We start from the raw sequence: 118,080 nt of genomic DNA, 5'->3' as shown, positions 1-118,080 counted from the left end.
AAATATGGAAAAAGATGTGCATAGATTTCGAAGGTAAATTAGTTATAAAATATGGAAAGGTTAGATTAGGGATTATGAAATAATATTTATTCTAGAGATTTGTGTTTTCTCTCTAGATGAGACCAAATGGACTAGATATCCATATATATTATTTTTTTGGTTTTAAAACCCTTTATAGGATTATATCTACTATTAGGACCCGTTTTTTGGACTATAAACCCAAAAATTCTAAAATATATACAAAAATTAAAATTGTGTGACTACTTCCTTAATTTTTTTCTTTAAATTTTAAATATAATTTTTCATTAAATGTCGAATTTCGATAAAACTTATATATTTAGAAACGAATTTTCACTTGTTTTCTAATTAGATCCATTTCCAATAAAAGGTTTTGCAAAACGTAGGCTTGCAAAATGTAAACTGCAAATTTGATTTGCAAGCTTTGCAGAATGTAATCTCGGGGTTGCAGATTTCGCAAACTCAATTTGTAAATCGAGAGAAAAAATATCGAATTTTCTTCTCCAAATCTGAAAATTTTCTTATTTATCATCATCGGATAAATTGTCCGATTTCAAACCGGATTGCACTTCATCTTCATTTCAAAATGCAATAGATTAGATTATAAAGCCATGCTACCATTTTCAAACACACTTTGTTATAGGTACATAATTTTATGTGGACGCTAGTATCCAACTAGGATGACCCATAGTTTATCTTTGGGTTAATTCTGTTTTGGCCCCCTAAGATGACCAACTCAACAAAATGGCCTCCTAAAGATGACCAACTTCCAATTTGACCCCTTTTTTTATTTCTCCGTCATTTTAAACGCCACAAGTTAGTGAGCTAGTCTTTTTGGCCGAAAATGCCCCTGCCCATATCTTCCCGCTCACCAACAAATATTTATGGTTCCTTTCCTCATCAAGTCACCCACCTTCTTCCCTATAACTTTCTCTCTCTCTCTAAACTATTTTATTTATTTATTTTCCTCTCTTTCTCTCTTTAGTTCTTTGAGTGTCTTACTTTCTCTTTAATCTACTCATATGTTTTTATCTGATTTGTTGATTGTATGATAGATTTGAACAATGGGTAGTAAGTGTTTATTAATGATATTGGTATCGATTACTTTAATTTCTATAAATGTTAAAGGAAAGAAGGTTTGTATAAGGATGGGGTATGTATAGAATCTATCTGCTGTTGTATTCAAACAATTTCAAATATATTCAAGTTTACTAGCTAGTTTGAGAATCTATTTGCTAAAAGGATTAGGTATGTAAAGAAATGACACCCTGCAGGGCCGGCCCTACCATCTAGGAGGCCCAAAGCAACTTATAAATGTGGGGGCCTTAATAACTCCCTACTAAGGCTTTACAAAAAAATTATAAACAAAAGTGCACATGAAAGGAGTCGAACCTTGGTCAATTGGGTTGCAAACAATACTTGGACCAATTTACTAATCCATCTTTTGCGTTAGTGTTGTAAAGAAGTAAAGAAGTAAGCCATAAAACTTAACTAGGAGGCCCTTTAAAATTGGAGGCCCAAAGCCACCGCTTTGGTGGCTTTGGGCTAGGGCCGGCCCTGACAAAAACCTTCACAACAAGAAACAAGCTGAAGCAAAATTCGAACAAATTTTCCAAGCTCGTGATGTAATTACTTACTGACTTCCCTATATCTTCTTCTTCCCCAAGTCTCATATCTGGTTGTCTCTCTCTCTCTCCCTCTCTCTCTCTCTCTCAATTTTAAGTGACTAAAAAAAGAGATGATTTACAATTAATATGGTCAAGAAGGTCTCAATGGTCAAGTCCGTTGTCTGGTTCTGGTTGTGGGTTTTACGGTGCATCTGATGCAGGTTTCAATGGTGGTTCATATGAGTTTTTTCGGTTCATCAGGTTTGCATTTGTTAGTTGATTCTTTTTGGAATTTTGCATTTTAATGTTAGCTTTAGTTCCTTAATTGTGCATCATTTAGCTCTCAACCATGCTGATTTAGTGCGGATATGGAAGTAAGGTTGAATATATTGTAATTGACCATTTTTTAACAGATCCTTCAGTACTTGCACTTCTTGTTTCAATTTTGGATGAGTATTGGTAATTCAATTTTGGAAGAAAGAGTTAAAGTGAAGGGGGGAAGATAAAGAGTTGATGTGAAGGGGGGAAGATAAAGAGTTGATGTGAAGGGAGAGATGAAAAATTGAATATTTTTTATTGATTTGACAATCTATAATGAGTGTCAGAACCCAAAATATTTGTTGTTGAGCTGGAAGATAAGGGCAGAGGTATTTTGGCGAAAAAGGACAGCTCACTAACTTTTGACGAAGAAACTGACGGAAATACAAAAAAAGAGGCCAAATTGGAAGCTGGACATTTTTAAGAGGCCATTTTGGTGAGTTGGTCATCTTTAGGGGCCAAATTGGCCAAATTGGAATGAACCCATCATCTTTTGGTCTTTCTTTGGAAAATGAAAGTGGGTTGCATGATAATTTGCCTATAGCCAATCTCACTATAAAATAAATAAATATACAACTTATACTCCAAATCTAGTAATCTACCATCTACTAATCTCTCTCTCTCTCTCTCTAAAATAATCATAAGTACATCTCTGCTCACCTCTGTTCTACAGAGAATTAACATGAAGATAACTACTACCAAGTCTACCAACACTATTACTTTTTCTCTCTACTTACTCCTCTCTTTCAATTTTCTCTCTCTCACAATTTCATCTTCTCAATCACAATCCCTACCACCATACAAAGATCCTAATGTTCCAATTGAAGATAGAGTCTCTGATCTTCTCTCTCGGATGACACTTCCTGAGAAAATCGGTCAAATGACTCAAATCGATCGACCCCTTGCTACTCCTCAAGTCATCAAAAAATTCTTCATTGGTAAGTTAGTAAATTAATTAGATCTTAATTAATTGGGATTAATTAATTAATTGAATCTGATGAATCAAATTAAGCAAGATTTGATTAATTGAATTTAACATGCAGGGAGTGTTTTAAATGGAGGAAGTAGTTCGCCGTCGCCGGATACAACGCCGGCAATGTGGGCGGATATGATAGATGGGTATCAGAAATCAGGGATGGAAACTAGGTTAAAGATACCAATTATATATGGAACGGATGGAGTTCATGGGCATAATAATGCCTTTGGTTCAACCGTTTTCCCTCATAATATAGGATTAGGGGCCGCCGGAGATGAAGATTTGATGATAAGAATTGGAAGCGCCACCGCTTTAGAAATTCAAGCCACCGGAATTCCTTATACTTTTGCTCCTTGTATTGCTGTAAGTTCTTTAATTAATCTCTGTTTGGTTATTTCTTCTTTTTGCTGGTCAAGGAAAATGTTACTTAGGGCTAAACTCTAGCCCGAACATGACCCGTTTTAAGACCGGTATGTCTGAAAGTAGAAAGAGCCGTGATGCTATGTCCGGAAAGTATCCGGGCATAATCCCGGCCGGGGTACTTGGACGGGCATGATCTAGTGAGAGACACCATATGCCGTTCCAGACGCGTCTGACCCTTGGGGGAAGCCCCCAGGCCCCAACTATTTCGGTCCAAGACCTCTCATTAGATCATGCCCGTCCAAGTACCCCGACCGGGATTCTGCCGGGATACTTGCCAGCCATAGCATCATTTTGGAAGTAGAAAATATACATGCCGCGTGATTAGTTCGCTCCACCCATGCTCGGGCTGGAGCCATAAATTCATCATTTTAATTAGTAGTAATTCGAAAGTTATCGTACTTATCACTTCGTAGTGATGTATCTAATGTAATGTCTTTGTAATGACCATCATAGTCAATATTAAAAAAAGAAATTCAAAAGGGTTAGTAGGCAAGAGTGTTGATGTCATGTCACAATTTGACCTTCTTTAAGTGGGTTCATTAATTTCTCACAATAGAATTTGATGTTGGCCCCCTGTATGTAACTAATTGGTTAGTTTAACCCCTAGATGTCCAAACTTGTCATTTTTGGTGGCTTTTTAACAATTATGTTAAGAGAAAGTTGAGCTTTAAAACAAAATTCTTCTTTCTTTAGGGTTTTCTCTTCTTTCTCTCTCGTTTTTAAGAAAGGCCAGCGCTTTGGGGAAAGCTAAATAGTTTCCGGAGTGTGAAGACTCGGTCAAAAATTGGTCAATTTTGTTTGACAATTTTATTTACGGGGAAAGCAAAATAGCTTCTCCACCTCAGCTCTCTCTCTCCACCTCATCTTCTCTCTCCCTACCATTCTCTTTCTCTCTTCTCCGATTAGGTCGCCGACCGGCGACCATGAAAAAAAATAACATTTCACCCTCTCTCTCTCTCTCTAGAAACTCCGGCGAAGGGACCCCTTCGCCGGAGTTTCTAGAGAGAGAGAGAGTGAATTTTTTTTTTCATGGTCGCCGCCCGGAAAATTTTTCGGTCGGCAACCTAATTGGAGAAGACAGAGAGGTGAGGTGGAGTGTTTTTATTTTTATTTTTTCCCATAAAATATATTTCCCCGGAAAATTTCTAAAATTCTACATATTCCCTTTAAAATTTCACACCCCGAAAACTATTTAGCTTTCCCCAAAGCGCTGGCCTTAAGAAAATATGACATCAGAATCATTTTTAAATAATCTAGAATAATACAAGAGACTAAACAGTTCAATCCTCAAGACCACTGAATTGCCCTCTTAGATTTTAGAGATGATGACAAATAAGTACTCCGTGATTACATATTCACGTAAATTTGAATTTTCACTATAAAAGTAAACCACATTTATTAAGTGACTTTGTTCAACAAAAAAAAAAAAAGTGACTAAATTTACTTTGGCTTTGTTTTGTTTTTGGACTAAAGAGAGGCGACATTTTTTTCATAACAATAAGATTGGAAAGGGGTTCCTTCCATTAAGAGAAACGCAACTTTAACCCACCCCAACTAAAACATCTTAATTACGAAGATATCCATACTTAATTGTAAGTATGAAATATGGTAATTAGGTATGTAGAGATCCAAGGTGGGGGAGGTGTTACGAAAGTTACAGCGAGGACACAGATATCGTAAGAAGAATGTCTAAGATCATTCTTGGGCTACAAGGTTTTCCTCCTCGCAATCACACTAGCGGATACCCTTTTGTGGCACATCGGTAAACATTTACTTTTCTTTCTTTTCTTATTAGGAAAATTAATCAGCAAAGATTTAGTAAAAAAAGTAAATGAAATAAAAGATATATTGGTGACATCTCTCGTATGAGAGCCGAGGCATGCTGGTTGGATCCTAAGCAACTGTGAGTCTACCATGACTAACCACATTTACTTCTCAAGTAAGAGGTTTGTATAAACTGTTCTTGCAAAAAAGAATTGCACGATATATAAACAAAGCAAAAGCTAAAAATATCTTTTTTACCCAAACTTTGTCCAGTATATCTTTGGACCTAATAGATGGCTGAGGTTAAAACACAAAATAATGTATTGAGATGGACATATCTTTATTTACATATGGGTTACAAGTGTATCGGAATGCGATGACAAGTGTTGAGAGATTTATCACTTGAGTTGAATTCTCTGTGGGATTTATTTGAAAAAGATTGTTATTCTTTGATTATGCCTAGTTTTATAAAAATTCATTCATTTGGTCATCTATGATGATTGTATTAAAGATAAATAATGTATTGTCAAATTAAATACAACATATCATTTAAAGCTAAACCTACAAAGGTATTGACATGACATCGAAACGAACCTAAAACTAATTAATCTCTTAAAATATGTTGTATGATTGTTCTATCAATAAAATTCATCTTTATAGCCATACAATGTGGAACCAAATCATGATTCTTATTTGATTTAGTGAAGGACCCACTAGGATGAGGAGTCGCCCCGAAACCCCTTGAATGACAGCTATGGTCATCATGACCCTTGCGGACAAGATCTTGAATATAATTTGATTTGATAAAAAACACTCGCTCATCATAAGTAAATAAACAAACAACATATCAATCCTGTCGGATTTAGTCCCTTAGACTATAGATGTCCCTTAGCGTTTTGGCCTTGGATAAATAAAACCCTTCTCGACTTTAGAGAAGAAATTTAAATTTTGTGCACTTACTAAAAAGTGAAAAAAAAAATGATTTCTTGTATTCTGCAACTTCTGTAGTTATGATATTATTATTTGACTTCTATATTACATTCATTGTTAAAGACTAACTGTTTGGTTAGGTATATAGAAGAATTCAAAATTATATATCTAAAATAATTTATCTTGTATTATGATATTAGTAGGCAAAATCGATTGTCTAACAGTGTTTTGCTTTTAAAATGTTCATGACTAGAAACATGAAAATAATGGATGATAGAGACAGGTTCTCATGATCATCTTAATTAGAGAAATTATTTGGAAAAGATGAATTTGTGACTTGTGAGGTCCAAAACATAGCATGTGAAAATGTTTATAATTATAATATTTCATATAATTATTTTTATTTTAAAAAACTTAAAATTACCCAATTTTAAGAGATAAATATGCCTTTAGTCCAATATTTTATCACTACAGGGGAAAATGCTGAATTGATATAAATAACGATGTGAATGTGTATTTATACAGGAAAGAGAAAAAAGTGGTGGGATGTGCAAAGCACTACGCAGGAGACGGAGGAACACAAGGAGGTATAAACGAGAACAACACTATAGCCTCCTACGAAGATCTATACAACATTCACATTAGACCTTATGTCGATGCTTTATCAATGGGTGTATCCACTGTCATGGCTTCTTACTCAAGTTGGAACGGAGTGAAAATGCATTCAAACCAGTTCCTACTTACCCGTCTCCTCAAACAACAACTCGGTTTTAAAGGATTCTTGATCACAGATTGGGAAGGTCTAGATAGAATGACTTCTCCTCCTGGATCACATTATAATAATAGTGTTTTGGCAGCTATTAATGCAGGAATCGATATGGTAATGGTTCCTTCTAGGTATGAAGAATTCATCAATGATTTAACTGACCATGTTGTGAGTGGTCGGATACCCATGTCACGAATCGATGATGCTGTGACAAGGATACTTAGAGTTAAGTTTATAGCTGGGTTATTTGAACAACCTTTTGCTGATCGAACACTCTTAGATATGGTCGGACATAAGGTTAGTTTATTAATAACATTCTTTCTTAATCTATGGTAATGAGGTGGTGTTTGTTATTTTCTCGTTGTCTGAATCGGACTTGTACGAGTCTGAGTCAAATGGGTCCAAAATCATTTCAAAACAGCAGCTATTCGGATAAGTCTAACATCACGAATACGAAAAAATAATCAAACAGTCTGAAATCTAACTCAAGTTAATTGAGGCCTTGAGTGAAATATCAAATCTGACTTAGAAATAAACAAACACTACCCGAGTTTTGTTTTTAATGAGAAATTATGATGTTTACCAAGTTGGTTTGAGTTCTTTGTTATTTGATAGAAACATAGAGAGTTAGCAAGAGAAGCAGTGAGGAAGAGTTTGGTATTGTTGAAGAATGGGAAGGGTGAGAAGGGAATGCTTCCTTTAAGTAAGAAGGCTGCTAAAATCTTAGTTGCTGGAACTCATGCTAATGATATTGGTAACCAATGTGGAGGTTGGACTATAACTTGGAAAGGAAGTGCAGGAAACACTACCTTAGGTAACTCTCTCTCTCTCCCTCTCTCTCTCTCTGAGCCCACTTTAGTTGTCCGCTTACAAGTACGTTTCTCCATCAGAGAGACCAGGATTCGAATCTTTCCTTATCCGTCGATCTTACTACGATTTACTTATTTATATGATTGTAGGAACAACAATACTACAAGGGATTGAAAACACCGTCAGCTCTGAAACAAAAGTGATATATGAGGAGAAACCAGATGAAAATTTCTTAAAGGACAACAATGACTTCTCGTATGCAATTGTGGTCGTAGGTGAGCCTCCATATGTTGAGAGCTCAGGAGATGACAATAAACTCATTTTACCTAGCGATGGCACAGACACGATAAAGAACGTATGCAACAAAATAAAATGTCTAGTGATATTAATATCGGGCAGGCCAGTAGTAATTGAGCCATATGTTGATATGATGGAGGCACTTGTGGCAGCTTGGCTGCCTGGAAGTGAAGCTGGGAGTGGAATTGCTGATGTTATTTTTGGAGATTTTGATTTCACTGGTAAGCTTTCAAGGACTTGGTTTCGTCGGGTCGATCAGTTACCCATGAATTATGGTGACCCGAATTATGATCCGCTATACCCTTTTGGATTTGGACTTGATATGGATTTAGCATCACGTAGAAAACGACATCATAAAACGTATCTTTCTTCATTTATTTGAATGATTAAATGTTGGATTGGGTATGGATTAGATTGTAGAAATTGTAAGGATGATTAGGTTTAAATCTTTAATTTCATATTTAATTAATTAGTTATTTGTGGATATGATTTAAGTACTTAACCTTTTTACTTTTTATGTTTAGGACACTGAGACATGTGATATGTCACCATACCTTGAGGTATCATGACACCACATAGAAATAAGCAAAGCCGGCTTATAGTGAAATATATACTGTATTAGTGTTTTAAGAAAGATTTGAATCATTTGGACTTCAACAGTATTTTTGTCTCTTAATCTTTGGTCATATAAGCTTCTCGCTTACTATCCGAACATTGACATTGAGCAGAGGAGCCTTCCTTCTCTCATATGCTATCTTAGCTCCCATGTGCCTAATCCAAGCACATTAAGGACTTGTCCTTTGAGTAGCTAAAACCACTCTATCGTAGAAGCTCTGGCATATTACGGGTCGGCTTAGATGCATGCACATCAGCACATGTAGCCTTTTCCCCAAAGGGAACTGCGGGAACTATCACCATGTATCATCCCAACCCATGTCCTATATATGGACAAATTAACCCATACAACATACCCGCTAGCATGTGCTAGGCCGACTCTGGGGTTGCGCTCCAGAGTATTGCTTACTAGATATGATGAATGAGTGCCCCGTCTACGAGGTCGTTGACATATGCTTAAGGTACATGTAGGTGAGGGAGATCACTCCCTCCAAATTATGTAAAATTCCAAACATATTTGTTTATATTAATGACACATGTGTCCCTGTGCCAAACTGAATACAACGACTGTTATCATCTCATCTGAGTTGCTGGTCCTCATGGCTCTTTGTTGATCCATCGGCCTGTATGCTGGTATGTGTCATCTTTTCACAGCTTTTACAAGTTAAGAGGTCATGCCACCATATTAGTATCACTGTATCATACTGTATGAAAGTTCATATAATTGACCCAAGCGTTTTAAGACTGGTCTAGTAAGACTAGTTAACTCTTTGGGGGATTGGGCTAACATCCCAAAATGGGCCATGAAATGACAGCCCAGTCCACGGATGCCAGAATATTAGCGGCATGTCCACGACGTCAGAGAGGGAGAGAAAATTTCGAAAACAACCTTCGGGATTTCAAAAATTACGATTCATGCCCACTGAAAAAGGTCCGGGAAATCTTGTACTTTCCACGAAATCACAGAATTGCCGTTACAAAATTTACCAATTTGCCATTTACAACATTCTCTCTCTACTCTTTCCAGATTTATTTTTTATTTTCTCCCATACATATTTCTCTCTCCCATCTGAACAGTTTTCTTTATCTTAAAATTACTTTTCTATTTTTTTCTCTCTCCAATTCCTATTTTCTCTCTAATTTTTAATTAATTTCGAATTTCTCTCCATATTTTTGTTTCTTTTTAAACATATTTTCTCTCTCTAATCTTAACTACTTTCCTCCTCTTAAACTTCCTATTCTTATATAATGGTAGTTCTTTTCCAAAGATCTTGTACTGTAAATATAATTGTGTCTTTCTCTCAAACATTCTCTCCTTATATGATGGACAATTATAAGACATTCCTTCCAAAACGTAGATTATTTTCAATGGAAATTTATAGGACACTTTTGCATGTACTGTACATTTTTTTATGTACTGGGCATTTTCTTATGTTCTGGACACTTTTTCAAAAGAAAGTATAGGAAATTTTATTTTGTACAGTATTTAATAAAATTTCCTATACATTTCTTTCAAAATGTAAACTATTTCACTGAAAATTCATACGACATTTTGTTATGTGCTGGACATTTTTTTATGTATCGGGCATTTTGTTATGTACTGGACAATTTTTGGATATAAAGTATAGGAAATTTTGTTATGTACAGTACATAATCCAATGTCCAGTATTGTGCATTATACTTCATGAAAAAATTCGTTCACAAATTTAGGAAAAGTAAATATGATACAACAAATTCAAAATATTTCATAAAACATAGTGAAATAGATCTGATTTCATTCACATCTTACCAACCTCTTAAAATAAACCGAAGTTTGATCACAAATAGTTGACCAAATCAACAAAGATATTCAATCTGGGTTAAAGATACCTGATTTGTTATTATTCGATTTAATTTTTAAAAACTCATAGATTTTGAATTTAAGATTTTAAGATCCATGTATCCATGAAAAATTAAAGATTTCATCTCTTAAAAAGAACCTAACCGTACGAAACCGATCATAAATCATCAATAATCCTTGATCTTCTGAACCATATGAAGTCGATCTTTTGATCTTCTTTTAGAGAGAGAAAAAAACCAAAAATATCGATTTTGAAAAAAAACATTAAAAGAAACCATTCACCTGGAAAAAGAAGAACATAAAAGTTTTAGATGTTTAAGACATTTGGATATCTAAATAAGAAGGAATTGAAACAAAATAATGAACGCCAAAATTTCAGAAAAAATGGCGTCACATATCAAAATTTGAGAGAGAAATAGATGAAGAAGATAAGATCTGAAAGTTTTAGAGAGAGAAAGAGAAGGAAAATATCCAAGATATAGTGAGAATTTTTTATTTTCAAAAAAGTTTACTTTCCCGCGTTAGTTTGTCAGAAAACGTCATAATGTCCCGTCTAAGGACAAGAGGGGAAGAAAAAAAAAACAAAAATCAGAACAAATTGTCTTTGCCCTGAGATTTGGACCTGCAACGATTTTTTTGGCAATATCTGATTGGGCTTTCATTTACCATCCATTATTTGGACCCCGGCTCATTTTTTTAATAGAATCTCTAGATCTTACAGCAAAAACAACAAATGTCATGTTTGCCTTGGACCTAGTCTACCTTCGAGTAAGAACCTTAAATTATCGATATTGTGGTCTTTTCATTCGATCAACAAGTCATATACAATTAATTAGGCTAATCTCAAGTTTATACTCCGCTTCTCTTTCTTCTCTAGATATAGTGGTTTGAGGATAACAACAATGATATTTTGTTCGACCGTTTGATCTAGCAAAATCCTTAACCAAATTAGTAGACGAACAATAATTAAAGAAAGAAATAGATCTCATTTTTTAAACTGTAATGTACATGAAAAATGCTATTTGCTCCATAACATGTGGGCCGAATGATCTGACATGGCCAATTTGCTGATGTCGCAATCCTATTATGCTGATATCGTATACAAATTTGGCCTTGTTAGCTTTCTTCTTGTCGATTCAATTGTGAGAGGTCTCAGTAATTCGGAGGCCTACAACATTTTGAAGGGGTGCTATTAATCCCTCCCAACCAGAATCGTTTGAAACGCGTGGCCGAGTAAAAAAAAAGGACACAAACAAGTCTAGCGTGTCCTCATCAAAAAAAAAAAAAAGTCTAGCGTGACGCGAGAGTGGGGCTATCCCTAAATCGCGTGACTTCGCGAGTAGAGAAACCCACTCTCTCTCTCTCTCGAGTGAAAAGACGCTCTCTTTCCAGTTTCCACCACAAAAAATGCGAGTGAGACTCATTTCCTCTCTTCTTTTCCATACCCGCGATTAGGGTTCGTTTTCTTCTTCTCGCCTTTCCAAACCAAAACCAACAGACACAAAATCATCCTGTCCTTCTAGTAGATAGAATCAATTCCAAGTAGCTAACCCCACCGATCCTCTCTTCCGGTGGCCGGAAAATAATGACTTCGTCTTACTCCGGCATCATTGTCTCATCAGCTGACGCCGATATCATTGATCTCAATATCTCCTCTCCATTTCACAGGTTTCACCTCCCTCTCTCTCTCTAGGTTTTGTAACTTGATCTAGGTTAAGTAATGTTTGTCACTTCATCAACTCTGAGATAAAACAGTTAAAGTGAGGAATTTTGTATTATTAGGTTTGTTGTGTTTTGTTATGAATTGGGGTTAATTTTTGTTTTTTCAGGTGTTTTGATAAGAGAAACTACTATTACTACTACTACTACTGATCTGTGTAAATTTTTTGAAAAGAATTTTGAATAATTTTATCCATGAATATAGATCTGGAACGTCATCCAGCTGAAAGTGATAGAGATGATCAAAGTCAAGAGAAAGAACTCGAAAAAACTGTAAGAAATTATCTTGAAATGAATGTTGTTGTACATACAGAAATAGGTGGAGATGAGGAGGTGAATCATAATGGGGATAAGTTAGATGTGAATGAAAATGCAGATTTGAACTATTGTGTGAATGATTCTGATAACAATGATGTTACTGAACGTAATCGAGATGTCAGTTTAGAACCTCGAGAAGGGATGGAGTTTGAATCTCACGAGGAAGCTTTTGAGTTCTATAAAGAATATGCTCGGCTTGAAGGGTTTGGTGTTTCAAAAAGAAACAGCCGTCGTTCTAGGATTTCGAAGAAATTTATTGATGCGAAATTTGCATGTTGTAGATATGGAACCAAACAAGCGAGCGATAGAGTTAGCAGACCGAGGACTACTGCCAAAATCGATTGTAAGGCAGCTATGCATGTTAAGAGAAAGGTAGATGGAACATGGTTTGTATATTCTTTTATAAAAGATCATAATCATGAACTTTCGCGAGACCATGCACATTTTTTTAGATGTCATCGAGATTCAAATCCAAACAAGGATAAGTTTCGTAATTCATCTATTGTTGGAGTTCAGGTTAGTGAAATTTGTCCTTTGTTGCCGTCAAGTTTTGGTGGATATCAAAATGGTGATTGTTTTGACGGAGGAAATGATCTTGGTAAAGGCCCACGTCTAGCAATAGATGTAGGAGATGCACAAGCTATGAACGAGTTCTTCGTGCATATGCAGGAAGAGAATCCCAACTTCTTTTATGCATTAGATTTAGATGGAAACCAACATTTAAGAAATGTATTCTGGGTCGATGCCAAGGGTAGGCATGATTATCTCGACTTTTCGGATGTTATTTCTTTTGATACTACATATGCCACAAATGGTTATAAGATGCCAATTGCTCTATTTGTTGGGGTGAATCACCATGGTCACTTTATCTTGCTTGGATGTGCTTTAATTGCAGATATGACGAAGTCAACATTTCTTTGGCTCTTTAGGACATGGCTTAGAGCAATGGGTGGTCAAGCTCCAAAAGTCATAATGACTGAACAAGACAAGGCCATAAAGCAAGTTGTTGAGGAAGTTTTTCCAAACTCTAGACATTGTTTTTGTTTTTGGCATATTTCAAAAAAAATCCCTGATATGATCGGTTATGTGACCAAGCAGCATGATAATTTTATGTCCAAATTCAATAAGTGTGTTTACAAGTCATGGGAAGAAGAGGACTTTGAAAGAAGATGGCGGAAACTGGTTGGTAGATTTGAACTAGGAGAGGACGAGGGGATTCTCTCATTGTATGAGGACCGTAAAAAGTGGGTGCCTTGTTATTTAAGAGATACTTTTTTGGCTGGGATGTCAATATCACAAAGAAGTGAAAGTATGAATTCTTCTTTTGATAGGTATGTGACTAAAAGTACCACATTGAAAGAGTTTGTAGAACAATATGAAGTTGCTCTTCATGACAGATGTGAAAAAGAAGCTCATGCTGATTTTGAATCGTGGCAGACAGTTCTTCCATTGAAGTCTCCATCACCTTATGAAAAGCAAATGTCTTCTGTTTATACAAGAGACTTGTTTAAGAAATTCCAAATTGAGGTTATGGGAGCACATGCTTGTCACCCTGTAAAGGAAAAAGAAGATGAAGCAACTGTTACATTTAGGGTGACAGACTTGGAGCAACAACAAGAATTTATTGTGACATGGAATGAGACAAACGCTATTGTTTCATGTTCGTGTCTTTCATTCGAATTCAGAGGCTTTCTTTGTAGGCACACATTGATTGTTCTTCAATTTTCAGGTGTCTTCAACATCCCGGTCCACTATATATTGAAGCGGTGGACAAAAGATGCAAAAAATAGACATACATTAAATCCGGTATCTAATCCTGTTGAATCGAGATGTCAACGCTACAATGACCTGTGTAAACGAGCTATGAAGTTAGCAGAGGAAGGATCGCTATCTCAAGAGAGCTATGATGCCGCATTATTTGTTCTAGAGGAAGGAATAAAGAAATGTGTGACTGAGAATGATTCTCTAGTTACTGCAGGAAAGTACAGAGCATTGACAACACATAATCATTGTAATATTGCGGATAAACATGGTGGTCTGGTAGCTATTCCTCAGGTCACAAAGAGAAAAGGGGCCTCTAAGAGAATACAATCTGGATCAGAGAAGTCAAACAAAAGAAAAGCAAATGGGATAACAAATGTCAGTTGAAATTTACTTGATAGATTTGTGGATTGTCTTGGTTATTACCTATTCTAACGGGATTCGTTCATGTTACAGACAGGGTCAGATCAAACGGGAAGAACTCCTGCGGTGCAAGAGACCTTACAAGTGATGGTATGTCATCAATTCTTGAATTTAAATATTGATTACTATGCATCATGTGTCCACATAGGTATATGGCATCTCGTAACATTCTTTTGCTGTCAAGTTTCTTGAATTTGAATATTGATAGACTTTAATTATCAAGTCTGGACTCTGGAGTTTGAACTTGATAAATAGCCATTAAGTATACAAAAGCAAGACTGCTAGGAAGATATTTCTTGTTCTATGTTTTCATGTACTGTGTGAAATAGCCATTGTTTCAGATTCTCATATTTTCTTTAAAAAGGTTTTGGTTGAAATCACTGTTCATGTCAAAATGAACAGTGATTTCCTCTTCAATAATCATTAAGAAGTTGGATGTTGAATTTCTTGACAGTGGCCATCGTAATCAAAATACTTCGGTCAGTTTGACCAAAATGTGTCGAAAACTAAACCAGATTGTAACCAATGTTCTCCTAAAGCGCATTTGATGATTCTTATAGGGACAACATGAATCAAGAGCACCAAATGCTGATAGTCATTTTGGCACTCAATGGAGTCTCCGCGGGATGGTATGGGATGACATACTACTAAATATGATTATCTTATTATGTTTTATTGTAATATATTTTATCTGAGGTGCACGTACGTGTATACTTATTGTAGGAGCAATTGGGTTCGCGAGCATCAATTGTTAATAACGGTTATCCAACTCAAGATAGTTATCAACGAATGGTATGACATACTGAAGTTAAAATCATGATTTATAGGTTAACACTTAAGATCTTTGAGGGTTTTGTGCATTTATTTATTTGAGAAAATAAAATAGTTTTTTTCTGCTCAACTTGGGAACAGTGGCAACCAAGACCACCATTTATCAGCGGATATTATGGTGTGCAGCAGAGCTTGCTGCCAATGGTGTGTATCATTAGGATTTCAATTGTCAATTGATTAGTTATTAATTGTGTAGAAAAAATGATTACTCATTGAACGCCAGTACATTGTGCTAAAAAATATTTCTTATCGTAGTTATGAATTATGAAATTTATGTACTAAATATTTGCTGACGTGATACTTCTGTATGTCTTTATATTTTTTTCATCGTGTTCTAAAATAGGGTTTCTTACCTATTTCAGGGAACTCAAGTACCAAAAGCACCAAATACTGATAGTTTCTGTGTCCCACAAGAGAACTTTAACGGATTGGTAAAGTATGCTATCCTCATTATATTGATCGGTTGTATTCTACTAATCGTAATAGAGAAGTCAGTTAAATATCAATGATTCTTGAATTTACAATTCACTTCCCTTTCAGGAAGAAATCCAAATTTGAGTAGTTACCCTTAATAGGATTCATGTTATACCGATGTATCATTGTACTTTATAGTACAAAATTCAAGAATTCTTGATAATCAAGAAGACTTGATAGAATTCAGAAAATCTCTAGTGGATAGGTTTCAGATAAAAGAGATTATGGTGGACAACCAGAATGTTATATCTATGAAATATTGATAAGTTTCCGGGACTGGTCAGTCATGATTACGAAAATAGAATTGTAACTAGAATTGGAATTATTCTTAAATAATATCTAAAACAATAAATGATGATTAGAAGCTTATTCAATCCTTTATCATATATTGGCCCATAGGGTAGTAATGTTTCTTTGCTATTCGCGTAGAACTATTTTATCTTAGAACTTTATGATAGCCAAAATTCTGTTTGATGCAAATCCAGTCAATTACAAATCGGCGGCAATTTGCAATAACTCAAATATAAGAAGGTAACAATAGTCTTTATAGTTGTTGTCCTATAACTATCAACTTAATAAACTGAAAAACAAATAAATGTAGACAGCCTACTTATTGGAAACAGCCTTCACTCCATTAGTTTGTAATGATAGTTAAATAAAAAACACGATTTAAGACTTCATGTTTTGCTAATCAAGATTGTCTGGAGTATTAAAAGTAAAAGCGTTGCAAATACTGAACCGCAGAGGAAACTGTGAAAGGGTGATGGTTGTGGAATAAGTAAAAAATGTTAGGTCTTCCTAATAAAAGAGCTTGCTGATGTGTTACGACACATGTGTTAATGACTGATCCATGATCTTATCATCAGACCCAGATATGTAGGCTAAAGCACATGATTTTCTTACGCCAGTTTAATCCACTTTCTGTTATTAGATTTACAATTTTGAGTACAGGAGATAACATGAAAGGGTTATCTTAGAAGCTTGCCAAAAGTTGCATAGTAGAAACTTTGTTGTTTTGGCAACTTCAGAATAGATGAATTGTAATTCACAAAACCAAAAAAGAAGAAAGATGAATAGAAAGAAAAGTAAAACAGTGAAAATAATAAACATGTTATGGAAAGAGTAGTAAGTTCAGTGTTGTTCTCAACGTGATCTCTTTTTTTTCCTGCTTTACAGAGGAACAGATGATTACAGCTGAGGGTCTAGAGATGATGAAGAAATGGGATATTTAAAATTGCAAACAGTATGACGTGGAGAACTTCCCACTAGAGGATATTCAACATTTTCATTATGCTTGCACGGCTCAGTCGAATATACTGAGCATTTTTGGGCAAATGTTTTGTGAAATTATGTATGATATTTGATCTGGTAGCCTGTTCCATTTTGTGTAAGTTGTATCGTTGGTGATGAAAAGTGTAAGGTTATCGAAGAAAAAGGAAAGCTGTAGTATGAATTTTAGGATACCCATTAGAAATATAACTTCAGTACAAGATCTGGAGCAGGAACCTTGTTGTTCGCTCAGACTTTATTTAGGAAGTTTCAGTTACTTATCATGATCATTAAACACTTTTGTTGGAGAAGACCTATCTGTAAATTTCATGGCAATCAAGTTTTTCCCTTTAATAGGGAAGAATATTTTGTTCCTCTTATGGATGTGTTCTGAAATGTTTTTGTACATATAAATATATTTTCTATGTACTATAACTGCATGTCCCATTCAGTTTCACTTGGTTTCCATCCAATATCGATACTCTGGTGAAGAAAAGTTTTTTCTCTTTCGTTATGATAAAAATATATCTGTATTCGTTATGTATTCTATTGTTATAACTGTTCATTTTATGTTGTCTGAATCCGTCTACGAAGCTCTGGTATGAGAATGTTATTCTTTTTCTTTCTTTCTTTTTGTTTATTCATCTTAATGTTTTTATGTTCTGATGAACTTTCACAAAAGGGCGTTTGCAGTTATCGTTAGAATTAGGACACAACCAAGTTTGTGGAGAAGAAAAGAGTTTGTAGGAGTTGGAGCATATTCTTCACGGAGCACCAAGGCAATGCCATCAACATTACCGCTCAGGTTAGAGTCTTGCTTTCCAGTTTCCCCTTTCAATTTATTATGGTTTCCCTATACAGATCTATTTCTTACACAATCTTTACTTACATGATTGTTCACTACTCTGTTGACCCGACATAGAGATGTTTCTGGTGTTGTATTCTTGTGATGATAGTCTTGTCATGGTGTAGATCATTATGTTTCTAAAAATGTCATAAAAAAATTTGTAAACTTAAAAGTGGAAATATAGTTCAAAAAGCTTAAAAGTTACTATCACTATCGATGGGTAATATTTGTTAAATAGAATCTCTAGTGGATGATAATGCTCTAACCAGTAAGTTTTGAAACTCATATATAATATATCAGTGGATATAGGATATGATATTATATTTAATACGATGATTAGTTATCAGAGATCTACTCGATAAGATTTAGAGGCTCGTACAGTGTAAATTACTCGAGTAGATAAAAGAAATCATCTTTAGCGACAAATCCTAAGTCCTTCCCTCTTTCTCTAACTTCTTGTTGCCTTGTTGGAGAGAGACCAGTTATCTCTTAATAAACATAAACCAAATCACTTGATGAGTTAAATTGCTAAGCAATGCTTACTCGGTATAAAATTGCAGTTGAATTGCATTCTGGAAAGTGACTAGGCAATCTGCAATTGGAGATCGGGTTGGTTCCACTAGGGCTACCCATGAGTGCGACTTGACTCACGAGTAACTCGTGAGTCGAGATCCCAACTATTTATGATCTGATCTTCTTTGAGCTGATCATCTTGCCAAAACTACTATTTCTAATCTCCACACAATGCTTAGAAAAGTGTTGTTCTCCCTCGATGTGGTTTTCATTGACAATGGGAGGTAATGCCTCGAGGCGGTAAAGAGGCATAGCGTCAATTTCTCATAATTTAATGTAGTAATAGTCTTTTATTTTGTTAACAGTATACTGAGTTTGTTTATAGTACTACAAAAATTAGTTTTTTGTTAGAAAAGTTAAAGGATATGAATACTTATGGTCACTTCTACCCTTTTGACCATCTTTACAAGGTAAAAAAAAAAGAGAGAAAGCACAACAAAATCATCATTTGTTGCGTAAAAGGACTATATGAGTTGTCACTTGACTGACTTGTCACTTAAAATAACGGTTGACTGTTGCCCCTCTACAGCGTAGCGAGGCGTAAGTTCTGATTCCGTACACCAATATTTTGACTCGAGGCGTGCACATTGATGCACATCTTATTTGCCTTTTTAAGTCTTGTTTCCCTTTAGGTTTCACACAACAGTGAGTGGTCATCCAAAAGAACAAATTTGAATTGAAAATTTAAATGGATGACTATTATATATAGAACTATTTACATGTACAAGGAGAATAACACAGATGGTAGATAATATGGAATGTAATGAAACAAGCTAAGTGGTTCAACCTCTTGTTCTGATAATAGTAACTGTTCCTCTCCCCTGAGTATGGATTTTAGTGAGGGCAACCACGGCTTTCCCTGTCGGGCTGAGCCCATCAGGAGATACACATGTTGAATTGTAACCCATGTCCCCAACCGGATGTCTAATGGGCCTCCGTGGTGGCATAAGTATCCTTTCGTTTATATCATGGAGGGTCAAGTCTCCTTCAATTCCTCCCGGCTTAACCATATCGAATGGATAAGCGATTTTCCTTTTCTCACAACTTTCTGTTAAACAAAAATTAGTTTATGAAGATTAACACAACAAAAACAAGATTACGAAAACTAGACAAGAATTGTCAAAAGTTTAATCAAGAAAGTATGTACTTGAATATGTGGGTGGTGAGTATCTTCCATCTACAGCTTTTGTCAGCGAGTTAATGTAAATGGGTGGAGAGACAGAAGAAATGTTTTCTTGTTGATCTTCAAGTTTTCTGCACTCCAGCTTCTTCTTCACCATTCTTGTAGGTATGTTGTTGTTAATGAACTCATTCTCCAATGAAGTCAAAGGATCTTTGTCGTCTGTGATAAAAATGCAAATTTTCAATAATCGTCACAATTAAACTTAGCTTATCACATATAATGAAGCCATGGTAATGACTTCAGGCTTAAAAACGACACTTTGAGCTAGTTTGCCATAGAGTTTGATGTCATAGTGGAATGATCTCGCATGAAGATCTACTGCTATTAGTTCGAACTTAAACATCACAGTTGAGCTAGAATGCTCATAAAACTGTTTTTATTTTAAATATTCTTTTTTCTATATCTTTATTCACATGTTGTAAGAGAAAGATTTCCAAAATACTTTGAACAAATATTTTCAAATTATTACCCTATCTACCTTTGACTCTCAAGTCAAAATCATTATTGTTATATGTAGTGTTAAAAGACAGAATATAATATTATATCATTTTAAAAGATTAAAGTAAGTTAGTAAACCATTATGAACCTCATATCCTTTTGCCCCTTTTCCTATTACTTACCTGGCTTGTAAAAAATCAAAAAAATAATAATAAACATCATTATCACTTTATTATAAAGTTTCACCATCTAGTTTTTCCTTATTTTCTCCTTTTTTTTCATATATTAATATTTCTGAAATTCAAATCAGAGTATAATTCTAAATTATTTTGTAGTAATGGATTCATTATTAGAGATTCAACAATTATTCACAGTTGTTCCACACTATGAAAATGTTCTTGCAGTCTTTACTCTAGAGGGAGAGAGAAAGAAGGAGATAAAGTAGTGAGGTTACCTTGAATTGACTTATGGTGTTCATCAGCATTCAAGTTATAGTTTGGTGGTGTGACTGGTGTCAGGTAACTAAATTTCTCAGAATCAAATTCATGATCTCCATGGTTCCAACAATTCTGTTAGCATTAAAAATGTACCCATCAGCATTCTCTCTCTATAAGTATATATCCTTTCTCTCTCTAAAATGTAAAGAACCCATGGTAGGAGACAAACCTTAGGAGAATTGTGAACAATTTGTAGATCATGATCATACTGAGGTGATGAGTAAGATAAGAATCTTCTTCTTTTGCAGAGATTGCTCCAATTCATAACTGCATCTTCAAGGTACCCAGTAGACAAAAAAGCAGTGGAAGAATCCTCCATTATCACTGCAACCACAACACAACAACATATGAGAAAACCCAGGTACCCATTAAAATTTATATATCTATAAGACTTTAACTAACAAACACAAGCAAAAAAACAGTGAATATTTAAATACTAAAAGAAGATTACTTACTGTCTTTGTTGAAAACTCCAAAGCTTTGAAGATCCCAATCCATAAAACTGTTGTTACTGCTAACATCACTATATGCCATATCTCTTAATGTTGATGAAGATGTGTTTCTCTCTCTCTCTCTCTCTCTCTCTCTCTCTCTCTCCTCTTTCACTCTTTTGTTGTCAATCCCAAATGGTCTTGGAGTTTGTTTCTATAAAAACATAGCTAGCTAGTTAGTAGCTACAATTTTCTACCTTCTCACTTTGTCATTTATTATTAGGAAAAGGACTACCGAAGTAAACTTTTATGACTTTCTCATGCATTAACATCACCCTGAGTTGATCTTACCCATTGAATTATCAAGATGCAGTATTTGAATTTTTGAATGGTGGTGATTAAACAATGAAAATTATACATGAAGAATGTCTGTGGTGGGGTCCATATTTAAGGACAACTAACTAAACGCACTTTTACTTTTGAAAAAAGAGGTGTATTGGAACAAGTGTTATTAAGAAAGAGGAGTCAGTCAAGAAGAAGAAACCAAAAAAAGTGTGTTTGGGCTAGAGAGAAAAAGAGTGCTCTTGGGATTTTGATTATTTTTCGTGCTTTGTGTATTGACTTTATACCTAATGGGTTGAAATATGACCCCCTGCCTGACACATCTCGGAGGAATTCGGCCGGAGTATGTGGACAGACAGATTATCACGTTTGTTACGTTGTAATGAATGTAGCTAAATACCTAGTTAACTCCTTGGTTTCGATCTTTTCTTCTGAAGGTTTAGTTACATATTTAGATATATATAACTGCATGAAATAATATGATCAGTTGGTGTTTTGAAATTACTTAAGGTATATCTTGAGACTATAATGTAGTATGTTTCTTATTTTTATTGGTCTCCTGATATCATCGTTAGCTTTCATGAAATTGATTTTTCATGATGATAGTATACCATAGTGAAGAAATTCAACTAGAAAAAGATGTACATAACTATACTTTGTTAGCTATTTCTATAGGTTTACTTTTCCTAATTATCCAGCTTTTGTGGGACGCAGAAATCTGCAGCTAAGAAGGGACTGGATAGATTTTTCACAAAACAGTGCCCTGAATCGGTCCGAGTTCAGCAAAGGAAAAGAAAACGAAGAATAGTTCAGAAAGGTAATGGGATCAGACAAGAAAACACTATCAAATTGCAATTTGATTTTGTGGGTCATCATTAGAAAGTGGTAAGAATAATTTGTTGAGATTTTGTTTCTTTTTCGTGCTTAGTGTTAACCTGCCATTTTCTTTTTATAAGTAACTAATGTGCTGTTGATTTGACTAATAGTTATAAACTTGGTGAAAAATAACTTGGTGGGGGATGGAGTGTAACTCCATTGAGTCAACTAGGTATTAGCTAAGAGACTTGAGTCATTTTTTATGAATATAGATTATGATGTGTTCTTTTATTTCAGTTCTCCTTATGACAGTCCCAGGGTTAGGGTTGAACATGAGCTCGGTAATCGCTCGGGAACTAGGGCAAAACAGGTCCGGTGCATTTGACGGTGAGTCTTGCCAGGCAAAGGAGGAAGCCTTTTGTTTTTGGTCCTTGAAGGTGATTCTCAAGGAGGTACGGAAGCGCTTCTAGGAGGAGATATCTACGAATAATATTCTATAATATACTGCGATAGTACTATTTTATCGCCCATCGAACTGTAATTACTGCAGCTGGAGATTTTCCTCCAGATTCTTAGACTGTTGAAAAACAATGAAATCAGATACCACTTGCATGATGATGCAATGAACAAAGATTCAAAATTTTCCACTAAAAGTTGTTTGTTTATTATAATTTAGAGTGGGGGTTGATAATGTAAAGTTGTGATTAGGGAAAAAGTTATGTCTTAATTTGATCTTAGCCATTAGATTAAGCAAGTCTTAATAAAAGAGTTGAACTTTTTTTTAATAGGAAGAGATGTGAATGACTTTATTTTAATAAGTTGTCTGGTATGAATTGTCTACTGAGCAGGTGAGTTTTTGTTCAGCTTTTCTTTCTGATTTTGATTTTTTATTTTCTCATTGAAGATTTCTTTTTCTTGTTTTGTGTTTTAATTTGAACTTTTATTTCATGTTCTTGAAGTGGGTGGGGAGGTAGGGTCATATTCCAAATCTGGCCTAGGGTTCGCGTGATGGTTGTTCTTGACCTACCACTGTTCCCCACAAATCTAACATTGCTTATGTGGCATTTTCATAAATGATTGAGTCTTAATTTTGACTTATTATATAATTCTGATGATTGAAAAGTTGGGAAATAGTTGTATAGACGACCATAATTATTGTAAGAGTTTTGATTTAAGTTATTTCTCGAATTACCCCAATTCTTTATAAGGTGTTTGGTGCTTGCCCTTTATCTTTTCCCAGATGTCAAGATAGTCCATTTTTTAAAGTTTTTAACACACCTTAGTTACTGAAAATCACGACTTTTCTATCGTTTTTATCTTTCTCTTGTCATCTACACTCTTTATCTCTCCATACTTGTATGAAGCTATCATCTCCAGTAGTATAGTGCTACTCGATCCACTGGTATCGTGTTACCAACTCTACTAGTATCACGGTACTGATGAGGGTTATTTCTACTAGACAAGTAAGTTATCGATGAGGGTTATTTCTACTAGACAAGTAAGTTATCGATGAGGGTTATTTCTACTAGATCCACTAATATTGTGTAACTTTATTTTTGTCTAGATCAGGTCCTGAGTTTCTCTCTCTAATCATCTTTATGTCTCACCTAACAACCTCTTTCTTCACCCTGTTTTTTAACCTTTCTCTCTCACCACAACTTTATGAACTTTTCCCCCCTTGACTCGATTAGATGCACCTCTGTTCATTTCTCTCTATAACTCGCCTTCCCCTCTCTCTCTTACTCCCCTGAATTATGATGAGCCAACGTGGGAAGCTCTTCCTTTTCAAGGAGACAAGGACTACTCATCCTATTGATGTGTGCCAATCATAAAATCCATTCTGCCCTTAGAACTCCCCTTTTAGATATTTATAGAGTTAAACATCATTTGTAATAGTGACATTAACTTTGGCAAACTTATTTACCTCCTAAGATCAGTTCAAAATCAATCCTCTTATTTCTATTTTTCGATATCAAAATTTGACAAAACTATCCCTGGTGGGCATAGATTACCCTTGTCTCATATGTTTGCACAAATCATTTAAAACTACCAAATAGAGACCTAATCCAAATAACCTTTTTTTCTATATTTATCTATCTAGTTTCTCTCTTTTGAGATTTGAATCATTCTGTCTCTACATTACCTCTAATTTCTTAATCCAACTATCGGAGTACTTCCCTTACAATTTCCCAAGAAATGCAAACGATATCTTGATCACTTTAACAAACAATAAGAAAACATTGACCAACTCTATCTTCTCTTCTTAACAAGTTTTCTCGCTTTCAAGAAGAAAAAAAAAAAAACAAGTTTTCTCTTGTCCACAAGCGTTTGGTACAGTGGTTGGACACTTGGACACTCCTCAAGAGCCCATGAGGTCATAAGATTGAGTATAAATAACTGGAAGCAGTTTGCTATCAAGATTTATCCTATGTAAATTAGACTATAAATAATGTAATAATTTGTCAAGCTTTAGGCTTATTTGTTGCTGGATTTTAAGTCTCTTTCATTTTTTTGATTAAATTAGACGGTTATCGTGCTCATCACATCTTCATGATGTATGAATGCCTTATAACAACTAACGCATATCGTAGTCGAATTCTAAAAAAAAAAAACAACAAGTTTTCTGTTTATCTCTTATACACCCACAATTATTTTTCAACAATGATAATATTTATTCAATTAACATAACCCTTTGGAAAAATTGGTGGTGTAACTACGGTGTAAGTTCAGATTACTTAATCTATCATTCGCTTTGAGCTAATTGACTATCTTCGATTGTATATACCTGTAAAGAAAATGGCTTTTCCTGTTTAAGCTTTGTAATACATTCCAACCTCCATTCTCTGCGCAAGAGGAATTCCAAGAGCAGGCAATGCAGGTCTGCAATTACTATGTAAAACTTCGTAAAATGCTAGAATAATCTTATCGAACCAGTTAACATTCTTTCCGATATGAAACCTTGTCTTCCCTCGAACATGAACAACCCCTACTAGCTTTGCACGCTCCAAATCCTGCAACTCTTCTTCGATAGCAGATTCAGATATTAAAGATCCTGAAAAGCTTCTTATATGAACCTGTAAACTTTCAATGACTTGATTGATAAGGTTATCTCCTTCGAGATTGAGTGAATCTGCATACCCATACTGTATTATACAACTATAAATTCCTTTCAAGCCTAGTTTCTTCACTATAATCCTTTCATTTTGAGGTACTTTGGCTACCAATCTATACCGCAGAGTCGTGAAAATGGTTACTTTATGTAAAGACTTCATGTTCTGTAAGTAATGGCCTAGAACTGGAGTCAGCCCATCTTGGATATTGCTGTAGAAGAAGCAAATTCCGGGAACCCTCTGAATTTCTGAATTTGATAAGAGAAGTCCGAGGTGATCTAATGTTATTTTGTAAGTCATTTCATACTCTAGCTTCTTTTGCCGTCCATAGAACCAGCCGAACATAATGAAAGCAAGAACTAGAGAAATCGCAAATGGGAGCCATCCGCCTACAAAAATTTTGGTAATGACGGCGCTTACATATACTCCTTCCATAACGAAAAATGTCACAAAGTAGAGTGCTACTAGAAAAATCGGAGTTCTCCATATCATGATCATGACCAATGTTAGTAGCAAAGTTGTGATGAGCATAACTAGACTAACCACGACACCTGCAAATGAAATATGAGAGGATAGTAGAAGTTAGTACGAAGATCCTATGATAAAACAAAAATACAAAAGTTGGAGTAATGCTTGAAAACATTGTCTATTAAAACCTATTGATGTAAAACCGTTCAGGAGTAATAAGAGAAGTGGAAAAATTACTTTCTGGTTTCAAATAACCAAAAACAATTGCTTGTCTTCTCCTTGTCCTGCTATAACATTTTGGTTCTAAAGATAACATAGTTTATGATCTTTAAGCGTTAGGCTTTTGTTTCCAACCATCACTCACAAAAAAGAGTCAGTTTTCGGATTGTTTTGAAGTGGGCCGGTGTAATCACGGGGTAGAACTTGTCTAAATGGATCTCTTGTCTAAATTAAAAAAAGAAAAAACAATTTCTTGTACTATGACTTACCAAAAGCATTTCCAATGTCTTTCCCATCTCCAAATAGTAGTACAACTGATACACAGAGAACCATAAGGATGTAGTTGATCTCTGGTGAGTAAACCTCGCCTTCATTGGAGGGAGAGGTATGAACCACCTTAACTCTTGGGAAATAATCCAGATTTACTGATTGTTTGATAATGGAGAATGTGGCTGAGATTAATGATTGGCTTGCGACAGTTGCTGCGGAAGTTGCTACTATAAACATTGGCCAGTAAACTTTAGAAGGGATAAATTTGTAAAATCCATCGCCATGATCGTTGGGGTGCTTGATAAGATACGCTGTTTGCCCCGCATATGTCAGAACTAATGAAGGATAGATAGTAAACAAGAAGGCTATCTGTTAAGAAGAAATATGTGTAAGTCCTCTTTTATAAGAAAAAGATTGATTGAGAGAGATAGAGGAATTTACTTGAATTGAACTCCGATCAAAATGACCAAGATCAGCAAAAAGCGCTTCGGAACCTGAATGTCACACAAATACATCAACGTTTATAAGCATATAATATGGTTGTCAATTAAAGGTCAACGTTTGAAGACACATGAAGATAATTTACAAAAGATTTTGTTTCGATAGATACCTGTGATGCAGAGAACGGTACCACCAAGCAACTGCCAGCCATCCTTTCCATTTCTATGGAAGAAACTGAAGATATAGTGTGGTGATATAGCCTTGAATATTGTAGGGTAATTATGTATGATGCTATATATGCCAACCATAGGAGTTGTTATTGTCCAGGCACCCATGATAGGAGAGAACAAGAAACTCACTTTTGAAGTACCAAAATGCTGCAGAAGGAACAAAACCACGAGTATAATTGCCGAGAGAGCTTCCACAAGTGCTGCAAAAATGCACAACGGTATGTGATTATAACACCAGAAAATAAAAAAGTACACAAAGAAAAATTCTCGACATCATCTACACACTGTTAATTTGCATAGAGGAAAAAAGGATTGAAGTACCACGTGTTTCTTCAATATATTATCTAGACATTGTCAGTTTTGGTGGTAACATGATATCCACAAAGCTACACAAATTTGCAATTGTATTTACAGTTCTTTTTCTCGAAACCAGAATGCTTACATTTAGTTACAGAAGGAAAAGGAGCTCTTAATCCATCCATGGCCGACAAAACTGAAATATAGATAGCAAAAATGATTAAATTTTGAATAATAGGGATAACAAATGCAACCTGATCAAATGAAGAACGCAATATCCATGGAAAGTAGCAAACCAGAAATTGCTGGAGTAAGTATCCCGTCGCCAATTAACATGCACATTCCAAGCATTGCAATGAAAAGAAGTAATCTTCTTGCAACCAAACTTCCTTCGAAGAAGTTTACTACTCTACTTTTCTTCCTAGTGCTTCCATATGAGCTAGAATGAGAAGCATCTGACATTGAATCACTTTTCGAAGAAAGAATGCTAATATTTGCATGCCTACAAAGTAATGAATACAAGGCAAAAGTGCCACCTGCAATTTATCATCCCAAACTATTTGTTAAAGTTCAAACACAAAAATACAACTAGAAACTCAACTGTCAACTCCAAGGTAGAAAGTAAGATTTATCCTTTCTAATGGTAACTGTTATTTCATGTTTGCAAATCTAACACGAGATGAAAAACCTTCATTTGCAATATGAATTCGACTACAAAAATGACCAGTCACATTAGTAAGGTTCAACTCTAACTCATTTCTTAGTGGTTCGTTAGTGGTGCAATTATCTAGTTACACAGAAGGGTGTCTAGAACCTAGGAGCGAGTCAAAACTCAAAATACACAAAGGTGAACAGATTAGAGAATCCAAATACACATAGCACAATTCTTGAACAGAATACAGACACAGAAACATGTAGAAGCCACTAAAGGAAATCCAGTTAGTTTGAGTGATTATAAACGTGAAGATCATGAGGTCTCTGACTACTCAATCCTTTCACCCCGTTCCGTAACCCGGGGAGCCCAAAGTGACTTAGATCCATTATCTTCTAATTAGAATAGGTTAGTTTGGGTTTTCCCCGTGACCAAGTGACCGACCACCAAGAAACAAGAGGATCACTTCGCCACAGGGTGAACAAAAGCACTGTCCCACATGAGGAGATCAGTGGTAGCCCCTAACAGGTCAATCCTTGAAAATCAGCCTATTAGAGTCAGCCAAAGATCAATCTGTGACAGCAAACTAAATCATAATGGTCTCACTTTTTTCCTCTATATGCCACTCATCCCATCTCACAATCACTTGCATCCTCGAACATGTGAAACTTCCCAATAATAGGCTTTTACTCTTTTATACAATCAAACTTACTTGTTATAGTGATACTCTTTTAATCCTTTTTTCTTACCACTCTTTTCTCTCCTCATACAATATCAATTTAGTTCAAAATCTCAAATACTCAGATTGGTGAAGTAACGGAAACAACTGCTTGCTCAGTTGGTTGTGCATCCACTTCCAGAGGTCACATGATCAAAACTCCGCGGAAGTGGAAAATCATCTTTTATTGATTTTGTGTTATTAGGATTAAAATAACACCCTTTAGGGTAGTTTCTATGGCCTTTAGGGTGTATGAGTGTCTTTACTACAGTCTGATAGTATTTACGAGCATATTCCATCCTTAGGTTATATCAAAGCCAATTTATGATGTATTACGCATGATTATCCATTGTACTCGTGTAATCTTGTTGTAAAGAATGACGAAGTAATACCTTCACCCTGGTCGTCGGCTTGAAGAGCAATACATGCATACTTGACAACACCAATCAGAGTGAGAGTCCAAAACATGATACTGTATATTCCCAAGTAGTCATCTTCAGTTGGAGATTTCAAGTTCATTGATGGGTAAACATATAGTGGAGAAGTAACAAGTCCTCCAAACACAACTCCTAATGTGTTATAAGCAAGAAACAGAGTCTTCCAAAAACTTGGTTCTTCCTGACAATTGAAACAACCAGACCAATATTAAAACTGAATATAGATTATGGGAAAAAGGAACATGCATAAACAAATAGCAATGATAACTCCTATAAAAACCCCAACTTTAATCCATTAGAAAAGGAAAATTAGATAAAACAAATGGAACACACAAATCAAATTCTAAATACCTATTTCAAAACCCTTGGAATACAACTAATCAAGATAACAAAAACAGAGCCTGAGAACCCTAAATTGACATAATGCTATGTTACAAAAACAACAGAATACAACAGAAGAAAGATTGGATGAATTAATGAAGTCTATCCAATGTCTTTGAAAAGAGAGTCCTTGTTACCTTGTTAAGATAGGTATCTGAAATGGGTTCTTGTTGAATGACTATTTCAGTGGGAGAATCAGATGTTTGGAGATCCATCATCATGGAAGTGGTGAAGAGTATGAAAACTCTTCTTTCTTGTTTTCTTCAGAAACTAACCTCATAAAACGAATGACCCAGAATGCCGGTTATATACTTAGGAATTTAGAGAGAGAGAGAGAAAGACTACTCAAGTCATTGTGTTTATCTCACTAGAGGCCGCCAAGTTGAAGAGTCCTCAACAAAAACAAATTAGGGAGACGTAAGTGAATCCACTTTTTTTTTGTTGGAATAGGTTTTGTGGATCTTAAGGATTTGAGTTGACAAGTGCACGAGTGAAGAAGTAGGATCATACCTTTTAGGGTAGTGGGGACTATATCTTTGTTGGGCATCGATTAAGCAATGATGTTACAACCACATAAAAAGATGTTATAAATTCGACCTAAAATCCAAGTAGCTGGTTGGATTTCATCTCGTTTATCAATAGAGAAAATTGGGGCGAAGTTCAACCATTTGATCTACCCCATCTTGTATGGTGGCTCGGATACCATTAATTACGTTGAGCGAGTCAAAAAGGTACATAGATAGATAATTCCATCAAACAAGTTACGTGATTGACCACGTTTCATATCGACTATGTTATGCAGTGTGAATATATTGTGTATGTGTATTTCTAACTGGGGTGATCAAACCTAATGCAATTAAAATGGTTGCTTGGGCCCCAACGTAATAAAAAAACGTCATGTTTTGAATTTTGTATGTTTCTTTCGAGATAATAACTATATTCGAAACAGGTTTGTAGCATGATTTATATTTGAACTTAGTAGTTAAGAGTGTATTTTTTTTTTTTTTTTTTGTTAAGATAGTAGTTAAGAGTGTAAATCATAAGAGACCTTAACGTAACAGTAGAACACCTCTGGTGGAGTATTTCCAACACTATCTATGTCTCATATTTTATTTCCATGAATATTAATTTTAATTTACACCTGCACAATCTAATATAGATATCATAGATATTTGTAGAACGAATGTGATGATCAATCCATAGGAGCCCCACTTTAATGTTTAATTTTGGAGCCGTAAATCAAGTTGGTTCTGCTCGAGACTTGCAACTTTTGTTTTTATATATAAATTTTTATTAGAATATTACCGATCCATCTTGAGATTCCACATTAAGGCAAAATCTCCATGTGCATTCCAAAAGATAAATGAATCAAATAAAAAGAGAGGCTATATATGTATATATTTTTCCATTACAAAAGTAATGGTGGTGATAAAGTTGTTCGTCTTAAGAGGAATGAGTTTGATGTCATTTTTGCAAGCAAAAGACTTCCAATACCAATATTTGTCTTGTGGCCTGTGCTGGACGATAGTCTTTCCTCTATTGCAAGTAAGTTTGTGGCCTTTCAAAAAAAAAATGTAAGTTCGTGGCAGGGGCCGGGGCGGCTCAAGTGATGAACTAACTAGATGTTCCAAGTATTTCCAAATAAGTATAAATTGGGTCAATTCCTTATATGACAATACCAGGTTTTCAGAAAAAATCTCCCTATTAAAACTTCTCTAGTCTAACCAACTATTAAGAATACTCATATGTGACAGTTCGACCCACTCGGCCAGTCCTCTACGAACCATTTAGATTACGACATGTTACGTGACCCAGCAGTTTCGACCCTCTCCTCTAACAACTATTAAGATTATGAAAATGCTAGGTTCACCCATCACTTTCGACCAACTTGGTAAATAAGTATAATTGAAGTTCATTGTCTCTCTTTCTCTCTAATTTCAACTCTCTCTTTTCCATCTTCCAAAAAAAACTCCCTCTTTTCTCCACTCTATCATCTCCATCGATGTCAACTTCATTGTAATCTCATTTCTTTTTATGACAACCATTTTTAATTTAATAAAAAAAAATTAATCTTGTAGGAGAAAAAGATGTGATGAAGATAAAGATGGAGAATTACATAGTATTTTTTTTGCATCTTTTTAATTTACATTGACGTGTGTGAAGATTCATTTTTCTCAATATCTTCTAACTTTTTACTTTCTTCATAAGAATAATTAGTGTTTTTTAATTTGTATTGCCCTATATTTATTTTTTTTCTATAGTTTTTTATTTTTATTTCATCTCTTCTTTTTACAATGTTTATTTCTTCCATCCAGGAGGAAAGAAAATAAGAAGAATATTTTAATTTACATGGCCATTGCGTTTAAATGTAAGGTATATATTTACATACAAATCTTGCTTAATGTTTTTTTTTTAATTGTTCAGCGTGCCTCGAACTTTTGACCTCTAAGGTGGAAGATTATACCTCTTACAAATCTTGTTTAATGTTTGTTGCAACTACTTTTAGTTTAGTACAAAAAAACTAATTTATCTTTACTTTTGTAGGAGAAAATATTATGATATAAATAAAAAATAGTAGTACTTTGTAATTCGTAAGAAATGAATAAGAAATTCAATTAGAGAGAGAATGAAAGAATACGACTGATTAGAAGAAATTGTAAGAAATGTAAGTTTAAGAGGGAGACATTTAATATTTTAGCCTTAATTGTAAGAAATATAAATAAAAAATAGTAGTACTGGTGAAAAACGGACCAGATCTGGTCTGTTCTTCAACAGACCAGAACTCCGGCGAAGGGAAACCCCTTCCCCGGAGTGGTTAGAGAGAGAGAGATGAGAGAAAAACAAAATTTGAAGGTCACCAACCAAAAATTTTTCCGACCGGCTACCTTCGTCGGAGAAGAGAGTTGAGTTGGAGAAGAGAGTGGTGAGTTGGCGAGAGAGAGAGAGAGAGAGAGGTGAGTTGGGGAGAGAGAGAAGTGAGTTGGATAGAGAGGTGACGTGGAGAGAGATAAGTGGTGGAGAGGAACGTGAGGTGGAATTTATTTTTTCTTTTTTATTTTATTTTGAAAAAATATTCATTGGAAGGGTAGTTAGGATATTTACATCAAAAAAGAAGGTCATATTTGAATTTACAGATAATAGGGGGCCATAAAAGAATTTGGTCACAAAGTAAGGGACAAATAGGAATTAACTCTTTTATTTTTATGTATTTTTAAATGTGATTTGTTAGTCTCTTTATTGTTTTAAATCCTTTTTTATTCTTTCTCCGATGTTATTTTTTTTGTTTATCTTTTTAAAATTCTCTCTTTTAAATGATGTCGTATTTAAATTTTATAGTTGGAACTAATAATTTGTAGTTAAAAATTGAAACTAAAATCTCACACGTGTATAAATTAGTTTTTTGAAGTCTCTGTCGGGAGTTCGACATTGAAAGAGTTAAAAGACTTCTAAAATTCAGGAACTTCCAAAACTGAGAGTCCAAACCCTTACATTGGAGTTGCACACATGAAGAAAAGAAAAACTAACAACGAAAAATTAATTAATTAACTTTAAGAGAACACTTGGAGCTGGTATTTTCTTTGCAACTATTCTTCTTATCTTTTTATATAATAGGATTCCATTTTGCCTCCCTAAAGATAACCAACTCGCCAAAATGACCCCCTAAAGATGACCGGTTTATAATTTGGCCTCTTTTTCATTTCTCCGTCCCTTAATCCGTTAGTGAGTTGGTATTTTATTACCAAACATACCCTGCTCGTATCTTCTTGGCATTTTAGAATCCCAAGACTCAATATAAATGTCAAATCAATTTACTCTTTTCAATTTCAAGAAACTTACTTTTTTCCTCTCTTTTCGATGAATAAGAAATTCAATTGGAGAGAAAGAAAGAAAGAATACGACTGATTAGAAGAAATTATAAGAAATTAAGTTTAAGAGGGGGACTTTTAATATTTCAGTCGTAATATATAATATATTGGTGACTGGAATTGCTGGAAAATTGAGAGACGTCATTGTTACTTGAGTTACAAAAGTTCTACTCAGCTTTATTTGAATTTAATTGTTTGCATGTGATTTTTCGTTGTTTTTTATACAAGATTTACAGAAAAGAAAAAGATAAAGATTCAATCCTTACTCAGTTTGAAGTATTACACAAAATTTTAAAAAAACCTCAAACTCTTTACACGAGTTTTCTGATTCCTTAAAGGTTATATTGTTTCTCGATTGTATTTTCTATAATTTTTCTAGGGACTTTGGGATGCATCAATTTAGTTTTAACTCATAGGCAAGTTTATAAATTTTATATTTCTCTCGAAATTACATTTTCATTTATCATCCTTCAAAGTGTCAACAAAAGATTTGATGCATGGCCACCCGGCGTGGAGGCTTTTTCCATGACCAAACCGGGCCATAGGCCATCCGGCCATGAAGAGTAGTTTTTAGGAAGTCCCAATTTTAGTATGATTATTAGAGAATTTAGGTTTAGGAATTTATGCTATTTTAGTATTTCCAATAATTGGAAAGGTCCAGATTTGAGTTTAGCTATTTAGGAAGTTGCAGTCTTTTAATTATTTAGGAAAGTCTAATTCAAGTCTATCTAGGAAAGTCCAAAATCCTATAAAAGGATATCTAGTCTGTCCATTATTCTCATGTTGAAGAGAAAATCCCCTTGAGTTTAATAAAGTTTATCAAGTTTTAGAGTTATTTTAATCTTTCTTTTAATTGTTCTTCGTTTATTTATTGTCTTCTTTATTTCCGCTGCGTTCTACATCAAGTGGTATTCAGAGCCATCAAAATTCTGGATTTTTTTTTTCTTTCGTGAAGGTTAGTTTTTGTATATCAATGGATTCTTCGTCTTATAGTGATGAAAGTTTTTTTGAAGAAAGATCGAATTGCGAGGAAGATGATTATATTTATTTCAATGATCGACAAGAAGATAACTTCTCCTACTATGAGGCAGAAAAATTCGATGAGTCGAATATGGATGATTTTGGATACGAATGGGACTATTCAAAACATAACTATGAAGACAAAATTCCAATTGAAGAAAATCATCATAACCAAAAGAAGCATTCGACATGTTCGTATGATTGGGAACCCGGAGACGAATGGGACTATTCAAAACATAACAATGAAGACAAAATTCAAGTTGAAGAAAATCATCAAAAGAAGAATTCGACATGTTCGTATGATTGGGAACCCGGCGACGAACCAAGTAAGTTATATTTTTTTCATTCCCCTCCATATTACTATCATTCTATAGACCAACCAAATCATAACCAGTCTTTTGGAAATCCCGTGCCGACCACACCATATTCACCACCACCACCACCGTATTCTCCTCCACCATATCCACCGCCACCATCGTATTCACCTCATTATGTGACACCAATTCATACCCTGAAACGTGAAGAAAACCCTAGCCCGCTATACCACCCATATGAAAACCCTAGCCATGTATTCAATACCACAAATTTTTTACGCACCCCGGGTTTACACATACCCAATATTGCTGTCCCAACTACAAGCACCACCCAAACTCCATCCCCACACATTCAACACATCTTACCCCAATTCCACCAACCGGTATATGTTAGTGAGTGGATGTATGTGAGTCAATCTAGGCAGATGTGTGGTCCGTATATTCAAGAACAACTATTTGAAGGTTTGTCTACTGGATTTTTGTCCGAAGAACTTCTTGTGTATCCTGTCATTAACGGAAGTCTAATCAACTCTGTGCCATTGAAGTATTTTACGCAGTATCCGGAGCATGTTGCCACGGGTTTTGCTTACTTGAATGCAAACTTTCCAATTACATTAGCATGTAAGCCAACTAGTGGAGTTACTACTTCCTTTGGACCAGCGACGTCTACGAAACCGCAATTGAATAATAGTAGTACTGGTATTGAACAAACTAGTTCGAAATATGATGCTGTCAATTGGACCTCATCTGACATGCCACTGTCATATGAAGAATCATGTTGGGTGCTCGATGATATTGAGGGAAGGAAACGCGGTCCACATTCTCTTGCAGAAATAATTTCGTGGCATCATTATGGATATCTCCCAGATACATTAATGATATACCACAAGGATTGCAGATTTCAACCCTTCCCCCTTTTATCACTTTTTAAGACATGGACAACATATAGATCAGATACAGCGAGATCTATTGAAAGTGTTGAACCAATACCAGAATTTACTTCCATGGAGAAGGATCATAGACATCTCGGTTATGAGGTCAGTGAACTGTCCAAAGTTCGTGTTGTAACAAATAGAATGATTGAGGTTGATGAGGAGAAAATGGATTTCGCTTCTAAAGATGTTTCTTCAATGGGCTCAGTTGCTTCTAGAGATGTCGCTTCTTCATCTGATACTAGAGTATACGGGTACCGACGATATTACCAGCAAATGCAGATTGTAGTTTCATCAATTGAACCAGCAGTTGGGCTTGATTCTGCAAAAACATACACAGATTTTATTCTTATGCTTGCTACACAAACACGTCTTACTAAGAGTCAGGTATCTAACTGGTTCATCAATGATCAAGTTCGGTTATGGAAGCCAATGATTGAAGATATGTACATGGAGGAAACTGAGGTTCAAGTACATAAAGAATTCGAAGACAGATTACGCAAGAACAAACTTAATGAAAAATCGGGTTCCAAGTCCACTGAGAATGATCCCAATATTCGAACCCAAACGTTAGGATTCTTCCTTGGTGGTACGCTTAATGTGGAAGAGATTCTTCAAGGAAGTGAAAAGAACCAACGAAACATCGAATTGCAGAATTATGGGAGAAGTGTACAAGCAATGGTTGCGAAAAACTTAGTTGAGTACTATACAACATTACAAGAGGATACTCAAAACAATACTCAGATTATTGCAATTTCTGAAAATTTACGTACTTTTATTTGGGAACCAGGTGATTCGTTTGTCTTTATTCATTCTCTACAGTTTCATTCTTCATATGACGATCAAAACCTCGCGAAAAGTATTCTAGTTATTATTAAGAGAAAAGAGGCAAGAAAGGTGATGGGTTGGAAGATGAATTTCAAAATCAATTTTTTCACAAAAATGAATATAGTCATTACAATCTTCTTCATCAAACTACAAGATGATGGCAGGTGTAGAAATTTATTGGACGTTTGTTCACTACAATCGATTTCGCGATATTCTTCACATTATGGGTTTCAGTTTATCGTTCGTAACTTGGTCCCTTACTCCATCCGTCGGGTTTCATGCACTTTTCGTACAAAGTGGGAATTAAGGATCGCCATGACGACATTCATCGTATGCGAGTGCATCCAATTATTTTCTTCATCGAAACTGTTCGGGACGAACCTCTTGAGGGAAGGGGATGCTGATGCAGGGGCACCCGGCGTGGAGGCTTTTTCCATGACCAAACCGGGCCATAGGCCATCCGGCCATGAAGAGTAGTTTTTAGGAAGTCCCAATTTTAGTATGATTATTAGAGAATTTAGGTTTAGGAATTTATGCTATTTTAGTATTTCCAATAATTGGAAAGGTCCAGATTTGAGTTTAGCTATTTAGGAAGTTGCAGTCTTTTAATTATTTAGGAAAGTCTAATTCAAGTCTATCTAGGAAAGTCCAAAATCCTATAAAAGGATATGTAGTCTGTCCATTATTCTCATGTTGAAGAGAAAATCCCCTTGAGTTTAATAAAGTTTATCAAGTTTTAGAGTTATTTTAATCTTTCTTTTAATTGTTCTTCGTTTTATTTATTGTCTTCTTTATTTCCGCTGCGTTCTACACAAGATTTATACTGTTTTCTAATGGATGTCAACTTTTTCCTCTACAGATTAGATTGTGTGTCATGGTCTTGGAATGATGGTCTGCTCACAACACAGACGTACATAATTTTGGTTTTGGAGTCTCTGTTGTGAGCTTGAAATTAAAATTGAAAAAGTAGAAGGACTTCCAAAATATAGGGACTTCTAAAAGGGAGAGTCCAAACTCATGCATTGGAGTTGCACTGAGGAAGAAAAGAAAAATTAACAGTGAAAGATTGATTAATTTTAGAGAACACTTGGAGTTGGTATTTACTTTGCAACTATTCATCTTTTTTTATATATAATTTAATACAATTGACAACCACAATAAGAAAATCCTACTAGGGTGAATTATAATGCATATTTACACAGTAGAGGCCAACATAAATAGGTACAGATTTCCATCCTGCAGATAATATGTCCCACCACTCTCTCAGCTGAATCCCGACAGAGTTACATCTTTCAGATTTGTGCGGTCACATAATGTGTTCGGGATTTAGCCCGAAGTGGCCGGGCAGAAGGTCATTTCTCTATATACTCATATAAACTTGTAAGGAAAGAGAGTGGCTTCCTTCAACCTCTAGTCTTAACAATGGTGATGGTTCCTCTCCCTTGAGTATGAATTCTGATGAAGGATATAACAGCCTTGCCTGAAAGACCAGTAGTTCCGTCCGGTGAAACACACGGCCGAGAAGCGAAATCTCCAACAGGATGCCTAACTGGCCTAGTAGGAGGCATGAGGATCCTCTCATTTATATCCTCAAGAGTAATATCTCCTTCTCCTATTCCTCCTGACTTAACTACTTCAAATGGATATACCACTCTAGTTGTTTTCTTCATTCTTCTAGGATGGGGACTCCACTCTAAAAAAAACACAAAGTATTTATAATTAGAAACAATTAAGTAGAATTATTACCCCGATTGGTTCCACTTAAAATAAGCTGAAAACAACTGAAAAATTACGTATTTCTCTAAAATCAGAAAGTACAATTTTGTGGATTTTTCGTATTGCTTTTCAATAAATTAGATTATATACAACAAACATCTATATAATTTGTCAGTTGTCACCATCACCGAACATTCATCACCACCAGTACCACAACAAAAACTCCACTCCACCTCGGATACAACTCCACCACCACCAAAACAAAAACTCCACCCCACCTCCGTTACAACTACACCACCACCACCAACACCTGTCCACGAGACCACCACCGCTCCACTACCACCTCCTCAATACCACCACAACAATTATTAAGAAATTAGGCTGATCATATTGAAAAAAATCAATAGGAAATAATTATGAATCAATTAGTATAATTAATTACCTGATGATGAAGACATAAAAGTGTTGCTAGTAATAGAATTCTTCAACAAATCCTTATAACAACCAGAAGATGAACTATTTTTCATTGTTTTAAATTTGGCAGCTGATATTCTTCCATCTTCTTCTTCTTCTTTGGGATGTGGTGGTGGTGGTGGCGGTGTTCTAATCATCTCCCCCAACGTAATCTCGCTGTCGCTTACACTACTGCTCACTGATGAATTCATCAATTGTTCATCTACAACCAGAACCAAATACAATTTAATAAGTTCATAATACTCAAGAATATATATATATATATATATATATATATATATATAAATGTATAACTTTCATATATATGTGTACCTGAATAGCCATTGACATTTGTGATTTGGTTGAAATAGTTAATATTCTGACATGGGTCACCACTACTCATGCAATTCCAGTTCAAGTTCCAGTAATTTTGCTGATCAAAGAGAAAATATATATTAATTAATTACAAGTTAATTTAATTATAATAACAAAATTAAAAAAAAAATATTGAATGGAAAATTAATTACCAAATTATCAACATCTCCTGATACGTATGTCCCATTGTCATTATCATCCAATAACAACCGTCTACGTTTGCTTTCACATCTCTTTTCCATCAATGCATCTTGTAAATATCCCGAAGACGGTGGGGGCGACAAAAACAACGTAGAATTTTCTTTCATCTCTAATCATACACACATATAAAATAAATAAATTTTGAATCACCTTTTAAAAAATAAACAATAATAATAGAAATAGATAATTAATTACCTATAGACATGTCTGTGTTAAATGGGAAATCCAAATCTAGGGATGAAGGGAAGGAGAAAGCCATTATTAGAGAATTAATAATCACCACCACCACCTTGAAGTTGAAGATATTCAAACCCTAAAGGCAAAGGGGAAGACAAGTATGGAAATAACTCTAGATTGGTAGTAGCTATATTTAAGAAGGAGAAGAATTTTGTTTCTTTTTCTTTTGAAAAGTGAGAAAGAAAAAAAAAGATAGAAGAGTGAAGCAGAAGGAGTCAGTCAAAATCAGTCAACGGGGGGATAAAGTGGGGTCATTGGGATTCGGGTTTGGGACATTTTTGATGGGTCTATGGGGGACTAAATAATTGTTAGGTTATGATGAATTAGATTTTATTGTTCAAACCAAGTTAGATAAAGGTAGTGTCAGTCTATGCTCCCACAAATTTCAAATCTTTCTTTAACCTTTTCTCTTTTCTAGCTTTTTCATTTTGTTCTATGGAAACGGGTCCGGGTATGGGTCATAGTACTAGTAGTGTACTACCAATCCACAATTTATGGTACTTTTTCTTGTCATTGTCACTATGAGTAGTGGGGAGTCCATAAGGGCCATAACCCATACCCATAAGGCCGTGACTTTAAATTTTGAATGTTAAAAATAGTTGGAAGAATTATTGTCATGGGTCCACAAAATAGCATGCTGGTTTCCCTTATGGTAAAGATGTTCAAATTGTTAATAGATTGATTTGAATTTGAGGTTTGATGAATTTTAGCATGGATGATATTATACATGGAAAATTGAATCGTCAATCATTGTAGTTTGGTGCCACATCTAGTTAGAATGCTAGAATTCGCAAATTGTGTGTTTGTGTGTGTGGACGGAGATCACAAAAAGATCGCTCATGGTTGTGGTGAAGGGAGAGAGAATTTGGCCGACGCTACAGGTGTATAGTGAGTGGGACGTTATCTTTTAAATTTTATAATAAAAACTTGGATGTGTGTGCAAATAGTGTGTTTTTGTAATAGTGATTTTGAATTGTGGGCCTTTAATAATGGTTGTCATTTGTAAAAATGATGTGTGCTTCTAGCTCTCCCCTTATGCAAAACTAAAGGGGAAGTTCCATAAAGGTCTTCTATTATTAGTAAAGGCGCCCTGCATTCAAAATTTGTGGGTGATCATATAGGAAGGGGCGCTTTTAGCAATAATTGGGTGTGTGTATATATATAGAAAATCAGGAAGCGAAGTCGAAAGCACGCTTGGAACTTGGAACAAGGGTGTCAGTACTATACTTGTTCGTTCGGCCCATGATAGGGTGGGGGCCGATGGTTGATAGGCTAAGGTGTTGAGTTTGTAAGGTTTCATAGACTTTTACTCTTGCTCTCTTGCTAATTGTTCATTGCTTGTATCTTTTTTTCTTTTGGTTGTCGGGGCCTCGAATCCTTGACATTTAAGGAGGAAGACTAACCTCTTACCACTTCAACCAAGGGTTGTTGGTTGCTTATATCTTTTTTGTTTGAGTGTCCCTTTAAATGACCATGCTAGAAACCTAAGTGACCTCTCGAACTCATACAGATAAGAATTTAGCATTAGTAAAGTCGTCGGAATGTGTTGCAAAGTTGTTGCAAATTAAAAAGTACCTAGAGAACTTAAAGATTAAAAATATTGACTGATCCTATTTCACTAAAACAAACAATTTATAGAGAGTTTGGTTTATCTGTTCCAATTCTCCTTAGAAACCTTTACTTAGGAGGTGAGACGGGAGGGTAGTCACGTTTAATAAAAGGACAATTTGGCTAAGGACCATTCAATAGCTGTTACGGAGTGTAATAGAACCAGGGGCGGATCTATTTGTAATCCAGCCTAGGCAATGGCTCAGGTTGGAATTTGTAAAACTCATAGAGAGGTGTGACAGAATTGAGGTCGTAGCCTAGTGGTAAATCCCTTGTCTTGCGCGCGGAAGGTCATAGGTTCGTACTTCCATGCGGGCATCTTCTCATAATTTTATATTTTTCTTCCTTAACTACGGAGTTAATTCCGTTTTGCCCCACTGTTTTGACCAACTCACGAAAATGATCCTCATATTTTGATTAGCTTCCAAAATAGCCCCTTGAGTAACTTTTTTGTTATATTTTTTTCTTTTTATCGTGATTACATCTCATTTTGTTACCAATTTTATGAGGATAAACAAGAGATTTGGTATTTTCATCATCTCTCTCCTTTTTCACCTCGTGCTTGACGTCGCGTTTGCAAACCTAGATCTTCGTTGGAGAGTCTCATTATCCTTTTTTTTCATCTCTCTCTATTTTCTAACTACTAATCTACTTTGTTTCATGTAAGATTATCAAGATTCATACATAATAGTTTGTCAAATTCGTGCACATATACATATTATTTACATGTTTGATTTACAGTAACTTTGAGCCTGCCCTGACTAGCTGAAAATTCTTGTTCCTCCCCTGAATAGAATATCTTTTTGGAGTCGATTACATACACCCACATGCCAAGTTTGAGAGTTATTTTAGAGGAACAAGTCTGTCACATCACTTAGCTCCTTTGGTCCACTGTTTGGGGGGATACAAGAGAGGAAGATTTTCAGAAATAGGGAAGAGGAAGTTTTCGAGGACGATATATATTGTCATCGACATCAACGTGTTTAATCATTTTCTCTATTTTGTTTTTCGTAACTTGTTAATTATTTATTGAACCATATATTTAACTTCATAGGTTTTTTACTCTCTCCCACTGGTAGAGGTCCTAGAGGATGATTATCCAATGGAAAGGGGGCAAGCAGAGGCGGAGCCAGGAATTGGTTGAGGGACGGGCTGAAATCTGAAGTACATATAGCCATTCAAATTTAAATTTTCGAGTTTATAATTAACTGAATAAGGTCCCAAACGAAAATATGATCTATATAATATTAGAATAACTATTATATATATATATATATATATATATATGTATATCGGCAAAATAAGTACCATGTATCTATCATATACGTACACCAAAAAACGCAAAAAATATAAAAAAAAAAAAAAAAAAGTCGTCGACACCACGACTTCAATATATACCAAAAAGCAGTATAAAATTATTCTAAGTTGTAGCCTTCGGTTCTTTAAGCGGTTAAAATCATCTATTTTAGGTATTAGTTTTATTCTACGAAGTACGAACTCTAAAGAAGAAGTGAAGAAGTTTAGGTATTAGTTTCTATAGTGCTCAATTAGGGGTTTTGGAATCCACACACCACTATTCCAACAACTTAGGTTTTAGTTTCAATGTTATAATTTGTAACTTATAAGACCATCAACACACCATTATTCCAATCAATTTTAGGTATTAGTTTTGTACTCAATTAGGGATTTTGGAATCCACAATTTCACATCTATGTTTTTTCTTCTATTAAATATAAAGAAGAAGTGAAGAAGTTTAGGTATTAGTTTTTATAGTACTCAATTAGGGATTTTGGAATCCAAACACCATTATTCCAACAATTTAGGTTTTAGTTTCAATGTTATACTTTATTACTTATAAGACAATCAACACACCATTATTCCAACCATTTCCAATCAATTTTAGGTATTATTTTTGTACTCTATTAGGGATTTTGGAATCCACAATTTCACATCTAAGTAGTGCGTTTTTTCTTCTATGAACTATAAAGAAGAAGTGAAGAAGTTTATAGTCATTAATCAACTAGTTCCACTTTCACTCTTTTATAATTTTATAATTTCAAAATAGGGTTTGAAAAGATTATAAAAATTATGGACTTACTTGTTGAGTGATGGTCTAAGAGAATAGAAGAAGGATAATAACTTCATTTGTAGCCCCCTATTCTAGATTGAACAACACTCCAAGTCTCCCAAGCCAAGAACAAAGAAGATTTCTAGTAGTAATGAAAAGAGTAAGGGAACCAGGAAGAAAGAGTGTAAAGGAGGCTAAAGAGAATTATGTTTTTTAAGAGCCGGGCTGGGTTACAGGGAGTGTTGGGTTGGGTTACTAAATACTAGGGTTTATGTGGAAAATGTTAGGGTCACACCCGGGCTGCAGCCAGGGTGAGACCACTAACACCTCCGCCCCGGGCAAGTTAGAGATGCATGAGGTATCTGTTTCTAACTTATAAGTTGGAATTTGATATACTATAATCAAACTAAAGCAGAATTAAGGTGATCTACTTGATTAAAAGATTTCCTAATTCCAACTTACTTTTAGTTTCGCTTCTCTTTCTCTTTTTAATTCAATACTTGTCTATATAAGTTGCTAGATAGATCCCCAAGAGCCTAAATTGTGTAAGAGATAAAGAGTTTCTTTATTCAAGAAAAGGGATATATGGATAATCATCATCGAGATGAAAAGGTTGGATCCAAAGGCAAAGTTTGTGTCACTGGAGCTTCTGGTTATCTTGCTTCTTGGCTCATCAAACGATTACTCTTATCTGGGTATCATGTTATTGGTACTGTTAGAGATCCAGGTCTGTCATTCCTCCCTTCCTCTTTCAAAAAAAAAAGCAATACGAAAGACTACAAAAGCAGACCTAAATAAGAATCAACCGTTCATCGACAGTGCAGAAGTCCTTCAAAATAGAGAAAGACTGTTGACTTGAAAATGTAGACAGTTGATTTCGTATATGTCTGGAGTAGGTTTTACACTTTTACTACTAGTCTCTTTTAGCATTGTTATTTTTTTTTTCTTATTGTCTAGATATTAGTCGCTAGAGTCACAACTATCTAAATCTGACTTGTCTAAAGTCTGACTCGTTCCATACTTTATGACTGCATCCAACAAGTTTGAAATAAACAAATTGTACAAGTGAGTAAAAAATCTAAGGAAAAAAACATTCGAAAATCGTACTAATTAAATTAACAACTAAGGAATTTATTATATTTATTGTGTAGAGAATTATGAGAAAGTTGGACATCTCTGGGGACTGGATGGAGCCAAAGAAAGGTTGGAGTTGGTGAAGGGTGATCTAATGGTTGACAATAGTTTTGATGATGCTATCAAGGGTTGTGATGGTGTCTTCCATATGGCATCTCCTGTGTTGATGCCTAACTCAGATCCCAAGTCTGAGATAATTGACCCTGCAATTAAAGGAACATTAAATGTGTTGAGGTCATGCAAGAAAAACCCTTCCCTCAAGCGAGTAGTCCTCACTTCATCTTCTTCAACTGTAAGGGTTAGGGATGATTTTGATCCTCAGATTCCTTTTGATGAATCATCCTGGTCATCCGAAGAACTCTGCCAAAGGCTAAAGGTAGGTCATTCCTAAGACTTGTTAAAATGTGGGTCTTTTTTTCAGTCAATTCAAACATTGAGTTAATTCAGTTAATATTTCAGATTTTCCTAAATACGAATAATAAACATCAGGAACCTGAATTGGGATCAATTTAGATTTCAGATCTCAAAATAAATAAAAAACAAACAACACCTTAATATGATGCCATGTTGTTGTCAAAAGTGAAAATTTTGCTTTCTCGGACCATTTTGGGTCAAATGTCGCCTGCCCAAAGTGTTGTATAATAATCAACCATAAGACACTGGCCAAAGATTTCAGCCGAAGTTAGACTACATCATCAACGTTAGAGATCTTCAGCCAGTTTCTAATGAGATTCATTGTAACACATGTAAAATAGATATGGTATCCACTTTCGAAGACGTTAGCTGAGAAGGCGGCATGGGAGTACTGCAAAGAAAACCAAATCGACTTGGTTACGGTTCAACCTTCCTTCGTCGTAGGACCAAATCTTCCTCGTGATTTGTGCTATACTCTTTCCGATGTTATCGGGTTACTTCAAGGTAATCTCAAGTTCCCCCCATACAAATGTATGTATATATCTTATGTTCAAATCTAATGTCTTAAGAAATTGATTTTGGGTAAGAGGCTAAACAAAAATCAATGATAAAAACAGGTGACACCAAGAAGTTTGGTTGGCATGGGAGGATGGGTTATGTTCATATTGATGATGTAGCACTCTGCCATATTCTTGTGTATGAAGCTCCCAATGCTAAAGGAAGATATCTTTGTAACTCAAAAGTTATCGAAAATAATGACTTAGTTGTTGTTCTCTGGTTATTAATCGATAAGTCGATTTCTCTCTGTCTTGGCTTGATTTAGACAGAGTTTCCTTTCTCTAACTTATAGAGAGATAAACTAATAAAGAATAATTAATATTCCTTCTTTCGGGCTAACCGTGATAGGTGTTAATTTAGTCGAGGCAAGAATAAATTCTCTTTCCTTAAGACATTTTACACCCCCGTAACAGTACCAAACGTTAGGGTGAATGCCTTCGGGATACAACGACTAACCTTTCAGAATTTTAAGATGGTACTTCTATATTCTGAAAGCGGACGAACCTGTGTCAGTATTATGAGCTCTTGGACTAATGCGAATGATCTTCTAGACGCTTCTGAAATTCAAGTTCACTCGAGACTTCTTTCTTCCTTTTCTAGATATTCTAGTCTATCCAGAACCTCTAGAAAAAACTTCTTTAATTAGATATTCTAGGCCAACCAGAACCTCTAATTGTTAGAAGGGAAGAGAAGAAGAGAATGAATTGAATTGATGAAAAATGAAGTGGGTTTGATGGGTTTATATAGGAATTGAATAGGTGTATAATGTCTTTTGGGTTCAAAAGACATAGCTGTTCGAAACCAGGGGCTATAACTGAATTTTATAGGGTCGGTTCATCTAGGGACGTCGGATCTGACTCAAACGCGCGGATAGAACGCCATCCGTTGGATGGGGATTGAAATCCCGCATCTTGTCCCGCCCGGGATTTAATCTGGCCGTTGGATCAGAAAAAGAACGGCTAGATTAAAACGTCTCTCGTGTCCCGCTCGGTGCCCGTCGCGGAGATGAGCGGGACCGTTAGATCTTGTGCAAATCCGCGGAAGGAACGCCCACCGTCCAGATCGGATCGCGTTCTCTTTGCGCGAATGCCCCCCAGCTTGATTTGTCCTCTTTGACAATTTAGTACCTATTTCAACCGATTTTTCGTTCAAACTTTAACCTTGAATTTCTCATTCATCCGGAATCGGATTTGAGTGATTCTTGGCTCTAAATTGTAGAGCTCGACGAGACGAACGCAATGGCGCGTTCCGTTTCTGAGTTTGACGAGTCGGCTCGAGCCAAAATAGGCTCCGATTCCAACAATCCCCCACATGAATGAAAATTTGAGGTTTTATGCTATGATATATGCAGACATACTATACTGACAGACTGACACTGACAGAGCTCATAAGCGGAACTTCGCTGCATCGGAAGAAGGTAGTCTTTCGACTTTGAACCTTTCCTAGTGAATAACTACAAGGTCTACAAGGACGGCAGTGAACTTTACGTCTTGAACTGGGTCCTGGGAATTGTAATCCAAAATAGTTATCACACAGCTAATCCCTTACTAACTTAGGTTCTCGGTTGTGTTCATTTCGGCCCTGAACATTCCCGATTTCGTGTGTGCTTTAGAGAAGTCTGCCTAAACGACCTTCTCACGGAACCGGCATCAATTCACACACATATAGGTTATCCGTACTAAGGTATCCTGCTATACCTCACGTTAGAATCAAGTTCTAAGTTTTCGGATTAATTAAAAGCTTAATGCTTAACCTCTCAACGCAGGTAACACTGTTGTCATCCTAGGAATGGGTAAGAGATAGAGATCTCTTACAGTGTTACTGTCGAGTCAGGATATAGCTTCAGTTGCCCTTTGAACCTAGATCGTGGGATCTCCAGTCATCTAGGTAGGGTTTCACCATGCCTTTACTCATTTACTTAGGCGTTAGCCCCATTCCCTTTGATGATGCAACTACTAACTCTCTAGATAACCCTTTTGTAAATGGATCCGCTAGGTTATCTTTGGATCTTATATAATTTATAGTTATGATCCCTTCAGAGAGAAGTTGCTTAACGGTATTATGTCTCCGACGAATGTGTCGAGACTTACCGTTGTACATCTTGCTTTGTGCCAGTGCAATCGCTGCTTGGTTATCGCAGTGTATGTTGATTGCAGGCACCGGCTTTGGCCATATTGGAATATCTTCAAGGAATTGTCGCAGCCATTCTGCTTCTTCCCCTGCTTTATCTAGAGCAATGAATTCTGAATCCATTGTGGATCGAGCAATGCACGTTTGCTTCGAAGATTTCCATGATATGGCAGCCCCTCCCAGTGTAAACACATAACCACTGGTTGACTTAGTGTCGTCGGTATCTGATATCCAATTTGCATCTGCATATCCCTCTAAGACTGCGGGATATGTGGTATAATGGAGTCCGTACTCCTTCGTCTTTCTTAGATACCGTAACACTCTCGTTATGGCGTTCCAATGTGTGTTATTCGGGTTACTCGTAAATCTACTTAGCTTACTAACTGAGTAGGCTATGTCTGGTCGAGTACAGTTCATTAGGTACATCAGACTTCCAATAATCCGAGAGTACTCTAATTGTCTTACTGCGCTCCCTGTATTCTTCATTAAGTGAATACTTGGATCTATCGGAGTATTCGCCACTTTGAGGTCATCTTTGCTGAATTTTTCTAAGATTTTCTCAACGTAATGCGTTTGAGATAGACTTATCCCTTCAGCCGTCTTGGAAACCTTAATTCCAAGAATGACCTCTGCTTTCCCTAAATCTTTCATTTCGAAAGCATCTTTTTAGTTGTATTAATGACATCTAAATTATTTCCCATAATTAGCATGTCATCTACATACAAACATAGAATAACACATCCTTTAGCAGTTACCTTTGTATAGACACATTTATCACATTCGTTGATCTTAAATCCGTTTGATAATAATGTGTCATCAAACTTTAAGTGCCACTGCTTCGGAGCTTGCTTTAGCCCGTATAGTGATTTCACTAACCTACACACTTTCTTTTCTTGTCCCGGAGCTATGAACCCTTCTGGTTGGTTCATATATATCTCTTCTTCGAGTTGTCCGTTTAAGAAAGCGGTTTTCACATCCATCTGATGAATTTCCAGATTATATAAGGATGCTATAGCTACTAACACTCTTATTGAGGTGATTCGACTAACTGGAGAATAGGTGTCGAAATAATCTAACCCTTCTTTTTGTCGGAATCCCTGTGCGACAAGTCTTGCTTTATACTTGTCTATAGATCCATCTGTTTTCAATTTCCTTTTGAAAATCCATTTGCAGCCTAGAGGCTTGCAACCTGGTGGGAGGTCTACTAGCTCCCATGTATGATTTCCCATGATGGATTCTATTTCACTATTAACAGCTTCTTTCCAGAATGGAGCTTCTGGAGTAGCCATTGCTTCTGTGAAAGTCCGAGGTTCATTTTCTACCATATAGGTTAGAAAATCAGGACCAAATGTCTTAGCTTTCTTTGTCCTTTTCCCTCTTCGAGGTTCGAGTGTTGTTTCCTCGATTTCCATATCATCTTCTTTAGATGTTTCTAGACTTTCCTCTTCCTCATCTCTTACACGTTTTCTACTTTCAGATGAGACTTCTGAATTCTGTTTGAAAGGAAAGATGTGTTCAAAGAACTTAGCATCTCTCGATTCCAGAATGGTGTTTACGTGTATATCTTCGATTTCAGACTTCTGTACTAGAAATCTATAGGCGCCACTATTTATTGCGGGCCCTATGTATACACAGTCCACAGTTTTAGGTCCTATCTTGACCCGTTTAGGAGGAGGGACTAATACCTTCGCCAGACACCCCCACACTTTCGTGTACTTAAAGGATGGCATCCTTCCTTTCCATAACTCATATGGAATTTTACCGGTCTTTCTATGGGGTAACTTATTTAATAAGTGATTCGCCGATAATATCGCTTCCCCCCACAAGTTCTGAGGTAAACCAGAACTTATCAAGAAAGCGTTCATCATTTCCTTTAAGGTTCTGTTTTTCCGCTCTGCTACACCATTTTGTTGAGGTGTATAAGGAGCCGTTGTTTGATGAACTATGCCATTCTTCGCACATATCTCGGCGAAAGGAGATTCATATTCTCCACCTCGATCACTTCTCAAAGCCTTAATCTTTTTATTAAGTTGAGTTTCCACTTCGGTTTTATAAAGTTCGAACTTATCGACTGCTTCATCCTTACTTCTTAGTAAGTAGACATAGCAAAACCGAGTGGAGTCATCGATAAAAGTGATGAAGTACTTTTTACCTCCTCTGGTTTGAACCATCTTTAAGTCACAAATGTCACTATGAATTAAGTCTAGAGGTTCTGTATCTCGTTCTACAGATTCAAACGATGTCTTGGTCATCTTTGATTCTACACATGTTTGACATGTTCGTTTTGAATCAATTTCGACTTTTGGAATTAACTCTAAGTTCATTAATTTCTTTAATGACTTGTTATTCACATGTCCTAGTCTTTCATGCCAAATATTAAAGGACTCACCAATATAAACTGAATTATTAACTTTATTAATAATAGACGCCTTTGGCGTTACAGAGGTTACATTTAGTTTAAATAACCCCCCACATAAGTAGCCCTTCCCAACATACATCCCATTCTTAGACAGGACGAAGTTGTTTGACTCAAAGACTAGTTTGAACCCATTCTTACTTAGAAGAGAACCAGAAACCAGATTCTTTCGGATATCTGGAGCATGAAGTACATCGTTCAAAGTTACTTCCTTTCCTGAAGTGAACTTCAGAATGATCTTCCCTTTTCCTCTGACCTGGGTGGTTGAGTCGTTTCCCATGAACAGGGTTTCTCCTTCACTTATTTCGTTATAAGAGGAGAAGAGGCCTTTGTCACCACAAATGTGACGAGTAGCTCCGGTGTCGACCCACCACTCTCTCTGGTTGTTAACCAGGTTGACTTCAGATACCACTGCACAGAGGTTCAAGTTCTGAAGTTTCTCAGTCACTTCTTCGGCTTCAGTAACCATAGCACACAGGTTCTGAGTTTCGGTATCTTCTATCAGCGAGGCTTGGTCATTCGGCTTCTTTTGTCTGTTGCCGGTTTTGGAACGACAATCCTTTGCCATATGACCTCGTTTGCCACAGTTGTAGCATAGGCCGAACCTCGTCTTTTTCTTCGGCTTTCCTCCGTCTTTAGACAGATGCTTACGCTTCTTACTCGGACCGGTCTCTACGACGTTCACATTCGAGAGTCTTTCAGAGTTCTTCTCGGCAATGCGACTGTCCTCTTCGATTCGAAGCTTTAGGATGAGTTCTTCAAGGCTCATATCCTTATTCTTGTGGCGGAGATAATTTTTGAAGTCTTTCCACCCCGTGGGTAATTTTTCAATTAGGGCTCGGACCTGGAAAGGTTCATTCGTTATCATGTTCTCTGCCTGTAGTTCCTGTAGGAGACTCTGCAGTTCTTGGACCTGGATCATAACTGGTTTTGAATCAGTCATCTTGTAGTCCAAGAATCGTCCTACGATGAACTTCTTGACACCCGCCTTCTCAGTCTTATACTTATTGATAAGGGTGTCCCACAGTTGTTTAGACGTTTCTATAACCGAATATAGATTATAGAGTCCGTCATCTAGACTGTTCAGGATATAATTCTTGCACAAGAAGTCTTCTTGTTTCCATGCCTCTATTTCAGCGGTACGCTGTGCCTCATCCTCTATTTCTGCATGGGTGGGTCTCTCCTCGGTTAAGTATTTAACCAGACCCAATGTCGTTAGGTAGAACATCATCTTCAACTTCCATCGGTTGAAGTCAGTTCCTTTGAACTTCTCTGGTTTTTCCCCATTATTTGTGTTAGGCGGAATAACTCGCAGAGTGGTTCTTGTTCGTGCCATTTCCTTTTCTGAAACACACAGAAAGTATACCAAATTAATATCTTATAACCAGAGAAATAATAATAAAATGTCTTAAGATTGTTGTTCTCTGGTTATTAATCGATAAGTCGATTTCTCTCTGTCTTGGCTTGATTTAGACAGAGTTTCCTTTCTCTAACTTATAGAGAGATAAACTAATAAAGAATAATTAATATTCCTTCTTTCGGGCTAACCGTGATAGGTGTTAATTTAGTCGAGGCAAGAATAAATTCTCTTTCCTTAAGACATTTTACACCCCCGTAACAGTACCAAACGTTAGGGTGAATGCCTTCGGGATACAACGACTAACCTTTCAGAATTTTAAGATGGTACTTCTATATTCTGAAAGCGGACGAACCTGTGTCAGTATTATGAGCTCTTGGACTAATGCGAATGATCTTCTAGACGCTTCTGAAATTCAAGTTCACTCGAGACTTCTTTCTTCCTTTTCTAGATATTCTAGTCTATCCAGAACCTCTAGAAAAAACTTCTTTAATTAGATATTCTAGGCCAACCAGAACCTCTAATTGTTAGAAGGGAAGAGAAGAAGAGAATGAATTGAATTGATGAAAAATGAAGTGGGTTTGATGGGTTTATATAGGAATTGAATAGGTGTATAATGTCTTTTGGGTTCAAAAGACATAGCTGTTCGAAACCAGGGGCTATAACTGAATTTTATAGGGTCGGTTCATCTAGGGACGTCGGATCTGACTCAAACGCGCGGATAGAACGCCATCCGTTGGATGGGGATTGAAATCCCGCATCTTGTCCCGCCCGGGATTTAATCTGGCCGTTGGATCAGAAAAAGAACGGCTAGATTAAAACGTCTCTCGTGTCCCGCTCGGTGCCCGTCGCGGAGATGAGCGGGACCGTTAGATCTTGTGCAAATCCGCGGAAGGAACGCCCACCGTCCAGATCGGATCGCGTTCTCTTTGCGCGAATGCCCCCCAGCTTGATTTGTCCTCTTTGACAATTTAGTACCTATTTCAACCGATTTTTCGTTCAAACTTTAACCTTGAATTTCTCATTCATCCGGAATCGGATTTGAGTGATTCTTGGCTCTAAATTGTAGAGCTCGACGAGACGAACGCAATGGCGCGTTCCGTTTCTGAGTTTGACGAGTCGGCTCGAGCCAAAATAGGCTCCGATTCCAACATTAGTTTCTATCCTCGGAAAACTCTACCCATCTCTACCAATACCTAAAAGGTTAGTTCGATTATATTCTATTACCATAATAATGTGCGGGCATAGTCTCCTTACTACAAAAAGTTGATACAAAAGAGACATTTAAACATAATATATCGGACTTAATGTATCTTACATTGTTTAAAGGTAGAATATGTGTGAATTTGCAGGTTTGAAACCCTTGATAGGCCTTATTATGACTTCAATACATCTAAAATAGAGAGTTTGGGTTTGAAATTCAAAGGATTGGAAGAAATGTTTGAAGACTGCATTGAATCCCTTAAGCAACAAGGCCATCTTCTTGTCTAGAGATTGGCTACCTAACATATCCATCTTTATTATCTCTACAATATTTGAACTCTATTTATTTATATACGTACAAATAAGGCACACTTTGTGAGTGCTTGTTTTTAGTTAAAATACTATTGCAATTTATTTCGGTTTTACTAGTTAAGCTCAAGATTTATGAAATTTATCTTATATTTAATATAACTTTTATAATTTAGAGAACCCAAATGAATTAGCTTGGGCTAGAGTGGAATTGTTCACTTAATGTGTTCGAAAAATAATAATTTTATTAGTAAAAAGTAGAAAAGTATTGTAATATTATGCCCCCTTAAGAATCGTATTAGGACCATACGAGCACAACTTGCAAAGGAATTTTCTAATAAATAGACACATTATGTGAAATTTCGACTTCCCCTGCCTATTATTTAGCTAAATAAGGTTTACGTTTTATGACACGAAAGAGGTAATTTCAATCAACCAAGTTTAAATCTTCTCATTGATTTTAAAGATTTCAAAAATCCAAATTGAAAAGGAAAAAATAGAAAACCCATTAACAAATGTCTTATAATGTAAATCACAATTACTCATAAATTATTGAAAATAATTAAAGAGTGTAAGGACAAAAACACATAAAACAGGGTGGATATGTACTAATTATCAACTCTCTTTCTAGAGTCTTCAAGAACCTCTTTATTCTTCTTGAATGACCTGTCTAAATCTTGGAACATTTTGACATTCCATTTATATAAGCAGTTGCTTCTTCATTCACACTTATCATCATAATCATCCTTTTATTCTTTTAAATACCTACTAAACCCAAAACCCAATACCCTAATCTAATTTGAAAGAATAAAAATATCTAGTACAAATTCAAGAGAGAAAACAGAGAGAGAGAGAGAGATGAAAGGAGGAAGAATATTTGGTATTGGGATTGATTGTTCAGCAAGTAGCAAACAAGCTCTGAGATGGGCAGTAGATAATCTAGTTAATACTGGAGATATTATCATTTTGATTCATGTTCATAAACCAAGCAAGCCTGATCCTGCTCAAAAAATCCTTTGGGGAGACACTGGATCACGTATGTATATAAAAAAAAATGTGTTTTTTTTACTATTTGATTGATTTCTCTGTTTCAAGAATAATTGATTAATGGGTTTTCTCTGTTTCTTTGTTTGTTTGGGGGGTTTTAATTTTTTTAGCTTTGATACCATTGGAAGAGTTTAGAGAGATAAATTTATCAAAGCAATATGGACTCACTCCTGATCCAGAAATTATTGACATTCTTGATACAATCTCAAGAACCAAAAAGGTATTCTTCATTGGTTTGCCAATATCTTATTTTTTCTCTCTAGACTTATTTTCTCTTTTTAGTTATGTTTTAACATGTTTGGAGTGATTGATTAATTAAATAGGTGAAGGTGGTGGCTAAGGTGTATTGGGGTGATCCAAGAGAGAAGCTATGTGATGCAGTTGAAGATCTCAAACTTGATTCACTTGTAGTTGGAAACAGGGGTTTAGGGTTGCTTAAGAGGTATATGTCTCTCTCCCTCTGACCCTCTCTATATGTATATATTGATACTGGCACATGAGGTTAATGGTGTGATTGGACTCCGTCTCGTTTGGCCCGTGTTGCGGCCTGGCTGTTGTTCCTCTGGTTATCATTCGATAAGTCGATTTCTCTCTGTCTTGGCTTGATTTAGACAGAGTTTCCTTTCTCTAACTTATAGAGAGATAAACTTTTAAGGAATAATGATGTATCATTATTCCTTCTTTCGGACTAACCGAGATAGGTGTTAGTGTAGTCGAGGCAAGAATAAATTCTCTTTCCTTAAGACATTTTACACCCCCGTAACAGTACCAAACGTTAGGGTGTATGCCTTCGGGATACAACGACTTTCCTTTCGGAGTTTTAAGATGGTACTTCTTTATTCTGAAAGCGGACGAACCTTTGTAAGTATTACGAGCTCTTGGACTAATGCGGATGATCTTCTATATGCTTCGGAAATTCAAATATCACTTGAAACTTCTTCCTTCCTTTTTCTAGATATTCTAGTCTAACCAGAACTTCTGGAAATACTTCCTAATTAGATATTCTAGGCAAACCAGAACTTCTAATTGTTAGGAAGGAAGATAAGAAGAAAGTGAATTGAATTGATGTTTTAGACGACCTATGATTATTACTTCACTCGAAACTTCTTTCTTCCTTTTCTAGATATTCTAGTCTAACCAGAATTTCTAGAAATACTCCCTTAATTAGATATTCTAGGCAAACCAGAACTTCTAATTGTTAGGAGAGAAGAGAAGAAGAGAAGAGAATGAATTGAATGATAAATGAAGTGAGTTTGGTTGGTTTATATAGGAGTTGAATGGGTATATAGTGTCTGTTGGGTTAAAAGATGTATCCATTCGAAATGAGGGACTAAACAGAAAGAATAACTGAATATTGGAGTCGGTTGGACCCTGGGACGTCGGATCTGGCTAGAAAACTCGGGTGGAACGCCCACCGTTAGATCAGTCCCGAAATGTGCCCACAGATTTGGATGCGCGTGGTATTCGCTCAAACGACCCCTGATCTAACTTGTCCCGTTTGACGTTTCAGACCCTGACTTAACCGTTTTTTCACCCAAACTTCAAACTCGAATTTCTCATTCATCCGGAATCGGATTCGAGTAATTATTTGCTCTAAATTTAAGAGCTCGACGAGACGAACGCAATGGCGCGTTCGGTTTCTGAGTTTGACGAGTCGGGTCGAGCCAAAATTGGCTCCGATTCCAACAATCCCCCACATGAATGAAAATTCGAGGTTTACTATATACAAACATACTATACTGACATACTGACACTAAAAGAGCTCATATGCGGAACTTCGCTGCATCGGAAGAAGGTAGTCTTTCGACTTTGAACCTTTCCTAGTGAATAACTACAAGGTCTACAAGGACGGCAGTGAACTTATCGTCTTGAACTGAGTCCTGGAAATTGTAAACCTGAATAGCTATCACACAGCTAATCCCTTACCGACTTAGGTTCTCGGTTGTGTTCATTTCGGCCCTGAACAATCCCGAATTCATGTGTGCTTTAGAGAAGTCGGCCTAGACGACCTTCCCACGGAACCGGCATCAATTCACACACATATAGGTTATCCGTAATAAGGTATCCTGCTATACCTCACGTTAGAATCAAGTTCTAAGTTTTCGGATTCATTAAAAGCTTAATGCTTAGCCTCTCAATGCAGGCAACACTGTTATCATCCTAGGAATGGGTAAGAGATAGAAATCTCTTACAGTGTTACTGTCGAGTCAGGATATAGCTTCAGTTGCCCTTTGAACCTAGATCGTGGGATCTCCAGTCATCTAGGTAGGGTTTCACCATGCCTTTACTCATTTACTTTAGGCGTTTTTGCCACATTCTCCTTGATGATGCAATTTCAACTCTCTTGTTCACCCTTGTTCTTTACGGATCCGCCAGGTAACTTAGGATTGAGCATAATTTTAATTTATGCATTCCTTGAGAGCAATTGCTTTACGGTGCTAGTCTATTTATTTTAAATTCTCTAGACTTACCGTATTAGTGCCTACGCAACAACTACTTAGGTTTATTGCGTGCACTGGCTTCAATCACAAACAAATATCCTCCAGGAAGTTCACCTACTTCCTTTGCTTTCTCCAAAGCAATGTATCCATCAAGGCCTTTAGGATTACATTGTTGATCCAGCTATGCACGTCTGCCTCTGAGGATTTTGTGATATCGTAGCCCTTAGTGGTTTGTCATATCCACTGTTTTGTATCTGAGATTCGAGTGTTGTCCACATATCTTTATTTTCCTTTATGATATGTACAACCAATTAATACGAGTCTGCTCAGATACCTAAGAACTATTTGTTACTCTGATAACTCTTTCTTGAATTTGTTCAAATTCAAGTATTTATGCTTATCGTGGTTTTTGAGTGGTTATTCTACCATTCTCTGTCTAACCATGCACTTTAGATTATCAATCATGAGTAACGATTCAATTTGGAAAAGCATCGAATCATATCTTCTTAAACACTTTCTTATTCCTAACTAGTATCGTCTGTTATTTTGAACAACTGATTCATGGTTGAATCTTGTTACTTAGTTTAGGATTAGAAGGAAGATTTATTTTCATTTGTGTTTTTCCAGATTTGTTGAGTGAATTAGACATTCACGTCATCACTTATATTCACACACTTGATTTCTCAATCTTTAGTGAATATAACTACAGTTCTTAACTCAATGAAACCTTATTGACCAAACATTCTTATTGGGTAAATCTGGTTTCCGAGGTACTCTATAATTTTCCTCTTTCCACGTCCATATGAAGTTGTATCTTAAGGAGAATATAGAGACTTTTATGCCATTTATAATTGGCATTTTGGTTCCTTTCGGTTCCCCCCACATTTCAAAAGTATTTTCTCTTATTCGTCAACTTGGGTGGAATTTTATAGTATTCCATATAGGGTACTGTTCAGATATGTAACAATATCTGCCCCCACAGTTCTAGGGTAACCATTGGATTCTCCTCTTTGACAAAACTATTTTCGTACACAATTTCTTTAGTGTAGTGTGTTTAGTTTTGTTCTATAACATGATGATTTATGATCATTAGAACCTTGAGATATAATACAAGGTGAGTTTCTCTTTTAACTCTTTCTTAAGTTATATGTCTTAACATGTATACTCCCTTGATAGATTTAAACTGTCGCATGATCATCAAAGTTATCATTCCCTATTTTGTCCTTTATCGTCTCTAGATTTCGTTCATACTCTTGAATCGAAAATCTTACCAAGACCCTTGAATTTACTATTCGAGTCACGTCTAGACCGAATGATGTAATATTCAACTTTACGTCTTATTAACCTTAATTCTCTTGTCTATCCAAGAAGATTAGGTTGCCCTGAGGATTTATAAGGATTATTCTGTAATGATACAGAACTAGGGACCTCCTTACAAAGACTTAAGGATTTATTTATAATAACTCCTGATTTCGAGATCTTTCAGCCAAGGTCCTTCCGTTTAACACATCTGAGGATTCCTTGTCATTCTTAGACAGGCCTAAGGACCTTTTAGAGAATTATTTACCGCCTGAATATGTTATACGAAATAACTTACTTTCTCGAAGACAAGTTTGATTTCAGAATTTTTGCATTCTTCGTCAACTTTGTATTCGAGAATGTTTCACGGAATTTTCATTATCTCAGACCGATGATTTCTTTCGAACAGTTCATCGTCTCGTAGCTATTTGTCTAACGAGAACATTCTGTCATCGACCTTGTATAACCGTTTTGGTTTTGACATTTGTCTTGACACACTTCTTCAATTACTTATGTGGTTGTCTTCTTCGATTCGTCATCGAATTAAACCTTTATGATCATGTATTCATCATTGATCGCTCTCTGTATTCTCGATATACGGTTTCACACCCAGTATTTATGTCGATACTTGGTGGTCAAGGTGTCGCTTAGTTTTTCGATGTCTCTGTTATCGAGAAGATATTTTAAGAGTCATCAATTAAGTCAACATTTATGGTCACCATGGATTGAACCTTATTTCTGTTCATGGCTAGTAATAGATTTTAGTGAAATACTTCACAAAATCCATCGAGATTAGATTGATCATCGATTTTAATCTCCACTGATCGAGTTTTATCCCTTCTAATGTTCTGTGCTTTCATTCTACCAAAAAGAGTCGCCGTTTGATGAACTGTGCCATTCTTGGCGTATATCTCGGCGAAAGGAGATTCATACTCTCCATCTCAGTCGTTTCTCAAAGCCTCAATCTTTTTACAAAGTTGAGTTTCTACTTTGATTTTATAAAGCTCGAACTTTTCGATTTCTTCATCCTTACACTTTAGTAAGTAATATAACAGAAACAAGCGGAGTCATCGATAAAGGTAATGAATTACCTTTTTCCACCTCATGTTTGAACCGTTTTTAGGTTACAGAGTTCATTGTGAATTAAGTCTAAAGACTTGAACAACGTTTTAGTCATTTTTGACTATACACATGTTAGACATATACGTCTTGAGTAAATTTCGAGTTTCGGAATTTAACTCCAAGCTCATTAATTTCTTTAATGACTTATTATTCACATGTCCTAATCTTTCGTGACAAATATTGGAGGACTCAACAATATACGCATAATTATTAATTTTATTAATAATAGGTGCCTTCGGCATTACATGGGTAACATTTAATTGAAATAACCCCCCACATAAGTGGCCCTTTCCAATATACATCATTTTCTTAAATATGATAACAATATCTGACAGAAAGATTAGTCTGAACCCGTTCTCACTTAAAAGGGAACCAGAAATCAAGTTCTTTTGATTGTCTGGAGCATAGAGTACATCGGTCAAAGTCACATCTATTTCGGAAGTGAATTTTAACACGATCTTTCCCCTTCCTTTGACTTGGGTGGTCGAGCCGTTTTCCTTGAATAAGGTCTCTCCTTCGGCTACCTCTGTATGGGAAGAGAATAGGCTTTTGTCACTACAAATGTGATGATTTGTCTTAGAATCGACCCACCATCTCTGGTTGTTAGCCAGGTTATCTTCATGTGCCTCTGCACAGAGGTTCATCTTATGAAGTATATCAAATGATGGGCCTAAAAGGTTACCCTAAATAGGTCACCACCCGCAAGTGTACGGGCGTCAAGTAATAATTCCGGTAAGACCGGTTCGTTCCTCAGAGACTAAGTGAAACCTATTCTAAGACTTGGAAGTAAGACGGTTTTTGTTTTTGAAAATTTAGTTTTTGGTATAAAATAATAAAATGCTAAAACAAATGTATGAACTCAACTGGGGAGAGGACCTAGGATTTTGGAATTCCACTTTGAACTATCATAAATTATTTAACTCTTTTCTGACACGATTCTTTAATTTTATAACTCAACGTCTAGTAAAGTAGTTTTACCTAAACATCGGAAAATCAAACATTTGAAATAAACATATCTAGAATGAACTATGCTAAATTCAAGTCCTAAATAATTGTATCCCAACTATCACCTATCAAATTTCAAGTATAAACCATCAAAGAAACTTACTTCTAAGTATGATCTATCAAGCTCTAAGTATAGACGATGAAGCTACTACCATTATTTTATGGAATCGAAATGAGCATAGTAAAACAATAACGCATATCTTAAGAATCATGAAAAGGAAGAGATTAAATTGGTTACTCATGCTTAAAACTTCACCAACACCGTATAAGGAGAGACATAAACATTAATACCAATGTGATCCTTATAAGTGTCTTGTTATCAATCTAAGAAAATAAAACAAATCCAAGACAAGTAAAAGAAATCACCATGAAGATGCTCAAAATCCCAACATGATGATGATGTAAGTGATGGAGAGTTTTGATAATATTTGGTTCCTCTCACAAGAACCTTTATCAAGTCCCTCTCAAACCCTCTTTAAACACAAGAAATGTGTTAATTGTTCTCTCTGTCTCTTTGATTTATGCTTGTAGAAGAAAATTACAAAGAATAAGGTTAAAGTCTCTCACAAACCCTCCCCATCTCTCTACAATTCTCTCTCTTTTTTTCTCTTTGAATTTATAAAACAGGAGAAGAACAAGAAGAAGATAATGGTAGCTCAGACCTCTCTTTCTCTCTCTTTTTACATAAAAGCTCTCTCTCTCTCTCTCTAAAAATTACTTGAAGCCCGGAGAGGAGAAGAAGAGCTCCCTGTTTTATTGCCCCCAAGATGAGATACCTAAGAAAGTGATGAAGCTCCCCCTTTATACTCCAATGGTTGGCTCTCCCATTGAAAACAGTAGTGAGAAGAAAGGAAACAAATAAGAATCCTCTAAAAATCCCCTAAACCCAGCAATGAATCCTTCCTCTTCATCCTTTCCTTCTCTGATATTTTATGTAGGAGAAGAAGAATAGAATCAGTCCCTGAGTTCTCTCTATATATTGGATTAACTCCTGAAAGATATTGAATTCAAATAATTTCTTTCCCTCTTCATCTCTCAACCAATAATATCATCTTCATGATCCTTCATAAACACTAATTTCTTTCTCTAAAAACAGCCATAGAGATAAGAAATTTCCATTAATCACTCTTTCTGAAAATCTTCTATGAATCTCTCTAGAAATCATCCAAAATCCGCTCCTCTGTTCCAGCTGAGCTTACTATAATCTCCAATCAACTCCCATGATACAACAAAGATAAGATCGTGTCTCTCTCTCTAAAAAAATATTCGAGAAATCATCTTCTTCAGTCATATAAAATCTCCCAATCTTCATTAGCTCCTTGATTTATCTCCAACACCTTCTTTCCCTCTCTAGAAAATTCGGTTCATCAGAGAAGATATAAACCTCCTATCCTCTTGATTTCTTTTTATCTTCATCTCTCTTAAATATTTAGGTTGGAGAAAATCTCTTGCAAGAATCTCTCCATCAATACCCATCCATGATTTGTTTCTTTAATAATTGTTCTCTGGTTAGGTCTATTTCTCTCTCTAGATAAATTAGTAATGAGAGAAGATACCTGCTTGTAATAACTTCAATTCTTTCCCTTCTTGCTTTGGTAATAGTCTATATTGTTATTTTTTTGAAAACTTTCCAAGAGAAAAGGATTACCAAAAATAAGGAAGTCAATCACGTATGGTAGCTGTCCAAGGGAGTCGATTCAGTGCATCTCCGAAGGTTGAAGAAATTTGCAACAACACTTAAGATGGATCCATGTGTTCGGGAATAGCTACAACCGTCGATCTCTCTAGTGCGTCTGAAAAGAGCCCGAAACACACCCTTTACGCCAGAAAGTATCCCGAAACTTATTGGCACCATCGGATCTGATTCCATCTCTTGCGCCACGTGTCTCTAGAGGGATCCGGGTTGACCTTTGGTCAACAAATTAAGACCCGCACTTGACTAGCTATAATTTTCGCATGCGGACTCCGATTCCACTGCCGCTTTCGCCGATGAATTCGTATTGAACTCTACTTTCACATGAGCACTAATATTGATCAGAATACCCTTGTCATAAAAATGACCAAAATGCGCCACAAGTATGTCTTTATGACGATGTTTTCGCATCGAACTCCGTAAATGAGACCTGAGAAAGAAAATCGAACAAATCATCAGAGTAACCGCTCGAAGTGGACTAACTAACCCGAGTTAAGAGATTCAGATGGGACAATTTCATGTCTCATCAAACATCCCCAAACTTAGATTTTGCTAGTCCTCGAGCAAAACAGAAAAATAAAACTAAATCCAGTTCACCACTTTCGTAGGGAATCACGATTGCACTTAGCACGTGCAACAAGCCGTTAAACCTCTAGGTTGCCCTAGAGGACGAGTTTTGTCTCGTGAGGGTTTGCAGTGAATATACCCACAAAATTCAGAACTTTCAAAATCCAGAAGGGTCTAAATATGATATCGAAAAAAAATGTTTATCCGGTAGACTTTCGAAAGTTAATAGAGATGAAATCCAAGTCGACCAAACCATACAAATGCTAAAAATCCCTTCACTAGTAATCAAGACTCGAAGTGCACGTGACTAGCCAATATGAGTATCATTTCAGTTCCGAACAGACAAGACCTCGATTACCGTCTCGATACATTTCGCCTCGACTACTGCCTCACGGTCATACACTCAAAAATTCAAATCACTCAGAAATGGTTCACTTAATGTGCGAGTATGAATATGAAGGAAAACTCAACACATGGAAAAGATGGACTAAAAGTTTGGTGAACGACTGATCTCATAGGAAGGAAACAACCACTAATATGGAATGGGGAAGCAACCAACTCTTCTCACCTGGTCTACTGTCTAACAATGCTTCCTAGAGGTCGATAGATACTAATGAGGATATGACTAGAACTCCTGAGAACTCGACGTCTTCAAATCTTCAAGAACTACTTTTGGATAAACACTTAAACACAAACAAACACTTTTTTCTTTTTTTTTCTATTTCTATTTTTTTTTCTTCTTTTTTTTCTTTTCTCTTTTTTTTTTTTTTTTTTTTTTTTTTTTCATAGTACTTTTCTGGTAATCAAACTCAAATACATAAAGAACTTTCTTGACATTATTCTTTCCTTGGGTATAATTCTCTTCATTTTGCTTCATGCCTTATTCTCAGGGTTCTAACAAATGGATTTCTATCTTCCTCTAGTTGACACTGTTTTCAAGTTTCCAGACTACAAGAGAAAGGTTTACTTCCTGATGACATCCCTAGTGGTTGTAAAATGTGAACTCAAGAGATCAACTGAGCTCTAATGAATATTGCGAGGTTGAGTAGCTCTTCACTCTACTCAGAATTAGCTCAGAAGAGATCACTCAAAACAACAAGAAAGGCTCGGAATCTCACATAGGTTAAGTCTCCACTAATGATCGATTAAGTTCTCTCAGAAAAGTCAACTCTTCACCTATCTAACACTCACATGGCTAGTGCACAGACAACCTCAAGATTCGAAATTCGTGGAAAAACCTTTAGCAAAAGTGTAGTACAACCAACTAGACTCTATAATTATTAACAAGCAAAAATAACTAGACTTACATTTTCAATCCAAAAATTTTTTTGGATTAAAAATTTTGAACCCTTTTGAATTTTTGAAATAAGGACTTAGCAAAAAATTCATTCCCCTATCCCCAAACTTAAACCGAACATTGTCCTCAATGTTCTGAAGACTATGTAAAAATGATAGGATGAGGGAAAGATATTACCTGATTCGGAAGTCCTAAGCGTGGGTTGCCTCCCAAAAAGCGCTAAGTTTAACGTCTTCAGCCAGACGAAACAGATGACTCGAAAAAATAGAAAGAATTATACCTACTGGATTACAAAAGTGTAACTAACTGTAAACCAATAATCGATACATCTGTGGGTCCACCCAAAACACAAAGTTTTTAGTGAACGATAGTCTCACAATTTTGTAACTTGGTGATAGTGTAAGTGAGACTATCAAGAAAGAAGGGCAATCCCCAAACTTAGACGACAATAAGGTCGTTAAGTTTGGCACCGCACTAGAGAGATCAAAAACCGGATAGAAGGGGTCATTATATTGATGATAGATGGAGGGAGAGAGTGTTCCAAAATCTACACATGTATCTGAAAGACAAAATGCACAATTATCTAGAGGACTATCAATGATACCCGGATTTAAACTAGGGTTCTCTAAAACAGGTACTTCGGGTTCCTTCAATGGAGAAACCCTACTATCAGACTCAAAGTCCCTAGAAGTCGGGTCGGATAGACATTCTGTAATCTCTTTTATCACGATGTAATCGGGGTCCTCTAAAAATTCTAGATCATCGTCTAAGTCAGACGGGTCATTACACTCATTTAACAAATTGGTCAACCATGATTCATCGTCCTTAAGCGAGTCAGGCGACTTCAAATCAACAACCTCTCCATGTTGGGACCACGATCTATCCATCTCTCTTTCAATTTTTTTTTTTTTTTTTAACACGAAAACCGAGGAAGCACTACGAAGATCTTATGAAAAGTACCCACTAACAGGGGATTCGTGGGTGATTAGAGAAAGTTACCTCCCGTTCGAGACGGGCGACAACCTTTGCAGACGACCCGGGCCACTCTCCCCGCGAGTGTTCGAACCCGAGGCTTCGTTTGATTTTCGGTTACAATTTAAAAGCCCTCCAATTTAGGGTCAAAACAAAAGAAAGTACTAAAAAGTCTAAGTCTCTCTCTCACCAAAATAAAAACAAAAAAATTAAAAAAAAATGTAAATTTCTTCTTTTGAGGTCCTCCTCCTTGTTGCGCCTCCTCTTTAGCTCCTTAGTGCTCTACACACCAAAAATAGAAAAGCAAGTCAAAGTATTCAAAAAGTCAAAACTTACCAAAAATAAAAACTTTCCAAGTTTAGAAAAAATTTAAAACTAGTCCCCGGCAGCGGCGCCAAAAACTTGATGGGCCTAAAAGGTTACCCTAAATAGGTCACCACCCGCAAGTGTACGGGCGTCAAGTAATAATTCCGGTAAGACCGGTTCGTTCCTCAGAGACTAAGTGAAACCTATTCTAAGACTTGGAAGTAAGACGGTTTTTGTTTTTGAAAATTTAGTTTTTGGTATAAAATAATAAAATGCTAAAACAAATGTATGAACTCAACTGGGGAGAGGACCTAGGATTTTGGAATTCCACTTTGAACTATCATAAATTATTTAACTCTTTTCTGACACGATTCTTTAATTTTATAACTCAACGTCTAGTAAAGTAGTTTTACCTAAACATCGGAAAATCAAACATTTGAAATAAACATATCTAGAATGAACTATGCTAAATTCAAGTCCTAAATAATTGTATCCCAACTATCACCTATCAAATTTCAAGTATAAACCATCAAAGAAACTTACTTCTAAGTATGATCTATCAAGCTCTAAGTATAGACGATGAAGCTACTACCATTATTTTATGGAATCGAAATGAGCATAGTAAAACAATAACGCATATCTTAAGAATCATGAAAAGGAAGAGATTAAATTGGTTACTCATGCTTAAAACTTCACCAACACCGTATAAGGAGAGACATAAACATTAATACCAATGTGATCCTTATAAGTGTCTTGTTATCAATCTAAGAAAATAAAACAAATCCAAGACAAGTAAAAGAAATCACCATGAAGATGCTCAAAATCCCAACATGATGATGATGTAAGTGATGGAGAGTTTTGATAATATTTGGTTCCTCTCACAAGAACCTTTATCAAGTCCCTCTCAAACCCTCTTTAAACACAAGAAATGTGTTAATTGTTCTCTCTGTCTCTTTGATTTATGCTTGTAGAAGAAAATTACAAAGAATAAGGTTAAAGTCTCTCACAAACCCTCCCCATCTCTCTACAATTCTCTCTCTTTTTTTCTCTTTGAATTTATAAAACAGGAGAAGAACAAGAAGAAGATAATGGTAGCTCAGACCTCTCTTTCTCTCTCTTTTTACATAAAAGCTCTCTCTCTCTCTCTCTAAAAATTACTTGAAGCCCGGAGAGGAGAAGAAGAGCTCCCTGTTTTATTGCCCCCAAGATGAGATACCTAAGAAAGTGATGAAGCTCCCCCTTTATACTCCAATGGTTGGCTCTCCCATTGAAAACAGTAGTGAGAAGAAAGGAAACAAATAAGAATCCTCTAAAAATCCCCTAAACCCAGCAATGAATCCTTCCTCTTCATCCTTTCCTTCTCTGATATTTTATGTAGGAGAAGAAGAATAGAATCAGTCCCTGAGTTCTCTCTATATATTGGATTAACTCCTGAAAGATATTGAATTCAAATAATTTCTTTCCCTCTTCATCTCTCAACCAATAATATCATCTTCATGATCCTTCATAAACACTAATTTCTTTCTCTAAAAACAGCCATAGAGATAAGAAATTTCCATTAATCACTCTTTCTGAAAATCTTCTATGAATCTCTCTAGAAATCATCCAAAATCCGCTCCTCTGTTCCAGCTGAGCTTACTATAATCTCCAATCAACTCCCATGATACAACAAAGATAAGATCGTGTCTCTCTCTCTAAAAAAATATTCGAGAAATCATCTTCTTCAGTCATATAAAATCTCCCAATCTTCATTAGCTCCTTGATTTATCTCCAACACCTTCTTTCCCTCTCTAGAAAATTCGGTTCATCAGAGAAGATATAAACCTCCTATCCTCTTGATTTCTTTTTATCTTCATCTCTCTTAAATATTTAGGTTGGAGAAAATCTCTTGCAAGAATCTCTCCATCAATACCCATCCATGATTTGTTTCTTTAATAATTGTTCTCTGGTTAGGTCTATTTCTCTCTCTAGATAAATTAGTAATGAGAGAAGATACCTGCTTGTAATAACTTCAATTCTTTCCCTTCTTGCTTTGGTAATAGTCTATATTGTTATTTTTTTGAAAACTTTCCAAGAGAAAAGGATTACCAAAAATAAGGAAGTCAATCACGTATGGTAGCTGTCCAAGGGAGTCGATTCAGTGCATCTCCGAAGGTTGAAGAAATTTGCAACAACACTTAAGATGGATCCATGTGTTCGGGAATAGCTACAACCGTCGATCTCTCTAGTGCGTCTGAAAAGAGCCCGAAACACACCCTTTACGCCAGAAAGTATCCCGAAACTTATTGGCACCATCGGATCTGATTCCATCTCTTGCGCCACGTGTCTCTAGAGGGATCCGGGTTGACCTTTGGTCAACAAATTAAGACCCGCACTTGACTAGCTATAATTTTCGCATGCGGACTCCGATTCCACTGCCGCTTTCGCCGATGAATTCGTATTGAACTCTACTTTCACATGAGCACTAATATTGATCAGAATACCCTTGTCATAAAAATGACCAAAATGCGCCACAAGTATGTCTTTATGACGATGTTTTCGCATCGAACTCCGTAAATGAGACCTGAGAAAGAAAATCGAACAAATCATCAGAGTAACCGCTCGAAGTGGACTAACTAACCCGAGTTAAGAGATTCAGATGGGACAATTTCATGTCTCATCATCAAACGCCTTTTCGAATTCAGTAATCATTCGACGGTGGTTCCGATTTTCGGTGTCTTTTGCTAATGAAGCTTGGTTATCGGCTTTTTCCCCTTGACTGTCATATGTGGAGCGACAATCTTTGGCTAGGTGGCCTCGCTTTCTACATTTGTAGCATTCGACAGGCCTTTGCCTTTTCCTCGACTTGCCTCTGTTTTGAGATGGACGCTTCCGCTTCAGAGCGAAGTCAGTTCCCTTGAACATCTCTGGGTTTTCCACGTATGTGGTGTTAGGTTGAAGAACCCGTAGGGTTGTTCTTGTTCTTGCCATTTTTTCTGAAACACACAGAAAATAACCCAGATCAAAATCTTATAACCAGAGAAATAATTGTTATATAAAATGTCTTAAGATTGTTGTTCCTCTGGTTATCATTCGATAAGTCGATTTCTCTCTGTCTTGGCTTGATTTAGACAGAGTTTCCTTTCTCTAACTTATAGAGAGAAACTTTTAAGGAATAATGATGTATCAATATTCCTTCTTTCGGACTAACCGAGATAGGTGTTAGTGTAGTCGAGGCAAGAATAAATTCTCTTTCCTTAAGACATTTTACACCCTCGTAACAGTACCAAACGTTAGGGTGTATGCCTTCGGGATACAACGACTTTCCTTTCAGAGTTTTAAGATGGTACTTCTTTATTCTGAAAGCGGACGAACCTTTGTAAGTATTACGAGCTCTTGGACTAATGCGGATGATCTTCTATATGCTTCGGAAATTCAAATATCACTTGAAACTTCTTCCTTCCTTTTTCTAGATATTCTAGTCTAACCAGAACTTCTGGAAATACTTCCTAATTAGATATTCTAGGCAAACCAGAACTTCTAATTGTTAGGAAGGAAGATAAGAAGAAAGTGAATTGAATTGATGTTTTAGACGACCTATGATTATTACTTCACTCGAAACTTCTTTCTTCCTTTTCTAGATATTCTAGTCTAACCAGAATTTCTAGAAATACTCCCTTAATTAGATATTCTAGGCAAACCAGAACTTCTAATTGTTAGGAGAGAAGAGAAGAAGAGAAGAGAATGAATTGAATGATAAATGAAGTGAGTTTGGTTGGTTTATATAGGAGTTGAATGGGTATATAGTGTCTGTTGGGTTAAAAGATGTATCCATTCGAAAGGAGGGACTAAACAGAAAGAATAACTGAATATTGGAGTCGGTTGGACCCTAGGACGTCGGATCTGGCTAGAAAACTCGGGTGGAACGCCCACCGTTAGATCAGTCCCGAAATGTGCCCACAGATTTGGATGCGCGTGGTATTCGCTCAAACGACCCCTGATCTAACTTGTCCCGTTTGACGTTTCAGACCCTGACTTAACCGTTTTTTCACCCAAACTTCAAACTCGAATTTCTCATTCATCCGGAATCGGATTCGAGTAATTATTTGCTCTAAATTTAAGAGCTCGACGAGACGAACGCAATGGCGCGTTCGGTTTTTGAGTTTGACGAGTCGGGTCGAGCCAAAATTGGCTCCGATTCCAACACTGGCTTGGTCCATCTGTAGGCAGGCCCAAGTTGGTATATCGGGTGGTCAGGCTACCCCAACCCGTGAGCCGGCACAGACTAATTATAAACACGATCAACCGGCCTAACCCCAGCTGGTATAGTCTGTGGTCAGGCCACCCTGGTTGATGGACGTACCTGACCCGACCCACAACCAGTTACAGATCTAGGATTTTGACTTAGGGGTGTGAAGTTATATATTCAAACGGGAAAATATTGCAAACATGATAATTAGTAATCAAACTATTGTATTTGAACCTAGAACTTCTTCTGCCTCAACTAAACCAACAACAGCCATCCTTTGTATGAAAGAGTAATAAGGTTAAAATCACGATTATATAATAATCGGAGATATAGACATGAAATAAAGACACGATAATTTAACGTGGTTCGGTCGAATACTCAAGACCTACATCCACGGAGAAATAACTCTTTATTATAATTCACCACATACAATTGTACGTGGGTTTGATCGGTTACATTGGTCAGACATAACTCGATGAGTTTGATTCCTAGAACCCTCTCATATTTATAGATGACTTAGGATTTAGGGTTTCCTAGTTTCTGATTACTAAACTAGGAAATAATACAAAATCTATCTAATATTACCATTAGATAGTTACAAGAGATATTCTGAATATAAGAAACTAAATCTTCACATATCTTCAATATATCTTCAAATATCTTCAATATTCTGAATTCTTCTTGATCGTCGGATCTCGTCTTCTCGATCTGTCACATACATACACGTGTGACACACATATATTATTTCTGCAACTTATCTTGACCGCCGGATCTCCTATTTTCGATCCGTCTTATGTAACGTATCCTATTAAATACATATCCCCATAAAAAGAAATTCTAACCAATATCAAAGAAAAATGGTCGGAGTCAGGGCCGCACTTCTTTGCACCCATTGGATCTGCCCCTGACCACTACATCAGTTTCTTCTGTACTAATGCCGTGGGTCGTCGGAGCAATATTCGTGGATGATTAGAGAGTTTAGAGAACAAGGCTTTGAGATTAGATAAAGAAGAAGTGATATCCTAATTGTTTCTTTATTGCTACATATAATAAACCTATATATGTACAGATTTTGTCAGGTCTATGCAGATATATATTTTTGGATGATTGGATTTGAATGTAATATGATGATTGCAGGGTTTTGCTGGGAAGTGTGAGCAAGCATGTGGTTACAAATGCTTCATGTCCAGTGACTGTTGTCAAGGGTGCATCCATTTCATCAAAAAAACCAACTTAAACTTTATGGTGTCTCCTCCATTCAACAAGCAATTAGTGTGGTATTTGTAAGCAAATTCAGTGTGGGCTTGACTATAAGTGAGAGTGAAGTGTACTTGCTCACCTAGAATTGTGGGTGCTTAGATAGAACATCAGTTTGATTGCAATTTGATTTCTGGTTGTCAGATTTCTAGCTCGTGATGTTATACATTAATTTCTAGCAATTAGTGTGGAATATTATTTTAAAAAAATATATTTTATTTTCTTTCGAGGCTAAGCATGTTATAAGGGAAAATGACGTACGTATACAAGGCGGCAGCTTCAAGTTCTTTATGGTCCCTTAAAGAACCCCTAGATTGACCATAGCCGTCCAAATAAGAAAGTTTTATAGACGGAAAGTCTTATAGACGAGCAACAGAGATTGCTTCATTTGTCTGGTCCTTGGTCATTTTACAAGCTTATGAAATTTCAGTGAGTCAAAGAATCCAAGGTGGTCTCAAAGCAAACACAACAACTATTTAAAGTGGCACAGCCAAAGAGGCAGAGGTATGGTCAACTTTTCGAGGAGGGTGAAATTATCGTAAACTTTTGGTTTAATACAATCCAATCTTAATACTCCATCAAAGCCTCATCTCTGGTTTAATACAATCCAATGGTTTAATAATACAATCAATTTGAACTCGTAGTAGATAAATCACAGTCATCTTTTTCTAGTAAGCGACAAAATGTAAAAGGAAACACGGAAAGACAATAGAGAGAGAGAGAGAGAGAGAGAGATTATTGATGTTTAACAACTCTTAAAGTTTAGATTTTCCGCTCGCACTTTCCTTCTCCATAATCCTCATCACATGAATATAAAGATAAAAGATTACCCAAAAAGAAGGGAAGATGATGCTCAAAGTTCCAAAGTTCAGACAATTGAGGTGTTAAATCTCTCAATTTGATTTGTGACAATTGTAGTTTCAAATAAGGGAGATAAATGCCATCACTAGCAATAAGCCTTCGGGAAAATAATTAATTCCCTAACAATCTTCAAATCTAGTAATCTGCAAGAGTTTCAATTCTCCTAGTTCTTTCTTACATTAAATAGACTTTTATGCATTACTTATCATATTGTTTTCAAAGCTTGTGAACTTGTTGCTTTGGTATGGACAACCAATAACTAAAACAAGGAAAGATTTTTTACATGTTCTTCTACAGCATAAGCAAGTAATTTTCTATCGATAATCAAAACAAATGCATTTGAGTTTCCTTTAAATGAAATGATTAATGTCATTCTCTCGGTAATTCCACGAATTACACTTTCATTTACCGCAATTGGCTCAAATACCACATCGAGAACGTATAGCAGAGAAAGAAATCTATTTCTTAGTGTTGGAAGGTCTACTCCACTCGGCTAAACCGAGTGGATTAGGTCCACGGTTAGGATAAGGATTCCTAGTATAATTAGATTTCCTAGTATGATTAGGATTGTTGTATTAGATAAAGTTCATTAGAGTTTCATATTTCTAAAACTTCTCCTATGTAAACCTATATAAAGAGATCCATACATAATGTAATATACAAGTTGTAAGTGTTAATAAACAACGTATTTACCTATCTCTCTCTCTCACACGATCAACTCTTCACCATCATCATCTCTCGGTTTACCCGAGACTCTCTCCCACTACACTCGGTTATAACCGAGAAGCACCATTATCAACTCTCGGTCATACCCGAGAGGTTCAAGCTATCAACCTCGGCTACAGCCGAGAGTCCCTCACCATCATCTTCCTCGGCTTCAACCGAGAGCTAACCAAGTCACTTCATCTCTCTCGGTTTTCACCCGAGCACTTCCTCCATAACTCGGCTTCATCCGAGTTTATCACACAAAGGTATTTATCTCTTCACATGGTATAAGAGCCTAAATTTTTTTTTTTGAATCATGACTACTCCCGAAACTTCGGAAACTTCTCAAGTTCATAATAACATCAATAGTGGGCCGTTTGATGTTCACCATTCGGATTCCCCCACTACTATTCTTATTACACCACTTCTAACCGGTGATAATTATTCTTCATGGTCTCGAGGAATGTCAAAAGCCTTAAGAGCAAAAGGCAAACTAGGTTTCGTAGATGGAAGCATCAACAAACCCACCGATCCTAATGAATTAGAACAATGGGGACGATGTAACGATCTCGTTTCTAGTTGGCTTATCAATTCGGTAGACCCACCTCTTCGATCATCCATCTTATATGATGAGACGGCATCCGATATGTGGCATAATCTTTATGACCGATTCCATCAAAGTAATGCTCCAAAGATCTTTCAACTCAAGAGAGCAATTTCTTGTCTTAAACAAGACAATTCCGACGTTTCAACGTACTTTACTAATCTCAAGGCTCTTCAAGACGAACTCAATTCCTTGTTAATCACCGAGCCTTGTACATGTGGTCATGGTCGTTCCTTGGTAGAAAGAACTAACCAAGATAGAGCCATGGAGTTTCTCCAAGGACTTAACGATAGATTTTCATCTATTCGGAGTCAAATTTTGTTGATTGAACCCTTTCCATTATTCATTCCCTTATTAAACAAGAAGAGGTTCAACAAAATCTCATTACTCCTATGAATAACGACTCCAACAACGCTGCCCTTGCCGTTGGGACTAATGAATATAATCAAAACCGTTATAACGGTTCGGAGAGGCAACGTACAAAAAGACCTCGACCCTTTTGTGACAATTGCAAGATTCATGGTCATGATGTTACTTCTTGCTATAAGATACATGGTTATCCACCCAATTATGGTCAACGCAATCGAAACCGCAATCGACAAGACCCTATGGCCAACTCGGTTTTGGATCAAGGGACGGGGGTGCCTACAGCAACTTCATTAACCAATGAACAATATCAAAACGTCCTTGCTCTTTTGGAACGAACCCAACAGCCCACAACTACTCATTCTAACGGCACCAACAAAGATCCTCTTGTCAACTTAACGGGTAAGTATTCTTCTTCTTTTCATCCTCCTTGGGTCATTGATTCGGGAGCCGCTAAACATATTTGTTCAAATCTCTCAAGATTTTCTTCTTATTCCATTGCACCACCGGACTTATATGTTCGATTACCGGATGGTTCCCGAATCAAGGTTGATCACATTGGTACCATCTATTTTACAAATAGTTTTTATTTACAAGATGTGCTTCATATTCCATCTTTTCAATTTAATCTCATATCTATTTCTCAAATATCTAATTCACTTCGTTGTACCGCCCTTTTTGACCGCAATTTGTGTGTTTTTCAGGACCGAACAACGAGGACGGAGATTGGGCATGGTAGTCTTCATGATGACCTTTACTTCCTTCGCACGAAGCGTCCTATCCTTTCGGTTTCAAGTTTAGATAGTTCTAGTCATGAGTCTTTTTCTTTATGGCATTCCTGCTTGGGACATCCATCTTTTAGTCGTTTTCAATTTTTTAATTCTAAACTTCCATGTTTGAATTTTAAATTTTTATCTAATAAAGTACCGTGCGAAATTTGTCCACTTTCTAAACAATCTAGGTTACCTTTCCCACTTAGTACTTCTTCTTCCTCTCATATATTTGAGTTAGTCCATGCGGACGTATGGGGACTCTTTCCGGTCCCATCCACCTCCGGGTGTAGATATTTTTTAACCCTTGTCGACGATTTTTCACGTTGTACTTGGATTTTCCTTATGAGTTCCAAATCGAATGCTAGCAAATTCATCACTAATTTTTTCGATTATGTCTCCACGCAATTCAATTGCAAAATCAAAACATTAAGATCGGACAATGGATCCGAATTCATGAACTCATATTTACAAAATTGGTTCATTGATAAAGGAATTGTACACCAACGTAGTTGTACTTACACACCGCAACAAAACGGGGTGGTTGAACGAAAACATCGCCACATTCTTGAAGTGGCCCGTTCCTTACGCCTTCAAGCGAATCTTCCTCTCTCTTTTTGGGGAGAATGTGTGTTAACCGCCGTTTATTTGATAAACAAATTACCGATACCCAACCTAAAAGGTAAGTCTCCTCATGAAATTATACTCGGTTCTCCTCCGAATCTTTCCCACCTTCGTGTGTTTGGTTGCCTTTGTTATGCCCGAATTCCTTTGGTCAAAACAAAGATGGATGGCCGTTCTTCCACCGGAATATTTCTTGGTTACCCTAATGGACAGAAGGGTTACCGTATTTACGACATCTCGACAAAACGAATTTTTATTTCAAGAGATGTAACGTTTGTCGAAACTCGGTTTCCAATGTCCTCTTCTCCTCCGGTGGAACCACCCCCTCCTTGTCCACCGCCTCATCTATCCATTGAAGACAATGGTACGTTTGCTTTTCCGGCAAACGTACCGAAACACACCGTCCAGACGACGGACAGCAGCTCAGACGAAGCTGCTGTTCTTGTCAGTTCTGGACAGGTTACCAACGCAGAGGTGCCTCCAGACACCCCTGCCAGACCTGCTTCGGGTCTTCAACAGACCACCACTTCGGGGGTGCCTGCAGACTCCACTGACGGGCTTCCCTGTCTAGGGGAGCCTTCAGAGTCAGTCGCTCCATCACCTACCGACACCTCCTCGTCGCCTCCCTCACCGAACGTCATTCCCACTTCGGATTCCGACGACGAGAATTCCGGCCGCCCCAAGAGATCTCGCCGGCCACCGGCCCATCTTGCGGACTACATATGTTCAAATACGAGTTCAATCAAGTATCCACTTGAAAATTATTTCTCCATTAACTCGTTTTCCACTTCCCATCAACAATTTCTCTCTTCGGTCTTAACAACAACCGAACCAACCTCTTTCACTCAAGCAATGAAGTCCTCTCATTGGAAAGAAGCCATGGCCAAAGAAATTTCGGTCTTAGAAGAAAACAAAACTTGGACGATTACCAGTTTGCCACCTGGCAAGAAACCCATCGGTTGTAAATGGGTATATAAAATCAAATTCAAGTCCGATGGCTCCATCGAACGCTATAAAGCACGCCTGGTAGCTAAAGGCTACACCCAAATCGAAGGATTGGATTACAATGACACTTTTGCTCCAGTCGCTAAACTAGTTACTGTACGTGTCCTTCTTTCCATCGCCGCCATCAAAGGCTGGACTCTCCATCAATTGGATGTCAATAACGCTTTCCTTCAAGGCGATTTGAATGAAGAGGTTTACATGAAACTTCCACCCGGGTTTTCCTCTCACGGGGAGTCTAAAGTATGCCGCCTTCACAAATCCCTTTATGGACTAAAACAGGCCTCCCGTCAATGGTTTTCAAAATTTTCATCCATTCTTATCGAACGTGGTTTTTCTCAATCTAAAAGTGACTATTCCCTTTTTACTTTTCGTTCTCACTCCACTCAGATCTATGTTCTCGTCTATGTGGATGATATAATTATCACGGGAAATAATGATCATGCTATTTCCCAGTTAAAGGTATTTCTTAATAAGGCATTCTCCTTTAAAGATTTGGGCCGCCTACAATACTTTCTTGGTATTGAAGTATCTCGCTCATCACAAGACATTTTTCTATGTCAACGGAAGTATGCACTTGATATTCTAAAAGATTCTGGACTAACCGTTGCACGTCCTTCGGAGTTTCCTATGGAACAAAAACTCTACCTCTCTCCCACCGACGGGACACCATTGGCCGATCCGTCAATTTACCGTCGCCTCATCGGCCGACTACTTTATTTAACGGTGACACGACCGGATATCACCTTTGCAGTAAATAATCTCAGTCAATTCATGCAAACACCCAGTCAAGTACACTTAGACGCCGCTCATCGCGTACTACGATACTTGAAAGGTACACTTGACAAAGGAGTCTTCTTATCCGCAAACAGCTCTCTCCACATTACAAGATACTGTGATTCGGATTGGGCTGGTTGTCCTTCAACCCGTAGATCAACTACAGGATATTTTACAATGCTTGGGTCCAGCCCTCTTTCCTGGAAATCAAAGAAACAACCTACAGTTGCAAAATCTTCGGTAGAAGCAGAATATCGAGCTTTAGCCATACTTACATGTGAATTACAATGGCTCAAGTATTTATTACTTGACTTTGGAATTGATCGCTCCGATCTGATGACAATTTACTGTGACAATCGGGCCGCTCTCCACATTGCTGACAACCCCGTCTTCCACGAACGTACCAAACACATTGAGATAGATTGCCACATCGTTCGTGAAAAGATTAAAGACAACGTAATTGCCACGCGCTTCACCAATTCAGATAATCAGTTAGCGGATATCTTCACAAAACCACTTGGGGCAGAACCGTTTAAGAACATTATTGGCAAGTTAGGCGTTACTTCCATTCCCGCTCTAACTTGAGGGGGAGTGTTGGAAGGTCTACTCCACTCGGCTAAACCGAGTGGATTAGGTCCACGGTTAGGATAAGGATTCCTAGTATAATTAGGTTTCCTAGTATGATTAGGATTGTTGTATTAGATAAAGTTCATTAGAGTTTCATATTTCTAAAACTTCTTCTATGTAAACCTATATAAAGAGATCCATACATAATGTAATATACAAGTTGTAAGTGTTAATAAACAAGGTATTTACCTATCTCTCTCTCTCTCACACGATCAACTCTTCACCATCATCATATCTCGGTTTACCCGAGACTCTCTCCCACTACACTCGGTTATAACCGAGAAGCACCATTATCAACTCTCGATCATACCCGAGAGGTTCAAGCTATCAACCTCGGCTACAGCCGAGAGTCCCTCACCATCATCTTCCTCGGCTTCAACCGAGAGCTAACCAAGTCACTTCATCTCTCTCGGTTTTCACCCGAGCACTTCCTCCATAACTCGGCTTCATCCGAGTTTATCACACAAAGGTATTTATCTCTTCACACTTAGTGGTTGTAGATGTGATTCTATTGCCTTAGCTTCGGGAGTTTCTACGTTGATAATAATATGCTTCATTCCTTGTCTAAGTAAACTACACGAGAACTCACAAAATGTAGTCGAGACAGCAATGTGAGCTAGCTATATAATCACGTTATAAATATCATAATTGATTATGATACAAGAATCTTTTTGCATACCGATATTGAAGGCAGATTCTATTATCCCCGGTCAAAACCCATATCTTTCTACCAACTTGTGCAACTATGTTGTTGAATTCACGTACCTACACTAATTCGATAAATAAAAAAACTGGAATCCCGTGTCGATTGCATGATGGGTCTCTACAAAGATATAAAAGTTAGTTCCTTGAGATGTTAATGATTTCTTAGTTTAAATTTAAAACATTGAGACCTCAATTAAAATTATTAATACAACAAATATTTTTAAAATAATATATATCTATTATATAAAACAGAAGGGAAAATGATGACTGGGACAAACATCCTTATTTAATAAGAGATATTGTCTAGAAGCCCTTCCCAAAATTTAAGATATAGTCCTTCGTAGAAATAAAATAACTTATTTAAAAAATCTTTCTTAGAAATAAAATATCTAATTTGAGAAAAAAAAAAAGGAAACAAAAGATATTGTAAGGGTTAAAAAAAGAAATTGAAATCTCTCTCATAAAATAACTAATTTAAGAAAAAATGAAATAAAAGAAAATAAATATAAGTAGAATACCAAAAAATTATGGTATCCACTATATAGCAATAATAAATATTGAAAGTCGTCAAATTTAATTGATACAACTGTTCGTGCCCTAGGACACGGGATATACTCTAGTATATATTTAATAACAATATATTTATTTACGTAAATAATATTTATATTTTAAGTAATTTATTTTACATTTAATATTTATTAACATTTATATATGTATGTTAAGTACATAGTAATATATACATTAAGTATTATTAATACTTCTTGATATTTTTAGTATTGTTGTTGCAGTTTGGATGACTAATTTGAGCACCAATTGCCCAAAATAAATTTTACGATTTTTCTGTTTTTATTCATTTCGAATAATTTAATTTATACGTGATAATATGGTAGTCTAATATACAATAAATATATTTGGAATATGACGTAAACCCATAACTTCTTAAAGAACTAACATAAAATGGTGATAGTTTATCGTAATTTTATACCAAAATAATTTGTTCATAACTATCTTAATGTAAATTCGATGTATACATATACCAATGAAAAAAATGTCAAACCCCCTTTATTTAGGGTTACCCAAAGCATACAATTAATTTTTTTAATTACTTTGTCACTTTTTATGTGTTAGATTTAGGTTCACTCTTTATATTTTTTAAAAAGTTATTAACATGTTTATAAGGGTTCTTAGATTTCGCAAATGTGTAAGAATTTAAATATAAAGAAAACCAACAATTTAGAAGTCAAATCAATTGTATAGTTGAAGAATGGTGTGAGGTGGTTCAGATAACAACCTTAAATCTATGAGTCTTTGTGTGCTGATTGACAGTATTAAAGTTATTAACATATTAAAGTCGTATTGATAAGTTTGTAATTGCCAGTAAGAATGACAAGTCGTAGGTATTAACATCCTAAATAAATATATTTATTTATATTTTTAAGTATTCCATTTATATTTAATATTTATTATTACTAATTCTTAATTACTTTGTTACATTTTTATGTGTACAGAACAAACATATTTGAATGTGGAATACTTAATATATATATATATATATATATTTACTTAGAGTTACCCCAAAGCATACCATTAATTTCTTAATTACTTTATTACATTTTTATGTGTAGGGAACAAATATTTTTTATATATATAAAAAACTACTAAACTTACAACATGACATTAAAATAAAACAAATGAAGTTTTATAAACAAATTATCGTACCCAACTTGAACATTAAGTAAATTTTTCGCTTTTGGCCCAAAATATGAAAACATTTAAAAACATTTCAATATACTAATATGAAATAAATTAACTTAAAGACAAAATTGCACTTACCACTCTTTAAAGTGATTAGAGCAAATGAAATACCTTTAAGCTACTTTTATGTAACTAAGCACGAGCGACTTCATGAAACAACAGATACAACATAAAATTACGAAACAAAGAAGTTGTGTCATAACATTTGCAGATGCGATGAAGTCAATGTGGCGTGCCATTCCAAGTGATCCAAAAGTTCTATGCCAACCTAGTTTTTATGGTCGTATATTGGCCATACTCCACGAGCCTTCTGATGTGGTTGATATTATCCCCACCGAGACATCCATAAGGAGTGTCACGGGAACTCGTAGTTATGTTCTTGGAGAGATTAGAAATTACAAAGATACTGTTTTTATGATGGATATGTAAGTTCAACTAATTCGATTTATACAGGAGATTCTGGTAGTTCGAGTGTGAATCGTCGCATCTATTTTACTCCTATTTTGGGCGTAGGGTGTTACATGAGGATGTCTTAAGGAACAAATTATTTCTCTCTTTTGTGAATGCCAACTGTATTTGTAAGTTGTACCATACTAGTATCATAAATGATATTACATAGTTTAAAATAGAATGAATAACATAATACGTGCTCTTAAAGGATACGATAGAGAAACCTTAAAAAAAAGGTTCATCTTCCTTTAAGTTAAACATAAGGCATAAATTTCTTCATTTCAATTGACAAACATTCTAATCAGTTAGAAACTTGAAAGATTGACATGTTAAAATTAGAAGAAAAAAAAAATTATAACTTAACATATGACCCAAACGGCCAAGCACGTTTTGTTTTCATAGAAATCAACTACAATCTACGTTAGCCGTTACAAGACATTGACACATCATGAAGATGTGATAAGCACAATAACCGTCTAAGTTAAACCAATAATGAAAAAGCCTAAAACCCAACAACATGAAAGAGGTCTAAAGTCCGACAAACTTATTACATTATTTATACCTTTAGTAACTCAAATTCAATAACCATAGATTATATTTCCTCTGGGAATCGAACTTGGAACCTCTAGGATTTGGAATTTTTGTCAACACTATCAAAACATGTTGTTAGTGACGGACCCATAAATTTTTACTTCTAAGGACACATTTTAGTAATAGTAAACAAAAATTTAAAAGAACTAGAAAATATTCATAACATATATATGTAGTTAATTGACTGCACAAGTTTTCATTGACAGGAAATTAGATTATAAAATTCTCAACTTGTAAAAATTTAGTATATTTTTTTTTTAATTTACTCTACTATGAAAGAATTACTAATTCTGAAAAAGAATGTGAAATAAAAGTGGAAAACATAAATTAAAAACTAAACAAAGTGAATGCTGAAAATTATACTATCAAATATCGTTAGTTGATTAAAGATGTGAGTGTGACAGGAAAAAGAAAAATTAAGTGTATGTTAAACTTCTCATAAGATGATAGTGGCCAGAAAGAGTTGAGTTTAGGAGAAATGAATCGTCCATCGGTGGAACCAGGATCTTAAGTCAACCCTGACTAATCTCAAATTAATAGATAATAATTTCACTTGTCACGTTTATACTTTTCTAAACTATAACTTAAAGACATTTTTTTGTGCATATACTATCTATCTATCATTATTCTAACATATATTTAAATTTTCAAATACAAAACAAGTTAGTTTGAGACCTTCACACAAGAATAATGAGACTAAATAATTTCCGGACAAAAGTATAACATAAACAATATCTTAGATAAAGTCTGAAAAATAGGGGTCAAAACTTAATTAGCAAAAAAAATGGTCAAAAATAGATCCTGAGAGTAAGAAAAAAAAACTTGGCTACTTACTGGACTCGAACTAAAGACCTTTGAAGCACAAGAGCAACTGTGGAACCACTTGGCTATTATAGTTAGTGTTACAATTGTCACTCAGTAAACTTAATGTAGTTTTCTTCTGACTAGAGCCAGAGTGCCGCAGACCCTGATGTCGCCCTTTGGCTTGTGGGGGCACGTGCTCGGTGCTCCCACAGGTCCCTTGGTGGATACACCCCTGATGTTTTTTTTTAAATTATCCGCCCCTGATGTTGTGAGATGATATTTTGTAAAACGGGAAAGAAAAGTTCCAAGCGCAAGGTTTGAAGTTTGGTGCACGATGGTCATGATGGCCACTTAGGAGTTAACTAAATGCATTTTTGAGAAAAGAAAGTTTAGAGCCGGAGAGATAAAATCATGGAAACGGCTTGAGAAACAGGGAACCCCTCCTTCCGTTTCAGAAGAAGCAAATTGTGGTTTCCACTATCTCCCTATTATCGAAGGAAGACTCGCTTTGCTAAAGAAGTTTGTAAAAAAGGAATTTCCTTCTTCAGTCAGAAGATCAGTTCTTTTGTCTTATTATCAATGTAGAATATGTGTTGTTAGGGAAGCCAACAAAGATGTACTTCAAATATTATTACACATGCCTTCTTCTCTCAAAATCTCAAATAAAATTATACTCCCTCCGTTTCAAAATGAAAGCCCATTATTGAAACTCACACAATTTATTTTCATTTTGTGTGTTCCCATATTGTCCCTATTAAATAAGAATGCTAGCATTAATGTAATTCAATCTAGTGAATTTTATTGGACAAAAGTAGTGCATGCATTATCTTTCTTAATAAATGCACTTGATATTGATAGAATTAAGGAGGGGTATATTTGTCAAAATATTGTATATGGTCAGGGTCGTGCCTGAGAATTGGAGGGCCCAGTGCCAAATTTCAGTTGGGCCCCCTTTGTATAATCAAATGTAAAATTAAAAAACTTTTCATGTGAAGTTCCACGTATCATCAGCTCATTCGGTCGCTTTTGTGTATGTTAGGGGGTTTGACCCCAAACAACTTTACTGTACTACATATGTGTTTCACATGTTTCATTTATGTTTAAAATTTCAAACAAAAATGTTAGATATAAACTTGAGTAATGTTGTGTTGTGGTTTCCTTTTTGTAGTGTCTACATAGATGTGTAGATTGGAAGACTAATGAACCTCAATATTGAAGAAAAACTATTGTTACAGAGTACTATAAATTCCAACTATTCTTAAAGGAATTCTTTTTAGCAATTGAGGTAGAGATTTAGAAACATTCTTTTCTGGAGTGCTACTGCTATAAAGGAGTTGAGGAGATTCAACCGTTTTGAGTTGAGGAGATTCAACCGTTTTTGGAAGGCAATGAAATTTTAAAGTAAGAGAGAGAAATAAGAGAATAGATGGTGGGATAAACATAGAAAGAGGGTCCTTTTTTTTGTTGAAACAAGAAAGAGGGTCCTTTATAGTCGGTTTTCCCGCATGCACGTGGAGATTTTTTTTTTTTTTGATGAAGGAAAATAACATTACTAAACAAGCAAATACAAAGAGTTTTAGCGTACTGCCGAAATAAAAGAGGGTATTACATTCCACACTTTACTATGACCATATCTTCTACCCCATTTTGCTATCGCATCTGCCTGAGCGTTGCAATCCCTAGGAACGAAAGTGAATATCACACCGTCAAATTTGTTTATGAGTTCTTTAACTTGTTGCATAATCTTCTTGGATTGCCAGTGAAGGCCAACATTTTGACCATTGATGAAAAGTATAAGAGTTTGATTATCACTTTCGATGTGTGCATGAGTGATCTTCAACTCTATGGCCCATTTAACACTGAATAATATGGCAATACTTTCACATTCTTCCGCATTCTGACATCGAACTGAGTCTGCTGCTGCAATAATAAAAGCAGAGTCTTCATCTCTGACGATACAACCTATGCCGGCTGGTTCTGTGCTGTTGGAAAAAGATGCGTCAACGTTAAGTTTTATGAATGGTGTCTATGGAGGGCTCCATGTTTGTTGCTTAGTTTTTTCCCTGCATTTGTTAGTGATAATAGATTCAATCTTAAGAGGCGTAATAGATGTGTTATTTCTCCTGTCAATCATTTGTTTCGGACATTGTTTCTTTATGGTGAAGCAATTTTCGCAACGAGCTTTCCAAATAAACCACAAAATTTTGGCGTATAGTAGGGTCAAATCTTCATCTAGAGTTTTCCATTCATGGATCCATTGGTTGGTGGTGGCGATTTGATCTGTTCGTACCTGAAAGTGAAACCATATAGCTTTCGCGAACGTGCAGTGAAGCATGACATGATCTAATGTTTCATTATCGTTGCAATTTATACAAGAGAACTGGTTTCCAATGTATTTACCTATTTTTGCCTTCACTGGTAGTCCATTAGTGCAGCATTTCCACAGAAATAATTTAACACGCGGAATAGTATTCATATTCCATATAAAAAACCAGTCGGTTTGATCCTGCGTAAGATTCTTACTACCTGTTCGCAGATAATTATACATAGATTTAATCGAAAAATTATCTGATTTTGTTAGCGTCCACATGGGTTTGTCTTCTTGATTGCTTTGAATGTTTATGCTTAGGATTGAGCTGCAGATATCACTGGTAAAACAACTATGTAACATGTTAGTATTCCAGGTATTGTTATCTATAAGTTGCACTACACGTGGAGATGAAAATGCATTCTTAATTAATGGCCAAATTTAAGGAGAAATAAAAATATATTTTACCCTACGACACCATAATTGACGGTTCAGTGGCCATTATACTACTATTTAAATTAATTTGTGGGCCCTTATTAGTTCGGGGGCTCAGTGCGGGCGCCCTGTCCGCACAGAGCCTTGCACGGGCATGTATATGGTATGGGACTTTCATTTTGAGACAATCCAAAAAGGAATAACGGACTTTCATTTTGAGACGAAGGGAGTATCTAATTAACTCAGTTCTCCTTTAATTTCTTACGAGTCAACATTAGTCATTATCTTTCAGAAATTTTTTGTATTTGTATTCCAAGTCATCACGCGAGATCTATCTTTGTTATTTTAAATTTGAACAAAATATTTCTAGAGAAGCCAGTCTAATTTTAAATTATGGGCGTTAGCCGGTTGGTTCTTACCCAGGATATCCTCCCTATCCATAATTGAAATCTATTAAAACTACAGTTTTGCATCCTAGCTGTCTTGATTCCAATTCTATAATGTAAAGATTAACACCAGAGACTATAAAAAGTACGAGTACTGGTCGAATATTGACATCTTATCGATCATCGAGTATACCAAATGGGTATTGAAATCTTACTGCTTCTTATCGAGTAATATCCGATGGTACTACTAATTTTTATCGGAGATAAAAAGAATGGGGATTATCGACCATGAAACAGGCCCAAGTGGTATAGAAATCTTATTGCCTTCAATCGAGTAACATCTTACTGTACTACTCATTTTTTTTATCAGATATAAAAATGAGATCCGGAATTGACATAAACAGTTCTGGGTGATTTCCGGACAAAATTATACAGGTTGACACTAGGGGTGGGGAACGGGCGGATATGAGCGCTCACGGGCACTTGAAACATCGGGTCGGGCGGGTTGGACACCAAATTTAAATGGCTATAGGAGTAAGCAGGTTAATCGGGCGGGTAATTTTGAAATTCGCCTTGCCCATTGTCCACCCAAGCCCATTAAGAAACTCGGGTAATTCAGGTATGGGCGGACGGGTAAGCTCGTGACTTGAAAATGCTCACTTCTTCCTCTCCTTCTATAAAGTCTCCAAACACCTTTCCTAGTTCTAGAGAGGCAATGTGCGACTAAAACTAGAAGTTATTTGTGTTGCTCCTTTTAGGAATTTAATCCCACATTGAAATCTAATGAAGAATTATATGGGATTGTGATAATATAAACATATCCCACTCTTTGCTCTCTCAAAGCCAAACACTACTTCACTAACCCACTAGGAATTCTCTTGGCCCATTGCAAAGCAATGCATTGGGTCCACGTGAGGGTCCTCAAATATATTGTATACCATCTCAACAAGGCTTGACAACAAGAACTGTTGGGCTTCATCAACCCAAAATAACCCAAAAAGTTGATGTAATTTGGTTGGTTATCATTGAACGATGTTAAATGGGTGCAGGCTGGACAGGTGTGCCGTTAAAGGTTTTAACCCATGCCCACCCACCAAAATTTGGCGGGGGCTGGACGGATTGTGCCCGAGACGGGCGCGGACGTACTTTCCTCATTGGGGTCCGGTACCCGTGGGTGGGCTGGTTGAAGTTCATGGGCATAATTCCACTTGACACGGCTAAAACGGGGCATTTCCCGTGCCTCCATTCATTCAGTATACAAAAAAATCTATAGCAGCAACAAAAGACAGGCGAGGCTCAGGTAGTCTCTCCCTTCATTTGAATTTCCCGCCATTAGAATGAAGAAGAACAGTTTATTCTTCATAGCCACCGCCACAGGAGTTGCCGGTCTAACCTATCAAGTAACAGCTATTCATAGTAATAATAAGCCCTTCCCCTTCCAGAACGATATTCCTGAGAAAATTAGGGCAAGCTTCTATGGCGTCGTTCGTTCATCTCGAGCTGTTTTCACTGTACCATTCTATTCTCGCCCTCCTCCCTCTCTCTCTCTCTTTCTCTCTCTTCTTGATTTCTTCTTCTGTTCTGTTAATATGAATAACTTCTCAAATTGGTTATCTCCGATCTTTTTTCTTTTGTTGCAGATCTCTTCCAATGTTGTTGATTATAGATACTCTTTACATGGACTACCTTTGGATTCCGACGACTATCGTCTTAAATCGTCCGAGGTGTTGATCTTTCTTTATTCTTTTCATTTTTTTTTAGGTTAGTGATGTTTAACTGTGGGAAAATTTCATGTTTGAAACCTTACTGATAACGTGGTTAAGAGGACTGAGGATGAGTTTTGAAGTAGAACCCTATGTTATCTAATTCTTGTGCCAAAATAATCTTTTATGTTCTGAGGGTTTCTTGTATATTTAGCAATTACCTTAGGGTTCATAATTTGATTTACAGTTAGGGGTGTCATTTAAATTGTTTTAGAATGCACTATTCACCCCCCGATTCCCCTCTAGTATATAGGCGTGACGTGACTCGACTAACTTCTTCACGCTATTAATGTTGAGAGTTGAGACAATGAGAATAGTATCACGTGGTAAAAGGGTATTGATCAAGTAACCAAGAACGCAATACCTAGGTCTTCTCCATTAGTTGTCAATTGGTTTTGAGTTGGACGTCCACATTCATAACTTAGTAGACTCTTTTACTTACCCTATGCATAGGTTCATCTACGTTCAGCGAAGAGGATACTGAAATTGTGTGAATCCAATAGAGGTTTTTATGTGAAAGCTGGTCAATTTGTTGCAGCGATGCGTCAAGTTCCAAAAGAATATTCATCAACTTTGTCGTCCCTTCAGGATAAGGTATGTAGTTGAGTTTTCATTTATTTTTATTTTTCCTGAAATAACACTCAAGTTAACTTTCTCTGGGATGACTTATAACTCGCTTTTGTTCAATTTTTGTTCATCTTAATGCTTTAGGCGGTTCCTTGTAATTTCAGTGATATTAGAAAGGTACTGACAAGTAATCTAGGAGAAGATCTATCAGCTTTGTAAGTATATCCAACCTTGCGTATTCATGCTTCTTAAAATTCATTGACATTCTTTTTCGTTGTTCAGGTTTTGAGTTATAAAACTATATTGCTTGCTCTAATATGTTTATCTGTTAGCTAATCATCCGAATTAAAAATGAGACTCTTATGGAACTACTATGCTTAAACTGTATTAGTGGTATACTAGAAGATAAAAAAGAAAACAATGATGTAACTTCCTGTTGGTTTGTGTTTACGAAATTTATCAACTACATTTAAGGGCTTCTTATTAGCCAATTATCAATTTCATATTTTCTTTTCTAGCACCCAACTGCTCCATTTAGTAATCCTAAACTCCGTCACATTCATTACCATATAATGTGAATCGTGAGGTGCACCTTGGAGAGACTTCGAGTCACAAACTGTGGTTTTTTATATTCAATATACACTTGTGTTAGCCCTTTTCTCCTGTTTGGAGATGAACATGGAGTTTGCTAGTGTTAATGGTGTTCGTCAGATTTGAGTTATTGAGATGTCTCTTGATATTTTTCATGCTCCTATTGTTTCTTACATTTGGTGATCCACCTGCCCAGCAAGTCATAGGGTGAAAAAAGAAATTGTGAATTTATTCTAGGATGAAGTGAGTCGAGTTTGCATGTACACTCAGTCTGATACTTGTTAGTGCCTTTTTGTGCTCAAGTAAATATTAGTAAAAATAAGCAATACAAATATTATTGTTAATGTTACATCATATGCCTAATTGCCTATTAAACTAACCATGCCAAGTAAGCTATTACTCGTGTTATTGCTTCTTTTATCTCATATTTGGCATTACTTGACTAAATGGTTACATACATGTATATACAGTTTTTTGTCATTTGATGAGCAACCAATTGCTGCTGCCTCAATTGCACAAGTACACCGTGCAGTCTTGAAAGATCATCAAGAAGTAGCAGTTAAGGTTAGTCATATAGACTCCTCTGGGTTAATGGATCAAGGATTCATTGATTGCTTGTGCAGCTGCCAGCGAGGTCTACGTCCTCTTTCTCTTTTTTTCGTAACTCGTTCAGTGTATTGAACCTTTACATTTATTAAAGAAAAGGAAAGAAAATACACAATTTTCTAGATTGGAGTGAGTTTTTATGGATTCTGAAATATTCTTTTCATGAAAAAGTAGGTACAGTACCCTGGTTTAGAGAAGCAAATGAAGATTGACCTTACGACCATGAGTTTCCTTGCAAAATCAGTGGCATGGGTAAGCAAGAGTTGCCTATCCCTAAATACAACATTGCTTAATCAAATTATCTCATTGGTGGCATAGTACCCACTGAAATTTCTTTGTGCTTGTTGTTGAATTGATTGGTCAAATAGTTTTTGCTGAGAATTTTTTTTGTGTGTAATGGGAAATGTAGTCCTTTTTCTAACTATACAATAGCTGCTTACTATAATTCTTTTATGGCATTGCAGATTTTTCCTGAATACCGATTTGATTGGATGGTTTCAGAATTTTTGAAGGCGATTTCTGTGGAACTTGGTGAGTGGTAAATTACTACTTATCGAACTTATCCTAATCTTTTTTTTACCTAAGATATATCGGTTAATCACCCTGTGTAGGCAATTACATGGTAAGTAGCATAGAGAAAAAATTAACAAATTTCTACCTTCTTAAAAGCGAAAGTTTTTCTCCTACAAGCAAAAGTGCTGCTACTTTTTTGTTTGCCAAATGACACTTAGATAAAAAAATTTAGTTCAAACTACATAGAACTATCATTTATTTTGTTAGAAAACTTACAATCTTCAAATAGCTTAGACCGCTAACCCCAGATTTCCCTGTTTATCTTACCCTAGTTGCCCTACTTCTCCGAATTGATTGTAGAGGAATTATTGTCAGCAAATTGGCTTTGAGAGTGAAAATCTAAAAGACATAAATGTCGTCCTCGGTGCTTGTTTCATGTATTACTGTTTTAGGCTTTCCTGCTATAACTGATATGGGTTGCGTCCTGTTTGAGTATGTGAGTCATTCATCCTATATTTCAAAGGCATTGCATGGGCGCTTTAGGTCTAAAACTTGGTCGTAAGAGTGAGGCAATGAAGACGTTTTTTTCATGTGAATATTCGTTATTCACTTTTATAGGTATGGGGGAGAGATACTGGGGTATATATTATGAATATTTCGAAGGCATTGCATGGGCGTCACCTACTGCCTCAGACAACATATCATTAATCCTTCGTTGTGTATACAGTTCACATTATCATTTTTTATGTACAACTTCTATTTATTTTTCTCGTGCATCAAAAAATTACCATCAAGTAATCCAAATCGGCAACTCTAGCTGAATATGAGTTTCCACTAGTTTGTATGTTCTTTGACTAATATGTTGAATCTTGAAATCAGTTCTAGTATAATGTTAGTTTAGTTCTAGTTGTTTACAAACTCTGTTACCTATTAGAGTTGATTCAATCTCATATTCCATTGCGCTACATTAAGTTCTTTAAGTTAAAATTCTACTACTATGGGGACTTCACAGATTTTGTTCAAGAAGCAAAGAATTCTGAGAGGACATCTGAAAACTTCAAAAAGAACAGCATTGTTAGGGTTCCTCGTGTATTTTGGGTAAGTCTTCATTTAGAGGCACATCTTAATTTTTATTTAATTTCTGAGTCTGGTCCAAAATAGATAATCAAGGTTTGTTGGGACTTCTTCAACAAAAAAAAAAAAGGTTTGTTGGGACTTTAGATAGAGAAAGGGCTGAATAGTCCAACTCTTAACTTGCCAAGAATACTTTGCTGGAGGAAATACAGTTTTGGCTGATTTGGGGAAACAAAAGTATTTTTCGGGGAAAAATTTTGGGTGGAACAAAAAAGAATTGGTTTCTCTTTTCTTTCCCCAACACAGTCTCTTCTCTTCACGCTGGCAAGGTTCGCCGGTTGCCTGCCGTCACCTCGTCGGCAATCATCAACAGAAAAAAGTACTTGTTGTTCTTCATCTTCTTTTTCTGTCTTCTCCTTCCACCACCACCATCATCTCTCTCTTCGTCCTCTTTCTTTCCTTCTCTCTTTAGGAGTGAAATAGGAGGAAGAAGAGAGAGAGATGATGGTGGTGGGGGCAACTTTCTGGTGGTGGTAATAGTCGAAGGGGGAAAGGGAAGAAAAAATGGAGAAAAAAAGTTTTTTTTCCTGGTGATGGGTCGCCAACGAGGTGACGACCGGTGACCCTGGCCGGCATGAAGAGAGGAGTCTTGAGGAAATCAGATTTTCTCACCCAAGCATCCTTTCTCGCCAGCGACCCTTGCCGGTGTGAGGAGAGGAGTCTTGGAGAAATCAAATTTTCTCACCTAAACATCCTTTTTTTGCCCAGAACATATTTTTGTTTCCCCAAATCACCCACCCTCCTAAATTTATTCCAACTGTAACATTTGGTTTTAGTACCCAAAAAAGCAAAAGGATTTTAGTATGGATTTTATAAGTTCATGCAACTAGCAGATGAATTCTTTAATCCATGTATTCTATCGAAGACATTAATCTACCTGAAACTTATCCAGGATTTGACAAGCAGTCAAGTATTGACGATGGAATTTTGCCGAGGAAACAAGGTATGGATTGTCAACTTGCTCATTAACTTAATGTACAGCTTGCATGAACTGTGGAGTGTGGACAATGCTAGTTTCATTTAGTAGCACATACAAAAAACAACATCCATGAAAAGATAATGATAGGCAATGAGGTTCATTTTCTAAAATATGTGGACTCCACAATCTGAAAATGAGAAGGGATCCCTCATGCCCAGCACCATCAAATCAAACGGTTTTAGTTGTTGATATACCCAACAAAGGACGATCCTTATTTACCGACATATTTTCTTTGGTTTGGCGTCTTGCACTCATGTTGATGTAGATGCGGCACAAGCTTCTAAACTGGCAACATAATCAACTGAAAAGCTAAAAATAATTAAAGGCGAGAACATTTGATAGTAAGAATACAAAAGATGAATTAGGGACAAGAGTTTTTTATGTGTTAGATGACAAAATAAAAGAGAACTCCCCTTTACTACTAGGAAAGGGCGCGGCCAAGCATGGTTTCTCTTTCCCAAACTTTCAAAATAATATAGAACCGACACTATTTTACCGAAATATCTTGAATAATTACTAGGGTCACCCCTTTTTGGCACCTGTATGTAGTTGTTGACTACATCGCATGTTGTATCAGTATTACTTCAATTGAAGGGCACAAGGATAAGTCAATGACTAAGCACTTACTTAGTGTAGCATCTGGCTGATTGGCCAAGCGAATAACATGCTACATAAGGATTAAATCAGAAGAGTCATGCTAACTGAGTTGGGCTGTCAGCTGAATCTCTGACGTTAAAAAAGATTCCGTCAAACTTTGAATCAATCATTTGAGCACCTAAGTAGATCGTAGATATGAACCTGAATCTTGGGTTGCTAAATCACCCAGCAATATAAGCTGTCTACTCCGTTGTTTTCTGTCAGATTTCCTTCAAGTTGCTCTTGTGCTAATAATAAAATGCTCAATTTTCAGGTGGATGATTTGCAATTTCTGAAGGAGTTTAGGATAAATCCAGAAAAGGTTTGTTTTGTGCTAAATTATTAATTTAAATAGTTTTTCTTAATAATAATCTAGTTTGTATTGTGGGTGGAAGAGAAGATTGTGACCTACCAACCAAGATGCCCTGTGTTGCACTCTTGGACTTCTTTTTTTGCACTTCGATTTTTACAAACTACAAAATACTTTTTATCCGTGAAATGAGTTACCGTTATAGATTCAGAACTCTAATCACATTTAGTTCAATGTTTTTACTAACTTAGCTTTTGGAAATTCTCATTTTTGAGGAAGTCCTTTTAAGTATCTTGTATGCTGAGCAGTTGAAGAATGTATCGATCTGCATTAGTTCGAGTAAATAGCAAAGGAACTACACAAAAGTGGTGAATTTAAATATCTATGTTTTTTTGTTATTCTTGTAAATTTTTCTTTTATGGATATTTATTATTCAGTTGTCTCGAATAAATCCAAGAATTTTGCGTTGCTACAAGGGCCAAATGTCGTTTGGGCCTTAAGTGAATTGGCAAGGTTAGAGATGTCCATGCTTCAAGCTCGGCCTGCTGAGTTTGGACCTCTAGCAAGAAAGGTACAGATCCTGGTTCTAGACATTGGCACAGTCTAGGTTCCGTTTTCCATATTATACATGGGCCCTTCTTTCTCCTCTTCTCCATTGAAACCATAATATTTCATGACAAAATTATGGACGGCCATCTGATGATATGAGTTATGATTTTGGGTAGGATCTTCTTCTGGATCAGTGAAGACGCTAAAACGTGCCTTAAGTGGGCTGATCAATTTTCTTTTTCCTTTTTCACGTTCTTTTGGAACTGATGTCGCCCTATGACCTCGTATGATCTTTTATGAATCTCAGTCAGTTTGTCAAGAAACTTTTTCCCATAGATAGCATTTTATGTTTCTAGTTTCTACGTGTCTGGTACTCAGAATATGTGGGTTGCTAACTTTAACGAGTCGATTTTGTAATTGTAGGTTGCAAAAGCATTAGTAGAAGTGTTTGCTGAAATGATATTTGTCCATGGTTTTCTACATGGTGATCCACATCCAGGCAATGTATTAGTTTCTCCTGAAGGGCGTGGCAGCTTCTCTTTAAGTATGTAATGTATGATCCTTAATATAACATCTTATTCTTTTTATATGATTAAATATTGTTCGAGTAGTTACTAATACTTGAATATCTAAACTTGAAATTCTTGTTTACTGAAGAAATTTGCCTCATCGTATTTTGCTAAAATGTGTAGTTCTGTTGGATCACGGGATCTGCAAAGAGTTGGATGAACAGTTCAGGTTGGACTATTGTGAACTGTGGAATGCGTTAATTCTTTTGGATTCAGATAAGATAGAACGCCTAGGTGAGCGATTTGGTGTCGGAAAGTACTCTAAATACTTCCCTGTCATATTCACTGGAAGAACTATTGACAGGTATAAGTACTTCTCTTATTATTATCATTTTCTTTCAGATTGCTGCATTGCTGCTATACAGGTTTATTTGATTCTATTCTCGAACCTATATTCGTCATATTGAGAGCAATCTAACTGTTAAAAGTTGGACAATTGCATGCTATATGTATTTTAAACTACAATTAACGAAATGTAGCAATTGTCGTTGTATTTAGAGAGTTGTGTACTGGAGGTTCATTTCAAGCTATGAATATTAAGTATGTTAGTTAGTTGAATAAAATCTATGTATTTAGAGAAAACTTCTACTTGAAATTTCATTTTTTTTCATCCAAGTCAAAAGTATAAACCAATGGTAGCAGATACCCTACCCCCTCCCATTGGGTATCGGATTCCCCATACCCTTTTCGGGTGGGTTCTCAATCCAGTATCCAAATTTGGCATACCGGAATCTTCAGCTTTGATTAGCCCAATTCCTTTCTAAGATCTAAATGCTTGAGTGTAGTTGAGTGGTTTACAACAAAAAAAAATTAGTTAACTAGTTACGGTTCGAAGTTTATGTAGATAGAATGCATGAAAGTTTAGAGAAAAATATATTGTTTAAGAAAATAATCCAAAACCTACTGTCACATTCGTACTGAAGAGGTACACCCCTAACGTACCTAATACTCACATGATAGCGTATCGCGTGCTGGTACCCAACACGTACCGGAGCGATTCGCTTGCCAGCTAACATTGGTATAAACTATAAACCTCCTTAGTAGCTTATGTGCTCGTGTTTATATTTGAACATTTAATAGGCTATCATACAACATATTGTTCTTATAATGTGCTTCCAGTAAATCAGCTCTTGGTAGAGGAATGTCAGATGAAGAAAAAAAGACCTTGAAGCAGGAATTGAAATCAGTAAAGATGGAGGACATTTCTTCCTTTATGGAATCTTTGCCGCCTGACTTTATTACAATACTGCGGACAGAGTAACAAACCATCCTTTCAAATAGATTGCAGAAGTTGAACTTCTTTATAACCTCTCCTTTTGTTTAATCATTTAATGCTTCTTGTTTTCCATTTTTTATTTCTGTTCCTTATCAGTGGGCTTCTGAGGTCCATAATTAGCGAACTTGGAGCTTCACAAAGGATCCGACTGCTAGCCTATGCAAAATATTCAGTATATGGTATATCAGAGTTGAATCAAAAATCCGGTAAGCCTATACCATCATGGCCCCTTTTGAAGTCGAAGGTTTTCTTAAGTAGACTTTGTGCCACCTTGTCATGAAATTGTTCTTTTTCCTAAAATGAAGTCATGAATTTGTTCAAAATATGCAGAATGCACAGTAATGTAAAATATCAATTAAAAGAACATTTGATCTGATTTGGCTAATCTAGTTGAGATTGTTTATTTCTTTCATTGATTGACAAATATAAGAAATTGTCCAAATCCATGTCAACCAAGGACGATTTTCTCTTCTTTTCCAATTATCCTACTCTCTTACTCAAAATTTATTCCTGGGTGTATCTATTATGTTACAGTTTTTACGGTGAAGTACGCTTTCTCCAGATTCAAGTCAACTGTTGGTTATCTTCAATTGAGGCTTCTTCTTGGTAAGCTTGCATTTCCTCTTGGAGTTCTAACTTGATTGAAATTGACCACATTACCTAGCACGTGATATGGCAGTTGATATAAGACTTAAATTTAAATTTAATCCGTTCTTACCCATTCGACATCGCCACCTTAGCTTCCATATCATGTGGGCAGGTAAAGGTGGTAAATGTAGGCATCTAGCATTACCCTTCCCTTGCCTGATTGGTACTCAGAAGTCAAAAAGTCTAGCTTACTTACAAATCTTACATTTTTTTTCAGAGGTTCTGGATCTACTTTCTTGGATTCGAAATTTTGGTGATTCATTCATGGGTAGATTGAGAAAGATGCTGGACAAAGTTGTTCACTTGCTTAAAGTCATTTATTCACCCTTGCTGATGTCCTAATCTCTGGAGATTGTTAGAAGGTAGCATGTAGAAATCGGGATATATTGCAGAAACTGAGGGTGAAGAGAAGGAAGATGAGCATTAAGAAGTGATTTAATGGGTTCGTGCTCAAGCTGTGATGCCTCAGCTCAAATCAATAACTGTTTCTCTCACGAGATATAGTTTGCTGCCTGAACATTCCACATGTCCGACGAAAATTTATGAGTGATTTGAAGTCAAAAAGAAATGTGTGAATATGAGTTCATTAACTGAGCCCCTATGGAAGGAAATAAAAAGTTGTGGGTGTAAAAAGGAGAAGATTTTATATATAAAGCGACATTAGGAATTTCGCCATGTTCAGTCGCGAACATTGCTACGATTGTGTATGAGAATTCAACAGTAACTATAGATGAGTTAAATACAGTATTAGATTTACTGAGCTAAGAACTATGGATCAAACTTAATGAGCTAGTAACTTCCATGAACAACTACCCTTATTATGAGTAACAATTTAATGAGCTTGATCAAGATTTTCTTAATACATAAATTTCATCATACTCTACTTTATTTCGAAAAATTTGGGCATCTAAATTGAAGGTTAAAGAAAATAGCCAGTAGCAAATTCTTTAATAAAATGCAAAGTGGAATGAAGATAGAGAATAGATATCACCATTTCAGTGGGCAAAATCCACATTTCTTCTTTTTCACTAAATATAACACCAAGAGAACCAAGTCTTATTATTTCCCTTTAAGATCACTAAAAACTTGTTAGGGTAAGCCCTCAGACTTAAAAAAACATTGATTCTTATACATTATAAATGTAAGCAATAAAACAAAATTTAGGATAAATTAACATTACACTTTGTATAATTAAAAATACTAAATTATGGCACTAAACTACACAAGGAATTAAATTTCATCATATTTCGGTCCAAATTACCAAAATATTTCAATTTCTATCCTTACCGAAATTTAATGAAGTTTCTCTTAACAATTGCCTTGTAAAGGAAATAAATTTCGAAATACTGAGGTCGGTCAAAATATTTCCATGTGTAGCCAAATTTCCACTAACCGAAATTTCATTCCTTGTCACTAAACTAACTACAAGGATGATAACTCAACTTCCTTGGAGCATGGACGGTAAGCAGCAAATGTGTAATCATTGGAGAATGAGCCAGTGTTAAAACATGTTATCCCTGTGTACTTGAATGCTTTCTGCTCACTTCTGTCCCCCAACACTATCTGTTCACATCAGAAAAATGCATTGGGTTAGGGCAAATTTTAAGCTTATGTAAGTACAGATGATCAGACGAGAACTGAGAGAGGAGAAGCTACCGTGTGAGGGGTTGGATACAGCCGAAGGCAATGATCATAGTTCCATATAATGGGTTGAACAGTAAGAGGCAGTGGGCATAGATGGTTTTGGTGAGTAATGGTGGCAACCAACTGCAATTTACCCAATCTTTGATCATTTAGTTTGAATCTCGTACAAGGAAACTTGTTCGTCAAGATTGCAAAATCAAGAGAAAAACAATGAAAAAAAAGTTTCGACTTACATGCTCAAAAGGGTCACTTGTTTCTTCTGTTGAAGGAGGGATCAAGCAGGAACGACGCATTCTATAGAGGAGATCTTGACGAAAGAATACTATTTCCTGAGTGTAGAACTTGATCCTGAAACATTAATAGATCAACTATATCAAAAAGATATGTAATCCATAACTCCACAATCAATTCATGTTCAGGCAGACATTAACAACCTAATAATCTCACCATGTCCTATTAACGAGTTCAGATAGTGCATCATTTCCTACTTTGTTTATGTGACCCAGCAATACAATAGATACATATACAAAGATGGTACACCAACTCCCACTAAGACCTCCCCCTTGACCGCCTCTAACAATCTCACCATTCATTTACCATCATTTTCTCAAGATGCATGTTACAATCTTGAGAGCTTTTGAAAATCTCAAAATAAACACATAAGGAGTCAGGTAGGCGGTCTAATTGAGATGCCCAGCAGCACTAGAGCAGTTGCTTAGCAACTATGTACCCCGGTCATAAGCTGCTCCTCCTTACTGGAGAAATCAAGAAAGAAAAAGAAGGAAATAGAGAAAGAGGTACGAGCTGAGTTACTCGCTGAATTCCTATTTAAGAAGTACTAACTCTAAAGAGTCAGTGGTCCTGTGACTTGACCTATCCAACTGAGTTACTCGCTGAATTCCGAAGTAGAGGTATGAGCTGATCCCAATTTACAAGACGGCTCAGGCCGAGGCCGACTTCTCATGATAAACTAACCTAATCCTAATAGGACTTTAAATTGATAGGTTATGCGATATATTCATTACATTAGCAGCTTGAGCAATCTTTCATCTAACATCTGGTGTGTAAGATAGTCATTGGAATAGGAACAACTAAAACAATTAGTAAATGATTAAGTAAAAGTCAAACAGCAGTTGGTCAATACCGCGATCTGAGGGTAAATGATGAATCAGAAGGCTAACCTGCAAGGATTACTTGCAAAAATCGCATTAGGTATATGCTTTTTGACCTCATCTGCCAGATACTTTGGTAATGCAGGCCTAGGCAAAACTGTTGAAGGACCTGCATGTACAAAATAAATCAAGATTCGGGGCACAAGGATAGGGTAAGAATATGTGAACAAATTCAGGAAGAAAAATTATGTGGTGTTAGATCTAACGTACCTACATCTTCAGGGCCTGGAATAAATAAAAATTGACTGTGTTCCTTTAATCGTGAATGAGACCCAATCATCTCTCCCAGCCTTCCAAACTGTGATCTGCGTACTAGGTTTGTCAATATTTTCTTCTTTTACCACCAGACATCTTAAAAACAGAATTGGATTGAAACTATGCGATCTTTCCAACCTGAGATTTGAGAAAGAATGGAAGGCTAAGTTACACGGACGGGAGCAAAAGTTGCCCATGAAGACAAACAAAGAAGGAACCACCTCCACACTCTCATAACCATCTAATACAGTTGCTAGCTTTTCCATAGTCTGCAAGGACAAGACGATATCAATGCAATTGAGATTAAATTAAACCAGAAATGACTAGCAGAAGGTTAGTGAATTACCTCTTCATTGTCCAGCCAAATATCTGAGAGGATGACAAACATGTCATTAACTGCCTTCTCTTCCAATTTTGAGAGTCTTTGCTGTTCGTAAAAAAAAAGTATTGAATCTCAGCCACTCCAAGCACTTCAAGTAATGAATTATTTGGTTGGTAGTTTTAAATATAAAAGAGGGATTGATGAGGATACCGTTTCTTCTTTTGAGAGGATCCCGCAGCCAAAGAAGTCTTTCCCCAAATGTAATGAAATTGATTCATCTCTGTCCTCCAATGGAGGAAATCCACATGTATTGACCTATAAAATATTTTGCACACAAAAAAACCTTACTTTTTTTTTCAATAAGAACAAGAACAAGAGGTGGGAAATGCCTGCGTAAAGACCAGAGTTGATTTTAAATTTACTAATTCTAGCTCGCATATAGAACTTGTATACACCATAAAGAAAATTTTAACTTAAGCAAATAGATTTTGAACACCAACCAACCTTTGACCTCAAGAGAGAACAATAATCTCGGTTTTAAGTTGATGCTCTTGGGAAATGAAGCTACTTATTAGAAATATATGGGAGAAAGGAATTGAACCTGAAAAGTACCATTTGGAAGCAGTTCGCCTTCAGCTACAACTATAGTATTCTCAACAAAAAATCCCGAAGTAATCTTGTGTTACTTGTTAAAGAAAATGACAGCTTTGCAATTAGGAAAGAAAGAGCAGAATAAGGTTTCATGAGCATTATCAGTCAACGAATTCAATAACAACCATTAATATATAAAACAAAACATGAAACTGCGTCAAGGATATTGCATTCAATAAATCAACTGGTACAGCTGCAGTTAAATCTTCTAAGTAGAAATGACCATCTTCTAGTTGAGAAATTACGCCCATGATCCATCTCCTCCCTGTGTGACCAATCAGTGACTGAATCGGTGATATCTGCAAAATCAAATTTTGGATAACATTATCTAGTTTGACCATTAATTTATGAATTGGTTGTATCTTGTAAGCATCAAAGACTACATCAGAACTAATTGGCATTTGAGAAACAAGTGCACTTAGCTCTACTAAGAACCATATCTACAATCAAAAACTTTCTCTCGACCTCTCCCCACAATCCTTAATTCCTTATAATGCATTAAGCATCGTCATAAACAACAAAATAGATTTTATACCAAAACTTGACAACGTTGATGAATCCTCTTCGTGGTTGTAATTCTAATCATATACACAACAATACCACGAAAGTATACGACAACAAAAATGCAAAATCTGCAAAGAATTCGATTTTTACATTCCATTGATTAGTCATGTTCTTTATGAACTTCTTTTCTCCGTATGAACGTATCTTAATTCATAAACAGCTTATAAACTAAGCCTAGATTGCACATTAAGATATTGTAGGGATTGTCAAGGGCCGTCTTTCTACTTGAATGAAAACCCTTAAAGGAAAGAACATAAAAGAAGAATTTGATAGTATTTCATACCTCACAACTTGCAGTTCCAGAGTTGGCAAAATCAGTATCAAAAGCAGGTTTTGCAAAATGACGATCATGAGAAAGTGTCTGGAACAACAACTGAAACCTATCTCTATATAAGGCAGCTTTAGCAGAAGCATCACCATGAATAGGAAGCTTTCCTGTATGCCTAAAACAAAGAAATTTTCAAAACCCTAATTTACAAAATCACAATAAAGCAAAACCCAGAAATTAAAAACCTTGAAATAAGACTTACTCATAAAACCCTTTCTTGATTGGATCAAAACAGAATTTAGGGATAACAAATGCATCAATAATTCTGAAAGCGGACCGACCACTAGAACTAGGGCTAGCTTCAGAAGCAGCTTCAGCTTTTAATAAAAGAGAGATAACTTGATGAACAGAGTCTTTGTCAAGGATTGAAGAGTTGAGTGATTCTTTATTGATTTCATCAATTAAGAGTCCGATTGCTTCGTCTTGGACGTCTTCATCGAATTCGGTCAAAAAAGATAGAATCTCATCTAGGGCTTCTACCTTTAAGATGTAACCTCTTAATTTGAACTTCTTCTGTACTTTCTTCCTTATTGCAGGAGCCGACATCTCTCTCTCTCTTTCTTTCTCTCTCTCTAAACTCACTTTCTCTCTCTCACTACTACTGTAACTTAAATTTGGGTAGTTTTGTGTGAAGAAAGGGAGGGAAAAAATGAGGAATTTCTTGAAATGAGCGGGAAAGATTTTGAGCGAAAGAAATTATTTTGGCGGAATCCGGAAATGCTATAAAAAGCCCGAGTTCCTTTTACCAGTTTTAGGGTGGAGATCCGGGCAGGTCTGAGTGACACTGAGTTTTACTCCTTGATCGGATTAGGTCAGTCCGGTTCTAAAATTAGTGTTCTAAAATTAGTGTCCAAAATCCGTCTATGTCCGCTGCCTTTTCGGTTGTGTAGGACTTCAGGCTATTTAGGTCTTGGTAAAATTCTAGACAACAAATGGTGCATTGTTATATCACCTGAATTAGACGCTCCCAACTCCACTAAGGTAGAAGACAAGTGTGAATTGTAGGGTTGAGAATGAATAAAGAAACCATTACCCCAAACACGTAAAAGTAGTATTTCAGCGCGACACGCTGAGACCGTAATCACATTTTTTTTAAGGCTATTTTGATAATTTTGTGTTAAATTTAAGATTTTGTTTTTACATTTTTCTTACTTTCAAGTTAAAATTGAAGACGTTTTATCTCATTTTTTAATTTAGAATATAGCATTTCTCTTTACTTGTATGAGATAGTACTTCACTTCTTCTAATGTGTATCGTCCGACAAATACAAACATGTCATAAATGTGCGGGATGTTGGGTACCACTTCAAAATCCATCATCATTTTGAAACACCATTTCTTCTGTCTTACCATCCTTTGGAAGAAGAAAGGTTGGAGTTCAACAAATGCATTAACTATCTGAATTTGGACTCTCAAGTAAGATGTTTCTCCTTAATATTGGTAACTTAATTACTAGCTAATATCCATTCAAAGCTATCCCATGTGGCACCTTAAGATGAAAAATAGTGAACTTATCAATTTATTTTCATAGTTAATCACTTAATTGTTATTACATCACACCGAACTTCCAACTAAGACATTCGAAGAACATTAAAACTGCAAGTAAACGATGAAAGCATATAAATTAAGAACACTCAAATTTCAGATCTGAAAATCCGAAAAATAAGAAAACCTAAAAACACCCTTATTAGCACATACAAATAGTAAAAGAACACAACAAGATCGCTCAACACAGTCTCATTCTTTAACAAACACCATTAGTCTTCTTAGAGTCCACAGCCCTCCTCCAATACGTAATAACTTCGCGTTGAGTCTCTGTCACACTCTTCTTCTTATGTACACGTCCTTCACCCTCTCCCTCTGAGCTTTCAACAACAGCACTAACATGAGCTTCTTTATTCGAAACCCTACTTGGAAGTGTTTGAATCTCTTGCATAACTCTGTCTATATCGGATAGAAGTCGTTCAGCCAAACTCCGGCTAAAATCCTCCCTTATAACTATTCGCATAACTGCAACTTCTTCTGCATCTGCTGGCATGGTGTATGCCGGAATTATCCAACCAAACCTTCTTAAACTTTCGGCTACCTCGAAAACAGTATGTTTGCTGCTATCCTTAAGAGAGAATGCGACAAGTGGTACTCCTGCATCCTTGGATACGATTTCAAAATATCCCAATTTTTCTATGCCGTTGCTTAGCATTTGTGCATTCTCCATACAATTTGCCATGATGTTTTTATACCCCTGCACAAATTTGAGAGACAACGGTTGAAAAAGTTAATTATTTGACATTCAATAAAAAATTTCAAGTAGTAGTTCTTGAGATAATCCCACATTGGTTGTGGAAGGGAAAACTCTTAAGTACTGATGACAAGCCTCACCACTTGAGCTAGCTATTGGGGTGTACGCAAATTTGAGAGACAACGGTTGAAAAAGTTAATTATTTGACATTCAATAAAAAATTTCAAGTAGTAGTTCTTGAGATAATCCCACATTGGTTGTGGAAGGGAAAACTCTTAAGTACTGATGACAAGCCTCACCACTTGAGCTAGCTATTGGGGTGTACGAGAGGGGTTCAAATATGACCCAACACGGTAAATCCGACTTGGGAAACAGATGTTATTGTAATTGATAGAGTTGAAGTTGTCTTGAAACCAAATTTCGGTTTGCCTTATGATAAGGCATGACGTTTCAACTGTCAAAGTTGAAGTTTTAAAATGTACTTTGAGATGAAGAGCTAGTAAAGTTTACCTCAAACCCGAGACGGATGAACTGATAGTATTGCGCAATTATTTGACTCGAACCTGCCAAGTACAACAAAACAAAATTCGTCACGTTTGATTCTATATGGCTAAATTTTTCAACTACATCTAATTTATTTTTGTAACCAATAGCCAGGGTATCCATCACATAGATGAATTGATGGATTTTTAGATAAAAATTGCTGAATTTCAAGTTTCATCAAAAGGATTATCAACAAAGATTGTTCGAAAATGGAAGAGACAGTTCATACTAATCAATGACAAAATGAAGATTACCTTTAGAAAAGTTAAGAGTGAAAGTAGGTTGGTCTGCTCCAAGATAGTTAATATGGAAGATAAGCTCTTCGGGTAAGTCTTCTTTGTTCCTCCAGACAACCCAACCTACACCAGCATAAACGAGTCCGTACTTATGGCCGCTGACGTTAATGCTCTTGACTAATGGAAGTCGGAAATCCCATTCGAGCTCAGGGTATAAGAAAGGAGCTATGAATCCACCACTAGCAGCATCGACATGGATCGGTGTGTCCCACCCAGTTTCTTCATTTTTCTTGGTGAGGAGGTCACTTAGTCCTTTGACATCTTCGAACTCGCCAGTCAAGGTTGAGCCAAGAATAGCAGCAACACAAATAGTATTCTCATCTACCATTTCCACAGCTTTCTCAGGGTCCATCACATAATATCCTTTCCTCAACTTCACTTCCTTCAATTCTACCTCAAAATACCTAGCAAATTTCTCCCAACACACCTATAATATTCACAAGTTATTACATAATTGTGAAGATGTAAATAGCTTCTATATGAATGAATTAGTGAACTAGAAAGATGTAACTGGCAAATGTATATTTGGTTGCAATCCCACATCGCTTGGGTAAGCGTCTGGCGATTGGGCTACCAGTAGGAGCTCAAGATTAGTAAGTCGTCGGGCCTTTTGGCGGCTCGGGGAGCATTCACAAAAAGTAAAACCTTATACCCGTTGGGCTTGGGCCTGCGTGCTGAAGGCATGGTAAATATCCGTAAGTGATGAGCTTAGGTTGCTACATTATAACACTACGTGAGATATAAAGCCGAAAAAAGGAGATACTCAAAAGGTTTTGACAATGAAATATGCGTACAACCCCTGGCTACTACAGTTGAAAAAAATTGTACGTACGCATCAGTTGTCACGTCATGTGATTAAATGTTATAGTCGGTAGAGTTTTGCCATGTCATTACCTGAACATTAGCGCCGGTAACAATATTAGGCTTGTCGAATGGTTTTCCTTCAGCTTTCCTCTTGTTTTGCCATCTTCTCTTGAATGCTAGCCCAGCCAACATAATGGCCTCAGATGACCCAACTGTTCCAACCCCAACAGCTGCGTCATCCTCTCCAACTGGTGCATTGAAGAGGTGGGCTATCATATTTACGCATCGGTTCTGTCAAAGTTAAGAGTTACACAATTAACTCGATACAAACGAAAAAAGAAAGTGAGTCACAAAGTAAATCACTTATTAAGTTACAAATTTCAAAATTAGTTTTGAAAATTATTTCATTATTTTCAAGTTTGAGATCCTACAAGTAAATAGTGAAATAATTTTCAAAATCTAAAAAACTAGAAAAAAAAAAATATATATATATATATAGCCTATTTTCTTTTGGGCCGGTAATTATAAGGCCCAAAATGGGGAAGTTAAAGAGAATCAGGCCCAATACTAAATAATAATGAGGAAAAAACCCAGTAGGTAAAAATACAATTTTACCCTCCAAAATGAAATTTTCCACCCAAATCAGCGTTCTGAACATTTCTCAACAATTCTTGGTTTGCTCTCGACAATTTTGTAAATTTCTGAACAAATCTTAGTTTGTCTCAACAATTTGTAAATTTTTGAACAAATTCGTTTTTGCTTAGACATTGTTTTGCCAAAATATTTTCCATTTTTTTCTTTTGCATTTTACATAGACAAACAAACACAAACATTTTGGCTACAACATTTTTCGATTTGTCTTGTGAAAAAATAAATGATTTTCGCATTTTCTGTTTTGCTTTCGACATAAATATAAAGACTAAAGCATTTTTTATTTGTCCTTTACAAAAATTAAAATGTTATGCATATTATCCTTTGTATTTAACAAATCCGTTAACGAACAAATAATATTTTGACTAATACATTATATATGTTGTTAAGAACATAATTATATATGACGCCAACATTTTATAATAAGTCGGGACATTATTATAGATATTGTCAACATTTTATAACAACACAATGATATATGTTGTCAACATATAAGGGTAAAAATGGAATTATGAAAAAATATGTTGCCTTGTTAACAACATAATCACATATGTTGTGAACATTTTGAAAAATGTTAAAAAAATGGGTTTTTTTTATATTATTATTTTTGAGTGGGTTTTTTTTCTTATTAGGGTCTAGATTTTTGGGTTTTTCACTCATTTTTTCTTTTCTTTTAATATTCCTTCTGATCCTCTTTATTTTCCCAATCGCCCTCTTTCTGAAAAGAAAATTATTTTAAAGACACTTTTGGTAAAAGAATAAAATACTTTTTCTTTAAATTAGCTAAGTGAACTTTACTTTACTTGTGAAACAATCTATCAATTCAGCCAACTAATTAGACAGGTTTCTTAACCAAAAAAAACTAATTAGACAGGTGATTAGGTAAGAAAAATTGATCAAGATCCGAATGGTTTGTGTTGAATTTGTCTATCTAGTGAGCTGAAGTTGATGGTGCACCAACCCCTAGTCTATGACATACACTACATGATAGGCATATATGGGTAACAAAAATAATCCCTAAGACTGAAGTTTTATAGGCAATGCCCAAAGCAACATATTTTTTTTTTTTTTTTTGGCCTAAATACCAAACTTTGTTGGAGGCAATGTCAAATTTGAGGGTGTTTATCACCCACCCCGTCCTTTCATCTTTTTCCGGACTTCCTTTAAAAAGTCAACGGCCGGAGTTCGTCTGACAACTCGTGCCGGCAACTTTTTATTCCTTATTCGCCGGAGAATTTAGAGAGAGTAAAGAGAGAAGAGAAAAATAGAAGAAGATGAGGAGGAGAAGAAGGAAGAAAAAAAGTCATAGTCGCGGGCAGAATTCCAGCCGGTGACTTTCGCCGGAAGAAGAGAGAAGAGAAGAAAACGAGAGACTATCAGCCGGCGATGACCTAAGGGCCTCAATTGTATAGCCAGGTCAAACATTAGTTGGGGCACTGGCTCCGTAGACACATTGCTTTTAACCATGGTAACCACCATGGCTAAAAACACCCTTCTGAGGTATTTAAAGCCAGTTAATCATACCCCTAGCAAATTGTAGACCATAGGATCAACCTCGAAAATCCCAAATCACCCAAAAAAAAAAAGAAAATAATTTTTATGATGAGAGATGATTACTTGGAGTTCAGTGGTGACTGGATATTCATCCATGTCGACATAATTCTTGTTAGCGGCATCCATCATGAGTTTATCACACTCTGGTTCCATCCAAGTAGTGACGAAGGAAGCCAGATTCAACCTAGGGTTTCCATCAAGCATTAATTCATCGTTGATTATCTGGTAGGCAGCTTCTTTAGGTATTGAGTGATCTGCCATCCTGAACTTTGGAAGTGAAGTTCGCACATATCTCGAAGCAAAAGTGCAGTTAACTGATGCTTCAGAATCATTACCGACGGTCGTCGTTAACACCATTTTCTTCGACTTACTGATTAAGAGATCTACTAATTTTAGAGAAAGAAAATGCAAGATTACTTACTCCTCAAGCGTCTGAAAGTAGTAGAGAGAAAACGGATGAGTAGAAAGCACTCGGATGGATGGTGTTTAAAAATGAATAGGGTTTTAGAGAAATAATGGTTGGTCTTGTAGGGTCAAGATGATTGATTGTTAGGTAGTGTTTGTTTCTTTTTTTTTCATTGTTTGAACTTGTTTCATTTGAGTTCAACTTGTAACTATAAAAAAAATATCTGAGTTTGATTGCCGCACCTCTGGGACATCTGAAATAGTATCCGAGGAATAAAGATTTTGTTAATCAAGATTGACTTAAGATGTATCTTTATTTTTAGTCCAAAAATAAACTTCGTTACATTTTACCCCCTAATCTTCATCCTCATCTACGATCCACCACAACCACACTTCTGACCACCGCCATCACTTCTGACCACCGAGTAACACCATAATTGTTTTTTTGTTCTTCTCCCTTCCTCTTCCTCTCCATCTCCTTCTGTTTCTCTCTCTTAAAACACTCCATCAAATCTTACATCTGTTGGATGATGAAGAATACGAAGGGGAAAACCCCATCGTCTCTCGAACTCAGAAGAAGACGAAAAAAACCCCATCGTCTCTTGAATTCAAAAGAAGATGGAGGGGTTTTCTTTTCGTGTTCCCAGCATGGCAGCATATCTGAGATCTTCAAAGATCTGAGTTGAATAAGATATCCACCCACCAGGTTTGAGATCTGCTGGGGTGTTTTAGAAAGAGGAGGGAAAATAAGGTAGAGAGAAAAAGGGGAACGGGGGAAGAAGAAAGAGGGGGAGAGAGAAAAAAATGGTTGTAATGGTGGTGGTGGTGGTGGTTAGTGGTCGGAAGTGATAGTATTGGTCAGAAGTGTCGTTGTAGTGGTGGCGATCATGTGAGGATGAAAATTAGGGAGTAAAATGCAATGAAATTTTTTTTGGATTAAAATTTAAAGATACGTAACTACGGTGACCACGTCTTCATCCCTGTCAAACTATTTTAGATGTTTCAAAACCACGACATTTACCTTTATTCACGAACACAAAAGTTATTCCAATGTGCTCACCCTCATCAGTAAATTTATGATGTTGGCGTCCTTTGAACTATATACATTGACCCAGTCTAGTCTGAAATTAGTCGATTCAGACAATCAAACAAACAATAGGAAAAGAAAAAACAAAACAGGTCACTGAAAAAGATCATGGAGGAAGGTGTGAAAGAAACAAACAAGCACTAACCTTTATCTCACTGTCAACCTGACAAAGAAGGAAACTGAGTGGAGCAAATATCATGGAGGTCATTGATCAATAAGAAAATGACACGTTTGATTATCGACCTTGATATGACACGACTCCCTAGACACCAGTATCTCCAGTTACCGACTACTGTGAACCGACATATTGATGAATGGAATACGGGGAGAAGATGATATGGTGCTTACACGAATTAGATTATTGGTATGGCTTCACTATTCACTGACTGCCACCAACAAGAATAGGGAACGAAACACCGTCGGATTTTACCACGTAATGAGAAATAAAAAATTGTTTTGACATTAGATCGAATAAAGATGATGGTTTCCACCGGTACTGAACAGTCAATGTGCACATTTATATGACTGGTACGTTTGTTTGGGGTTTTAGTGGGGTAGTCTATAGGCGCCCAACATTCTTATTATCAGCACTCATTTACACATGAATGTCCCATCATTCGCTTGCTTCGTAGCCATCAACATTTAGTTGTCGTATCGCAATCAAAAGTAAAAGTATTTTTGCTTGTAGTAGAAGTTATTTTGTTTTAAAAAAGTAAAAGAATTTCAAAAGTAGAAGTTGTTGAAGTGGTCTATAATAATCAACATCAGAACTCTTGGGTTCACATGATCTATTCCCAAAAGAGGTAGATTTCATGGTTTATTGAATTTGGGTCATTGAGGTATAAATAACGTAGTAGTTGGGGTGTAGGCTATAATATAACACTTTAGCTGCACTTTAGGCCCATTCTCGTAAGAATTTTATATTTCGCAAATACCGTGTTTATCACGTCTTTGATCTATCAGTGTCATTGTCATGACTATTATGTATTGAAGGCCATTTAAAATAAAACGACACCATATAGCCATAAGGGTGGGTCCGACTCTTGGACTGCCCCGAGTGTGAGTTGTTCACGCCTGATATGGATTAGGGTCCAGTCTGGATGTCCGAGTATCCTCAGACTACCGTATACGTGAAGCTTTAATTGAGAGGACGTGACTATGACAAAATTTTGATGCCCCTAGAGACCCCACTAGCTATAATGTGAAGCACCTTTCAAAACTTCTCTTTTGGTATAGAGAAAGTACTCCTTGCTGTAGAGAATGGATTGGTAGAGAGTGGGCGAGTGGGGGTACACAAGGAGAATGTGCATATATTTTTTATTTTTTTACCTAACTCCAACCCAAAATTTAACAAAAAATATTAAATTAGAGAGAAACCATATATTCCTCCTCCTTTCTACAACTAAAAGTGTAATATGGCCGTAAGTTAACCACGTACACTTCTAATATCAACTACTCTTCTCCCTGGACTAAAGACTTAGTGTTTAAGTTTATGAACGGCTTTGGAGTCCAATAATTAATGTCATAAAATTGTCGTAGGCCAAGGATCGAGCACAAATTGTAAGAGGATCCATGTGTAATCCGGGGGCTCACATCAATTACGACGGGGACCTTTCGCCCCTCCCCTTTTTAAATTGTTAAAATTGGTTAGATTTATGATTTATAGAAGTTGTATGACTCAAAGGACTTAAAGAAGTCATAGTTACACGTAGATGTTTCACACCAAATGTTGAGTTAGCAAGAATTCACATTTATGAAATTGCCAAACTCGGAGGGATTTCTATATATGTCGAAATCCAACCGCATATTTTCTACCATATATACAGATATATAGTCTGACCATTTTGTTTAGAGGTGCAAGTCTGCAACGTCAAATTTAATGAAATGTTTGTTTACGTATGTTACTGGTCCAACAATCTATGCATGTTATCTCTTGAACAACAATGGTACTAAAATATCTGGCGAAAATGGGGCAGTATCTCTTCTCCCCCATAAATGATTAGAAAGAAAAATCCAAATTGTCAATTTGCAAAATATCTCTTGCAAAAGAAAAAAAAGATTCGCAAAACATCTAGATTGGTTATATGGGCAAGTTAAAATGTACTGGAGTATATCTTATTTGATGTTTGGTAATGAATGTGCTTAAATATAATAAAATGCTATTCTTTGTTGTACTAAGAGCATCTCCAGCCCCAGCCGGGCGGAAGCCATAATTTTGAAATTATGGCCTCCGCCCGATGCTCCAACGGCCAGATCTACCTCTTTTTTTTTGTAAAATTATAAATACAAAAAAATTAAATACAAAATTAAAAATAACTAAAAAATTAAAAATAACTTAAAAATCAAAATCAACATTAAATGTAAATAATATTTTTGTAATTTTAATTAGTTTTAATTTTTTTAAAAATTCAAGAAAAACTTAAATATTAATAATTAAAATACATCCACCAAATGTCGGTCTCCGAATAATTTTTTTTCGAAAAATAGTTCAAACACGTGTTTTATATACATAAAATCACACACGTTTTTCGCACACCAACTAAAAGTGCACACGCGTTTTCCACATGAACTAATTTTCGGCCTCAAGAGAGGCTGGGGCTGGAGCTGAATTTTAGAGGCTGAGTTGAGGCCAAAAATTTTGAGTGAAAAAGTGGTTTTTTCGGTCTAAGACAGACTGGGGTTGAAGATGCTCTAAGATACCTAAAATGTTCTTTCAACAACAAAAAAAAAAAAAAAAAGAAACCCAAAATGTAACCTTTTTTTTTTTGTTGGAGTAGATGAAAATGTGACAATCTCCTTTACCCAATAAGCATTTTATTATCACATTAATTTAGCAAGATGATAGATTATCTCAAGTATCCCATATATAAAAAGGAAACTTTGTCTGTTCACTCATTGGAAATGAAGATTTATTAATTAAACTTAACTTTGATGAGCTCATCAGACGATGGAGATGTCACTTGCTTCCTTTGATTTACTAAAACATTTTCCCGGTGCCATCCTTTCGAGGAACAGATGCGGCTATATCCAGTTTACGCGACTTCCTGATCGAATCCACCAACTGGTCTGCTTTGTCGAACAACCCAAGGAGCCGGCCCGTGTGTATGAAGAGGATCCTTCTCCCTTCCCACTAATTTGCTGGATTCTCATTGATGTCTTTCAACATTCTATAGGCAGCCTTTCCACTAAATAAAGCAAACATCAATCGAAATAATAATTAGAAACCAACTTCCAAAGGAAAATACCCATTTCTAATAGTATTAGATTCCATCTACAATTTTGAAGTGAAAGAATTAAGCAGACGTTCCTGTAAACAGGGTCAAGGACAACTCCTGTTGCTGCAGCAACTTCTTTGACAAAATTAAACTCATCAGAAGTACTCATGTCATAGCCAAGACCTTGAGCCTGTGAATGATAAACTCTGTGGACTAAATCTATTGCAAATGATAAAAAAAATATTAACGTGTTGGGCTCGAAAGGGTTGTCAGGTAGCACTTCAAAACCCCAACCTGACCCGTTGATTTCACCATGACAGGCGGTGAACCCTGCCTTCGAGTTTCTTGTACCCGTGGACAGATTCGGGTGTCCATAACAGGTTTCGGATTCTCAGATTTTTTTTCCAAGCCCTTCCAGGAACTAACCACATACACTCCTGATACACGATAATGTTCTCCCCTGTTTTAGGTCAATGAATTCATGCTCCGTCCGTCCTTTTATAGACGTCCTAAAATGTTTATTTAATTTTCTTTTATAATATTCATTGAAGTATTAATATGATGATAACTACCAATTTAGCTCCAATAAAAAGTTCTAATTGTTCTACGCTTCCACTTCTACCAACGTTATATTTATTGAAATAATATAATATTTAGGAAAATAGTATTATCTCTCCCAACAGATTCAAATAAATTGAAAGAGTACTACTTGGGAGTCCGTAAGGCGGAAATTGATAACATAAAATTGGGGTTTGCAGTGATTTTAAATTTCAACTTTATAAGAGATTACATTTACATGTTGATGTTTCCACATATAAGCATGATGGGAGAACCTCAAGTTTGCAAAAAGGAAGATTCTAAAAAAATGTCAAACACAAAAATTCTTAAAAATATATTGGAATTAAATGGTATATATTTTCGCCCTATGTCCAGATGTATAAACCGACTTGAACAATCCACCATATATATAAAATGCAACTTTGAACAATGTTCATATATAAAATGGAACTCTCTCTATTCATTTATTGGATATGAAGATTTATTAGTTCAACCTAATTTCGATTTGCTCACCAGACGGTTAAGCGATGAGATATCGCTTGCATCCTTTAGTTTATTTAAAACATTTTTCCACTGCCATCCTTTCGAGGAACAGATTCGGCTATATCCAGTTTACGCCACTTCCCAAACGAACCCGCCAACTGGTCTACTTTGTCAAACAACCCAAGGAGCCCGCCCGTGTGTATGAAGAGAATCCTTCTCCCTTCCCACTTTGCTGGATTCTCATTTATGTCTTTCAACATTCTATAAGCAGCTTTCCCACTAAATGAAGCAAACACCAATCGAAATACTAATTAAAAACTAAATGAAACATCAAAAGGAAAATACTCATTTCTAATATTAGATTCCATCTACAATTTCGAAGTGAAAGAATTAAGCTGACGTACCTGGAAACAGGATCAAGGACAACTCCTGTTGCTGCAGCAACTTCTTTGATAAAATTAAGCTCATCTGAAGTACTCATGGCGTACCCGAGACCTCTGGCCTGTGAACGATAAACTTTGTAGATTAGATCTATTGGAAACAATAAACAAAATAATTGCATTCTTTATCTTCAAACAGCGACGATAACTTTCCTACAAGATATAAATACTCAATTTCCATCTTTTACTTACCATAGTGTTAAGTTTGTGGCCATCCTACTCAAAACCAATTGGCAACGAGTGGAGAGGACTTATACTTTATATTCTTGGTTGCTAGTTACCCATTCTCCCATGTGGGACTATTCTCACACGCCCCCTCACGTGTGGGGTTCTTTGAGAGCCTATCACGTGTAGGCCTAGCTCTGATACCATGTTAAGTTTGTGGCCATCCACCTCAAAACCAATTGGCAATGAGTGGAGAGGACCTATGCTTTATATTCTTGGTTGCTAGTTACCCATTCTCCCATGTGGGACTATTCTCACACATAGTTCAGTGACTTTATGTAAAAGTTCGAAGCGACTAGTAGAATACAGAAATAAAAGAATAATAACCTAATCGCAAAAACTGCTTACATCATGAATATTAACTATATCACGACAATTAACATTTGCACCCACTCCATCGAGGAGGTCTTGAACATAGTTGTGGAAGTAATCAGGGGTATCACAAATAGAGAAGGAATGAACCTGCACTTTCAAGGACTCATCAATGAAGTTCATGATTTTACTCAACAGAATTGACAACGTACAGAACAAAAATCACTTACCTTCGCTTTCAAACTACTAAGTGCCGTTGCTAATGACAAACCAGCAGTACTTCCCCCACTACAACAAAAAAGGATTTGTTTTACTTTATCTTTCAGTACGATGACATAATAGAATGAAACATCCGCAGCGAAACACACGAAGAAGCATCATATTATATTATAATAGTCAGTGATGCTTTTCCTAGTTATCATAGTTTCCCTTCTTACGATTCATAAAAAGTTATTAAGGTTCCATTTAAGCATACTTAAATATCATAGTTCAAATTTATAGACTCGCATGTTAAAATCTTCTCTTTAGTCACCACAGCCCAACACGACTTCGATTATCTGATCTACTAAATCAGATATCGATCAAGGACATCAAATCCAAATCCAAGGATATACTCTATCTATAATTCTATATTCAAGTTGGCATACCATGTCATCGCTATGAAAAACATAAGACCAATCAACATTTCTTTGCAGTTTGAGCAAAATCCCGAGGGACTTTTCAGAGAAACTGGCTAGTAATGCATATCCTTACCAGTGGTAAGAGGCAAAATACAAGGCTAGCTAAAATAGTAGTTCATGTATGATTTTACCAATATGAGTTTTGACATTAATAGCAAAAGAGAAAGGAGAATGACCTGCCACATGCTACAACAATGTCATCAAATCTCTCTTTTTCATTCACAGTCTGAAGTTGCGCTTCAATCTCCCTAGCCGCTTCAATATAACCCCTGCAAAAATCATATAGTACCGAGAGTCAGTCAGGTGCAATTTTTTCTTCCTTTAGCGGAGGACACGATCTAACTTCTAGAGTAAGTATATAAGAACCAATATGTTCACTTGTGCAGTATCATCAAATATATTACAATAATTGAGGTCTAGTATCTTTAAGTTTTAAATAATTAGAGAAGTTAGAGGAGTTTTAAAAGAGAATGTTTGAGTGGCTATACAGGGAAGTGCGTGACATTTGCCTCGTGTGTTATTTCATTAAACCCCAGCAAGATTAACAGTTAGATTTTTGAGATATCAATGATTTTACAGTTTCTAATTTCAAAAGGGAGCATGGGACAGAGGCAAAGGAGAGTAGGAGACTACATGATCGATCATAAAAACAAGTTGCAGATGTAAAGTTAGTGATGTCTAGGTAACAGATTGCAACTCGGGGAAGAATACGACAACATTAATCATTTCTCACCAGGTCCCTAGGGAATCTGATCCACCAGCAGGAATTACATAAGGCTTCTTCCCTTCGCGTTCTAATCTCTCTTTGAGTAGATTAGTGAGAGCCTGGAATAAAGAAAGGATGATACAATTATTAGATTGGAGAAGAGCAACCAAGCAGATTACTTCAAAACTAGAAGCATCTAGTTGACAGCCAAGTTCTATTTTTACTTAACAGTGCAAACACCCAAAAAGATCTTGCAACTAGAAGTCTAGAACGACAGGCGATATAAGATGATTTGACATGGAAGAAATGGAAAACCTAGCAATACGTTAGTAGTATTTGGAAATAAAACACCTCAGAAGTGAAAAAAGTTGATTTACAAATGCAGCAGTAAATTGAAGCGTGCAGAGTCTCATGGAAATGATTGACAACAAACTTCTAAAAGAATAGGCAAATCTTGGCCAAACCCAAAATGTTACCTACTTATAAGTGAAATCAAGAGAGGATGAAACGGAAAGACATACCACACTCCCAATTTTCGCAAATTCTTCTTTTGAGACAAGTTCAATATTAGCTCCCACTAAACGCTCAACAAGTAGGTTACCAGTCAATCCAGGATCTTTATCCAATTCAGCCTAGAAAAATATTGAATTCGTCAGCAACCCCATTATTCCTATGTTACATGGACAATTTAGTTCAGTATTATTTTTTGACAAATGTAGTATTCGATGCGGCAGCCAGTAGGTACTTCTGTTGGGGGCCTTCAGGTTATTATGTGAGATTTTGTATGTGCATCTTGATACTTGAGTAGTATCACGTCAAACCCGAAACAAACCACTTTAGGTTAACGTCTTCTGTGTATGATGTAAGATAACTGCATGCAGCTGTATATGTACACACATGTCCTACGAAGTTGGACTTCTTAGTGTATGAACTATGAGAAGAAATTTGAATACTGTCATGATAAGATAAATATTAAAATACATTGATTTGCTCTTATCAACATCTAGAGTTTCCTTAATTACATGATCTCCGTGTATATTGTAACTTATTCAAGGATGTTTACGTACTCATAAATCCATAAATGAAGTCGCTCCTACTGAGTTCGGCATGAAATAGTTACCACATTTACATATACATTTTTTTCTAAGAAGTGGTGGGTTGACTCAGGCCTAGACCAACGAGGTTCAAATCCCGGTCTAAACTACTTAGATCATGTTTATATTTTGCCATTTTCTCAACTAATCCTGTCCAACAACAACCCATACCCGAATCCGAATCATACGCTCCTAAGCTATGACTTAAGTGATTGCTTATGCTAAATAATACTACATTGAAAAGTAAAATAAATAATAACCTTCGGTGTACGAAGTATAAGATGAGAATCGAGATTCAAGTACTTAGCAGCGACAGCAGTTGCTCGACAATGGTTGCTTTGTATGCCACCAATAGTTATAATGCAGTCTGCACCCTGTGCAATGGCTTCTGCCATTGTGAATTCCAGTTTCCTGACTTTGTTACCACTCAATTGCATTCCCAAGAGATCGTCACGCTACATTATCAAAAAATTTCTCTGTTAATAGTAATAAAAAAGATCAAACTTTCTGCAACTTGTCAAATCCGAACATATCCTTGAGCTATGATGTATACAATCAATCACCTTAAAATCGTCTCACCACCCTTTGGTGCAACGGTTAGACACCCCTCTTAAGCCCATGAGGTGGTGGGATGGAGTCTCGGTGGAAACAGTTTGCCACCAAGATTTATCACAGGTAATTTAGGCGATATATATAGTAAACAATATAATAAATTATTAAATTTGTCGGGTTTTATGCCTCTTTCATGTGGTCTGGTTTCATATTGCTTTGTTGAAAAAAATTATATACTTGAACAAAATTTTGATTATCATGAGTGACATATAAAGCATTTTCAGTTATGAAAACTAATTAATTTCTTTCTTTTTATTCATTTTCATCGCCACCTTCACTGTCTGACAATCCATTCTCCCCGGCAAACACCATTATTACCGACAACAATCACATCATAATCATATTCTTCAATCTTCATCCTCTTCTTCAACTTCTCACCACAAACCCCTTGTCTCTCTCTCTATCAAATCCTCCCTTGTTAAATGTTAATACACTAGTATGCCCTGCTTCTTTAGGATTCCTCCCATCTCGTTATCATGCAATATTCTTGGTTGACTTGCCGACACAGACAAGGAGAAGCAATCATCTACCGGCAGTCCCAACCGGGTCACAAAACCCTAATTTGTTTTTTTTAACAAAAAGGAAGGAAAAGGAGAAAAAAAGAGAGGAGATGATGGGTTGGTGGCTGAAGATTAGAAGGGGATGATGAAGATTGAAGATTATAAACATGATAGTTGTCCCATATAAAATGGGGAGTAAGATATAAAAAAATAAGTATTTGTAAATAGGATGGTGCGGACCAGTCTTTTGGGCTGTTAGTGATACTGTCCGCTTTGACAAACCTGAATTTCACGATTTTAAAATGTCTCACTCGAGACGGGTGTTTAAACTCTTAAGAGGAGCACCACGCTCCGTCCCACCAGTCCACCACGATATGAGATTGCTTTACAACAATAAGCACCATTCTCTAGTGAGACCTTTTAAAACCGTGAGGCCGTGAGGCTCAAGTGTGCCAAAACAGACAGTATCACTAGCAGTCCAAGAGACTAGTCTGCACCATCCTATAACAGAATTTAATTTTGTATCTTTCAGTTTCGTTGTCTGGAAATAAATTTACATACACCCACTTATTGTTGTCCACGTAAAAATTTTGATTGTCCATGTATTGGCGGCCAATACAAAATAGTAAAAGCAATATCTAATTTACCTTGATAAAAACTTCAACATTTTTGGGCAAATTGGGTAAATCCCATTTGTGTATAGGAGTAGGTACCTGAAAATAAAAACTCTCACAATTATCATATATAAAATCTAATCCATTGAAAGCCCACTAATTAAAAGCTTATTAGAAGTTAATGAGAGAGAGAGAGAGATTACATGAGCAAGAGAGATGACATGAGAAGGAAGTGGATTGAGATGCTGAGCCCATGAAGGAGGATGATATGGTTTCTTGCTGAGAAAGCCGAATGTCTGATTGGGTACTTCACCTTCCATTAGGGATCAAGTAATAGTTCTCTGATGGAAGTTTAAGTGGTTTCTGATGGAGTCAACTGAAAATGGGCAGAGAAGAACTGATGATTATGATGATAAACCAAGAAGCATTGACTTTTGAAAGTGTAACCCCACATGAGGGTCTTTTAAAAAAAATCCATACAGGAGGATACTTAGCTTGTGTTTGATAGACTTTTTCTCAGGGAAAAAGAAACGGAAAAATCTCTCTAAAATTTAAGGATTATTTTGCAAAAGGGTCATAGATAAATATCGAGTTTTGCGAAAGGGGCATGACCTTTTATTTTTTTGCAAAGGGGTCGTGGACTAAGTGTTGACCAGTTAAGTTCTAACACCGTTAAATTTTAATACCGTTAATTTAACTCCATTACTTAAAAATATATTATTACATTTAAGAAATTTATACGATTTTGTCACTAAGTTCGCAAATGTGGAAAATTCATTCATCCACCTTGAGAAATATTATTTTTCCACATTTTCTAGCTTTACACATTTAAATAATAAATTTCATAATATAATAAATAATGAATAAGTTATAAAAAAAAATTTTACTCGACATAACCATGAGATAGAAAATCTAAAAGCACATGAAAATAACCCTAAACTTTACTCTGTCTACTCAAGTTAAAGAGTTAGAAAGTAAAAGGAATTTAAGAAGTGTGATGAGGATCTGTAAAAAAAAAAAATTATTTAAAAAAAAAACAGAAAACTGACAAAAGAAAACTTAAGCTCTCCTCTCGTCGGCACAAAGTTACATCTACATAACGACGATGTAGATGTAACATTTACGTAACAACACAAAGTGTGATGAGGAATAGTGTCCACCGGATTCACTTGGGGTGACCTAGTTACATCTACATAACGATGTTAACTATTTATGTAACGTGATGTTAAATCTAACATTTATTTAACGGTCAATGTTAGTCCACGACTCTGAGGCCCAAAGTTCTTGCCATTTTTGTTCACATTATGGTCCTACCAAAAAATTCTTCCTCAATCTTGGACCTGAAACTATCTCACCACAAATCTCGAACCCGTTTTGAAGAAAAAAAATCTTCAAAGTTAAGGTTTTAGAGATTGATTTGCTAATTAATGTGCACAATTTTAAGGACGAATCATGTTCAGTTTCTTTTTCTTTGTTCCTTCTCTTGAAAAATATGAAAAGGAAATAGTCCTCAAACAATTCCTCTCTCTCTCTAGTATATGTTGAAATCCAACCGTATATATTTTTGCCATATGTACAAATGTATAGTTAGACCATTTTATTTAGAGGTACAAACATGCAGCGTCAAATTTAATCAAATGTTCACTTATGTATGTGATTTGTCAAACGGTTTATTTATTTTGTTCATATTTTTGTTGCTTATCTTAGTATGTTCTTTGTTCATAAATTTGTTCAGGATGTGGAGTTTCCCAATGTCTGTGTTTTTGTACACATATTTAATAGAGTTATTTCTTTTTTAGCCCCCTACTTTGTGACCAACTTTCTTCTTGACTCCATATTTTTCATTAATTCAAATTTGGTCCCCTTTTTCAAAGTAAATTCCTTAACTACCCTTCCTATAATTATATCTCTAAAATAAAAATAATTACAAAATATCCCTCCACCTCACCTCTCTCTCTCTCTCTACACTCACATCTCTCTTCTCTAACAAGGTCGTCGGTTGGAAAAATATTCAGGTAGGCGACCTTCAAACAAAAAAAAAAATTCTCTCCTCTCTCTCTCTCTCTGTAAACACTACCGCGAAGGGAAACTTTCCGCTGAAACTTTCCGATGTCTATCTCGTCCTGCGGATCTATTATGTTCAATCTTTCCGGCAGAACCCATGCTCCGACTTGTTTTTAATTCTCTAAATTCAAGAACTTCTATTTCTTCTTCCTCAAACTCTCTCTAGAGTTCGTCATTCTGTCTCTCAATTTGTAAACAAGGAGGAGATATTCCCTATAGGACTCAGATGGGGTTCATCTCGTTTGCAAGCAGAGTTTTATTCGCATCGAT

General features: G+C 36.1%; 11 protein-coding genes across 35 annotated transcripts; 5 read left to right on the top strand and 6 right to left on the bottom strand.

The window, feature by feature from the left end:
* Positions 1-2,456: 2,456 nt before the first annotated feature.
* Positions 2,457-8,393, top strand: LOC147564129 (uncharacterized). The gene is made up of 6 exons (XM_086643670.1): positions 2,457-2,881; positions 2,987-3,282; positions 4,959-5,104; positions 6,562-7,099; positions 7,418-7,616; positions 7,762-8,393. The coding sequence occupies exons 1-6, from the start codon at positions 2,626-2,628 to the stop codon at positions 8,289-8,291; spliced, it is 1,965 nt and encodes a 654-aa protein (XP_086499796.1). The 5' UTR covers positions 2,457-2,625; the 3' UTR covers positions 8,292-8,393.
* A 3,194-nt stretch (positions 8,394-11,587) lies between these two features.
* On the top strand, positions 11,588-23,068 carry LOC147564127 (protein FAR1-RELATED SEQUENCE 4-like). 20 transcript variants are annotated; one of them, XR_015226028.1, is made up of 14 exons: positions 11,588-12,032; positions 12,194-14,540; positions 14,619-14,675; positions 15,146-15,214; positions 15,309-15,377; positions 15,498-15,560; positions 15,779-15,847; positions 17,067-17,241; positions 17,842-17,964; positions 20,605-20,718; positions 20,946-21,058; positions 22,185-22,287; positions 22,457-22,518; positions 22,599-23,068. XR_015226028.1 is itself a non-coding variant. In XM_086643597.1 (8 exons), exons 2-8 carry the CDS (start codon positions 12,279-12,281, stop codon positions 17,076-17,078), a joined length of 2,601 nt encoding a protein of 866 aa, XP_086499723.1. In that variant the 5' UTR covers positions 11,588-12,032; positions 12,194-12,278; the 3' UTR covers positions 17,079-17,537. The 20 variants fall into 20 exon arrangements, 4 of the variants coding, with proteins under 4 accessions (XP_086499723.1, XP_086499767.1, XP_086499732.1 ...); XR_015226049.1 differs by having other exon boundaries at positions 11,685-12,032; positions 12,289-14,540; positions 17,853-17,964; XR_015226050.1 differs by having other exon boundaries at positions 11,685-12,032; positions 12,289-14,540.
* On the bottom strand, positions 19,256-21,502 carry LOC147564128 (uncharacterized). Its single transcript, XM_086643681.1, has 5 exons — positions 21,153-21,502; positions 20,867-21,021; positions 20,655-20,769; positions 19,727-19,921; positions 19,256-19,627 (listed from the first exon to the last, which is right to left on the bottom strand). Exons 1-5 carry the CDS (start codon positions 21,229-21,231, stop codon positions 19,362-19,364), a joined length of 810 nt encoding a protein of 269 aa, XP_086499807.1. The 5' UTR covers positions 21,232-21,502; the 3' UTR covers positions 19,256-19,361.
* A 1,837-nt stretch (positions 23,069-24,905) lies between the features above and the next one.
* On the bottom strand, positions 24,906-30,164 carry LOC147564126 (putative potassium transporter 17). Of its 2 annotated transcripts, none has more exons than XM_086643562.1 (8): positions 29,647-30,164; positions 29,084-29,309; positions 27,618-27,857; positions 27,467-27,517; positions 26,964-27,224; positions 26,795-26,847; positions 26,353-26,722; positions 24,906-25,947 (listed from the first exon to the last, which is right to left on the bottom strand). In XM_086643562.1, exons 1-8 carry the CDS (start codon positions 29,728-29,730, stop codon positions 25,097-25,099), a joined length of 2,136 nt encoding a protein of 711 aa, XP_086499688.1. In that variant the 5' UTR covers positions 29,731-30,164; the 3' UTR covers positions 24,906-25,096. The 2 variants fall into 2 exon arrangements, with proteins under 2 accessions (XP_086499688.1, XP_086499697.1); XM_086643571.1 differs by having other exon boundaries at positions 27,618-28,574; positions 28,624-29,309; positions 29,647-29,787.
* A 7,404-nt stretch (positions 30,165-37,568) lies between these two features.
* LOC147564125 (uncharacterized) lies at positions 37,569-39,553 on the bottom strand. The gene is made up of 5 exons (XM_086643540.1): positions 39,410-39,553; positions 39,166-39,323; positions 38,972-39,071; positions 38,628-38,861; positions 37,569-38,162 (listed from the first exon to the last, which is right to left on the bottom strand). Exons 1-5 carry the CDS (start codon positions 39,471-39,473, stop codon positions 37,873-37,875), a joined length of 846 nt encoding a protein of 281 aa, XP_086499666.1. The 5' UTR covers positions 39,474-39,553; the 3' UTR covers positions 37,569-37,872.
* Positions 39,554-43,530: 3,977 nt separating this feature from the next.
* Positions 43,531-52,805, top strand: LOC147564124 (dihydroflavonol 4-reductase-like1). Of its 2 annotated transcripts, none has more exons than XM_086643511.1 (6): positions 43,531-43,854; positions 44,279-44,637; positions 45,017-45,179; positions 45,293-45,441; positions 52,294-52,339; positions 52,489-52,805. In XM_086643511.1, exons 1-6 carry the CDS (start codon positions 43,713-43,715, stop codon positions 52,536-52,538), a joined length of 909 nt encoding a protein of 302 aa, XP_086499637.1. In that variant the 5' UTR covers positions 43,531-43,712; the 3' UTR covers positions 52,539-52,805. The 2 variants fall into 2 exon arrangements, with proteins under 2 accessions (XP_086499637.1, XP_086499643.1); XM_086643517.1 differs by having other exon boundaries at positions 43,536-43,854; positions 45,293-45,438; positions 52,275-52,339; positions 52,489-52,767.
* Positions 52,806-53,268: 463 nt separating this feature from the next.
* Positions 53,269-70,585, top strand: LOC147564123 (Adenine nucleotide alpha hydrolases-like superfamily protein). Of its 2 annotated transcripts, XR_015226019.1 has the most exons (5): positions 53,269-53,684; positions 53,806-53,915; positions 54,019-54,137; positions 69,763-69,972; positions 70,113-70,585. XR_015226019.1 is itself a non-coding variant. In XM_086643527.1 (4 exons), exons 1-4 carry the CDS (start codon positions 53,507-53,509, stop codon positions 69,860-69,862), a joined length of 507 nt encoding a protein of 168 aa, XP_086499653.1. In that variant the 5' UTR covers positions 53,269-53,506; the 3' UTR covers positions 69,863-70,108. The 2 variants fall into 2 exon arrangements, 1 of the variants encoding a protein (XP_086499653.1); XM_086643527.1 differs by lacking the exon at positions 70,113-70,585 and having other exon boundaries at positions 69,763-70,108.
* Positions 70,586-84,862: 14,277 nt separating this feature from the next.
* Positions 84,863-94,642, top strand: LOC147564122 (Protein kinase superfamily protein). Its single transcript, XM_086643484.1, has 16 exons — positions 84,863-85,163; positions 85,293-85,376; positions 85,869-86,009; positions 86,127-86,197; positions 87,044-87,137; positions 87,354-87,431; positions 87,644-87,710; positions 88,705-88,790; positions 89,719-89,769; positions 90,716-90,763; positions 91,724-91,844; positions 91,993-92,173; positions 92,989-93,126; positions 93,242-93,351; positions 93,680-93,751; positions 94,011-94,642. Exons 1-16 carry the CDS (start codon positions 84,990-84,992, stop codon positions 94,133-94,135), a joined length of 1,641 nt encoding a protein of 546 aa, XP_086499610.1. The 5' UTR covers positions 84,863-84,989; the 3' UTR covers positions 94,136-94,642.
* Positions 94,643-94,901: 259 nt separating this feature from the next.
* Positions 94,902-99,656, bottom strand: DPB2 (DNA polymerase epsilon subunit B2). Its single transcript, XM_086643490.1, has 12 exons — positions 98,932-99,656; positions 98,685-98,844; positions 98,005-98,136; positions 97,788-97,865; positions 97,397-97,501; positions 97,211-97,291; positions 97,003-97,133; positions 96,820-96,914; positions 96,619-96,718; positions 95,671-95,785; positions 95,450-95,560; positions 94,902-95,356 (listed from the first exon to the last, which is right to left on the bottom strand). The coding sequence occupies exons 1-12, from the start codon at positions 99,273-99,275 to the stop codon at positions 95,216-95,218; spliced, it is 1,593 nt and encodes a 530-aa protein (XP_086499616.1). The 5' UTR covers positions 99,276-99,656; the 3' UTR covers positions 94,902-95,215.
* Positions 99,657-100,224: 568 nt separating this feature from the next.
* Positions 100,225-105,742, bottom strand: LOC147564120 (glutamate decarboxylase-like). The gene is made up of 5 exons (XM_086643550.1): positions 104,879-105,742; positions 102,701-102,901; positions 101,765-102,233; positions 101,478-101,530; positions 100,225-100,970 (listed from the first exon to the last, which is right to left on the bottom strand). Exons 1-5 carry the CDS (start codon positions 105,170-105,172, stop codon positions 100,473-100,475), a joined length of 1,515 nt encoding a protein of 504 aa, XP_086499676.1. The 5' UTR covers positions 105,173-105,742; the 3' UTR covers positions 100,225-100,472.
* Positions 105,743-109,401: 3,659 nt separating this feature from the next.
* LOC147564119 (D-cysteine desulfhydrase 1, mitochondrial-like) lies at positions 109,402-116,267 on the bottom strand. Of its 3 annotated transcripts, XM_086643456.1 has the most exons (11): positions 115,950-116,178; positions 115,780-115,845; positions 114,281-114,475; positions 113,448-113,558; positions 112,954-113,045; positions 112,397-112,489; positions 111,771-111,828; positions 111,577-111,690; positions 110,968-111,065; positions 110,594-110,842; positions 109,402-109,492 (listed from the first exon to the last, which is right to left on the bottom strand). In XM_086643456.1, exons 1-10 carry the CDS (start codon positions 116,064-116,066, stop codon positions 110,638-110,640), a joined length of 1,149 nt encoding a protein of 382 aa, XP_086499582.1. In that variant the 5' UTR covers positions 116,067-116,178; the 3' UTR covers positions 109,402-109,492; positions 110,594-110,637. The 3 variants fall into 3 exon arrangements, with proteins under 3 accessions (XP_086499582.1, XP_086499575.1, XP_086499591.1); XM_086643449.1 differs by lacking the exon at positions 109,402-109,492 and having other exon boundaries at positions 110,409-110,842; positions 115,950-116,267; XM_086643465.1 differs by lacking the exons at positions 109,402-109,492; positions 115,780-115,845; positions 115,950-116,178 and adding an exon at positions 114,584-115,322 and having other exon boundaries at positions 110,409-110,842.
* Between the last annotated feature and the right edge of the window lie 1,813 nt (positions 116,268-118,080).

The sequence above is a fragment of the Eschscholzia californica genome, unplaced genomic scaffold, assembly GCF_041429995.1.
Source record: "Eschscholzia californica isolate CP2 unplaced genomic scaffold, dmEscCali1.0.p SCAF_1, whole genome shotgun sequence".
Lineage (NCBI taxonomy): Eukaryota > Viridiplantae > Streptophyta > Magnoliopsida > Ranunculales > Papaveraceae > Eschscholzia > Eschscholzia californica.
The sequence above is the reverse complement of the archived record's forward strand: the minus strand, read 5'-3'. Positions and strand labels throughout refer to the sequence as shown.

Excerpts from the sequence above, each read along its gene's own strand:
- LOC147564127 (XM_086643597.1), top strand. The coding sequence starts at position 12,279 with ATGAATATAGATCTGGAACGTCATCCAGCTGAAAGTGATAGAGATGAT. Across the intron at positions 14,676-15,145 it reads AAGAGACCTTACAAGTGATG|GGACAACATGAATCAAGAGC; the intron begins GTATGTCATCAA and ends TGATTCTTATAG. Across the intron at positions 15,561-15,778 it reads AGCAGAGCTTGCTGCCAATG|GGAACTCAAGTACCAAAAGC; the intron begins GTGTGTATCATT and ends TACCTATTTCAG.
- LOC147564128 (XM_086643681.1), bottom strand. The coding sequence starts at position 21,231 with ATGGCATATAGTGATGTTAGCAGTAACAACAGTTTTATGGATTGGGAT. Across the intron at positions 20,770-20,866 it reads TTGTTCACAATTCTCCTAAG|AATTGTTGGAACCATGGAGA; the intron begins GTTTGTCTCCTA and ends TAATGCTAACAG. Across the intron at positions 19,628-19,726 it reads CTCACCACCCACATATTCAA|AAAGTTGTGAGAAAAGGAAA; the intron begins GTACATACTTTC and ends TTTGTTTAACAG.
- LOC147564122 (XM_086643484.1), top strand. The coding sequence starts at position 84,990 with ATGAAGAAGAACAGTTTATTCTTCATAGCCACCGCCACAGGAGTTGCC. Across the intron at positions 86,010-86,126 it reads TGTCGTCCCTTCAGGATAAG|GCGGTTCCTTGTAATTTCAG; the intron begins GTATGTAGTTGA and ends TTAATGCTTTAG. Across the intron at positions 87,138-87,353 it reads ATCAAGAAGTAGCAGTTAAG|GTACAGTACCCTGGTTTAGA; the intron begins GTTAGTCATATA and ends ATGAAAAAGTAG.
- LOC147564129 (XM_086643670.1), top strand. The coding sequence starts at position 2,626 with ATGAAGATAACTACTACCAAGTCTACCAACACTATTACTTTTTCTCTC. Across the intron at positions 5,105-6,561 it reads TACCCTTTTGTGGCACATCG|GAAAGAGAAAAAAGTGGTGG; the intron begins GTAAACATTTAC and ends GTATTTATACAG. Across the intron at positions 7,100-7,417 it reads TAGATATGGTCGGACATAAG|AAACATAGAGAGTTAGCAAG; the intron begins GTTAGTTTATTA and ends GTTATTTGATAG.
- LOC147564125 (XM_086643540.1), bottom strand. The coding sequence starts at position 39,473 with ATGGCTTTCTCCTTCCCTTCATCCCTAGATTTGGATTTCCCATTTAAC. Across the intron at positions 39,324-39,409 it reads TAACACAGACATGTCTATAG|AGATGAAAGAAAATTCTACG; the intron begins GTAATTAATTAT and ends GTGTATGATTAG. Across the intron at positions 38,862-38,971 it reads AAATGTCAATGGCTATTCAG|ATGAACAATTGATGAATTCA; the intron begins GTACACATATAT and ends TTCTGGTTGTAG.
- DPB2 (XM_086643490.1), bottom strand. The coding sequence starts at position 99,275 with ATGTCGGCTCCTGCAATAAGGAAGAAAGTACAGAAGAAGTTCAAATTA. Across the intron at positions 95,786-96,618 it reads TTTGCAAGTAATCCTTGCAG|GATCAAGTTCTACACTCAGG; the intron begins GTTAGCCTTCTG and ends TTAATGTTTCAG. Across the intron at positions 95,357-95,449 it reads TGTATCCAACCCCTCACACG|ATAGTGTTGGGGGACAGAAG; the intron begins GTAGCTTCTCCT and ends TGATGTGAACAG.
- LOC147564124 (XM_086643517.1), top strand. The coding sequence starts at position 43,713 with ATGGATAATCATCATCGAGATGAAAAGGTTGGATCCAAAGGCAAAGTT. Across the intron at positions 43,855-44,278 it reads TGGTACTGTTAGAGATCCAG|AGAATTATGAGAAAGTTGGA; the intron begins GTCTGTCATTCC and ends TTTATTGTGTAG. Across the intron at positions 44,638-45,016 it reads AACTCTGCCAAAGGCTAAAG|ATATGGTATCCACTTTCGAA; the intron begins GTAGGTCATTCC and ends CATGTAAAATAG.
- LOC147564120 (XM_086643550.1), bottom strand. The coding sequence starts at position 105,172 with ATGGTGTTAACGACGACCGTCGGTAATGATTCTGAAGCATCAGTTAAC. Across the intron at positions 101,531-101,764 it reads CACTCTTAACTTTTCTAAAG|GTTCGAGTCAAATAATTGCG; the intron begins GTAATCTTCATT and ends TGTACTTGGCAG. Across the intron at positions 100,971-101,477 it reads TCATCCGTCTCGGGTTTGAG|GGGTATAAAAACATCATGGC; the intron begins GTAAACTTTACT and ends AAATTTGTGCAG.
- LOC147564119 (XM_086643449.1), bottom strand. The coding sequence starts at position 116,066 with ATGGAAGGTGAAGTACCCAATCAGACATTCGGCTTTCTCAGCAAGAAA. Across the intron at positions 115,846-115,949 it reads ATGTCATCTCTCTTGCTCAT|GTACCTACTCCTATACACAA; the intron begins GTAATCTCTCTC and ends TTTTATTTTCAG. Across the intron at positions 112,490-112,953 it reads TCAGATTCCCTAGGGACCTG|GGGTTATATTGAAGCGGCTA; the intron begins GTGAGAAATGAT and ends TGATTTTTGCAG.
- LOC147564123 (XM_086643527.1), top strand. The coding sequence starts at position 53,507 with ATGAAAGGAGGAAGAATATTTGGTATTGGGATTGATTGTTCAGCAAGT. Across the intron at positions 53,685-53,805 it reads TTGGGGAGACACTGGATCAC|CTTTGATACCATTGGAAGAG; the intron begins GTATGTATATAA and ends TAATTTTTTTAG. Across the intron at positions 53,916-54,018 it reads CAATCTCAAGAACCAAAAAG|GTGAAGGTGGTGGCTAAGGT; the intron begins GTATTCTTCATT and ends TTAATTAAATAG.
- LOC147564126 (XM_086643562.1), bottom strand. The coding sequence starts at position 29,730 with ATGATGATGGATCTCCAAACATCTGATTCTCCCACTGAAATAGTCATT. Across the intron at positions 29,310-29,646 it reads CAGATACCTATCTTAACAAG|GAAGAACCAAGTTTTTGGAA; the intron begins GTAACAAGGACT and ends TTCAATTGTCAG. Across the intron at positions 27,518-27,617 it reads ACTTACTCCAGCAATTTCTG|TTTTGTCGGCCATGGATGGA; the intron begins GTTTGCTACTTT and ends TCTATATTTCAG.